The 144,179-nt window shown below is 36.0% G+C and overlaps 3 pseudogenes; 2 read left to right on the top strand and 1 right to left on the bottom strand.

Annotated features, from left to right (window-relative positions):
- Positions 1-11,853: 11,853 nt before the first annotated feature.
- Positions 11,854-21,502, bottom strand: LOC103243994 (small ribosomal subunit protein uS2-like; annotated as a pseudogene).
- An 8,223-nt stretch (positions 21,503-29,725) lies between these two features.
- On the top strand, positions 29,726-30,309 carry LOC103243995 (large ribosomal subunit protein uL16-like; annotated as a pseudogene).
- A 15,343-nt stretch (positions 30,310-45,652) lies between these two features.
- Positions 45,653-135,312, top strand: LOC103244005 (methylosome subunit pICln pseudogene; annotated as a pseudogene).
- Positions 135,313-144,179: the final 8,867 nt, after the last annotated feature.

Here is a 144,179-nt window from a genome sequence, read left to right as displayed (position 1 = left end):
AAGCTCCTGGGCATTGTCTCCTTTCTCTCAAGTACATTCAGATTCTGGGTTCAACAATCTGCAAGTAAACACCAGTGTCAATGCCTCGCTTACCACCATGGGTGTGTGTTTTCATTTAGCTTTAAGCCTTTGAGTATTTCTCATAAATTGATAGCTCATTGATGCATTAGAGATATTTTTAAATGCTATGCATTTTTAGGTATTATTTTTGGGGGGAGTTAGAGGGTTAGCCAGGGTCACCATACAACTGGAAGTAAAATGATAATTTGTTTCCAGAGTACTATTTCTCATTTGTCCTTTATCTCACACATTTACTTCAACTTTGAAGTAGCAGCCCTGATTTCTAGGAAAGAAAATCTTATGTGCTTCAAGGATATCAATCAGCAGAATGCATACTGCTCTTTTTAGAACAAGCATTAAATTGAAGAGGCTGCGGTGGGCTGGATCTGAGATGGCGCCCATGATTCCTGCTCCCTAGTGTCCACTATATCATCCCGTCTCTGAGTGAGGACAGGACTCTGAATACAATGAATTTTATTCCCATGATTAGGTCACATTTTATCACAAAGGCTAAGAGATTTTTTGGATGTAATTAAGGTCCCAAATCAGTTAACTCTGAGTTCATTAAAAGGGAGATTATCCTAGGTGGGCCTAATCTAATCAAGTGATCCTTTAAAAGAGAGCAGGGGCATTGCTGAAAGAAGTGTTTCAAAGCATGAGAGCAACTCTCCTGCTTGCCTCAAAGGAGCCAATCTTCCATGTTAGAGAGCCACATGGCAAGGACCTGATAGAGGTCTGTGGGTGGTGAGAGTAATCCTAATCTCTGGCAGCAAGCCAGCAAGATAACAGGACCTCAGTCATACATCCACAGGAAACAAATTTTGCCAACAACTTGGGAAATCTTTGAAGTGGATCTTTCCTTAGTCAAGTCTCCCAATGCAGATGAAGCCAGCCATCATATTGACTTTCTCTTGAGAGACACTGAACAGAGGACCTAGCTAAAGTGCCAAACTCTTGACTCAGAGAAACAGTGAGATAATATGTTAGTATTTTATAAGCCACTGAGTTTGTAGTAATTTGTTATGAAGCATTAGAGATCTAATACAGAAGCAATCACACCTAATGCACAGAGCACTTACCTCTTTTTCCTTTGTCCTCTTAAATCTCACATCCGTTTCCTCCTCTAGCAGAGAGAAGCAGCTTTCTCACAACTATTTTAGTACCGATTGGTACTAATTATACAATTGTAGAAAAAACCTTTCCAGGTTTTCTTTCTTCCCCCTAATGATGGGATTGATTTTGGAAGGAAACAACATTCTTCTTTGTAAATTTAGATAAAGTCTTCAGGTTAGTATGGCAGACTGGAGAAAGTTTACTTTGCTTAATTTATAGGCATTCTTAGCATTTTAAGATATGAGCAAGTTCATGTAGAAAACTAATTATATTTTTAAAAGAAAAAATATACAAATTAAGGGAAATTAATTTTTAAGCCTATAAAAACAAATTAAAATAAAAGTATAATGATGATGATTCATATCATCACCGCATCTTAGGGGATATAATAAGTGACAAGGGAACACCCTGGTAACTCATTCAGTACAATAAGAAAACACCAGTTTCTTCCCATAAAATATCATTTATTTAAAGTGCAACGTAAAGAGCTTCAACACTTGCAAAGCAGTGTAATTTTGTTTTCAAATTTATAGTTGACAGAAAAAGGTACGTGTACATTACAATAGTTGTGCTTTGACGGAGACAATTATTTTTGACCATTGTTAACTATCAACATGTGCTATCAAAAATGACATCTTATACCTTGAACATCTTGCAAAAGTACACTGGCCCAGGAACTATGTGAAGAATTGGTTTACAGTGAAGAAGTGTTTGACTCTGAATCTGGTGTTGGGGTCCGTGTGTTTCCTAAATAAAGGAATGAACACACAAGACAACATAGGATGAGACAAACATGCCAGCTGCCTCGAACGACACGCTCTGCTTTATTTTATACAGTCGTTTGTGGAATGTTGCCAAGTCACAAGACACATTGTTGTTTTTCTGACCGTTCTCTGACTTTCTGGATTTTCAAGATGTTTACACATAAATCAGCCCCCAGGGTCTGCTGTTTGCAGCTGACTCCTTTGTCCTCCCTGTTTGCAGGGAAGGAATGCCCTGCTTCGTTTGCAAGAGCAGGACTTGTCGGGAACATCTCGTTTGCGAGCACGTAGTCCTCTACATCTGGGGAATCATACTTGTTAGCTCTCAAAAATTTGTTAATAATTCCACAATTTAGTAAATTACTACAGGTAAAATAGAATACTAGAACCAAAACTGAGTGACTTCTTCATGCAGAAGCATTTGTTTGCTACTATCCCATTGAGTTACATATATCATAAAAGGCCTGAGAGTCCAGTGCTAAGCTGAGAAAATAGAAAAGAATTGTGATAGTCTTAGCAGAAATAAAAATGATAGTCAAAGATACCAGCACTGCAGTGAGAAAAAAGCTCTTCATTTGTTCTTTCTCCTGCATGCGCAGGGAAACCTTTGCAGAGCCTCTAGACATCTAATTGCTGTATTTGTCCATCAAGAACAAGCAAAACTAAATAAAAGCAAACAAACAAAAAAAAATCAACATTCATTGAGAAACTGGCTATGATGAAATGGGGAGGATTTAAAATGTCTGATCAAGGCTACCAAGAATTGATATGTAAGTTACTGCGAGTGTCACTGTGACAGAGTCCTTGCCGACTTTTCTGAGGGTGACAGCATAAAAATGGAAGGAAATGTCTTAGCCATGTGCTCTCATCTGACTCCACCCCTGCACAGGAATTCTAGTTCTTATCCTGGCACTCTCTCCATCTCCTTTATTTGTCACTGGTATTTTAAGCTAAGCAGACCTTTGCTGCATGTTTGCAGTCCAGTCCAATTCCATGATTACCCTTAAATACAGCGATTAACAAAAAAGACACTCTCTTGGGTACTGAGGAGTCAATGAAAAAATGAGACATAATCTCCTCCCTCTAGGATCTTACTGCCAGTTCCAGATGCCTGTGACTGTACTAATAATACCCTGAATCCCACTCCTACTCAGTGTTGACCGTATCTGCCCATAACTAACCTCTTTATTGGTTTCATTTTCTTGATCCTGAGCCACCCACTAGATTCATGGTTTATGTTGCCTAATCTAGTAATAGGACTTTGCATCTGTGGTATTTGAACCTTGTGATCCAACCAACTTGTCTGTCACTCTTATTCTGAGCTTCCTAGGTTGTCTCAGCAAGAATGTGCAACTCCAGGTCTGGTAGCACAGAATGCAGACTGCAACCTTGGCCAGCACTGGGGACAATCTATCCTCCCTTCTTTCTTCTTTGAAGGGAAAATGAGAATAGGCTCTCTAAAGATTTCCCTAGAGATGTTGCTGTGTTAGTAGATACTGACAAAAAGGAGACTGATTAAAGACTACAGCATTCTCTCAAAATCCAGAAGAAACAGTCAGACAGCATGGAGCTAAATGCTAAGAAATCTGTGAATTTTGGATTGGACAGATAGCATAAATCTCAACAATGCCACTTCCTAGTTGTATCCTGTTTGAAAAATTACTCAATAATTTTAACCTCAGTTTTCTTATGTATTAAGAGAGGAAACAGTTTTATTTTGCAGAATTATTGTGAGTGTTAGAATAGGATTATACATAGTAGTCACCCCTTAAATTGTAGCTGAACAACGTAAGAATCAGGTACACAATGAAGCACAGCTATTACCACAAAGTTAATTTCTTTTATATACTGGAAAAAAAAATGACTTTAAGTGCAACAAAATGCTAAGCAATAGTTACAATCAAATATACAAGCACAAATTGTGTTTGTCCTCTAGCAGGGTAAAACCACAATGAACCTATCCATGGAATCTGAAAATAGTGCTGAAATTCCTCTGAGCAGATAACAGATGTCTTAAATACATGTGTGTTTCACTTACAGACTAGTTCCTTTAGATCAGCGTTCACAGACTATTCTTAGTTTATCAAAAATTTTATTAAGCTTTGCTTTCCAATTTTCTAGTTCATAATATATTAGAAATTGCCAACTAAACGGGGAGAAAGAGTCCTGGATGGAAAATAAAGGAATTGAGAATTTAATTACCCAACAATTCATTCCTTGAGTGTTCAGTGCAGTACATATTTTACATGGGATTTAGGCATTGAAAAACTAATCTTTACACTTACATTTTGTAAAGTGTATGATGCTATATATATGTGTATGTGTGTGTGTACTATATATGTGTGTGTGTATATACATATAAAGTGTATGATGCTATATGTGTGTGTATACATATATGTGTACATATATATATGATATATCTTGAAATTCTAAATATTAAACCTCAGCCACAGCAAAGAATGAGAAGATGTGCCAGTAAGTTCTTCTAAAAAGAAGAGTACTAACAAATGATGTGACATTTTTTAAAATTCCTGACCCAAATTACCTTTCTGAGAGCCTGTTTGAACTGAATGGAACACTGTGTATTAAGTAGGGTCACCTTTTCAATGACAATCAGGAGTTTTCTCCAACACAAAAGAAGATCTGGCTTTATTTTTTTACAAATGTTTGCAAATAAAGTCAGTTTTAAGATCCCTTTATAAACAGAGAAATTTAAAATAATCTACTTGGGATGGATAAACTAGATTGCTAGAAAACATTTTCATATTTCTACAATGTAGTAATACGCCAGGGACTACACGAAACATAGAAATTACCTTACTATTTTGCTTTGGTTAGCCCTGAACATCTAAGAAATAGTAATGCCCTGTTCTCAGGGTAGACTTTGTTATCAGTCTTCCTCATGTCCTATCAGGCCCTTCTGATTCATAACCAAGACACTTTCTTAATGTCAAGAAATATTGTCCAAGAAGTCTTAACATTTTGTCTTGGGACTTGACTTGGTCTCACTTCACACTATTTAAACTAATTTTATTAAACTTAAGCATATGTCTTCCCCTACACCTGATAGACATTCCCTGCTGCCTGTGCAGCCAGACTCTTACCATTTATAATATTATTATGCAACATTGTAGAAATGACTGATAATCTTTGAGGAGTGACTATTGAATAGAAAATAAGTATTGGAGTATCTGTGTCACAAAGCTAATTTAGAAATAAACAATGATTATATAAATTCAACATATGGAATCAGATGAGTTTTAATCAAAACAGAATTTAGAAATTACTGTGACTCCATGATTTAAAGATATTTAAATGTGTGGGTTTGGTCACAAAAAATTAAAACCAGCTTTTATGACAGAGTCATGCATTACATGACAAAAACCAAAACATCCATCAGAAAAAAATCATAGTGTGTGACAAATATTTCATGGTCATCAGTTAAAATGAAACTCAATATTTCTGTATTAAAAAAATATGAATGTGTCAATGGGAAACACTTCAAGTAGGGCAGAGTGATCAAAAGAAAAGCAAAATACAATATATATGTAGACACAGTGCCTATATAATGTTCAAGCATACTGTCATGTAAAATATTGAAAATTTTAGTATATATTGTCTATAGATCTATAAAATTATGAGATAATTTTACTACATATACAAAAACAGATTTATTTATATTAAATGGTACATATTTATATACATAACACATAATACATATTCTAAAACTCAGCATATGTATTAGGCTGTTCTTGCATTGCTGTAAAGAAATACCTGAGACTAGTTAATCTATAAGAAAAGAGGCTTAATTGGCTTACGGTTCTGCAGGCTGTACACGAAGCATAATGGTCTCTGCTTCTGGGGAGGCCTAAGGAAGTTTCCAATCATGGTGGAAAGTGAAGGGAGCACAGATGTCTCACAAGGCAGAGTCGGAGCAAAGGGGGAGCACTGCACACTTAAATTACCAGATCTCATGAGAATTCACTCACTATCATGAGAAGAGCACAGAGGGGATGGTGCTTAACCATTCATGAGAAATCCACCCCCATAATTCAGTCATTTCCCACTAGGCCCCACCTTCAACAGTGGGATTAGAATTCAACATATTTGGCTGGGGAGAAATATACAAGCTATATCAACCTTATGTTCTTCAGTGACTATTCCCCCTGCTCTTAATACACCAATCTAAAAACTTAACAAGAACTTTTTAATGTGATTCATATACAGATATGTACAATTTTATATCTTACTATTCATTTCTCTATTTCATAATGATTTATTCGCTTTGAGCCCTGAGACTATTTTATATTAGTTAGGGTTCTCCAGAGAAACCGAACTAATAGAATATATATATTCAGGTTATGTGTGTGTGTGTGATATATATAAATAGATTCATATCCTACTGGTGTAACTCCAAGTCCAAGGGAGAAGACCTGAGAACAAGAGTGGGAGGGATGTGCTACTGGAGTCTGAAGGTCTGAGAATAAGGAGCTCCAATGTCAAAGGGTAGGAGAAGATGAATGTCCCAGCTCAAGAAGGTAGAGCAAATTTGCCCTTCCTCCTCCTTTTTGTTCTATTTGGAACCTCAAGAGATTGAATGATGCCAGTAAAGTGAGAGTGATCTATTTGACAGTCTACTGATTCAAATGCTAGTCTCTTCCAGAAACACCCTTACAGACACACCCCAGAAATGTTCTCCCAGCTATCTGAGCATCCCTTAGCTCAGTCAAGTTGACACGTTTAAAAAACATTTTGTTCCAAAATTGAAAACATAAAAAGACATATACGGGTAAAAAAAATGCATTCTATACGTGGACACAGTGGCTCACACCTGTAATCCCAGCACTTTGGGAGCTGAGGTGGGAGGATTGCTTGAGCCCCGGAGTTCCAGGTTATAGTGAGCTGTTATCAACCTAGGTGACAGAGTGAGACCTCGTCTCATTAAAAAGAAATACAAGCATTGCTTAAAGCTGTAGTATACAGTATGAAAAATAATGTTTTTCTAAATTTATGTTTGAAGAATTTACACATAATTATTTCATTTATGATTTTTTTTTTTTTTTTTTTGAGACAGGGTCTCACTCTGTTGCCCAGACTGGAGTGCAGTTGCACAATCTCAGCTCACTTCAACTTCTGCCTCCTGGGTTCAACTGATTCTCCTGCTTCAGCCTCCTAAGTAGCTGGGATTATAGGAGTGTGCCACCATGTCCGGCTAATTTTTTTTGTATTTTTAGTAGGAATAGACTTTCGCCATATTGGCCAGGCTGGTCTCGAACTCCTGACCTCAAGTGATCCACCTGCCTCGGCCTTACAAAGTCTTGGGATTACAGGCATGAGCCACCATGCCCAGACCATTTGTTCTTTTTGAAATTTGATAGTCAAAGGGGAAGAAATTAACTTGGAGAACTAGCTTATTAATCTATGCCAAAATAATTACTTTGTGGTGTATTGTTCAATGAGCTTTGATTAATGCAGACTCATGTAAGCGCATATTCACCCAATATCACAATCAACAAATTTTATTATCTTCTCAATTCCTTCAGGTTGCCCTTTGTAGTCACTTTTCCCATTGCTAACTCCTGATAACCAGTGATCTCTTATTTATTGCTATAGTTTTGGCTGTTGCAGAATGTGATGTAGATAGAATCACACAGTATGTAACCTTATGAGTCCGGACTCTGATTGAATGTAATATATTTGAGATTCATCCATGTTATGAGTAATAAATAATGTAGTCTTTTACGTGGCTGAGTAATATTCCATTATATGAATGTATCATCTTTTTATCAATCTTTGAGATTCATCCATGTTGTGAGTAATAAATAATGTAGTCTTTTTCGTGGCTGAGTAATATTCTATTATGTGAATGTATCATCTTTTTATCAATCTGGCAGCTAAAGAACTTTTGGAGTGTTTGAAGTTTGTGACGATTATGCTATAAAGCTACTAAAAACATTTACGTATAGTTTTCCTGGTGTGTTTTTGTTTGTTTGTTTTTGCTCTTGGACCAATACCTGGGAGTAGGATTGCTGAGTCATATAGTAAGGATGTATTTAATTTATAAGACCGTAAAACTATTTCCAAAAGTGACTGTAGTACCTTGCATTCCCATCAGCAATGTATGAGAGCACCAGGAGCTGTGCATCATCACTAGAATTTGGTATCGTTTGATGTTTTTATTTCCATTGTAAGAGGTATGCAGCGATATCTCATTGTGTTTTTGAGCTGCATTTCCTTAATGACAAATGATGTAAAACCTCTTTTCATGTGCATATTAGCCATTCCTGCATTTTCTTTGTAACATGTCTGCTCAAATTGTTCCCAGTTTTTAATTGGGTTTTAAGTTTTCTTATTATTAATTATGGGAGTTACTTACATATTCTGAACACATGTCCTTTACTACCTACTTAATTCAGAAATACTTTCTTCCCATCGGGCTTAAAAATTAATATATTTTAAAAGTTCTTAAAACTTTTCAAAGAGAAGAAGTTTTTAATTGTGATGAAGTCCAATTTATTAATCTTTTTCTTTATGAATCATTCCAATGATTTTGAATGAGTTTTGCTCATTAGATCTCAAATTTTTGTCTTGCCCAAGGTCATACAGATTATATCTTGAGATGTATTTTAAAATTAGTATAGTTGAACAATGATGGGTTTATTGACACCAACCCCCATACATCAAAGATCTGTGTATAACGTTTGATTCCCCCAAACCTTAACTGTCAATAGCCTTCAGTTGACCAGAAGCCTTAATAACATAAACAGTTGACTAGCACATATTTTGTATTCTTACAATAAAGTAAGCTAGAGAAAAGACAATGCCATTAAGAATATCATAAGAAAGAGAAAACATGCTATTCATTAAATGGAAGTGGATCATTGTAAAGGTCTTTGTACCCATCATCTTCGTGTTGAGTAGGTTGAGGAGGAGGATGAGGAAGAGAAGGAGTTGGTCTTGCTGTATCGGGGTGGCAGAGGCCAAAGAACTGGGGGAGGTGGAAGGGGACGCAAGAGAGGCAGGCATACTCGGTATAATTTTATGGAACTACAGTATAATTTCTAATTGACTTTTTTGCTTTTTCAAAATTTCTCTAAAAATATTTACATATGATACCAATTCTTCTTCCACCATTTGCCTTATTTTCAGCATCCATGTCATAGAAGGGCCCATATCACATAATAAATAAAAAGCAGTGCTGAATAATTCAAACCTATCTTCCAGATGATCTGATATCAATTTGTTTTCTGGCACTGCTTCTTCTATGTCTTCTTCCTCATCCTCTGGCACTGGTTCTGAAGTGCTCATCTTCACCAAATCATATTGTTAATTCATCTGGTATGGTTATCTATTAGCTCCAAGATTCATATATGACAACCCTTTGTTGCCTCTCTGCCCACCATCATTTTTCCCACATCCACAGTCTCTTACATGATTTCTTTGATTGGCTCTGTTGTACGTCCTGTGAAGTAATGTACAACATCTGAACACAGTTTTCTCCAGGAGGAATTTATTGCTCTGGGCTTAATGGGCTTTTACAGCTTTTTCCATAAAGATGATGGCATCTTGATTGGTGTATTTCTTCACAATTTTTATGATATTCTGTCAGGATTCTGTTCCATAGCATTGACAATCATTTCCATAAAATGCTGTGTGTAATGAACCTTAAAGATCCTTATGACCTCCTGATCTAGAGGCTGAATTAGATATGTTGTGTTTGGGGGCAAGTAGAACTGACATCTTTGGTGTTGAACTCATGACACTCTGGGTGTTCAGGGGCATTGTTCGTTACCAATTTATTGGTATTTTTGCCAAATAAGAACTTAAAAGTCAGTCCCGTACTGGCAAGGCACTTTCTGACTTCAGGGACAAAGCATCGACGTAACCCATCCAGAGGAAGTGTTCCTGTTGCCCAGTGTTTATTTTCTCCCTTCAAGGCTTAGAGGTTCGTGGCTTTATAGGTAAGGACAATCCTGATCATGAACCTGACTGCATTTGCACAAAACAGTAGAGTTAGCCTGTCCTTTCCTGCCTGAAGTGCTGGTGCTCACTTCTCTTCCTTGCTAATAAATGTCTTTTGTGGCATTTTTCCCCATGTAGAATAGAGCATTATCTTTCATCTCCATTGAAACCCTGCTCAGGCAGATATCCTTTCTCCTCAATGATTTTCTTAATGGCATCTGGAAACTCCCTGCTGCCTCTTGGTCGTTAGAAGCTTCTTCTCCTTTTGACATTTTAAAAGCCAAACCTCTTTCTAAAATTATCAAACCACCCTTCACTGGCATTCAATTCTTCAGTTTTAGATCCTTCACCTTCTTTTTGCTTTAAGTTGTCATATAACGACTTTACTCTCTCTCAAATCCTATTAGAGTTTATAGGTATGCCTTATAGCAATCCTGCACCCACTTAAAAGCTATATTTTCAATATGAGATAAAACGTATTTCACAAAAAGTGCTAGGTTTTCAAACCTACTGGTGTAGCTGCAGTGATGGTTTCACAAGCTTCCGTTTTTTTAAATTAAATGTATTTTTTTTTTAACAATAGTTCTCACACTGGATTCACTTACCTCGAAATGGTGGACAACTGCAGCTGTTAACCTCAATCTATGGTACATATCAAGCAATTCGGCTTTTTCTTGTAATATTACAACTTTCCTCTGCTTCTTGGGAGCACTTTTAGCATCACTAGTGACACTTTGTATGGGACCCATGGTGCTATTCAAGGTTTACAGTATTGCACTAAACATGAAAAATACACAAGAACCACAGGAGATCACTTTTTAGTGTGACACACAATTTCTTGGAGAGACAAACTGCCCATGTGGAGATGACTAGCATCGCACAACATTTTAAGTGGATACTCACAACACTAGAGCTCACTGCCATAGCAATAGGAGGTAGCCATAACATTATTACAGTAGTATGGTATGTGCTATAATTTTATCGTTATAATTGAATACTGCATGTTTATGTTTACATTTCTCTCAAAAGCAAATAGTGCCATATATGGCCTGTATTTGTGTAAAATTTGATACATTTTAACTCTTTATCATGGAGTTGTGTTTGTTTTATAGTAAATACAATAGGCTAATACCTACATATATTTTACGCATTGACAGCATACCTACATTTTACACTATTTTTTTTTTTTTTTTTAATTTCTGGGCTACGTGGTTTGTCTGTGAGTTTTCTCAAATTATTGCAAATCTCAAATTTGAAATTTGCAAATTCAAACAAACTTCAATATTTTTATTTAAAAAATCCACGTATTAGTGGACCAGCACAATTCAAACCAGTATTATTCAAGGGCTAAGTGTACTTTATATTTAGATGTCTGCCGTGCTATTTATCTTTGCCTCATGCGAGGTACTTCTTTCCAGTTTTACTCTGTATGCTGGCTGCACAGTTCTAGGACTCCACCTGCCCTCACATCATAGCCAGAAGGTAAAAGAGGAAACAAGAATTCAGGAAATTCCCCATGGTACCAGTTGATTTTCGAGATTATACTCCCTTACCATGGGGCTTATTTTGGTCTTTAAGTAGCTGTTTTCTGCATTCTCTCTAGAGTTTTTGGTGGCCATTGGTGAGAGAGAAAGGCTGTAGAGAGCTTATTTTATCTTGGCTGTCAACAGAAGTCAGATTTTTACTACTGTATATTAGTTTTTACCCATCCTAGAATTTCATATAAGTGGGACTATACAGTAGGTACTCTTTTGTGTCTTTTTTTCTCTCATGTTTTTGAGATTCACCCATGTTCTTGCATGTAACAGTGTTTTGGTCCTTTATACTGCTAATTCCATTGTGTGACTGTATCACAGTTTTCATATCCATTGGTTTATTTATTTATTTATTTTTATTTTTATTGTTTTAGAAATTAATGTTTATTTCCATGTTACTTAAGAACCGGTGCAAGAACAGCTTAAGACCACTCAGTAGTTGCTCCTACCTATTCAGTGGCCCGAGCGATGGGAGCTGCACATCAGTCTTCTGTGGCAGGCTGAGCACTCCAGGCTTCAGAAGGAAACTGCTGAATAGGCACAGAGGACACCTGCATGCCTTCATACCAGTCTGCAACTTCAGGTTGAGTAGCGGTGAACTCAGGAGATGGAGAGGTCTATTCACCGTGAAATTCCTCCTTGGTCACAGCCTTTTCATCAGCAGCCTGCTCTTCTTTTTCAGTCTCTTCAGCATCTCTGTAGAAGAAGAGATCAGGTATCTCCTCCCACAGGTGTTCACAGGAAATGGTACCACACATGTGCAGAAGTTCTCGGGCCAGCATCCACCAAATCAAACCCACTGAGTGAACTCCCTTTTTGCATGGGATGGCAATCTCCACATTTGCACAGAGGAGAATCTGTGTTACACGGAGCAATGGTACGTAAGTTAACATAAGATGCCCCTGTGAGAGGCAGTGGTCAGCCCTGGGATCATTCCCCAAAAGATGCTGTGGCTCCTGGAAGGGTGCCTGGATCTGGTTAGTGAAGATTCCAAGAGTGAAGCAGCCAGCAATTGCAATGGCTCCCCAGTAACAGCAGCAAACTTCAGCATGGCCTTCTGGCCACTATTCCTGGAGAATATCACACAGACATCAGCAGGGTTTTCAATGGCAACAACGGCACAAGTTGCCAACAGAAACTTCCCCCAGGTCCTCTTCAAATTTATGATGTAGACACCATCACATTTCTTTTTATAAATGTACTGTTTCATTTGGAAGTCAAGGTTGGTGCCACCTAAATGGGTTTCCGCTGCAAGGAACTTAAGGACATCCTCCTCCTCCATTTGCAGGACATCAAGGGCTCTGTATACTGTAAAAGTTTACCTTTAAGTTATGACAGGAATCTAGAACAATGCCATATAGACCCCTCTCTGGGTAGCACACGAAAAGCCCATTCTCTAGTTGATAGATATTTGGGTTGTTTCCAGGATTTGGCTATTATGAGTAAAACTGCTACGAACATCCATGCATAAGTCTTTTTGTGAACATAGACTTTCATTTATCTTGGGTAAATGACCACGAGTGGAATTTTAGATCACTTAGAAAGTATGTGTTTCACTTTATAAGGCACTGTCAGACTGTGTTACTAAGTTGATGTATCATTTTATAAATCCACCAGAAATACAAAACCAGGCTAGTTTCTTAAAATCTTTGCCAATCCTTGATATTGTCAATAAGTTTAAAAAGGGGAACAATAAAAGTACCAGACAAAAATGTAGAACATATTTTGTAAAAATAGAATAAGATAAATTATTTCTAAGTGATAGTGAAAGCTTGATGTCATAAAGAAAGCTTGACTCCATAAAACATAAAATAATTACATGACAAAAATAATGTCAAATGAAAAGAGAAGAAAATGGCTAAAATGTCAAACATATTAAATATGTTGATGCCCTTAATTTTTAAAGAGCTCTTATAAATTAATATGTAAAATACATCAATCCAGAAAAGGTGAAGAGCAGGCAGTTCGTAACAGAAAGATATTTTAAAGGTGTATAAAGTTGCCCAATTTCACTCAAAATCATTGAAACATGAATTAAAACAAAATATGTCATACTTCTATCAAATTAAAAAGGGATGATTTTTGCCTATGTACTGTGTTGGCAAGAGTTTGGGGAGAAAGAGCTTCTCATACACTGTTATTGGCTATATTAATTTGTATTTTCCCATTGGACCACAGTTTACGGTATACACAGTGCTTTGGGAAGCACTCTCTTAAGTGGGTTTGTCTTCTGCTCTCACACTGCCACAATAATCATCAACACAGAAGAAGACTTCTCTGATCAAAAGTGAGGGGTTTTTAACCATACACCAAGCAGTGGACACCAGCTGGTTGTCCTCCTATTCTGTACGAACACTATCTACCGCGAGATAGTGTCAGATCCCACAGGTTAATACTCAATACCATAAGCCCATCCTTTCCTTCTCTGAAGTCACAATTCCAGGCCTCTGGAACTTCCGACCAATTGGCTTCAAGTTGGCGCTCCCACAATCCTCTCTCTGAGTTTATTTGCTAGAGTAGCTCACAGAACTCAGGGAACCATATTTATTGGCTTATTAGCAAGCATACTTTAAAGGATACAAATAAATAGCCAGATGAAGAGATACATGGGGTGAGGTCTGGAAGGATTTCTAAGTGCAGCAGCTTCTGTCCCTATAGAGTTGGGATACACCAACCTCCTGGCATGCGAAAGAGTTTTTCAGCTTCCTGTCATTCTCAATGTGTTCAGCTCTCCAGAAGCTCCATCCTTTGGGCCTTTTGTGGAGACTTCATTGGTTGTCTATGATGAAAGCAGGGACAACTATGTCAAAATGTGATTGGACAAAAAGGATGTGGTCTAAACTCAGAAAGCCTTGTCCATTCAGATTCTTCTTGATCTCTCTGTGCAGCATTCCTTCCACCAGAGCAAGGAGCAGGACCCTCTCTAGGATGAGGGTTTTATGACCTATAATTGGATTACAGTCCTATTTTGGGCGGGTGAAAGGAGGACAGAAGTTCAGAGAGAAAGGTTTCATTTCCTGAGGCTTGCTTCTGAAGCCTAAATTTCTCCAACATTATAACCAAGACTGTGACAATGATTATGGAAGTTATGAACTAGGAACCATGGATGGAAACGAATCCTAGTATCACACACAGGTGTTAGGATTTAATGTTGAATGTTTATAGAGTGTATTTTATGTATATTGCCTAAATTTATTCTACCAACACCAAAATAATTAGCTATTTTATATTCTCATTAAAAAAAAAAAACTTAAGAGTTTAGAGAGATGTCTTATTCAGTCAGGTCATACAACTAGTAAGTGGCATAGCTAGGTATAGAGACCTTATTTTTGAATTTCAAGTTCAGTTACATTAATCAGAGTTGACTTACCTTGAAACACATGTATTTTGTTCATCAGTGCATGTCACTATAAAGATGCTACATTTTATTACCTAGATAATGTGCTGGTTTTGTCCTAAGTTTACAGAATTGCTGTAACAATGTTGAGGGCATTCTTTTTTTTCCTTATTAAAATCTTGAAGAGGTGCTTTTATTTTTATTTATTTTTGTTTGTTTTAAGGACATGTTTTAAAATCTATCATTTGGACGATGTGGGTTAATAATTTTTGCTTTAGTGTTTTAAAGAACAGGCTCAGTGAAAATACTTTATTAACATGATAAATGATAAGTTTAAATAAAATACATGAAAAAAGAAAGTGTAGTTTTGAAATAATTTATGTGGCATTGCACCAGCTTTTGAGAGAGTTAATTATTACGAGTTGCTGAACATTACTGCAATTTTCACATGGAAATACTTGCCTCTCCTATTTCCTTGTGTTATTGAAGACACATTATGAAAGCCATAATATCAGCAGCTTGCAATTTAGAACTCATTTGATTTAACTGATAAGAATCTTTTTCATTTCACAAAATATAACTTCACTCAGAAATATAAAACTGTTCTGCTGTATTAAACAGTGAATAATATAAGGATAACAATGTTAATTGGCTTTTGGACTGCAAGTACTTGAATCAACTCTCTTCTCCATCATTTTTCCATTAGATTTTGATTGAATTACTCAAAAAAACCAAGGTATTCATCCTGATTTGTAAAACAATATAACATTTTTCTGATAAGTGTTTTAACATTTTTAGAAATTATCTGCACTGTAAACAGACAGACAAAACAACAACAACAACAACAAAAAACAAAACACTAAAGCTACCCTAGAATGCATGTTCAGCTGGATAGCCATTAAACATTTGTTCAATAGCCAATGATAATCTTCAAGTCAAATAGATCAAATAGGGCATTAGGTTATACTATAAAAGAACACAGTTGAGTCTGGGAGTTAATCCTATTAAGATTTGAATATTGACTGCTTTTGCAGTCTCCCCTCTTGTGGCAGGATTGGGTACTGGTTAATGATGTGAATTCTGCACTAAAGCCACCTTTCTTTGGCCACCTTCTAGCTGTGTGATTTAGTGAAGACTAACTTGCTTTCTGTACTTCAATTTTCTCATCTGTAGAATAAAAGTAGCCACCTGCACACATAGAGAGTTTTAAGAATTAAATGGGACAACCAAGAGAGTGCCTAGTCCAGTGTGTGGAACATTAACAAATACTAAATAAGCATTCATTTTCTTTTTTCCCACTCCTTTTTTTTTTTTTTTTTTTTTTTTTTTTGTTGAGACAGAGTCTTGCTTTGTCGCCCAGACTGGAGTGCAGTGGCCGGATCTCAGCTCACTACAAGCTCCGCCTCCCGGGTTCATGCCATTCTCCTGCCTCAGCCTCCCGAGTAGCTGGGACTACAGACGCCCGCCACCTCGCCTGGCTAGGTTTTTGTATTTTTTAGTAGAGACGGGGTTTCACCGTGTTAGCCAGGATGGTCTCGATCTCCTGACCTTGTGATCCGCCCGTCTCGGCCTCCCAAAGTGCTGGGATTACAGGCTTGAGCCACCGCGCCCGGCCTTTTCCCACTCCTTGACTTCTCCCTTGTCTTCCCTCCAGCCATGAAAGTTTTCAGCTCAGAGGGGCTTGTTGTGGACCCTACATTGTGCCTAGACTCCCTCTCAGGAAGACACCTGCTGCCCCTGCTATGGGTGTGCATTGGTGGAGAGCCTTCAGTTGCCAGCACCTCCAGGGATTGCCTTGGATGCTGCCAACTGCTTTAATAAAAGTCAGAAGTCAGACCCTTTCCCAGGGCAGTCCACTTCCGAATGACAGACCACTTTTTGCATACAGAGGCTGGGCCATTTCTGCTCACATCCTTGTCACTCTGTCACATCCTTGTCATTCTAGATCCAGAGCTTCTCTGTGGGGTCTCTGAGGCACACTCTATGTGTGCAGGTGGTTACTTTTATTCTACAGATGAGAAAATTGAAGTTCAGAGAAGCAAGCTAGCCTTCACTAAATCACACAGCTAGGAGGTGGCCAAAGAAAGGTGGCTTTAGTGCAGAATTCACATCATTAACTAGTACCCAATTAGCCGCAATAAGGGAAACTGCAAAAGCAGTCAGTATTAAAACCTTAATAGGATTAGCTTCCAAACCCATCTGTGTTCTTTTATAATAAGATTTTTTTTTTAACCTAAGTTCATTAGGCCTGCATCACAACTCAATGTCTTGCTCTGTCCAATGTTGCTTTCTTCTCTCTGTTCTACAGAGATTGATCCAAAGGATACTTTGATAAACATCTTTCAGTAAACTCCAACTCGGAGTTTGTTCTGCAGAGAACTCAAGCTGCAAACCAGCTCCTCTCTGCTTTTTAAAAGACTTTGAGGAACATTTGATTCAAAGCACAGCCAAGGGCATCCACTTTACTCCCTCATTTCACTTCCTCCACCTGTTTCACAGCACTGTCAGTAATCTCTCAGCCTAGGTGAGAAAAGATCCAGCACCTAATGTAGAACACTCACTCCTGATAAAAAATAAATCCTTAGTTTGAGTAATAATCATTTCTCTCAGGCTGAAAAGCTTAATTTCAAGCTGGTTGGACTCTTAATTCTATAGGTAAGACCTAAAAAGATTGTGAAACATTGATATTAAAATCTAATTAACCTCAGTATTATATTCTGTCCAGAACTAGGCTGAGTTTTTTTTAATGGCGTAGTCTTATTTGGACAAAACAAAACATTCAGTACCAGTGTTCTGCCATCAATCATTTCTACTGCTATTACAAACGAAAGCAATGATGGTAATAATAATACCTGAAATTTCAAATACCATATTACAGTTAGAAAATCCAATATGTAATAATGAGATAAGAAGGTTAAGAGTATTACTTAGTTACTATACATAAAGAAAATGAGGCCCAAACTGCTTAACGGTTCATGAAAGTTCACAGAACTAATTGGTGGAATTGACGCTGAATTCAAACTTCTGACATTAGACTTGATGGTTTTTCTCCTACATTGTGATTAACCCCCATATCACTTACAAAAATCAAGTCTGTTTGGGAACATGAATACAAATAAATAGTCTAAATTCTTTCATATTTGATTACTGGAAAATGTATGTTAATAGAAATACTTGTCCATAGAACACAGCTTTGCAGCCTATTTGTCCCAAAGAGCTGAACTTGCCTACACACGTAACAAACAAATTACCTTACAAATACACAGCACTAACAATAGTTATGAACTCCAGTTACTAACACAGGCAATATCACAAAGATGGATAATGTGGCTTTCCCAAGGATAAATATGAAATCGGTGGGGCATGTGCTAGGGCAATAGTTTGGGGAGAGTCTACCTGTGTGTTCTAAATAGATTTTCCCAGGGAGTAAATGGAAGCTTGGAATTAGAAACTGGGTTTCTTTGTTCCACCATGTGTTGACCTCTGGATACAGAACCAAAGGAAGCTACACAGTGATTTGAATAGCAAGTGCTGCATAGAGTGTTCTATATTTAGAAATCACACTGAGTACATTGGCAGAATTATAATGGCCTGATGTACTTTGTGGCATTACTTTGCTAAGAGGAGTGTAATGATTGTTTTGTTGACATATATCAGATATCTCAACTGACATATGTCAAATGTTAATCAGAAAAACAAGAAACAATTTCATTTTTTCACTTAATCATTTTGATTGTCATTTTCTCAATATTACCAATTAGCATGCATGTTGTTTGTTGCAATTCATTTGTAAGATCAATTCAAGAGATTCCAAAGTATTGAACAAATTTTGCTCAAAATCAGTGAAAAAAAAATCCTTTATTAAAATTCAAAACAATGAAAATTCATAAAGCTGTATTGGTAAAGGAAAATTTTGCTTCAGCATGTTCATCATTAGATGATAGCAGGTGTTATGAAGGATAGAGCTATTTCTTATTGTTAATGTCCCATGTGGGCGCACAGGCAACAATTATGGTCTGCTGGGGACTGGGCTGCAGATTTCTCTGTTATGCATCACAAGGCACAATAACAGCTACAGTGAACTAGAGTAATAAATCTTCCCTGAAACAACAATTTGGTATTTACTTAAGTTTATGATGACTACATGCTCTATTTTGAAGCACAGAATAACAGAGAATTGCTTTATGAAATCTTACGTGACATTCACAATTCTATAAATCCTCTCCAACCTATACAAACAAGAAGAAAATCTCACCAAATCTAATACTGTTACACATCTCTTTGCAATAAGAGGAAGGAAGAGAATAGTTTTATCATTTTGGGTCTTCATTCTGGCTAAATTCTAGTGTAGAAGATTATACAGTGAAATATTTTCTCAATGTTTTATAGAGTTTTGGCTCTACTCCCATTGTAAAAAATTGTCCTGGCATATTTGGATGGGTTTTTGGATTTTCACACTTGGAGCAATGGAAGACTTCGTACTATCTTATTCATCTTTTTAGCTGAATACCTATCAGAACACTGGCCCATAGTAGGTTTTCAATACTAGTTATTAAGAGGACGGCAAAGATGAATGAAGCACACTCTCTTTGTTCTCATGGAACTCACTAGACCTCCATGGAGACACCTGTGTGAGATAGTATTTTACTACACTTAAAAAGAGCTTTATCATGTTTAAAGCACCATTTATTTCAGAATCTCTCTGTATCCTTCTTTCCATGACAGAGGAAGAAAATCATCAGGAAAAGAATCCTCCTATCCCTGGAGCTGTGATTTCTCAATCACTGATTTTTCTGCTGTTATTACTAATAGCAGAAACAAATTACTGATGATTGTAACTATGATAAAAATGCTGGATATAGCTCATACAGAATCACAAAAGCAGAACAGAGTTCTGGCCTGTGCTTGTTTTCAATGCCAAATATGGTTCTGATTACTAAGTTACTTAGTAAAGGCATTCTAATTTAAATTCTTGAAACAATGATTCATCCTAGGGGATAAGAAAGGTTACTGGCTTTGGGAAGTAGAACTCCTTGACCTTTGGTTCTTTCTTGTTTGCCTAGATAAATATGCCCTAACCAGAATTATGAAGACATAGGAAAATCTCAACAGACCAACAAGAAGGAGATTGAATTAGTAATATTAATAGAATGTGTCACATTAAAGAAAAGCCTAGGATGTGATGGCTTCATTGCTGACTTCTACAAAACATTTAAAGAATAACCAATATCAATCTTCCTCAATCACTTTCATGAAAGATCAAAGAGGAGAGAATATTTTCAAACTTTTTTTTTTTTTTTTTAATAAGGCCAGCATTGCCCTCATACCAAAGCCACGCAAGGACATTACAAGAAAAGAAAATTACAGGGCCATATCCTTATTCAATATAGATGCAAATATTGGCAACAAAATACTAGCAAACTAAATTCAATGCATTAACAGGATCATCCACCATGATCAAGTGGGGTTTATCCCTGGGATGCAAGGACAGTTCCTTGTATTTCTAGTAGTTTTTCATCTATATTTCAGTGTGATGCTAAAGGACACATAAATCTTCAGTATTACTGTAATATTTGCAAAGTCATCTCAGAATTATAAAATAGCTTTATCCTAGTTAATATTTCATTATAGCATATATTATATATTATTATTTTACTAGCATTATTTCTTATTTTGTGTGTAGGTTTGCTATGTATTTCTCTGCTTATTCTTTTATTGTCTACATATTTAAATAATTTTCTGTGTGATATGATTATTACGTATAACATACAATAGAGTTTTCATTTTAAAACCCAACTGAGTTGTTTTCCAATGGCTATTTTCCTGTTATATTTATTGTTATAACAGATGTACTTGGCATATTATCATTTTATTTCAAACATTTTGCTAAATGCTTCCTTGATTTCTTTTTGTCTTATTTTTTAAAAATCTGATTCATTTTCTTGATCTCTGAAATTAGACCCCTCAATCCCTGCAGTAATCTTGAATGTACATAATGTGTTTAAATTCTACTTGTGTTTACTTTTATTCCTTTAAAATAATTACTTAAACGCATAAACTACATTTCTCACCATAATAGAATAGCAAGTTACATTTCTCCTGCCTATCACTCTACCAATATTCTGATATTAATTGGTTGTAATTTTATCCCCATTAATAGTGATTATCATTTGATATCATGTGGCTTTTCACAAAATTTAGCATTTGTATTCAATGTAATAACCATAATAATTTCATTTATTTATATCTATTTAGAATTCAAATGGAGTCAGTGCTCATTGCCAATTCTTTTGTGCCATAATTTTATTATTCATGAGTTTATCTTTTAAATTCATGTTGAATGTGAATGATATATCTTACTGATGTTTTGCTTATTGGAAAAAATGTATTTCTTTCTCTTCACATGTAAATGATAATTAGGTTTGTTGTCAGACATTGTTGGCTACCTAACCATTATCTATTTTATCTTCTAACTTGCCACCAAAATTTTCGTTTTGTTTGGGATGGCGACGTACCCAGCTAAATATTTTTTTTTCCAACCTTCCGAGACCAGTAAGATATTTGTAGTATGATAAAAGAGTGCACATGCAGGCTGATTGGCCCTCTCAACCTTCTCTTGAATATGGATACCGCAAGCATATTCAGTGCTCTTGGGTCATGAATCGCTAACAGGCTAGGAATGTTGGAGAAGAAAACATAGTACCTGGCCGCTGAGCAGCTGGACCAAGCATCATCACTCGTCTGCCTCTAAAATGCTTGTTATTTGAGATGAGTGGTGTTCAAGCCACATTAACTTGGGTTTTCAATTAGCTTGAGCTGAACTGATATAGTTTGACATAGAATATAGCCGGTTTTAACCTTGTCCACTATTAAAGCAAAACTAGTGTAAATGGAACCTCTAAAGAACAATAGTTATCCTTGTAGTCTTCAATCCAATTTCAAACTTCTAGAGATATTTTCATTATGTTGATGATCATGTAACCCAATCTTCAGTATTATTCTGGGTTACTAATCCTTGCTTGAACATGTGACCAGTCTTAAAAGCTACTGGTCTAGAACTGTGAGGTTGAATACAAGTAGCTACTAGCCTCATATGTCCTATTAAATTTATGTTTATTAACATTAAATACATTTTTTAAAAAAACTAGTTCCTCTGTTGCACTAGCCACATTTCAGTTACCACATGTGGTTAGAAGATGCCATATTAGAAGAGCAGTTATAAACATTTTACCTCCATACAAAGTCTTATTGGGCAGTACTGTCTTTGCTACACAAAATGTGCTCTTAAGACCAGAAGCTTCATCACTACCTGGGGCTTGTTAGAAATGTAGAATCTTGGGTCCTACTATAGACATACTAAGTAAAAATTTGAACTTTGATAAGATTTCCAGGTAACTCATATAAACCCCAATGTTTGATGTGCACTACCCTGTATGATCTGGTCCTACATATATATTGGTCCCGATATTTAATAATAAGCTAACATTTATTGATATGTAGCAAGTTACTAAGAACTATTCTAAGAACTCTACAAAAATCTCAGTCGGTCCTCACAAAATATAAAAGGGACATTATCTCCCTTTTACATATTGAACAAAAAGGCACAGGAAAGACATATGACTTTAGTAAAATCACTCTGTGAATACATCAGGGAGCCAAAATTAACACTCAGTCATTTTGACTAGACAACTCATAGTGCTGGTTCCCCCAACTCTCTATTATAATTGGTATCTTTAAATACCAGGTTTTAGGATCTCTGAGAGAAGGACCATGTCTTATTTTTTAATTAATTTTAATAATTTTTTTAGGCCAAGTCTTGCTCTGTCACCTAGGATAGAGAGCAGTGGAGTGATCATAGTTCACTGCAGCTTTGACTTGCTGGGTTCAAGCCATCCTCTCACTCAACCTCCCAAGTATCTGGGACTACAGATGGACACTATCATTTCCAGCGACATTGATTGATTGATTGATTGTAGAGACAGGTCTCACTATGTTGCTCAGTCTCATCTTGAACTCCTGGGTTCAATTGATTCTCCCATCATGGTCTCCCAAAGCACTGGGATTACAAGCATGAACCACCACACCCAACCATGTTTTATTTTTGAGTGCAGAGGCTATTAGAATACCTGGCATACAAGAGATTCTCAATTTCTATTTATAGAATGAAGCATGCATGAATGAATGGGGGGATCAAGGCTCATTTTGCCTGATGTCAAGTGGAGTTCCTGGTAACTCTGTCACAAAGTCTATTATTTTTAGTTGAAATGAAGAAGACTTTGTTTACCTTTGGTAAAAACAGAAATTTGAAACAATTCCATACAGTTATCACTCTTAAGCAAATAACAGATCCAGCAAAGAACACTGTGTGGAGTACTATGAAAAGTGAGTGGATAGAATACCCTTAGTGATAAGCATCCACTAAAGCAGTTATAAAGGGTTTGGAGCATAAAAATATTTTAATGACCAAATCAGAATAATGGCAGCTGTTGTAACAAACAGACCCAAATCCCCGGATGTATACTGCTTTAACAAAATAAATGTTTATTTCTTAGTAATGGATTCAAAACAGGTGTACCTAATGGGCAGCTAGGTCCTCTCCCAGTGGTGTTCTTTCCTTGTCTTTTGTGACTCTGCCATGTTTACCACACAGTTTACAGGTTCTCTATGCTTATTTTGTTTTGTTTTTAAGACGGAGTCTCACCATTTTAACCAGGCTGGTCTTGAACTCTTGGCCTCAAGTGATCTTCCTGTGTTGGCCTCTTAAAGTGCTGAGATTACAGGCATGAGTTTATGATTATTTGTAAAAATCCAGAAGAAATGGTTAAAACAAAAGTGTAGAGAAAGCAAACTTTTTTTTTTTTTTTTTTTTTTTTTTTTTAAGACAGAGTCTCGCTCTGTTGCCCACACTGGAGTACAATGGCGCCATCTTGGCTCACTGCAACCTCCACCTCCTGGGTTCAAGCAATTATCCTGCCTCAGGCTCCCAACTAGCTGGGACTGCAGGTGCATGCTGCCACGCCCAGCTAATTTATTTTGTATTTTAGCAGAGACGGGGTTTCACTGTGTTCCCCAAGCTGGTCTCAAACTCCCGAGCTCAGACAATCTGCCTGCCTTGGCCTCCCAAAGTGCTAGGATTATAGGCATGAGCCACTGCACCTGGCTGCAAACTTTCTTTTTTAACTCTCTTGAGTTTAATCCTCTTGGCTCCACCTACATGCAAGTTGAGGAAAGTGCTATGAAATTTAATCCCTGGCTGGGCAGCCTTTCCAAATCACACCTTTGTATTGTGGTAGAGCCAACACAAATATTTTGATGGACAAGTATTCTCCTTTCTGTATATGCTGAGAGCAAAAAAAAAAACCCACATGATTTATTTTAGTTTAGATCTTCCTAACCGCAGAGCATGAAGCAAGGACTTCGATGTAGATAGTTTAATGGAAAGTGATTCCAGCAACCAAGGTGAGTGAGTAGAGTGAGACAAGAAAGGAAAGAAGGAAGCTATGGAGCTGGTTACTGTGGTACATAATGAGGCAATCACATTTATGACTCTGATAAAACGTGTAGAATGCATACATATTGTCCTGTAAAGTACAGAAGACAAGAATACTTAGCCCATTGACTCCCATACCCCATGAGCAATACCCTTTCAGATTAACTTCCCTGTACTCCCAGGCTATGCTGCAGGTTGTGTTAAGCAGTCTTGCCAAGATTTGGAGAAAATTCTGAAGCAGAAAAGACTGGAGTGCGTTCAGAGCTGTCTACTTTTGGAGGCTGGAATAGATAGGGAAAGACGATGCAAAACCCTGCATAACAAAAGAAAAAGTATACACAAAACACCATACAAGGAAAGACTAGTAAACTAAAATTAGGAGAGAAGGACAACGAAGAATAAAAAATTTTCATGAAAGAGTCAAAACCTTTATCAAACAATGTCTCTCTAGCATAAGACACATGATGGACAGAAAGAAAGGAAAGTAACCTTTGTCAAATACTAACTATATTGAATTTTTACGTGCATCATACCATTTAATTCATCCAATAATTGTGAAACATAGGTCTTGTTCTCATTCTACAAGGGAGACATTATGGCTTGGAAAAAATGAGTTAATTGTTAAAGATTATGTAACTGGCAAGTGCTGGGTTCCTAATTCAATGTCAGAATGGTTCCATGTCAATGATCCTTCCACTGAAACAGCAGAGGATAAGGAAAGGTGACGAATGATCTAGACAGTAAGACTAAGAAAATAACCAAGGCCAGTGCCCCTCATCCTGTAATATGCATATTAATCATCTGCAGCGTTTTATTAAAATGCAGGTCTGATTCAGTAGGTCTGAGGTGAAGCTTGAGATTCTGCATTTTTTCATGGGCTTCCAGGTGATGCTGATGGTGCCGGTTTGTGGACCATACTGGAATTGCTAAGGCCTGAACATTTCTACTGAAGTCTTGAGAAAAGAGAATTGTTAAAATAATATTTTCAACACCCATTCATGACTTTTATTATAAAAAAGAAAAAAAAAACTCTCATTAAACTAGGAACAGAGGGGAACTTCCTTAAATTTATACAGAGTATCTGCAAAAAATATACAGCTAACATCATACTTTAATGATGAGAAACTAGAATCTTTCCACAAGATCAGGAAAACAGCAAGGATGTTTCCTCTCATTACTCCTTTCAACACTGTACTAAAAGTCATAGTGAAATAGCAAAGGAAAGAAAATAAAAGGTATACAGATTGGGAAAGAAAAAATAAAACTGTCTTTGTTCACACATGACATTATTGTCTATGTAGAAAATCTAAAAGAATTGACCAGAAAAACTCCTGGAAATAACAGTTAAAACAGGTTGTAGGATACAAGGTTAATATACAAAAGTCAATCACTTTTATGTATACTGTCAATGAACAAGTGGAATTTTAAATTCAAAATACAATACTATTTACATTAGCATGCACAGAAGTAAAATACTTAGGTATAAATCTAACAAAATACATAGAAGATCTACATGCAGAAAATTGAACTAAATGAATGGAGAGATAGTCCATGTTCATGGGTGCAAAGACTCAGTATTGTCAAAATGTCAGTTCTTCCCAACTTGATTTATAGATTCAATGTAATCCCAATCAAAATCCCAGCAGTTATTTTGGGGATATCGACAAACTGGTTCTAAAATTTATATGGAGAGGCAAATACCCAGATCAGCCAGCATGCTATTGAAGAAGAACAAACCTAGTAAATTGACACTACCCAACTTCAAAACTTATTATGAAGTTCTAGTAATAAAGACAGTGTGATACTGGCTAAAGAATAGACAAATAGACCAATGGAGCAAAGTAGAAAACACAGAAATAGACCCATATAAACACATTCAACTGATCTTTGTCAACGACATAGCAAAGATAGTTTCCCCCCCACCCCCAACAAATGGTGCTGGGACAACTGGACAACCATATTTAAAAATAAATTTAGACACAGACTTTCCACCTTTTACAAAAACTAACTTAAGATGGATCACAGACCTAAACATAAAAATGGAAACCTATAAAACCACTAGATGATAATATAGGAGAAAATTTAGATAACTTTGGGTATGGAGATGACTTTTTAGACACAACACCAAAGGCATGATCCATTAAAAAAAAGCTAAATTTTAGTAAAATTAAAAATTTATGTTCTATGAAATATACACTGTCAAGAAAATGAGAAAACAAGCAACAGACTGGGAGAAAATATTTTCAGAAGCTGTATCTGATAAAGATCTGTTATCCAAAATATCCAAGGTCACTCAAACTCAACAAGAAGGAAACAAAGAACCTGCTTACGAAATGGGCAAAAATTTTGTAACTGTGTTTTACATTTAAGTGTTTAATTCATCTTGAGTTAATTTTTGTATAAGGTGTAAGAAAGGGGTCCAGTTTCAGCCTTCTGCATATGGTGAGCCAGTTTTTCCAGCACCATTTATTGAATATAAAATCCTTTCTCCATGGCTTGTTTTTGTGAGATTTGTTCAAGATCAGATTGTTGTAGATGTGTAAGGATATTTCTGAGGTATCTGTTCTGTTCCACTGGTCTAGAAGAAAACCTAGGCAATACCATTCAGGATGTAGGCACGGGCAGAGACTTCATGATGAAAATGCCAAAAGCAATTGCAACAAAAGCCAAATTGACAAATGGGAGCTAATTAAACTAAAGATCTTCTGTACAGCCAAAGAAACTGTCATCAGCATGAACAGGCAACCTACAAAATGGGAGAAAATTTTTGCAATCTGCCCATCTGACAGAGGTCTAATATCCAGAATCTACAAGGAACTTAAACAAATTTACAAGAAAAATAAATAAATAACTCCATAAAAAAGTAAGCAAAGGATATGAACAGACACTTCCCAAAATAAGACATTTATGTAGCCAACAAACACACGAAAAAAGCTCAACATCATTGATCATCAGAGAAATGCAAATCAAAACCACAACGAGATACCATCTCATGCCAGTCAGAATGGCGATTATTAAAAAGTCAGGAAACAATAGATGCTGGCAAGGCTGTGGAGAAATAGGAAAGCTTTTACACTGCTGGTGGGAATGTAAATTAGTTCAACCATTGTGGAAGACAGTGTGGTGATTCCTTGATCTAGAACCAGAAATACCATTTGACCCAGCAATCTCATTACTGGGCATATACCCAAAGGAATATAAATCATTCTACTATAAAGTCACATGCACATGTATGTTGATTGCAGCACTATTCACAATAGAAAAGACCTGGAACCAACCCCAATGCCCATCAATGATAGACTGGACAAAGAAAATGTGGTACGTATAACCCATGGAATCCTATGCAGCCATAAAAAGGAATAAGATCATGTCCTTTGCAGGGACGTAGAAGGAGCTGGAAGCCATCATCCTTGGGAAACTAACACAGGAACAGAAAACCAAACACTGCATGTTCTCACTCATAAGTGGGAATTGAATAATGAGAACACATGGACACAGGGAGGGGAACAACACATTCTAGGGCCTGTTGTGGGCTGGAGGGAAAGGGGAGGAACTTAGATAATGAGTCAATAGGTGCAGCAAACCACCATGGCACACATATACTTACATACCAAACCTGCACGTTCTGCATATGTGTCCCGGAACTTAAAAAAAAAAAAAAAAAAGAGAGAGAGAGAGAGAGACAGAGGGAGGAAGAGTCAGAAAAAAAAAAAAAAACCAGAAGTGTGCACAAGATCTGAACAGATACCCACCTCACCAAAGAAAATAAACAGATGGCAAATAAGCACATCAAAAGATGCTCTACATCATATGTCATCAGAAAACTGCAAATTAAATCACCAATAAGATATCTATTAGAAAGAGCACCAAATGCTGAAAACTGACACCACCAAATGCTGGTGAGGATATGGAGCAATAAGAACTCTCACTTACTGCTGGTGGGAATGCAAATGGTACAGTCACTTTGGAAGACACTTTGGCAGCTTCTTACATAACTAAATATACTCTTACCATATGATCCAGCATTCATGCTCCTTGCTAATTATTATTAAGAAATCATACAATAATGTCTTAATACTTAGAAATATTTACTCAAAAGAGTTGAAAACACACGTCCACACAAAAACTTACACATGAACGTCTCTAACAGCTTTTTTCATAGCTGCTAAAACATGGAAGCAATCAAGATATCTTTCAGTAGATTAAAGGATAAGTAAAGTGTGGCCCATAAACACAATGGAATATGATCAACACTGAAAGAAAATGAGTTATCAAGCCATGAAAAGACATGAATGAGATGAATGCATATATATAAGTAAAAGAAGCCAATAGGAAAAGGCTACATACTGTATAATTCCAACTATGTGACATTTTGGAGAAGGCAAGACTATAAAGATAGTAAAAAGATTAATGGTTGCCAGTGGCTAGGCGGGTGGAAGGAAACAATAGATGGAGCGCAAAACATTTTTAGGGCAGTGAAACTACTTTGTATAATATTATAATGGTGAATTCCTGTCCTTATACATTTTCCCAGACCCATAGAATGTACAACATTGAGTTAACCCTAATTAATATAAACTGTGGTTTGGTAACAAAGATGTGTCAGTGTAGGTTCATCAGTTGTAACAAATGTGTCACTCTGGTGGGGGATGTTGATGCTGTAATGGAAAAGACTACTTATGCGTCAAGGCAGGGGTTATACAGAAAATTTCTGTACCTTCTGCTCAATTTTGCTGTAAACCTAAAACTACTCTAAAGATAAAATCAATTTTTAAAAAGCGGGCTGGGTAAGGTGGCTCGTGTCTGCAATCCCAGCACTTTGGGAAGTCAGGCAAAAAGAAGGCTTGAGGCCACCTGTTGCAGTCCTAGTTACTCAGGAGGCTGGGGCAGGAGGATTTCTTAAACCCAGGAGTTTGAGGTTACAGTGAGCTATGATCACACCATTGCACATCAGCCTGGGCAACAGAACAAAATCCTGTCTCCAAAAATAATAATTAAAAATAATAATTTTTAAAAGGAGATATTCTTGCTTAAATAATGGACTTAAAATAATTTATGTTTACATTATTTAGAGGATTCTATTTCAAGTTTTACCCATAGAGTAATTAGGATTTTCTCAAAACTCTGTATTTTCTAACTATTGTAGTTCATAAAAAAATAGAGAAATACTGGCATCATGAGAAACATACAAATCTATGATACCAGCCAACCACCTATTTATCAAGGTTATTGTATTCTTAACTAAATCAACCTACACCTCTGCTATTTGGCAGATTGGTAGAGAGAGATGATACCCATAAAAGCGTTATTTGCATACACTCTATCTAAATTCAAATGTATAAAATATATCGATGCCACAAATAAAATTAAAAAGTGTACATTAAATAAGACTTCCTCACTTTTCATTTGGCATGCCACTTAAGATTCTGGTATCTCCATGGAACACCCCACTAGGTATTACTGATAATGTAAAAACAAAACATACCTAAAGTCTGGCTTCTGCAGAGGTGTTCCTGGTGCCAAGATTCGCATTTTTGACCTGGAACAGAAAAAAGCAAAAATGGTTGAGTTTCCACTCTGAGGCTACATGGTGCCAGATGAATATGAGCAGCTTTTCTCTGAAGCACCGGAGGATGTCCACATTTGGGCCAACAGATACGTGATAACAACTTGCAGCAAAGTTGGCTTTCATATCCTAGTGTGGTTCCACCCCTTCCAAGTCATTCACAACAGAAAGATGTTGTCCTGTGCTAGAGGTGACAGGCTCCAGATGGGTATGGAAGATGCCTTTGGAAAGCTACAGGGCACCATGGCCAGGGTTCACGTTAGCCAATTCACGTGTCCATTCGCACCAAACTGCAGAACAAGGAGCATGTGACTGAGGCCTTATACAGGGCCAAGTTCAAGTTGCTTCACCAGCAGATGATTCGCATCTCAAAGAAGTGGGGCTTTACCAAGTTCCAGTCAGATGAATTTGAAGGCATGGTGGCTGAGATGCAGCTCATCCCAAATAGCTGTAGGATCAAATATAATTGTGGATTTTGCCATTAAAAGTAATTTCTTTTGCAGCACCCTAATACATCCCCAATTGTGGCCTCCTGGACCAGTGACAGGTCCTACATTCATGAGACTTTCCACTGTGCCCCCTCCTCTTTCTGCCCACCAATAAATCCTACTTCCTATAAATAAATAGTAAATAAGACTTAAACTTGAGCAAATATGCATCTATCATTTAATAGCCTTGTGAGGCTGGGCTTGTGACTTCTTTAAATCTAAGTCTCCAGACTCTTAGGTTAGGGTAGATTAACACCTAACCTATAAATGTCCTATGCTAGAGTTTTATGCTAGAGTGCCTGGGATAACAGAAAAGCCAAAACCCTATTATACGTATTGATATTGAGTCCAAAAGTAAATCAACAGCAGAAACAGAATCAAGCAAAGCAGCTGGGATAGATAACTGTAAGAATTTCAGAAAGAGTAAGCAGGAACTTTACTCTTAAGCCTTGGCTGCAAAAATAAGTATTCCCATTACAATTACAGAGTTGGCTTTATACATCGAGTACCACATTAGTAAGAAAAATGCCTATGGGTGTTAGAAATGTTTATAAGTCTATTAATTTCAGAACGAACACTTTCTGAATTCTTCAAGGTGAAAACCAGTTTTTACTGTTCCTGGCATTGATCTTTCTCCACAACTCGCTCTAAAAAAAATCAATGGCAGTTTCTTGCTGGGCTCTGTTTGGAAGGAACTGGAAGCAAGTCAAACAGCTTTGGCGTTTATTTTTGTTAAAGGGTGGGCACAATAGAGGATGTACTCGACATCTGCAGTATCCATGATGAATTATTTATTCCCGATTATTCTGAGCAGACAGACTTGTTTGCAGCAATATGTCACACATATTACGAAAGGTAGAATGCAAATGAAAGGGTCAATCTTATTTTTAAACCACAAAAATGTCTTAATGTTTAGAAATATTGTATTTCATGTTAATGATAAAAAATCTTTTAAATCAATATTTGACTTCTAATAATATATTAGCCCTATGTTTATATTTTATTTATCAAGCTTGTAGTGGTTGTATCATATATCGATCTTATTTTTATGGGTATTCTGAAGGATAAATCTTAAATATGATATCTCATTACTAATTTAACTTGAATTGACTTAACGGTTTTCAATAATGGGTTGAATATAGCAATATAATCAAAAGTCATTTTTAAATTAGTTTGAATACATGTGAATCACAATTGAGAAACTTGGTAAAAAAGAAATTCCATTTTTTCTTAGGAATAAAATATGAATTTAGTCTCAGTGTGTGCTAAGTGTTGTTTCACAGTTTATTATAAATAAAATGATATTCAAGAATTATCTTTTCATTTAACTAAAATGTGTGTAATTGCTGATAAATGTGGTACTCAAATTTTCCTTGTTTACATTATAGGTAGCTGCTATTGAAGCCATATGTATCATTAGCTTAAAAAAATACCACTTCATATTTTCTCTACCCCAGACCCTCACCGAACTCTTCAATATCTCCACCATTGTCATCAGCAATCAAGAGTGAGCATACGTGTTTGGTCATGGCTTTGCTACCTTGATAATATTTATAAGATTTTATTGTCAGCCTGCTTCAGTGAACTGATGAATAACTGTTACAGTATTTCTGTGGAAAAACATTGTCTCTGCACCTACAACAGATAGACCTCAAAGAACTTATTAGTTGAAATGAAATATTGGTTGGTATTGTCAAAGTTATCATTTCCAAATTGATTTTCTATTCAATTCCTTTTCAGTACCCACTTTTATGTGTCCACTTTACAATTTTTATTATTCATAAAGAATTTGGAAAATTCTGATAATTCACACGGAGAAAGCTTTAAAATGATATAACACACCACTTTGGAGAACTCTATACTTATTTTGCCATGTTTCCTTCTAAGAATGTTCCTGTCTATATTCATGTCTTTCATATATATATATATATATATATATATATATATATATATATATAATTTTAAGGAGCCATTTAACCATGTTATTTTTAAGCTGAATTTTTTACTATAATATCTTAAATATCTTTACATTTAATATTCTACCACAACATAATTTTAATGACTACATGGTATGAATTGTATGAATGTACCATGGTTTCTTCTTTATTTTCTAAGTTGTCTTGTATTAGAAATTTAGGCTGCTTTCCAATATTTAGCTTTAGAAGCAATTTTGTGATGAATGTCATTGTAGCTATACTCTGTTCACATTCCTATTTCTTTGGGATAAATTCTCAGAATAGCAATTCGTGGGTCAACATATAAAAACCTTTTGGCTGGGCATGGTGGCTCATGCCTGTAATCCCAGCACATAGGGAGCCCGAGACAGGAGGATCACTTGAGCCCAGGAATTCAGGACCAGCCTGGGCAACATGGAGAGACTCCATCTCTACAAAAAAAATGTCAAAAAATAGCCAAGTGTGGTGGTACACACCTGTGGTCCCAGCTACTCGGAAGACTGAGGTGGGAGGGTCACTTGAATCCAGGAGGTAGAGGTTGTAGTGAGCCATGATTGCACTACTACACTGCAGCCTGGATGATAGAGTGAGACCCTGTTTCAAATAAATAAGATTTTCAATAGGTTCTGACAAATTGTTTTTCAGAAATACATTAGGTTTGAGCAAAAGTAATTGTGGTTACTTTTAATGGCAAAAATTATGATTACTTTTGCACCAACTGAATAGTATCAATTTATACTTCCACCAAGTATGTGTAACGGTCCTCTTTTACTTGACCCCTCATCAAAACCTATGGTCCAATATATTCTTCAGAGTATATACTAGAAAATCAAGGGGGAAACATACAATCAGGGATGGGGGAATGGTGAGAGTAGAAATAGGAAGAAAAGGAGGCCATGACCTCCAGATGTTGGATAAATCACAACTCTAAGATCACTGGGGAATGAAGAAAAGGTTTGTTTGGAAGACTTTGAGGTCCAATGTAATTTTATTATACGAGGTCCTAAAAGTCTCCTTCAGGACTTCCCACGAAATTTCCCGTCACTGGTTTTCTCAGGAACTTTCTGCTATAAAAATTTGGAATGTCAGGGCTAATTTGTTCTCTCAAAAGCCTGATTATAAAAGCATTTTAAAACCATGACAATCTATGCAAACATAGAAAACATAGATAGAAAAAGGCTATGGGTGTTAGGAATGTTTATAAGTCTATTATTTTCAGAACACTTTCTGAACTCTTCAGAAAGTTAGAAATTATAATAATTCATGCTAATCTCCCAACAAACTGATAATCCCAAACTATTGTTAGAAATATTAATTATTCGTAATGTCTCCCATTGTCTTGGGATTATATCTTCTCTCACCTGACCACAGAGTGCACACTTAGCCTATTATTACTAGATTGTAAAATAATTTATAGAAAAGAGATTAGATGATCTATAAAAATATAGTCACTCATTGCTCATTTTACTGGGCACAGGTTCAAAGCATTGTTCAATGTCTTTCATTCACACTGTGTTTCACTCTTCTGTATCCAGCTGGCTGCTTCTCAGGACTCACATTCACCAAGATCATTAATATTTTGTGCTAGAATTAAAGTGTATGCATGCACGTGTGCATGTGTGTGTGTGGGGGCGGGGGGAGAGAAAGAGAGAGAGCACGCACGCAGAGATTTGAGTTCACTTTACATCAAATGGAAACTGCTCTCCCAATACCTGTAAAGGCAAACCAGCCTCTATACTCTGCTTAGGGATTCCTCAAACTAAGTTTTTTTCCTCCCTTGGATACACTGCATTTCTTCTCTATCTTAAGCTACTTTTCAAATTTTAATTATCACATCTTATTTTAGTTAATATGCTTTTTAATTCTAAAATATTTACATGTCAATCTTATAATTTTTCATTCTGGCCTACAAAATCAATTATGAATTCATCTTCATAAGATCATTCAGCTTAATTTTCCTTAGGAGAAAACCTTTTGTCAGTTAAATGCTTTAAATATATCTTCAGTCTCGTTCCATTTGAGATTGGCTTGGAAATAGTTTCTTTAGATAGAATATCAAATTGTAAAAATTGAATAACTATCTTTATTTATAAATATATAAAGTTGGATCTTACACTACCACTTCATAATAAGCTTGGTGAAATGGCTCGACTATGAATTTTATAGCTCAAGTTCATTGGACTGCTTATTTTTTATCTAAATAAAATATGTGCCATTTCTACAGGATGAATAACTCAGAAGACACATTAAAAAATTCTGACAATTAATGGGTGTCTACATTTAAATTTTTCTTTTTTTTCTTTTTTTTTTTTTTTTTTTTGAGATGGAGTCTCACTCTGTCACCCAGGCTGGAGTGCAGTGGCACCCATCTCGGCTCACTGCAACCTCCGCCTCCCGGGTTCAAGCGATTCTCATGCCTCAGCCTCCCAAGTAGTTGGGATTACAGGTACCCACCACCACACCCAGCTAATTTTTGTATTTTTAGTAAAGACGGGGTTTTACCACCTTGGCCAGGCTGGTCTCGAACTCCTGACTTCATGATCCATCTGCCTCAGCCTCCCAAAGTGCTGGGATTATAGGCATGAGCCACCACGCCCAGCCTAAAAATTGTTTTCTTTAATCTTTGAAATCCATATTCTAATAACTTGTCAGTGTTGATGGAGAAATAGACTTAACATTATAAAGTTCCTTTTTCTAGTGCTCACAGACTTTTACTTCACTATTTCTTGTAAACAATTTTTAATGTGTAGCTTTTAGAACCTTTGAAATAAAAGCAGCTTGGTTAATGAAGATGTTAGAGCATTAAACCTCTTTCAGGAGGTCCAAAATTCTTGTATGATCTTATTTGTATATCATCTTAATTCATTCTGCCTTTTGCAATTATTTGAATTATTAATTTATTATTATTGAGAAAAAGTCTCGCTCTATCACCCAAGCTGGAGTGCAGTGGCATGATCTCGGTTCACTGCAACCTCCCCCTCCTGGGTTCAAGTGACTCTCATGTCTCAGCCTCCCAAATAGCTGGGATTACAAGTGTGTGCCACTATGCCCTACTAGGTTTTGTATTTTTAGCAGAAACAAGGTTTCACTATGTTGACCATGCTGGTCTCGAACTCCTGACCTCAAATGATCCACTCGCTTTGGCCTCCGAAGTGCTGGGATTACAGGCACGAGCCACTGCACCCGGCCTGGTCTATTATTTTAGCAAAAAAAAAAAAAAAAAAAAAAATCAAAAGGCAAATTACAGAAATAAACAATTCATAAGTTTAAATCGTGCTACTCTGAATAGCATGATGAGATTTCAGCTATTCTGCTTTCTCCTCCTCTGGACATGAATTATCTGTCCAGCACATCCACACTGTAGACTTTCCCTTTCCGTTGGTAATTTAGTACCTCTCTCAGTCATTAGATGAACTATAATGGTATTTTAGTGCTTGTGTTCATATAACCCTTATTTTACTTAACAATGACCCAAAAGCCCAAGAGTAGTGATGCTAACATATTTTTGTGATTGTTCTATTTTACTGTTATTGTTGCTAATCTCTTACTGTGCCTAATTTAGAAATTAAAATTTATCATAGGTATATATGAGTAGGAAAAACACATAGCATATATACAGTTCAGTATTCTCAGTTTGCAGGTATCCACTGGGGCTCTTGGAATGTATTCCCTGCAGATAAGGGATAATTATTGTATTTCAGTTTGACAAAGAGAAGTCATGTTTTTAAATAAATGTTATTGTTGTATAGTCTGTATTAGAGCTATTAAGATTCATTGGTTTGCTAGGATGGAAAGTATTACAACAGTCCCCAGGGATATTCAAGTCCTATTCTGTATGTTAGGTTATTTGGCAAAGAAAAATTAAGGTTGTAGATAGATTGAGGTTGCTAATCAGTTGATATTAAAGCAACAAAATTATCCCGGTTTATCTAGGTGAGCTCAATATAATCACAGGAGTCCTTAAAAGTGGAAGAGGGAAGCAGAAGAGGAAGAATCAGAGGGTAGAAGCATGAGGACTCCACCGGTTGTTTCTGGAGGAAGGGGCCATACACCAAAGAAAATGAGTGACCTCTAGAAGCTAGAAAAGACAGGGAAATGGACCTCTCAAGCCTCCAGAAAAATACATAGCCTTACTGTCCCCTTGATCATAGCCCAGTGAGAGCCATGTCAAATTTCTGAGCTACAGAATGAGAAGATAATAAAATTGTGCTGTTTTAAACCACTAAATACTTGGTCATTTATTGCATCACCAAAAGAAAACCAATATAGCTGGTAATCTGGCTGCCTAAGTAAACATTTAGATTAAAATTCTACATTATATTTTAAATAGGTTTAAATATACTCTATGTTTTCCCAACTCTGATGTTTGACACTATACTTTTTCTCCATTTATATAGTTTTAGTTTAAGTTCTAGGGAACATTTGTTTATTTTGCAAAAGGCTGCAAGCTGTCTCCCTGTTTCTGCTTATCCCTATAGCCAGTCGTGGAAACATTTCCGGAGTTGCAATTTTCATTTCGTCACCCTATTTCTCACAACTTGGGAATGACTTCTAAACTTCTTTCTCAATATAATTATAATTCTTGATTATGGGTTCCTATTTCTCTACCAAAAAACCCCACCTTCTTGGGCAAGTACATGTGCCTTCTCCTCAGGGCTCCAACAGTACTTTGTCTATACTTGTATTCCCACCTTTCATTGCACTTTGGTTTACTTACATGCATCCATCTGTTCCCACTGGATTGTCAACTCTTTCAGATATTGGTATTGTGTATGGCTCATGGAAGATGATCAATGTAGAGTGAATACATGAGTAATTTCTAGAAGAATACTTGCTAGCATCACAGACACACGGTGCTTTTTATTGCTTCTACTTTCCTGTATATTCCACTGACCCTGAACTACACAGGAGGTGCCTTCTCATTTGCTTGCTTGCATTTAGACAAATGAATTCCTTTAAAACCGGTCTCTCTTTACTCTAGAAAACATCCATTGCAAATCTCCATGTGCACTGATGCTGTCAGATGTTAATGATTATGTTTCAGTGAATTTTGGTGTCTGTGCATTTTGGCAGTGGAAAGGGCTAACTGTATTTTTATATGACTCTGAGATTGTATTTATTTTTTCTGTCTACTTGCCATTCCACTTGTTTTGTTCAGCCTAAGGACTGTGGTAAAAGGAAGGGAATTGTCTCCTCCAGATTACTGACTGAACAAACTGGCATATCCAGGAAGGATACCAGGCAGTACGATTTTGAAACCATGTTATATTAGAAATAAAGATACTATGTTTATTTGGCATGAAGTTAAGACAATGAAGAAATCTATTTATCTATTCATACAGAGATTGAAAGGCTACCATATAAAAGGAGTATATTTATTTTCTATTCATTGTTGTTTTAGACATTAGAACTTGGATAGGGAGAATCTAGCTTACACTACAATATGTCAGTTCTTTTTAATTTTAATTATTTTGAGAGATTAGAATCTTGCTCTGTTGCCCAGGCTGGAATGCAGTGGTACAATCATAGCTCACTGTAACCTCAAACTCCTGGGCTCAAGCAATCCTTCTGTCTCTGTCTCTCGAATAGCTGGGATTACAGGCATGCATACCACGTTCCACTAATTTTATTTTTGTAGAGATGGGATGTTGCTATATTACTCAGGCTGGTCTCGAACTCATGGTCTCAAGCAATCCTCCCACCTCGGCTTCCCAAAGTGTTGGGATTACAGGTATGAGCCACCATGCCTGACCTATGTCAGTCTATGTGACTATGTAGGCACTGGTTTCCTGCATATTTTCCAACAAAGGTTGTGTCATCATCTAAATAAAGAAGATACATCTTTGGGGCAAGGACAGGACACTTCTTAACTCCATCTTATAAATAAAGTATGATATTTTTTATTCACCCTCAATACAAGATAGATGTTTAGAAAATAACTCTTGGTTTGAACTGCTTAGTTTTGAATCCTGGCTCCCAAACTTACTAGTTGTTTGATCAAGCAAACTATTTATTTATTTATTTATTTAGAGATGGAGTCTTGCACTGTTAACAGCCCAGGCTGGAGTACAGTGGTGCAATCTCGGCTTACTGCAACCTCCACCTACCAGGTTCAAGCCATTTTCCTGCCTCAGCCTCCCGAGTAGCTGGGATCACAGGCGCCCACCACCATGCCTAGCTAATTACTTTGTGTGTGTGTGTGTATTTTTAGTACAGACAGGGTTTTACCATGTTGGCCAGGCCGGTCTCCAACTCCTGACCTCGTGATCCACCTGCCTCAGCCTCCCAAAGTGCTCCGATTACAGGCATAAGCCAGTGTGTCCAGCCGATCAAGCAAACTTTTAAACTATCGTGTGATTCATTTTTCTTCTCTGAAATCTGGGGAGTTAACTCCCAGTGCTATTGTTTTATTAATTTATTAATTTATTAATTAATTTATTTGTTTATTTTATTATTATTATACTTTAAGTTCCAGGGTACATGTGCATAACGTGCAGGTTTGTTACATATGTATACTTGTGCCATGTTGCTGTGCTGCACCCATCAACTCGTCAGCACCCATCAACTCGTCATTTACATCAGGTATAACTCCCAATGCAATCCCTCCCCCCTCCCCCCTCCCCATGATAGGCCCCGGTGTGTGATGTTCCCCTTCCCAAGTCCAAGTGATCTCATTGTTCAGTTCCCACCTAAGAGTAATGAGATTAGGCATGTAAAATACTCAAGAGGCCAGGCGCGGTGGCTCACGCCTGTAATCCCAGCACTTTGGGAGGCCCTGCGGGCGGATAACAACGTCAGGAGATCAAGAGCATTCTGACTAACACGGTGAAACCCCGTCTTTACTAAAAATACAGAAACAAAATTAGTTGGGTGTGGTGTCGGGCGCCTGTAGTCCCAGCTACTTGGGAGGCTGAGGCAGGAGAACAGCATGAACCCGGGAGGTGGAGCTGGCAGTGAGCCCACATTGCGCCACTGCACTCCAGTCTGGGCGACAGAGTGAGACTCCGTCTCAAACAAACAGAAAACTTGACAAGAATGCTTCACAACTGGTTATCAATAAATGTTAGCTAACATTATTCTCAACACTACTGGGTTAGTTAGGAATGAGGTTCATTTCCCAATAACTAAAATACTAAATTGTTTTAATTTTACAGTTATATATGTGAAACAGATTTTTGCAAAAATTAGTAATAGAGTAACATGTTCCCCTCAAATCCCAACAGTAATATAAATTACTATTCCCAGTCTAATAGATATCATGGGATAATTACATATATATAAAATATTTATGATACCTATGTGTATAAATTTACCTATGTGTATATATACATATTTACTATACTACACCATGTTTTCTTGCTTTAATTATTGTATACATGTCTGCATTTGTATATATAAGGAACACTTGTATCTTGTTTTTTCACTGCTAAAGACTAGTTTATATTAAGGATGTATTGTGCATTTTAAATTATTCATAGATGAATATTTTAAAATTTTAACTATTGCTATCAGTGCTGTGATGAATAGTCCTGAATATCTTGAATATATTCTATTAGTATTCCTTTAAGAAATTCCTAGATCTGTAATTGATTAGTCACATTTTACATTTGTTACACTTACCAAAATTGTCCTTCTGTAACTTTTAGCCAATTTGTACTCCCAACCCAACTGTATGAGTGCCTGTTTTCCATCACCTTTAATAATACAAGGCATTAAAAATATTTTCAATTTCATCCATTTTAAGTCATATTTTCTTATTTTGATTTACATTCACATAGTTAATAGCAACTCTTCATCTGTTTTATTTGATATTTATATTTACTTCTGTTATTTTTACTCATTTGTAGAAAAAAAGGACAAACATCTCAAAGTTAAATTCTTTGCTTTGCTTTTGGGCTATTTGTCATTCTTTTAACAATTTGCAGAGACTTCATATTCTAAGGAGAGTCTATGTCACACTTAAATATACATATTTTTACTTCTTCACTGAGTTTTCAACTTTGTTCATGTCTTCTCAAAAATATAATTTAAAAATATGAACAAAATACAGCATTTTAAAAAATGTGCACCTTGAAGTCAGAACAAAAAGGCTATTTCTAACCTACCATTATAAACATATCCTTGAACATTTACAGTTCGAGTACATGACATTTACAGTTCTACTTTTTCTCTAAATTTTTAATTTATCTGAAATTAATTTTTTCTCTTCTGTATTTGCAAAAGAGATACATTTTTCCCAGTGGACAGTCAAATATCCTCAAACCATTTATTCAGTAATCCATTTTTATTCCACTTATCGGTAATGTCAGATATATCTAATATTAAATTCTCATATCTATATTGGACCTGTTTCTGGACTTTACATTTTGTTTGCTAATGTGTTTCTATTTCTATGTCAATATACCACAGTGATTTATTTGCTAGCACCTTATATTTATTGATATCCTTCTCACAATTAACTTGGTTACTCAATGAATGTCTTCACTTAAATAACCACTTTGTCACATCCCTTACATCAAAAGAAGACAAAAAATACAAAAAATAGAGAAAGAATGATGAAAGAGGAACATATATCTACTGCCATTTTTGGAGAAATTCATTTCACCTTCGGTAACAATAAACATCTTAACATCCTGAAACACTAATTCCCGCCTTTTATGACTCTCTCTGCTATCTCTCTCGTTCTCTTTTTTCTGTATTCATATTAGTATTCCAGTGAAATTATAGCTTAATTTGACACAAATTGATAGCTTACTCAGTGCTTACCTTAGTATTTGCCTGTGTATTTTTCTCTTTAAAACGAAAGTCTTTGAACACCAAGCTTTTCCAAAGAAATTGATTTTTAAAAATAACAGCCCAGCTCATTCCTTGTTATCTTTATTCCTAGGCGTTTGATTGGTATGATTATTATTCTTTCTGTTTTAAAAATTATTTGCTTTTGTAATTATTTTTTTCTTATCTTTTTTTTTTTTTTTTTTTTTTGAGACGGAGTCTGGCTCTGTCGCCCAGGCTGGAGTGCAGTGGCCGGATCTCAGCTCACTGCAAGCTCCGCCTCCCGGGTTTACGCCATTCTCCTGCCTCAGCCTCCGGAGTAGCTGGGACTACAGGCGCCCGCCACCTCGCCCGGCTAGTTTTTTGTATTTTTAGTAGAGACGGGGTTTCACCGTGTTAGCCAGGATGGTCTCGATCTCCTGACCTCGTGATCCGCCCGTCTCGGCCTCCCAAAGTGCTGGAATTACAGGCTTGAGCCACCGCGCCCGGCCTTCTTATCTTTGTTTATGTTTATAATTAATCTTCTAATTTGTTATCGTTGGTACCACTTGTTTGTTATTGTTTGGTATTGTATGATTTCTTGAATTTGACCATTTTTTAATTGAATTTTCACTTTTAAATGGAATGCTGCTGCTGATACCTAACATGGTGACTTTGTGGACCAGAGAGTGGTCCCATTTAGTCACGTGATCACTTGATGTCTCATGGTCAGGCATTTGGCTTCTATCAGGAATCAATATCAAGCCAGGAACTGTTTCTCAAAACTGGATAGTGATCTGTAAAAGAGGTCATGGCTTTTTTTTTTTTTTTTTTTCATGACCCTGTGTCTTGCCCTATAATTCTCCTATTGGGGCTTGCCATACTTGAGCTGTTTTTAGTGCAGGTTACCACTGAATGCAGACTTTAGTCAACCAAAAAGCATATGGAACCACTCTCAGCCACTTGGGCTAGTATAACAAATTCATAATCTCTCTGGCATGTACTCCCATATTAACAAACTCAATTTAATTGAAACCTATGTTCCTAGGTCTGGAACTCTTAGAATCGATTCTCACATTTCTCAAGTTTCTACAGACGCAATTTAGAAAAATTTTGAACCAGCCTTGTATCCCAGGGATGAAGCCCACTTGATCATGGTGGATAAGCTTTTTGATGTGCTGCTGGATCTGGTTTGCCAGTATTTTATTGAGGATTTTTGCATTGATGTTCATCAGGTATATTGGTCTAAAATTCTCTTTTTTTGTTGTGTCTCTGCCAGGCTTTGGTATCAGGATGATGTTGGCCTCATAAAATGAGTTAGGGAGGATTCCTTCTTTTTCTATTGATTGGAATAGTTTCAGAAGGAATGGTACCAGCTCCTCCTTGTACCACTGGTAGAATTCAACTGTGAATCCATCTGGTCCTGGACTTTTTTTGGTTGGTAGGCTATTAATTATTGCCTCAATTTCAGAGCCTGCTATTGGTCTATTCAGGAATTCAGCTTCTTCCTGGTTTAGTCTTGGGAGAGTGTAAGTGTCCAGGAAATTATCCATTTCTTCTAGATTTTCTAGTTTATTTGCATAGAGGTGTTTATAGTATTCTCTGATGGTAGTTTGTATTTCTGTGGGGTCGGTGGTGATATCCCCTTTATCATTTTTTGTGGCACATATACACCATGGAATACTATGCAGCCATAAAAAAGGATGAGTTTGTGTCCTTTGTAGCGACATGGATGCAGCTGGAAACCATCATTCTCAGCAAACTATCGCAAGAACAGAAAACCAAACACCGCATGTTCTCACTCATAGATGGGAACTGAACAATGAGATCACCTGGACTTGGGAAGGGGAACATCACATGCCGGGGCCTATCATGGGGAGAGGGGAGGCGGGAGGGACTGCATTGGGAGTTATACCTGATGTAAATGACGAGTTGATGGGTGCAGCACACCAACATGGCACAAGTATACATATGTAACAAACCTGCACGTTATGCCCATGTACCCTAGAACTTAAAGTATAATAACAAGAAGAAGAAGTATTAAAAAAAGTTAAAAAGAAAAATTTTGTAATTATTTTGGGTCATACCTTGTATTTGGCCTTCAGGGCCAAGTAGGAGGTAGAGGAGCATGTTGAAGGCAATGAGTGGTAAGACATGGGCATGAGGAAAAGTTCATGTTTCCTCAAGAAAACATATTAGTTGATGTCACTGAAGAGTCTTCATGCAGGTAGGACTAGCACACCAAGACAAGGAGGAAAAAGAAACATTCTTGCTTTCAAGGAGGACTCAATAGGACATTTTGGTTCACAGTGCTCAGACTTATTCAAATTTATCAAAATACTCAAATTCAATTTCTTAGTATTTCTATCCTTTGCAATAGATATCCAAAAATTCACATAAAAGATATGGTGAAGCTATTAATTCAATTTGCATTATGTTTCATTAATCCATTGTATCTGTCTCATTTTCAGAAATATTAGCTGTGAGATTCCTTTAGACCACCAATAGAAAATCCCTAGTCCTCTGATCATGCATACAGTTATGAATTTATTTTTCTTTTGTTTTTTAAATATATTTTTTAGAGAAGTTTTAAGTTCACAGCAAAATTGAGCAGAAAGTAAAAAGAGTTCCACTATGCTCCTCTATCCTCATACGTGCATAGGTTTCTCACTATGGACATCCTAAACCAGAGTCTTACATTTGTTATAACTGATGAACCTACACGGAAATATCATTATCACTCAAAGGTCATAGTTTACGCTAGAGTCCCATAGACTCTTAGGGATGTACACACTGTGGTTTTGGAAAAATATATAAGAACATGTATCCACCAGGTTAGTATCATACAGAATAGTTTCACTGCCCTAAAAAATTTCCATTCTCTGCCTATTCATCACTCCCTCCTTCCTAACCCCTGGCAACTGCTTATCTTACTGTCTCCATGATTTTACCTTCTCCAAAATGACCTATAGCTGGAATCATAGAGTATGTATTCAGACTGGCTTCTTAACTTAATAATAGGCATTGAAGTTTCCCCCACTTTCTTTCACAACTCATTTTTTAATTTTTTAGGATGGAATATTCTTCCATTGTCTGGATATACAGCACTGTATTTATTCACTCATCTACAGAAGGAAATACTGGTTTCTTCTGAGTTTTGGCAATTATGGAAAAAGCTGCTATTAACATGTATGCACAGTTTGTGTGAACATGTTTTCAATTCCTTTGTGTAAATACTAAGAAACATGATTTCTGGATCATAGGGTAAGAATATATTTAGCTTTGTAAGAAACTACCAAAGTGTCGTCCAAAGTGGTTGTACCATTTGCATTCGCACCAATAACAAACGAGAGTTCCTGTGGCTCCACATTCTCACAGGCATTTGGTGGTGTCAGTGTTCTAGATTTTGGCCATTCTAATAGGTGTAGAGTGGTTTATTATGCTGATTAATTTGCAGTTTTCTGACAACATATGATATAGAGCATCTTTTGATTGCTTATTTGCAATGTGTATATACATATATATATATTTTTGTGTGTATGTGGTGAAATGGATGTCTGTTCAGATCTCTTGCCTATTTTTTAGCAGGTTATTTGATTCGTTATTGTTTAATGTTCTTAGAGTTTAAATTTTCTTGGATATTTTGGATGACAGTTCTTTATCAGATATATATTTTGTAAATATTTTCTCCCAGTCTGTGACTTTTCTTTTCATCCTTTTTAAATAATTTAAGTGTGTGTGTGTGTTTTTTTTTTTTTTTATTTTGCCAGTGTTGTAAAAATCTACCCACTCTACAGTACCTGTGATCACCATTCACACTATGTCCTATTTTTACCCCCACTTAACCTGCCTTCCATGGAAATCTTCTTACAGGCAATCACTAACAATAATTTAAGTAACGTTTTTGCCTTTGCATTCTATGGGCCAATATTTTATTTTCCAACTGTAAGCTGATTACCATTGTCCTCAGACCCTACCAGGTTAGATACCAGTTACAGATGTCCTTCCCCACAGGCCTATTGCATGAAGACATTCATGGTATCTAATATGGTATTAGTCAAGTTCCAACTCAAACAGAAATTACACTAAATTTTTTTTAAGAAGAAAGGAATTTAGTGCAAAGAAACAGGTCCTATCATTTGAAGAGCTAGAGAAGTAGCCATCAGGAGGCTATCACTATAATTGTTGAATTCAAGGGTATACCATTGTTACAACAGTTCAGGCATCAAAGGAAAAACTATTATGAATAGCCATATCACTACAACATGGTTTGCCTGTAGAAGCAGCAAAATAGAGCTTCAGTTTTATTTTGCTTTCAAAATCTCATGTGAATACATCTAATTGGCAGAAACTAGCTTTTATCCAAAACCGTGGCTTCAGAGTACGGAAAATATATTTTAGTATTCTGGACGCCATAGCACAGAAAGACACACAAAAGAGAATAATTGCTAATCATATCAGCCTTAATCATACTCTATAATTAATTATAACCCACACACTTTATTAAAATGTATAATTTTGTGCTAGGATACTACTTGACCCATAGTAACAGTGACACAAGGGTTAGCTATTATGATTATTATATTTAACATCTCTTTCTAGACTGAAATCGATATGAATTCTTATTAACACGTATGAGTGACTTCATCGTGTCTTTATGTCCTTGTAAATTCCTAAAGGATTCTGGGGGTCCAGAAGAGATTGTCAACAGGTAAACAGGTGGCAGTGAAGGTTCATGACCCAGCTCCAGAAAAGGAGACAAGGCAGGCAGTGAGGAGTTGGATGGGCTCCCCACACCTCACCTGCTCTGGTTCCAGAGAAGCCCTCAGTTCCTTTGTGTCTTGCACTGTTGTGATAAAGTTCAGCTGAGCATTCTTACAGGGAGTTGTGAAAGAGAAGGAATCAAACGTGTGCCCTTAGAATTTTATACTAACCTTCTATCTCCAGAGAGAAACAGAGCTTGAATCCAGCCGGTCGGAGTGGGGGCAGAGGGACATGGGCATTGTGAAAGAAGAGTCCTATGCCTGATTTTTTGATGCTATCTTAATTTTTCTGTCAAGTCCGTATTTTTGTATTAAATTGTAATAGTAGAGGTTAGGATTGAGCCAGTATGCTGCAACATAGACTATTGTAAGGAATTTGTCTGAAAACATATTTTCACAATCTAAACCAAAATTAACCGCAATTAGATAAAAATTAATTGCTTTCAGATTCAGATATTCAGATTGCAGAATGTAAAAGATGATCCTCACATCTTTTTCAATTCCCTCTTAAAAATATGATGATAAATACAGCTTCTGCAACACGTTCGAAGGCTCTTCTACTTCCTTATAATTTCATTTCAGTCATTCTAATAGAGATATCTCGAGTCAAAAAAAGTGGATGCTAAATAAGTAGCTAACATTGATTGCTAAAATATGAGAAATGAGAACATTTCCCTGAAACTACATATATATCCTGGTTCTCTGTGAAATTAAGTTAGCATTTTTTTGTTCATGTTCTCTCTCTTGCATCAGGCCTACTGAAAGTTGATATGGCAGGAAAAATGGAATACAAAAAACTGTGTATTATTTATTGAAATTCATTAGAGAATGTTTCCCCCTGATAATTTTTGCTCCATTAAACACTTATTCCAAACTATCAACCAAAACATATTTATGTTTGAGAAGCTCACTGAGAAGGAAACTCCATCCTGAGGATTCTCATCAGCTTTTCCACTTTACCCTGCTCTTCCAAGAGACCCTGCACTCTGATTGCTAGTCTTCTTATGGAGAAAAAAGGGAGTAAGATTTCCTTAGAGACACCCCTGCCTCTTAGGTAAGATGGGTGAAGATTACTAATCAGAATGGCAGGAGATACAGAATTTTTAAAATTTAACTCAGTTCCTTTTCAGATTTTTTTTATAAGTTGCTACAAAAAATGAAAAAAAATCTAGGTCTAAACCTCTTGGACAAAGTACACTACTTACCCACTCCATAATGATTAAATCGAGGCAGAAGGAGGTTTTTAAAAATTTATATTAGACCCTCTCTATAAAACTACCTATTTGTGAACTGATCCCTCAATATGCCTTTCTTGGAAGCATTAATCACTCATTTTCAGGAGCTTTTTGTCTTTCTCCAGGGAACTTAAATATAGCATGTAAGGCTAGAAGTTTAATGTAAATACAACTTTTTTCCTTCTCCAGATCATTATAGGCTGAAACAGTAAAGGAAATAAATTACAGAAATTATATTATACCTTATCACTGGACCTAGTTATGGTCATAAAAATTATACATATCACTCAGAGTCTGGTAGTGTTGGGAGTTCAGACTAAAGACACTTTTTCAATTATAGAAGAGAAAAAAATATTTGTTAAAAAATTGCTCTATTAAAAGTGTGGCCTACCTGCTCTGCAAAAGAGCAGGTAGACTCTTCCCATTCTAAGCTTTTTTCCTTTTCATTATCATGCATTTACTTCTCAATATAGAATCACTTGATGCTATTGAATATATGAAATTTTACCTGAGAGCAGGATCAGCTGAGATATATAACGTATAACTAAGAATGTGAAAACATAGGCTTGAATATAGTGCAGGGAGTGCAATATGGCCCCAAAGGGTATTCCCAACAGGAAACAGACACAAATGCCATCCTTACAGCCAGGGTGCTTCTCCAGTAAAGTAGGTAATAGAAAATATAACCAACTGACATTTGTTCCAGGGATTCCTACACAGTTTTAGGTAAATCTTTTTGAAAACAGTTTACTAAATGTAAGTCTAGCACACAAATCTAACAAAAATGATTCACTTTACCAAGCACCATATCAGGCACTAAGCAAACATAAGCTAGTATCATTGTATTAAAGTAATGATGCACTATGCCTTGGGATCCAACAGACTTGGATTTAATTCTTGCTTAATCACTTCCTTGTTGTCTTAATCTGTTCTCAAGCTGGCTTGGGGAAAAGGAATTTATTCAGAAGTCCACATGTTTCTAGACTCTGCTTCTCTTCTCCTTCCAGGTTTTATTCAATCAGACAGGCTTGTACCAGATGGCTGAAAACACTGCTATGAGAGGTGACTTTGCCTCATTATCTCTGGCCCCAATTTTGAATCCTGGAAAAAGGTTTATAATTGTCTGATTTAAGTTAAACACCAATCTCAGAGAAAACGGTCTGTTTCTCAGAGTAGACGGTCGGATGGTCTGAAATGGTATTAATATGGCATTTTCAATTTGTACCATGTGGTTGTAGTGATTTCCCTATTAGAGAATGGCCTGGTGGATTCATGCCTAAATCCATTTTAGTTAGCCTCCTTTGCTACAAGTAAGAGAAATTCAGACCAAACTGGCTTGGGCAAAAAAGTATTTATTGTCCAGCATTACAGAAAATTCAAGTTTTAGATTCAGCTATACAAAGGTGTTAACAAGATATCATCAGTTTCTAGTATTTTTTTTTTTCTCTCTCTCTCTCCATTTCTTGGCTTCACTTCATTTTGGGCTTCTTCTCTTAAACAAAAACTTTCATTTTGGTGCCAAAATGGCTGAAGAAACTCCATCTTTGTAGTTTTAAATCTACTGGAAATGGCAAGCCTCTTTCCTAGTAGCCCCCATGGAAATATAAAGGTTTATTCCAGTTAGAATGCCTTAAGTCACATTTTAACATGTGAAACTGATAGTGTGACTACAATAATGTTGGACAGTTTGGACTGGCTTTGGCTTGAGTCAGGTGCTCAAGCAGGTAGCAGAGGTATGGAGCCCCACACAGAAGATATTGAAAATTTTTTCAATAATTGACGCTCATCTAAAAGCTGGGGTTATTGGGAGAAAATTGTGGAACGGAGGCTGGAAAGGCAAACACGAAAGTCTATAAATAATACTCTATGGAGAAGTAATAGGCAGAAAGTGGAGTAATTGTTTTAACAGGACACTTTCTCAAAAGTAAAAGCAGTTCTACTTTGGAGTCAAAAGTGACAAGTTAGGTCACAACAAGTATTGTAAGTATATTCTTCACTCATCTTCCCAGAATACCAGTTAGTTTCAGTACATTGGGGGATAGGATGCGTACTTTAGGTATATAGTTTGAGTACAGCCAGGAAATAATGTATTCTGGAAGCACCAGTAGTGGGAAGATGCCCCTAAAAACTTCAGAGAATAACAAGGAACATAAGAGGACTATTCAAAAACTAATGAGTCACCTTGGGTATACACAGAAATTTGTGACATCAATTCAATGATGATAAGAGCCAGTGAAAAGTGATTATCAACTTGTTTCACAGGTTGTATTCATAGACTGGTGAAACCTCAGGAAGCTTTAAAATTACCCAAAAAAACCTCCAAACAGTAAATGCACTAGGAATAGAGGAAAAAATCACAGGGGAAGAGAGAGAGAAAGCAATAAGGTAGCAAGAAAAAGAGGAAGACAAATTTAGTTCAGCCAGTTGTATATTGCAAGGCACAATGATTTGGGAGAGAAAAAAATAAACTTGACCTGAATCCTGCTCTGGAAGAATCTCTATTCCAGGAGTAAATACAGGACATTTACCTAACTAAATAAAATATGATGTAAAAAGCAATAAAGAGTACTGTATTAGTTCATTATCACACTGCTATGAAAAACTACCTGATACTGGGTAATTTATTAAGAAAAAGGGTTTAATTGACTCACAGTTCCACATGGCTAGAGAAATCTCAGGAAACATATAATCATGGTAGAAGGGGAGGCAAGCCTGTCTTACTACAGAGAAGCAGGTGAGAGAGAGAGTGCGAAGGCGAAAGTGCCATTTTTAAACCATCTGATCTCCTGAGAACTCACAATCATGGGAACAGCAAGGGGGAAGTCCACCCCATGATCCAAACACCTCCCACTAGGCCCCTCCTCTGACACTTGAAGATTACAATTCAAGACGAGATTTGGGTAGAGACACAGAACCACACCATATCGAGTACTTTGTAATCTTTTGATAATTTCATGAAATAATAAAAATGCATGATGCATCCAGCATATCACTTGGCAAACAGATGAAGCCTAATTAATGTAATAAAATTTTTTTTAGAAGAAAACAGTGAAAACATAAACAAGTTACATTAAAAAAAAATACTATGAAAGTCTTGGATGAAGAACACATTGAAAGAAGACTTTTCTGGTATAAGAAAACAGCAGAAGTAGAAGTATACTAGCAAAGATTTCAGAGCATTTGTATTATTAAGTTGATCAGTTTAATCAGAGTTGAGGAATGGGTTGGAAGTGCCTGGTTAGCAAATTATAGTAAGAAGAGAAGCAGCAAATTAATTCATTGATAGTGGATTCACAGAATACAGCAATGTGCACTGTGATGGGTAATACCTGTCCTGGGTAGCAAAACTTAGAACTGATAATAGGCATGCCAAGAACGTGCCATCCCAGACAGAGAGGAAACGCAAACAGAGTGTAAACTGAGCCTGAAAAAGAAGTATGAGTGAAATGTTAAAAGTGAAAATGCTATGTTCAGAAAGTTGGTCTTTTTCCCACAAGTGACAGCAAGCTAGCAAAATTTTTTTGTGTAAGAAGATGATATTACAAATCTACTTTAAAAACATAGCCTGGCAGCGTGTAAAGGAGGAAGGTATAAATTTATTCAGGAAATTATTGCTATGATCTTGCTGGAAGTAGTAATAAGGCCTCAAATAGGATTATGTGAATAGGAATAATAAGAGAATGGATAAAAACGATTCCAAAATATAATGAATAAATCATATTGCAAGTGAGGAGTAAGTGAGAAGATGAGGAAAAACAACATTCTGTGGTTTCTAATTTGGATATCCAGGGAGGGTGTAATGGAAATCATAGGAAGAAAGGAAATATTGGAGAGTAGAAAGAGGAAACTGGTTTTGGACTTTTGAGTTAGTGCTGGCAGAACATCCAGTTAAAGTCACTCAGCAGATATTTAAAAATCTGTCTTCAGCCCTATAGAAAGGTGAGATCTACAGATTAAAACTTATGATGAATTTTCCAAGTGTCAGTATTAGTTAAGAACAAGGAATTGATTCTATTTGCTTCTAGACTAATGAAGCATTCAAAATTATTACATTGATCATAGACATGGAAGAAGAGTTAGAGCTGCCCTTTTCACAAATATTCTACACTGGGCCATCTCTTTAATGAAGTGCAGGCTACACAAAATGAATTGATTTAATGGAACTTGTAAACCAAGGAAAAATTGAAGCAACCTATATACAAAACAAAGCAATAAAAAGCAAGTCTTTGATGTCTAAGGAAGAAAAAAATTAAAAATAATGCAACATAAGTGGTTAGTATTGAGAACCTTTGTGGAGAAAGAAGATAAACTTTGAGCTTTAAGCCTTTGAGGTAAAGGTGAATTTTAATTATAAATTTAGTTTTTAGGTAAATGAAGTATTTTTAAGGAAGCTGAATATTGTTTTGTAGTAATACAGTGTCCAGTGGACACTGAGCTATTTTACAAAATGTGCTTACAATGGATGCTTATAGAAGTTTGGTTGCTTTCCTCTGGAGTTTCCATTTACAAATACAGAATTGATTCCCTTAAAATGTTTAAAATGTTTATTGACTTCATCTCTCCAGGATGTAGCAACTGGTAAAAGACTTATTCTCCCAGTATTAAAAACGATAAAACTGGACAAAGCATATGAGGCAATTGTTTTCAGGCATTGAATATGGGCAGTTCAGAACTTTCTGAGAGAAAGGAATTAAAAGAGATAAGCCCACATTCACTCAAGCTTCCATCTGGGATCTATTTCCCAAACAGCCCAATGGGAGGTGAGGCTCAAACAGTGAATGGAGCACTACATAATAAGAGGTACAGATTAGAGATCAGGACTGGGGAAGAGGCTACTATAGAATTGGTAGGAGTATAAATCAAGGAGGAAGAATCTTCACACAAGGTACCCTAGAAGTCTGCAGGTGATTCCCTGTAGGACCAAACTGCACACATTCAGGACAAGGGTTTAGAAGACGTAGCATAGCGTGGTTGCAGGGGGTCTGGGAGCTGAACAAAATACCAGAAGACCTGTAGGACAAGATGTTAGAGTTCCGACCCACCCAGGGTAGACAGACTTCACTGAGCACCATGGGAATTCCACTGGAAAACCTGGAAAGACCATACCTTATGAGTAAGAAACACCTACTGAAACAAGGACAATACCCAAGGACTAGGAAGAACTAAAACAAACTTATCCCAAGAGCAAGTAAATCCAAACTAAGAGAATCAAAATTATTTTCTAGGGATTTAACTCCCTGCCAGAGCAAAATTTAACACTGTTTAAAGAAAAGCAATACAATCTACACTCCCTTCAATGAATCAGCCACAGTTTTTAGTCTATAATAAAAATTACTGGACGTGCAAAGAACCAGGAAAAGATGACCCATAATTAGAGAAAAGAGTTGTCAATAAAGAGATACTGTGAAATGACTCAGATGTTAGAATTAGCAGACATGTAGTATTCTTCAAAATGCTATTACAGACATACTCAGGACTTTAAAAAATGGATATAATAAATAAAGGGATGAGCTATCTCAGCAGAGAAAATAAACTTTAGAAAAGGCTAACAAAGACTTTTAATGAAAGAGAAATAGAGTTAGAAGACTCACGTTCTTTGATTTTAAGCCTTACTGAAAAGCAACAGTAATTAAAACAGCATGATGTTGGCAAAATAATGGAGATATAGGTTAATGGAAGAGAAAAAATAAAGATGGTTGATTGATTTTCAACAAAGGTACTGGCCCAAATTCAAAGGATAAATTAATCTCTTCAACAAATGGTTCTAGAATAAGTAGATAGCTCTAACTCATACAATCCACAATTTGATTCAGTATGAAGCATAAATGTAAAGACAAAACTGGAAGCTATAATTCTTTTAAAACAAAGCATAGGACAATAACTATGTGACTATGGGTTGGGTGAAGTTTTCTTAGAGAGAATACAAAAAGAACTACGGGCCAGGCATGGTGGCGCACATCTGTAATTCCTGTACTTAGGTCAAGGAGGGAGAATTGCTTAAGGCCCAGAGTTCCAGAACAGCCTGGGCAACAAAGAGAGACCCCTATTTTTACAAAAAATAAAAAAATTAGCTGACTGTGGTGGCTTGCACCTGTAGGCCCAGGTACTTCGGAGGCTGAGGTGGGAGGATACTTGAGTTAAGGAGTTTGAGGATGCATAAGCTATGATTGTGCCGTATCATCCCAGCATGGGAGATGGAATGAGACCCTGTCTCTGAAAAATAAAAATAAGGAAGAACTACAAGAAAAATAATATGTTAGACTTCATCAAAAGTAAACATCTCTGTTTATCAAAAACTAGTATTAAGAAAATAAAAAAAGAATGGCTAAAGATTGGAAAAACATATTCTAAGTACACGTATTTGATGAAAAACTTGTTTCCTGCATATAAAGAATGTTTTCAAGTCAGTAACAAGAAGACAAACAGCCTAATTTAAAAAAAGCAAAGTATTCAAAAAGACATTTCACAAAACTAAGTTTTCTAAATGGTCACTAAGCACACGAAAAGATGTTAAATGGCTTTGGTCATCATAGGTATTCAAACTGAAACTACAATGAGACATCATTTCACAGCCTCTAGAAGAAACAAAATTTAAAAAGCTGACAACATCAAACATTGGCAAGGATGTGGAAAAACTGGAATTGTCATGCATTGCTAGTGGGAATGTAAAATAGTACCAAACTCTTCAAAGGATTTGATAAACATACATCTACCCTACTACTTAGCAATTACAATTGTAGGCATTTACCCAAGGGAAGTGAAAGTATGCATTCATAAAAAGAATAGTATAAGGATATTTATAGAAACGTTACTAAAATAGTCCCAAATTAGAAACAACCTGATGAACTGAGGTCCATTAACAGAGAATGGAAAAACAAATTGTGGTCCATTTACTCAATAGAACATTATTAAGAAGCAATGTACTAATAAAAGCAATAACCCAGATATATATAAAAACCTGTTGAACAAAAGAATCCAAACACACTATACTCCATTTTGATGACATAAAAACAGGCAAAATTAATCTATGACCATAGAAATCAGAACAGTGGTGTTGCCTATGGGTAGTGAGGACTGACAAGAAAGGGACTGGAAGGAATTTACTTGGTAATGGAATTGTTCTATCTCTTGATTGGAGTGTTGGTTACATAGAATTGTGTTTTAATCTATACATTTTATTGTATATAAAGTTTACATGCATACATACATACACGTACATACATAAGAAAGAATGTGTATTGAGCTTCTACTAAGTGCAAAGCTCTGTAACAGGCATTATGGGGGATTCACAGAAAAGTGAGACACCAATGAATGTCCAAGTGTTCCCAGACAAAACTGAGGGTCGGGCTGCTATTTCTTGTGACCCAATAACAAGATGCAGATGAACTGGGGAGAAAGAAAGTTTTATTTTCTGCAACCGGTTACGGGAGAAGGCCTAGAAATTGTTGCCATACCAACTCAATATTACAAACTTCTCCAGAGCTTATATACCTTCTAAGCCATATGTCTAAGTGTGCATTCATCTAAAGACATAAGTGATTAACTTCATTTAGCCTATAACTAAGGTCTGAGTCTGGAAGACCTTCCTCTGGAGCCTCAGTAAGTTTACTTGATCTAAATGGGTCTTGATGCTGGGGTGATTACTCTTATCATTTCTCCTACTAAATCATAAAGGTTTTGGGAGTTCCTTTAGACCCCAATAAACTTGTTTGTGCAGGCCTGGGAAGTTTCTTCAGACTCCCAATAAAACTTGTTTAATCCTTAAAGGGTCCTGTTAAGAATTCCTTTGCTATCTTTTCATGCTTCAAGGCCCAGGAAAAACCTAGGCAAAACTCTTGGTGGGCTCTTTGTCACATTCCAGCCTTTGTATCAGGGCACTGGCTCGATCAGCTTTTAATGTTTAACCTAGTTAGTCAGTGCAGGGACAGTTGTAATGGAGGCCTGTATTAGTGAGACCTGGCCTGCCACATAAGGTGTCAAAAGCTTTAGTAAATTACTCTTTTGCCTTTAACAAAGCTTTCTTTTTCTTTACCATACTTAGACATTTATAAACAAGCACAATTACTAATTTTTTAAACAATTTAGAAGTTAAATATATTTTGTAAAAATAGACTTTGAAACTCTTCTGTTTCACTAATTTTTAGCCATATTCTTCTTTTTATGTTTAAATGTAACACCTTTTATAATAAAACTCATTCTTATCTCTTAATATTTTCTGTGCCTGCCTTTTCCCCAAATTCCAGAACTTCTTCCCAACTTTTTAAAGGTAGCTTTCCTTCATTTTTTTTCTCTCTAGGAAGAAAGCTGATCACATCCATCCTAATCAGAGTGTAGGCATTAAGTTGTCTTTTTAGCATTCTAAATTAGATTGCTGAACACCAAGCATCCCTGCTGTATTCCCCTGACATCCACATTTCTTCCCCCTCCTCTTGGCAAAACAGAAGGAGACAAAAATTATGCAGCAGCATGAAGCCTGTAGTCTGAATGAAAACTCTGTAATTGTCTTTTCCCAACCAACAAGTTCTCTGGCAGACAGCTTCTAAATTGCCGTAAGCTCCCCTCCCAGAAGATATGCTGGATGCTTACTAATTAATTTGAACTCAATGGGCCCTTAGCAACCCTCATTCACAGAATTAAATCTCAGTGCTTTGTATATTTGAAAAACTATACCCTCCAACAAGAGTGTAACATGTTCCAACCTGGTAACATTTATAAGCAGAAAATAGTTTCTACATGCAGCAAGTTAAGCCTCACTATTGCAGATCATACGACAAAGAAAAGGATGTGAAAATCTAGTTTATGGAGAACTTCAGACGTTAAACTGAGTCACTTAGCTTTAATTCAACAGATTTTTTAGGTGCCAATATTATGTAATAACACAATAAGAAAGCATTTGACCATAGTTTATGTATTGTTTCTGAAAGTCTGGAGTATTCATTTATTATTTATTTTTATGTAGTTGATCTTCAAGAGTGGGGAAATACATCAGATTCTAAAAGAAGAAAAACTGAAATATCATTTCGGATGCTCATAAAAATGTTAGAAGTGGATGAATGTTAGTTATAAAAGGGCAAAATGATAGTTGCTCAGGAATATTTAGATTAATATCAACTCTGTAATGCTTACTAAAAAGTAAATTGTAGAAGTCACCCACCTGTAATTTCTCATTATCATTACAGAAAAGAATTTTTAGAAGAAAGAATGTGAGTGATAGCATATATTACTGGAGCTGAAGTATCTCCTGGAAATAAAGAAAAAATTTTGAGCTGCTTCAAACGAAATATTAGGCACCTGGCTAGCTCTGAGAAGTAAATGAACAACTTAATAAACAATAAGGAAACAGTAGCTTAAAACAATAGCCAGGGAAGTTAGAATCAGAAAAGTTTCAGCTTCCTGTAGAAACTGAAGATAACATCTTAATGTATGTCCCTGAGGTGTTCTTCAGAAACCCAGATCCCACCAAACAGAAGATCCACTGTCATGTAGACCTCAGATAAGTGGAAAGTGAGCACTGAACTCTGACCCCCTTATTGGTAACTTCCTCCTGCGGGGCCTAGAGGAGGTCATGCCCACCAGCCTGAGCTCACATTCTTTTCTGCTCATCCCAAATTCTAGGCAACATTTTACATCCTTAACCAATCGCAATTCAGAAAATCTTTGAATCCATCTATGACCCATTCTTCTAACCTCTCTGAGATGTCTGGCCTTTTCAGGTCAAACCAATGTATACCTTCCATGGATTAATTTATAACCTTTCCTGTAGCCTCTTCCTCCCTGCCTTTAAAAATCCTTACCTGTGGCCCAGCGCGGTGGCTCACGCCTGTAATCCCAGCACTTTGGGAGGCTGAGGTGGGCGGATCATAAGGTCAGGAGATTGAGACCATCCTGGCTAACACGGTGAAACTCCGTCCTTACTAAAAATACGAAAAAAAAAAAAAAAAAAAAATTAGCCGGGCGTGGTGGCAGGTGTCTGTAGTCCCAGCTACTCAGCTACTGAGGCAGGAGAATGGCGTGAACCCGGGACACGGAGCTTGCAGTGAGCTGAGATCGCGCCACTGCACTCCAGTCTGGGCGACACAGTGAGAAACCATCTTTAAAAAAAAAAAAAAAAAAAAAAAAAAAAAAAAAAAAAAAAAAAAATCCTTACCTGTAAGCTATCTGGGAGTTCAGGTCTGAAGCATGAACTGACTGATTCCCCTTGCTTGGTGCCCTGCAATAAATGCCTCACTTTCACTGCTATCTTGATGTCAGCATTTGGCTTTGCTGTGCCAGTGGGAGAACCCCAGGCCAGTTGGATAAGACTGTGATAAGTGTTGGTACTTCTCTTACTACTTGTAAATGTATCTTCAAATTTATGGATGTTCGCACCTAATGGACTTGGCCATGCTAGCACACTCTATAGTGGCTGGTTTGCCTCCATGACCCCTGAGTTAACTCTAAGCCATGCCTAAAGTTTATGCAATATCTGGAAATTCTCAACTCTGGTTTCTTATTAAAGTATGGAGATTTGTAAGCATACAGAAGCCTTTCTTACTGAATGAATGTCTTCAGGGGAGCCTTTATGCCTGTAAATATTTAGAGTGGCATACATGATTCTGATGTGTAGCTCAGCTTGAGAACTACTGGAGTACAGCAACTCTCGAGAATGTAGTGAGAACTAAAATAAATATAATTTGGTCTCTGTGTTAAATTATATTGGGACCAGGTATACTTTACCATTTCTATGCTGAAAAACACTGGAATTAAGCAAAAATAATTTAGCTACTTGCTTCAAGGAATATTTGCACTAAGAATATGTTTGTGAACTAACCAAAAAAAAAAAAAAAAAAAAAAAAAAAGCTAACTTATCAAGACTAACAGCTTCTACTATTTGAAGACTCTTCCCTTACTGTGCTCTGAAGTCCAAGCTATTATGTGATAAAGTCTGTTAAATCCTGATCAGCTCTTGCTTTTAAACTGGGCTTTAAATTTCTAGCTCAGGCCATTACACCTTATAAATATCCTTCTTGACCACTATACCCCTTTGGAAAAAGTTTTAAGGCTGTCAAAATGGTGTTCCCCTGATGGTGGTAGGAATAAACCTAGCTTTGCTTGATCAACCTGTATTTTGGTAAACTGGAAATCAAACACATACATTTTTTATTTCATAACAATCACCTTATTTTACAAAAATAAAGTATAGAGTTTGATTGAAAGGTACAAACTACCTAGTTATAATAAACTGACACCTGGAATTAATCTGGCATTTTTGCAAATGGTCTCTTAGTTTTTCCTATCTAGGGAAGATTTTGTTCTTACATGAACTAAGGGGATATCACCACCGACCCCACAGAAATACAAACTACCATCAGAGAATACTATAAACACCTCTACGCAAATAAACTGGAAAATCTAGAAGAAATGGATAATTTCCTGGACACTTACACTCTTCCAAGACTAAACCAGGAAGAAGTTGAAGCCCTGAATAGACCAATAGTAGGCTCTGAAATTGAGGCAATAATTAATAGCCTACCAACCAAAAAAAGTCCAGGACCAGATGGATTCACAGCTGAATTCTACCAGAGGTACAAGGAGGAGCTGGTACCATTCCTTCTGAAACTATTCCAATCAATAGAAAAAGAGGGAATCCTCCCTAACTCATTTTATGAGGCCAACATCATCCTGATACCAAAGCCTGGCAGAGACACAACAAAAAAAGAGAATTTTAGACCAATATCCCTGATGAACATCGATGCAAAAATCCTCAATAAAATACTGGCAAACCGGATTCAGCAGCACATCAAAAAGCTTATCCACCATGATCAAGTGGGCTTCATCCCTGGGATGCAAGGCTGGTTCAACATTCGCAAATCAATAAACATAATCCAGCATATAAACAGAACCAAAGACAAGAACCACATCATTATCTCAATAGATGCAGAAAAGGCTTTTGACAAAATTCAACAGCCCTTCATGCTAAAAACGCTCAATAAATTCGGTATTGATGGAACGTACCTCAAAATCATAAGAGCTATTTATGACAAACCCACAGCCAATATCATACTGAATGGGCAAAAACTGGAAAAATTCCCTTTGAAAACTGGCACAAGACAGGGATGCCCTCTCTCACCACTCCTATTCAACATAGTGTTGGAAGTTCTGGCTAGGGCAATCAGGCAAGAGAAAGAAATCAAGGGGATTCAGTTAGGAAAAGAAGAAGTCAAATTGTCCCTCTTTGCAGATGACATGATTGTATATTTAGAAAACCCCATTGTCTCAGCCCAAAATCTCCTTAAGCTGATCAGCAACTTCAGCAAAGTCTCAGGATACAAAATTAATGTGCAAAAATCACAAGCATTCTTATACACCAGTGACAGTCAAACAGAGAGCCAAATCAGGAATGAACTTCCATTCACAATTGCTTCAAAGAGAATAAAATACCTAGGAATCCAACTTACAAGGGATGTAAAGGACCTCTTCAAGGAGAACTACAAACCACTGCTCAGTGAAATAAAAGAGGACACAAACAAATGGAAGAACATACCATGCTCATGGATAGGAAGAATCAATATCGTGAAAATGGCCATACTGCCCAAGGTAATTTATAGATTCAATGCCATCCCCATCAAGCTACCAATGAGCTTCTTCACAGAATTGGAAAAAACTGCTTTAAAGTTCATATGGAACCAAAAAAGAGCCCGCATCTCCGAGACAATCCTAAGTCAAAAGAACAAAGCTGGAGGCATCACGCTACCTGACTTCAAACTATACTACAAGGCTACAGTAACCAAAACAGCATGGTACTGGTACCAAAACAGAGATATAGACCAATGGAACAGAACAGAGTCCTCAGAAATAATACCACACATCTACAGCCATCTGATCTTTGACAAACCTGAGAGAAACAAGAAATGGGGAAAGGATTCCCTATTTAATAAATGGTGCTGGGAAAATTGGCTAGCCATAAGTAGAAAGCTGAAACTGGATCCTTTCCTTACTCCTTATACGAAAATTAATTCAAGATGGATTAGAGACTTAAATGTTAGACCTAATACCATAAAAATCCTAGAGGAAAACCTAGGTAGTACCATTCAGGACATAGGCATGGGCAAAGACTTCATGTCTAAAACACCAAAAGCAACAGCAGCAAAAGCCAAAATTGACAAATGGGATCTCATTAAACTAAAGAGCTTCTGCACAGCAAAAGAAACTACCATCAGAGTGAACAGGCAACCTACAGAATGGGAGAAAATTTTGGCAATCTACTCATCTGACAAACGGCTAATATCCAGAACCTACAAAGAACTCCAACAAATTTACAAGAAAAAAACAAACAACCCCATCAAAAAGTGGGCAAAGGATATGAACAGACATTTCTCAAAAGAAGACATTCATACAGCCAACAGACACATGAAAAAATGCTCATCATCACTGGCCATCAGAGAAATGCAAATCAAAACCACAATGAGATACCATCTCACACCAGTTAGAATGGCGATCATTCAAAAGTCAGGAAACAACAGGTGCTGGAGAGGATGTGGAGAAATAGGAACACTTTTACACTGTTGGTGGGATTGTAAACTAGTTCAACCATTATGGAAAATAGTATGGCGATTCCTCAAGGATCTAGAACTAGATGTACCATATGACCCAGCCATCCCATTACTAGGTATATACCCAAAGGATTATAAATTATGCTGCTATAAAGACACATGCACACGTATGTTTATTGCAGCACTATTCACAATAGCAAAGACTTGGAATCAACCCAAATGTCCATCAGTGACAGATTGGATTAAGAAAATGTGGCACATATACACCATGGAATACTATGCAGCCATAAAAAAGGATGAGTTTGTGTCCTTTGTAGGGACATGGATGCAGCTGGAAACCATCATTCTTAGCAAACTATCACAAGAACCAAAAACCAAACACCGCATGTTCTCACTCATAGGCGGGAACTGAACAATGAGATCACTTGGACTCGGGAAGGGGAACATCACACACCGGGGCCTATCATGGGGAGGGGGGAGGGGGGAGGGATTGCATTGGGAGTTATACCTGATGTAAATGATGAGTTGATGGGTGCAGCACACCAACATGGCACAAGTATACATATGTAGCAAACCTGCACGTTGTGCACATGTACCCTACAACTTGAAGTTTAATAATAATAAATAAATTTAAAAAATAAAAATAAAAATAAAAATAAAAATTCAAAAAAAAAAAAAAAAAGAAATCCTTCAAGCTTTAATATTCCAGAACTTGCTTGTGTAACCCTTTGACCTGAATCAGTTGTCAAAAATCTCAAAGTATATATAATCTGCTTATTATACATAAAACCTTAAATAATTCAAACATTTTACTACTCCCAGGAATCCAGAATCCCTGATATTTTTCCATATTGGAGGTCATTCTGTTGCTGCTTTCATCTGTTAATATATTTCACAAATAGAATTAAAAATCAGAGAAAACACTATTTTCTATAAAAACCCTGTGCTAAACCAATCAAGAAAATATTATGTGTAGCAATTAGGCAATGACAACATTTACTCTAGCTTAATCTTGCTCCTTTCTTTGAAACATTCTATTTACTTTATACAGAAATAGCACAATGTTACTCTAATTCTAACTCTGTACCTGACTTTAGACAATTTTTTTTTTTTAAAAAAAGAAAAGAACTTGAGAAAATACATCTGAACTCATGACCTGAGACACCAAAACAGAAAGTAATTCAAGATTAAGAAACTCTTCAAGGAAAAAGGAAAAAAATAATTCAGTTAACAAAAAGAATCTGAGAGAAACATTGGGGTAAATATAAAAAAGACAAATAGGGAAATCCAATGGGACCGATGAGCTTGGACTTTAAAAGGACACCTATAGAAGATCATTAGGAAGGAATGTGATAAGAGAGGAATGATGTGAAAGTCCAGAAGGAAAGCATAAGAATCTGGAATAAGATTAATGCTGCCACACAAAAGAAAAATGACATTAAAGTTAAATTTGGCAATAATTGCCTTTTAAATTACGTATATCCTATGAAGAAGAAAAGACACTGAACTTGAAAAACAGGATGAGACAGTTACAACAACTCCTCTTGGAAGTATGTGGCTAAAGCTCGAAATCTTTAAAATCTTTTGAATCAGCTTCACTAAACCTCAAAGATCTAATTATCTTATTCATAAAGTTTTCCATCATTCCATATTTAAGATAAAGATGTACCATAAAAATAAATTTTTACCATATACATTTGTGACCTGCTAGTTGAAGCTTTGGGACATATCTGGTTTAAAGCAATGAAGCAAGAAATTAGAGTCACATAATACCTGAGCTTAGGAGGATATTTACACTGGATCTAAGGACCTGCAGTCAAGTTGCAAGTTCAGTTACAAGTATGATATATGGCATTGTGTATGCTAGGACTCTGGGGCATATTTTAAAATAAATAAGCATTAAATTTATCCATTATTATAATGTTTCTGATTTTATTTTATGAGAATTTGAGAATCAGTAGTTGTGCAGGGAAAAAATTCTCTCCCCTAGTGTTCTTCTTCTGCTTTCACACTATCGCAACAATTATCAACATAGAAGAAGGCTTCTGTGACTAAAGTTATGGGAGATTGTCCCACACACATCATACAGCAGACAAAAGCTGGGTGTTCTTCAATTCAGTTCCAACACTACCTAGTTGGAGATAGTGTCAGATCCCACAGGTTGAGCTCAGCCTCACAAGAGAACCCCTTTCTTTCCCTTAGTCACAAGTCTGGGCCTCCAGAACTTCTGACCAACTGGCTTCAAGTTGGAGTTCCCACAGTTCCCTCTGTGGGTCCAATTAATTTGGTAGAGGGGCTCACAAAACTCAGGGGAACACTTGCTTATGTTTACTGCTTTATTAAGGAGGATATTTTAAAGGATACAAAAAAAGAGATGTGTACAGCAAGGGATAGGGGAAGGGACATGGGGCTTTCATGCCCTCCCCAGGTGCGTCACCCTCCAGGAACCTCCGCACATTCAGATATGCTGAAGCTCTCTGAATCAAGTCTGTTGGGTTCTTATGAAGCTTCATGATGTCAGCATTCCTCCCCTAACTGTACAGGGCAGGACTCTCTCCGAAGGGTCTTAAGACTCACAATCAGAAAGGTGGGGGAAGATTAGAGTCCTGCCTTGGAGCAGGTGAGAGGAAAACAGGAGAGAGATTCTGTTTCTTGAGGCCTGTCCCTGAGACCCAACACATTCAACATTATAATAAAAGACTGTAACGAGGGCTATATCTGTTATGAACCAGGAAACATGGGTGAAAACCAATCTATATTATAACACAGCAGTGGTAAAGGCAGCAAAGGTGTACAACGAGTTTGGATACCTAAATCTACCAACAGACTTCTGAAGACCTATGGAAAGACACTTCACAGGACTTAGTGAAGATACAACACTGACTGGGATAGCAAGAATCAATATTGTGAAAATGGCCAGGCTGTCAAAAGCAATCTACAAATTCAATGCAATTCCCATCAAAAACCACCATCATTCTTCACAGAAAGACTGTTTAGAGAAAACAATCCTAAAATTCATATGGAACCAGAAAAGAGACTGCATAGCCAAAGTAAGACTAAGCAAAAAGAACAAATCTGGAGGCATTTCATCCTGACTTTAAACTATACCGCAAGGCTACAGTCATTAAAATAGCATGGTACTGATATAAAAATAGGTACATAGACCAATGAAACAGAATAGAGAACCCAGAAATAAAGCAATATATTTACAGTAAACTGATCTCCAACAAAGCAAACATAAACATAAAGTGGGGAAAGGACACGCTCTTCAACAAATGGTTCTGGGATAATTGGCAAGCTACATGTAGGAGAATGAAGCTGGATCCTCATCTCTCACCTTATATGAAAATCAACTCAACATGGCTCAAAGACTTAAATCTAAGACCTGAAATCATAAAAATTCTAGAAGATAACATCGGAAAAACGCTTGTAGCATTCGCTTAGGCAAAGACTTCATGACCAAGAACCCCAAAACAAATGCAACAAAAGCAAAGGTAAGTAAATGGGACTTAAACTGAAAATCTTCTGCAGAGAAAAAGAAATAATGAAGAGAAAACAGAAAAAAAGCAAACAGAGCAAAAGAAATAATCAGCAGAGTAAACAGTTTGTAAAAATCTTCACAAACTATGCATCTAACAAATGACTAATATACAGAATCTACAAGGAACTCAAATCATCAAGGAAAAAAAACAAACAATCCCAACAAAAAGTGGTCTAAGAATATGAATAGACAATTCTCAAAAGAAGTATGTACCCAAAGGATTATAAATCATTCTACTATAAAGACACATGCACAGGCATGTTTATTGCAGCACTGTTCGCAATACCAAAGACTTGGAACCGACCCAAATGCCCATCAGTGATAGGCTGGATAAAGAAAATGTGGCATATATACACCATGGAATACTATGCAGCCATAAAAAAGGATGAGTTCATGTCCTTCGCAGGGACATGGATGAAGACAGAAACCATCATTCTCAGCAAACTAACACAAGAACAGAAAACGAAACACTGCATGTTCTCACTCATAAGTGGGAGTTCAACAATGAGAACATATGGACACAGGGAGGGGAACATCACACACCGGGGCCTGTCAGTGGGTGGGAGGCTAGTGGAGGGATAGCATTAGGAGAAATACCTAATGTAGATGATGGGTTGATGGGTACAGCAAACCACCATGGTACGTGTATACCTATGTAACAAACCTGCACATTCTGCACGTGTATCCCAGAACTTCAAGTATTACTAAAAAAAAAAAAAAAAAAAAAAAAAAAAAAAAAAAAAAATTAAAAAGGAGATATACAGATGGCCAAAAAACATGAAAAACTTCTCAATGTCACTAATTATCAGGGAAATACAAATCAAAACCACAATGCAATAGCACCTTACTCCTGCAAGAATGGCCATAATCAAAAAATCAAAAAATAGTAGATGTTGGCATGGATGTAGTAAAAAGGTAACACTTTTACACTGCTGGTGGGTATGTAAACTAGTGCAATTACTATGGAAAACAGTATGGAGATTCCTTAAAAAAACTAAAAGTAGATCTACCATTTGATCGAGCAATCCCACTACTCTATCTACCCAGAGGAAAAGAAGTCACACCAAAAAGATACTTGAACATGATGTTCATAGCAGCACAACTTGCAATTGCAAAACTATGGAATGAGCTCAAATGCCCATCAATCAACAAGGGGGTAAGTAAAATGTGGTGTGTGGGGTGTGTGTGTGTATATATATATATTTCATATATCATATGTATTATATAATATATATTTCATATAGCATATGTATTATATTATATATTATATAATATAATCTGATATATAATATATAATATAATATCTATTTTATAATTATATTATATAATATTTATTATTATATAAAATATATATTATATATATTATGTATATATATTATATATTTTGTGTATAAATACATAATACATAAATATATTTAATACTTTAGATATGTATTAAATATAAAATAGATCAAATATATAATTTAATAGATATATTTATATTTATATATTATATATAAAATGAATTATATATTTATATATTATATATTATATGTAATATATATTATATATTACATATATAGTATATACATTCATATATAATATATAATTATATATTATAATATTATTACATATAATACATAATTGTATATAATTATATATTATATATTATATGGAAGGGGAGACCATTGTTCAGGAAGGGAAAACTAAGAATCAAAAGGAAATACTAGAAATCAAAACACTAAGAGAAATTAAGATGTCTTTGGAGGGCTTATCAGTAGACTGCAAATAGATGCAGAATGAGTGAGGTTAAGCACGCACCAACAGAAACTTCCCAAATTGAAATGCAAAGAACAACCAAATATAAATTTTAAAAAACCAGAACCGAATATCCAAGAATGGGAATACAATTACAAAAGGTATAAATACACATAATTGGAATACCAGAAGGAGAAGGAAGAGAACAGAGGTAAAGAAATATATGAAGTAATATTGGCCAAAAATTTTCCAAAATTAATTACAGATATCAAAGCATAGACGTCGGAAGCTCAGAGAACATTAAGAAGAATAAATACCACACAAATCTGTAGGTAGTCATATTATATTCAAATGGTAGTAAATCAAAGACAAAGTAAAAATCTTAAAAGAAGGTAGGAGAAAAGCACTTTACTTATAGAGGAACAAGGATAAGAATTACAGCAGATTGAGGAAGCTCTGAGAATAACAAGCAGTATAAACACACACCCACAGAAATTACACCTCGGCACATCATGTTACATTGCAGAAAACTAAAGATAACAGAAAATATTGAAAGGAGCTGACAAGGAGTGGGGTGGAGTGGAGTGGCAGGTGGGGAGACACCTACTTATAGAAGATTGAGGAACAGACTTCCATCTGAAGCCATATACACAGGAAAAGAGTAGAATAAAATATTTAAAATCCTAAGACGTGGGGTGGAGGGGGGTGGGAGACCACACCAGGATAGGATTCTATATCCAGATAAATTGTCTATATGAAGGAGAGCTAAAGCCTTTCTCAGAAAACACAAACAAGCAGACCAGACCTGCCCTGCAAAAAACGTTAAAAGAAATGATGCTTCAGGGAGAAGGAAGCATACAGGTCAGAAATGAGGATCTACATAAAGAAAGGAAGAACACTGGAGAAGAAGAAATGAACATAAAAGAAAATATTTTATTTTTCTTATTCTTAGTTAGTCTAAAAGATACCTGTTTAAAGGAGTAATAGTAATAATAATAAAAGTAATAATAATAATAATGTGTTGTGTGATTTTGACACATGGTTAAGTCAAATGAATGACAGTAGGGCCAGTAGTGATGAAGAGGAATTGGGAATACTCGATTAAAAGATATCTGCACGACATGTAAAGCAGAATAGTGTTATTCAAAAGTGGATTAAGATTCATTCAAAATGTATAATGTACAGCAACCATTAATTTTTTGTTAAGTAGCATGTATAACTGATATGCTAAGAGAACAGAGAAAATATAACCATATAAAATGCTCAATTACAACCAGAGAAAGCAGAAAAATAGTGAAAGACAGAAAAAGAAAAACAAATAGAAACAAATGGAAAACAGTCACAAATATAGTAGATATTAGTCCAACTCTATCAGTAAGTATTTCAAATGTGAGTAATCCAAACATACCTCTTAAAAAACGTAGAGTGTCTGAGTGAATTAAAAACAAGTAAGCAAACAAACAAAAAGACCCAAGTATTTGTTGACTCCAGGAGACTTACCTTAAATATAATGATACAGATATAGTAAAAATAAAGGGATAGATAAAGATTTACCACTCTAACACTAATAAAAGAAAGCTGAAATACATTAATTTCAGACACAGCAAACTTCAGAACAAGCAAAATTATCAGAGATAAAGAAGGGTATTACATAATGATAAAGGAGTCAATTCTCCAAGACATAGTAATTCTTAATACAAGCGCATTTAACAGTAGGTAATCAAAACCACGTGAGACAGCAGTGGTGGCACACACCTGAAATCCCAGCTACTCAGGAGGTTGAGGCAGGAGAATTACTTGAGGTCAAGAGTTTGGAGCCAGCCTGGGCAACTTAGTGGGACCTTGTCTCAAATAAGAAAAAAAAAAAAAAAAAAAAAGGTAGGGGGGGAAAAAAAACATGTGACACAAAAACTGATAAAACATGCAAAGAGAAATAGACAAATCCACTTTTATAGTTGGAGATTTCAAAATTGCTCTTTCAGTAATGGATAAATCAGGCTGAAATCAGTAAGGATTTATTAGACTTGAACAAATTAGTTAATTGACTTGATCTGACATTTATAGAACATTTGATTTAATAACAGCAGAATACATATGCTTCTCAAGCTGACATGGAACATTAAAATTTACCAAAATCTGGGTCTTAAAATTCACCTTAAATATAGAAGAATTGAAATATTACAAAGTATGTATTTCATACCACAGTGGAATTAATTCGAAATCAATAGCAAAAGGAAAGCTAGTGTATTCTCCAAATATTTGTAGAACAAAGAACCTACTTTTAAATAACACACGAGTGAAGAAAGAAGTATCAAAAGAAATTAAAAAGTATTTTGAACTAAATGAAAGTAAAAATATATTTTATCAAAATTTGTCATATGTAGCAAAAGCAGTGCTTAGAGAAAAATCTATAGACTTGAATACATATTTAGAAAAAAAAAAATCAAAGATTCCACTTTAGGGAAAAACACAAAGAAGATCAGTTGAAGCCTAAAGCAAACAGAAGCAAAGAAATAATAAAAATCAGAGAAATTAATGGTAATAAAAAACAATAGAGAAAAACAACAACAAAAAATAGCGGGTTCTGAAAAGATCAATGCAACTGATACACTTCTAAACAGACTAACAAAAAAGAAAGAAGCTACAAATTACTAACATCAGAAATGAAAGAGGAGTCATCACCATAGATTCTATGGACACTAAAAGGAAAATAAAGCAATACTGAAAACCAGCTTTATGCTCACCAATATAACTTAGGAAGATCTTTCTAACAAATTAGAACCTTCAAACACAGAATTATTTTCTTTATATAAATTTTATTTTTTTACTTTCTAAAATATCTCCATGGTTGTTTTATTAATACACATTAATAGATGTCATATGAAATAGAGAAAACCAAAACGAACAAGATATAATCTATATTCTCAATGTCAGAGAAAATATTTGCTAATATTTAGGCAGACACCTCTAAATTTTATGTATGTAGATATAGGTACGTAGCAAAACTGATGTAATGCAGTATCTACATTTTTAAGTTGTAGTAAAATGCACATAAAATATCTTAACCATTTCAAAATGTACTGTTCAATAGTGTTAAAATGAATTCACACTGTCGTTCAACCAATCTGCAGAACCGTCTTGCAAAACTGAAACTCTACATCCATTAAACAACTCTTTGTTTCCTCTCGTCCAAGACCTATACAATGTTTTATAAATCTTTTAACATATTGATATGTTGTCAAAGATACTTGTAATTCATTTTTGATATCTGCTTTGGATAATTGATTTAGCTATCAAACTATTTTTGAAATTTTGATGTTTTAGTACTCATTCTTAAACTAAATATTTTTACACACTCCTCATTTTCTGCAGATTAACTCTTAGAAGTGCAAATTCTAGACCCACATGTATGCACATTATTAAGACTTTTCTCTCAGTACTTAAGCTGTTAAAGTCCAGTTGGTAAGAATTTATTGATGAGAATACGTAAGAAATTGTATTGTGAAAAAGTAAAGGCAAGTGGCAGGGACCTTACTGTATCACAATACAGTAGTATTTTGATGTATTAAGTATTATAAACTGGCAACAGATGGAGAAGCAACAAATATAAGGTCAGGAGATCTGGAGTCAAATGCCCACAATATCACCTATTACTGGAGTCTCCTGAAGCACTGACTCTGTAAACTTACTTTATCATTTTAAAGTTGGATTAATAATACCTGTTATAGAAACCTGTGACGGTTGTTTAAAGGATCAACATGAAACAGGCCGGCCGGGCGCGGTGGCTCAAGCCTGTAATCCCAGCACTTTGGGAGGCCGAGACGGGCGGATCACAAGGTCGGGAGATCGAGATCATCCTGGCTAACACGGTGAAACTCCGTCTCTACTAAAAAGAATACAAAAAACTAGCCGGGCGAGGTGGCGGGCGCCTGTAGTCCCAGCTACTCGGGAGGCTGAGGCAGGAGAATGGGGTAAACCCGGGAGGCGGAGCTTGCAGTGCACTGAGATCCGGCCACTGCACTCCAGCCTGGGCGACAGAGCGAGACTCCGTCTCAAAAAAAAAAAAAAAAAAAAAAAAAAATATATATATATATATATATGCGCACACACACACACTCATATATAATGTGACAGAGAGCCAGAACACAAAACCCTGTAACTGTTACTTTTCCCATCCCCCATAAGGTTATAAAAGCTACACACTTCTTCCTAGCTTCTCAGGAGTCATCTTGTGAAAGTGCTGATCATGAAGGGTAGACGGTTAGAAATATGACAGATTAGAATTATTTCGAAGAAAGGCTAGCATTATAAAAAGCCGCCTTTTAAATTATTTAATATGAACTTAGTTCTAAATTGGATAGGATTAACTAGTAATTTTTTTACTACCCAATATGTGGGGGTTGGCAGGGAAGAATCAATTAGTAATACATAAAATTTAAAAATTATATTTTCCCAGTACCTTTATTCTAAGTTGAAAATTGTGATTCTGTTTTTATTGAATTGGGTTTGCAAAAAATATTACCACTGGTTTAGAGATAATTACTGATATTACAGAAAATTGCTTGCTTGCATTTAAAATAGCAAGTTTCCCGATTAGGAGTAGATAGTAAAATTGTTGACATTGGAAAAGCCTCATTTGGAGTTCTGGCAGACACCTTTGAAATAGGAAAATGGTTGTATTTCCATAGGCATCTATAAATATGCACTATTACACAGAGACCTGATCACTACTTTTGGGGGAAGTTGCAAACCTATGACTGTTGATGCCCCCAGACTAAAACCTGAATATGTAGAGTTGAGGTATTAAGATTCATTTTTGTGATTCATGCATGCCAGAATATTAAGAAAATGGGAGTTTTCAGTATCAGTTTAGAAAAGTGAGAAAAGGAGGCAAGGTTTGCACATAAAGAGACTGAAAATCAAATAGCTTCCCTTTCCTCTGGCCAAGGGATACCTGCAGATTCCTTTTTTCATGTTGCTTTGAGCTGCTAGTCAGGAGTCATGCAGGGGCCTGTGTTACTGTTCTAATCTTTGTTTTTTGTTTTTTTTTTTTCCTAGTTTCTTAAAGAGTTCCTAGATTGTGTCTTTTATCTCCTATACTAAATTTCTTATTTTAGATATCATATTTTTAATTCACAAAGTTTTTTGTAATTTTCCTTTTTATGCTATTTTTTATAAATGCTATATTTTCTCTTACCTTTCTAAGGATAGTATATACAATTGCTTTGACTTACATTTTCTTTGTTTTCCCTAAGTATTTTCTCTGTTTACTTATTATGTGGCTATTTTGATGTTAAAGAATTTCCTCATTTGACTGGTGATTCTTGACTATGTGGATATATTTAAGAGCAAGACACCAAACTGAATTGGTAGTTCTGTCAGTGGGTGCAGCTCCTGGACTAGAAAGCTTCCCTGCAGGGTGATAGGGTGAACAGCTATCTTTTCTCTAAGGGTGTCCTATGTCAATATCTATAAATCCTGTTTCCTTTGATTGTTCAGCTTTTCCAGAGAAGGATTCTACAGTATTATCACAAGGAGTTTTAAAGCCACTTTCTGAAAGACAGAGGAAGTTTTCACACTATTCTGTATGCACCCATATACCTAATTTCTCCCTGTCCACTTTGCTCCTTGACTTCCTGTGTGCTTACGTTCTTTATAGTTAGAACTTCTCTGGTCAGTTTTCTTCAGAGATTAAACATGTAGTTTCCTTGGGGTTAAACAAGGGGACTCAGCTCTATTTGTTTACAGTGGAAACTCAAAGGGTACAACTATTCCTAATAAAGTCTTCCATGGAATTTCTTAGCCCCCAAACATTCACAAATTTTATACTGAATATTACACCAACTTCCTGGGCCTTTCTGGGGTTCTGTAGAGCAGATTGCCATGATTCTCACCAAACTACCCCACCAATTGCAAGAACATTGGTAAATATTTATCTTCTCCCATCTGCCTTACATCATCATGCATTGGGATGAGAGGGTTATAGAATTCCCCTGGTTTCATTGAATTCAGAATTCATATTTCTGTTCTTTGTTCTCCTTTTCTTGAGATAATTTTTTAAGGAAAAGGAAAAAGACATGTTCACTATACTTTTTTGACATTATAAATCTTGTTTTCTAATAAAGTGTATTTTTATTACAAAATTAATGTGCTTAAGCTAGAGGAGATTTTAAATAGAAATCACAACCTAAAAATCATCCTTAATCCTGCCACTCTTAGATAATTGCTATTAAAGTACATATTCTTAATTGACATATTCATTCTCATTCTATTGTATCAATCTGACCCAAAGCTAATTATTAAACCACTCAGGTTCTCAAGATTTTATCTCACAAAATAAAAAGATTAGACCAGATAAATAAATAAAATACTCCTTTCAGAGCCTGTTTACCTTTAATGGAATGAAGCTTTCTGTTAGAATTTCAAGTCTATTTATTTCTATTTACTATCCCTATGGCTTTTATCAACATCAGAGAGCACTACCTACAGATATGTACTTTAAGACTTGATACTTCCTTTCTATACAAAGATACAATAAATTAGCCAAGTTAAAAACAAAAACTTTCATACAATAAAGAAAATAAAAGGTGTTAGTCATTAGTTGATCCTCTAGGAAGAAAGAAATTATATGTAGTTTCATTTCTCACATTTTAGAAACAATAACACTTGTAAAGCTCACGTGAACTACCTAATTAATCAATTGTGATTCAGGACATTGAAAACTCCTTTCACAACAGAGGCCATGTCTTATTCATCCTTATCTCTTTCATGGTGCCTAGATAACTGCTTCACACATCTTGACTCCTAAGAAAAGGAAATTAAATACCTGAAAAAATATTTTTGAAAAAACTTAATAGACTGTATTTTTACATTCAGGTGAGGTTTTTCCCTTTGCTGAGATTAATTTCAATTTAGCCTGAGATATATGGATAAATTAATTTATTGTGCAGATGGCATTTGCAAGTTAAAATGTTGTTTGCCTGGTTTTCCTCTGAATGAGCGTTCTCTTTCTCTCTCAAGCAAAGAAAAACATTTCATTAAATACATAGGGAAGATGTCTAACTTTCAAAAATGCCAAAAGAAAAGTGGTACATTTGGAGTGTAATGAGTTTGATCAATTAAATTTTTTAAATTTTAATGCTTATGTTTTACTAAATGATACATGTTTATTGCATAAAGATAAAAATACAGATAAGCAAAACCAAAGAAACTTAGAACCATAATTCCAACAGTCAAAGATAATCACTGTTTATATTTTGCTCCAGTTTTTTTATTCATCATACTTGAAAGCAAGGAATTGTATGATTTAAACACCAAAAAACCAGAAATGAGCCTATTTTTCTCAAAGTTCTCACAGTCAGCTTGAGGGTTAAAAGACCTGCTAAAGCTTTTGATATGGCCGATCAAAATAAGCACTCAATACTCATGCTCACCACAAAGATCTGTATTATGGATTGAGAGGATGAGGATCCAGTGATCTTACCAACTACTGGTATCCTTTAATCTCCCATCTTGCTTTCATTTTTCTTTGGAAACAATACAACTGGATTCAGATGGAAAGCCAGTGACTCATCTCAAACCATTACTTGCATATGTCTGTAACTTAAATCTTTTCAAGTTAGAAAAATCGTCCAAATAAGTAGGATGTGCAATCATTCTGAGCCTGAGCAAATCTACGCTTTAGTACAAGAGTTGGCAAACCAAATTCACCCACTATCTATTTTCTTATGGCCTATGAGCTAAAATGGTTTTAAAACTTTTAAGTGGTTGGGAAAACATCAAAAGAAGAATAATACTGTATAACACATGAAGATTATGTGAAATTCAAATTTCAGTGTCTTAAGGGAAGTTTTATTGAAATAACCATGGCCATTCGTTTATATAACATCTGTGGCTTCTTTCATGTTACAACAGTGTTAAGCAGTTGAGACAGAAATTGTAGGGCCTGTAAATCAACCTGGCTCTTTACAGAAGAAGTCTGCTGACTCCTGGTTTAATCTTTTCATTTCATTTCTAATATCAGCATCAGGGGATTGTCTTCCATGGCCCCTGTTATCTATGATTGATATTTTAGGATGAAAAGCTTAATCCTATTTGGCTAATTCACCTAAGACTAACTTACTAAAAGGACGTCTATTTTTTAATTTGTTCAGCTGTTGTATCTTGAATAATAAGGCAAATTTTAGCAAAACTAAAACAAATAGGGAAACATCTGCTAATGAATACATTTTACCTGATGCCTTTATTAAAAGGGTATATTCCAGCTATATGCATTGTCTACTTTCTTATGACCTCTTTTTCCCAAGTAAGATAATCATCAAAATATCAATTTTTAAAAACACTCTTTTTTAAGTTCTGGAATACATGTGCAGAATGTACAGGTTTATTACAAAGGTATACACATGCCATGGTGGTTTGCAACACCTATCAACCCATCAACTAGGTTTTAAGCCCCGCACACATTAGGTACTCATCCTAATGCTCTCCCTCCTCTCTCCCCCCACCCCGACAGACCCTGGTGTGTGACGTTCCCCCACACTCCCTGACCACCATGTCCACGTATTCTCATTGTTCAACTGCCACTTATGAGTGAGAACATATGGTGTTTGGTTTTCTGTTCCTATGTTAGTTTGCTGAAGATGATGATGTCTAGCTTCATCCATGTCCCTGCAAAGAACAAGAACTCACTCTTTTTTATGGCTGCATAGTATTCCATGGTGTTTATGTGCCACATTTTCTTCATTCAGTCTATCATGGATGGGCATTTGGATTGGTTCCAAGTCTTTGCTACTGTAAATAGTGCTGCAATAAACATACGTGTGCATGTGTCTTTATAGAAGAATGATTTATAATCCTTTGGGTATATACCCAGTAATGAGATTGCTGGTTCAAACGGTATTTCTGGTCCTGGATCCTTGAGGAATCACCACACTGTCTTCCACAGTGGTTGAACTAATTGACACACACGCTAACAGTGTAAAAGCATTCCTATGTCTCTGCATCCTCGCCCGCATCTGTTGCTTCCAGACTTTTTAACGATCACCATTCTAACTGACTCGAGATAGCAGGCATCTCATTGTGGTTTCGATTTGCATTTCTCTAATGACCAGTGATGATTAGCTTATTTTCATATGTTTGTTGGCTGCGTAAATATCTTCTTTTGAGAAGTGTCTGTTCATATCCTTTGCCCACTTTTTGATGGGATTTTTTTTTCTTGTAAATTTAAATTCCTTGTAGATTCTGGATATTAGCCCCTTAGTAAGATGGATAGTAAGATATTAGTGGATTAGTAAGATAGATTAGATGGATTAGTAAGATATTAGTAAGATGGATAGATTGCAAAATTTTTCTCCCATTCTGTAGGTTGCCTGTTCAGTCTGATGCTAGTTTCTTTTGTTGAGCAGAATCTCCTTAGTTTAATTAGATCCCATTTGTCACTTTTGGCTTTTCTTGCAATTGCATTTGGAGTTTCAGTCATGAAGACTTTGCCCATGCCCATGTCCTGAATGATATTGCCCAGGTTTTTTCTAGTGTTTTTTTTTTTATGATTTTGGGTTTCACATTTAAGACTTCAGTCCATCTTAATTTTTGTATAAGGTGTAAGGAAGTGGTCCAGTTTCTGTTTTCTGCATGTGACTAGCCAGTTTTCCCAACACTTTTTATTAAATACGGAATCCTTTCCCCATTTCTTGTTTCTGTCTGGTTTGTTGAAGATGAAATGGTTGTAGATGTGTGGTATTATTTCTTAGGTCTCTGTTCTATTCCAGTGGTCTATATATCTTGTTTTGGTACCAGTACCGTACTGTTTTGGTTACTGTAGTCTTGTAGCTTAGCCTGAAATCAGGTAGCGTGATGCCTCCAGCTTTGTTCTTTTTGCTTAGGATTTTCTTGGCCATATGTGCTTTTTTGGTTCCACCTACAATTTAAAGTATTTTTGTCTAATTCTGCAAATATAGTCACTGGTAGCTTGATGGGAATAGCATTTAATCCATAAGTTACTTTGGGCAGTATGGCCATTTTTGCAATATTGATTCTTCCTATCAATGAGCATGGAATGTTTTTCCATTTGTTTGTGTCCTCTCATATTTCCTTGAGCCATGGTTTATAGTTCTCCTTGAAGAAGTCCTTCACATCCGTTGTAAGTTGTATTCCTAGGTATTTTATTCTCTTTGAAGCAACTGTGAATGGGAGTTTACTCAAGATTTAGCTTTCTGCTTGTCTATTGTTGGTATATAGGAATGCTTGTGATTTTTGCACATTGATTTTGTATCCTGAGACTTTGCTGAAGTTACCTGTCAGTTTAAGGAGTTTTGGGGCTGAGAGAATGGTGTTTTCTTAATATACAATCATGTCATCTGCAGAGACGATTTGACTTCCTCTTCCTATTTGAATACTCTTTCTTTCTCTTGCCTGATTGCCCCAGCTAGAACTTCCAACACTATGTTGAATAGGAGTGGTGAGAGAGGGCATCCTTGTCTTGTGCTGGTTTTCAAAGGTAATGCTTCCAGTTTTTGCCCACTCAGTACAACGTTGGCTTTGGGTTTATCATAAATAGCCTTTATTATTTTGAGATATGTTCCATCAATACCTAGTTTATTGAGTGTTTTTAGCATGAAGGGATACTGAATTTTATCTAAGGCCTTCCTGCATCTGTTGAGATAATCATGTGGTTTTTGTCATTGGTTCTTTTTATGTGATGGATTATGTTTATCAATTTGTGTATGTTGAACCAGTCTTGCATCCCAGGGATAAAACCGACTTGATTGTTGTGGATAAGCTTTTGATGTGCTGCTGGATTCAGTTTGCTAGTAGTTTATTGAGGATTTTTGCATTGATGTTCATCAGGGATATTGGCCTGAAATTTTCCTTTTTTGTTGTGCCTCTCTGAGGCTTTGGTATCAGGATGATGCTGGCCTCATAAAATGAGTTAGGGAGATGTCTCTCTTTTATTACTGTTTGAAATAGTTTCAAAAGGAATGGTACCAGCTCCTGGTTGATGAAATAATGTCATTTGTAGTTTGACAGGAATAGCACTGGATCTGTAAATTGCTTTTGGGAAGTATTACCATTTTAATAATATTGATTCCTTCTATCTGTAAGTATGGAACATTTTTCCATTTGTTTGTGTCATCTCTGATTTTTTTCAGTACTGTTTTGCAATTCTTGTTATAGAAATCTTTCACCTCTCTGGTTAGCTGTATTCCTAGGTTTTTTGTTTTATTTTGTGGTGATTGTGAATGGCATTGTGTTCTTGATTTGGCTCTCAGACATTATTGGTGTATAGAAATGCTACCAAGTTTTGTACATTGATTTTGTACCCTGAAATTTTGCTGAAGTTATTTATCAGATCTAGGAGCTTTTGGGCAGAAACTGTGGGGTTTTCTAGTTAGAAAAGAATATCATCTGCAAACATCAATAGTTTAACTTGTTCTCTTTCTATTTAGATGCCTTTTACATTTTTCTCTTGCCTGACTCATCTGCTATGACTTCCAGTACAATGTTGAATAAGAGTGGTGAGACAGGGCATTGTTGTCTTGTTTTGGTTCTCAAGGGGAAATCTTCCAGCTTTTGCCCATTCAGTTTGATATTGGCTATGAGTTTATCACAGATGGCTCTTATTATTTGGAAGTATGTTTCTTTGATTCCTAGTTTGTTAACGGCTTTTAACATGAAAGGATGTTGAATTCTATTGAAAGACTTTTCTGCTTCTATTGAGATACTCACATATTATTTGGTTTTGTTCTATGTGATAAGTCATTTATTGATTTGCATACATTGAACCAACCTTGCATTGTAGGAATAAAGCCTACTCTATCATGGATGGTGGATTAGCTTTTTGATGTGCTGCTGGATTTGATTTGCTAGTATTTTGTTCAAGATTTTTATGATACCAAAACTTCGCAGAGATACAATCATACAAACAAACAAAAACTTCAGGCCAATATCCTTGATGAACATATCTGGCCATATTGTTATCCTGCACTCTGTGTTTCTGGAAGCACAAGCTCCATGGAAAAATAATATGGTAACAACAACTAATAGTTTAAGTTACCACCAAAGGCTTTTATTTTCCTTGTTTTTTCTATTTTCCTTGTTCATCTACAACTTTTGCTTTCAGGGGATATAATTTAATTAAATTTGTTTTTCACCAGTCAATGTGAAATGTCCTTTTTGGATAAAGTTTCATTCAAGCCTCTTTAGAAGTAGCTGACCTTCACAGATTACATAGGTAGTTCGTTGTCCAGATTCCCTTCTTTGGGGCATCACCTCTTCCCTCTTCCCTCTTCCATAGTAACATCATTTCAGGTATTTAATTTGGTTATTGCTTATCCTGCCACCATCTGGTCAGAAGTGGTCATGTGATCTAGGCCTGGCCAATATCCCTGGCCTTCGATTAGTTTATATATAACCATGTAGCCATATCTTGGAGACTATAATTCTTCCCAGAGACTTTGTCAGGAAAAGCACATTTTTCTCTTGAACTTCAGGCTCTCCATTCATTCATTTATTCATTCATTCATTACATAAATATTAATGAGTATCTTTATATGCCAGACTCTGGTCTGGTCTGTTGATATAAGTCAGTGAACCAAATAGGGTAAACAGTCATGCCTTATGGAGTTTACATTCTAATCATGGAGGGAGAGGGATAATAAACAGTAAATAAAATGCATAAGTAATAACTGACATACCGAGAAGAAACAAGAGTCATGAAAATGAAGGAAAAATAGGACAAGATAAGCAGAATTGGTGGTTAGGATAGGTCTTCTTAAAAAGAGGACATTTAAGGCTGCGGTGGCTCACGCCTGTAATTCCAACACTTTGGGAGGCTAAGGTGGGCAGATCACGAGGTCAGGAGATCAAGACTATCCTGGCTAACTAGGTGAAACCCCATCTCTACTAAAAATACAAAAAATTAGCCAGGCCTGGTGGCAGGTACCTGCAGTCCCAGCTGTTCGGGAGGCTGAGGCAGGAGAATGGTGTGAACCCAGGAGGCAGAGCTTGCACTGAGCAGAGATCACGACACTGCACTCCAACCTGGGCAACAGAGCAACTCCATCTCAAAAAAAAAAAAAAAAAAAAAAAAGACATTTAAGCAACGACTTAAAAGAGAAAATAGTTAGCCATGTAGATAAATGGGTGTCAAGTATAGCATGCAGAATATTTGCCACCATAAAATTCCTGAGGCAAGAATAAACCAATGTTCAAAGAATGGTGAAGTGGCCAATTAAGTTGTTACAAAACGTTCAATGGGTGGTAGAGCAGATAGAATTGAGGTCAGAGAGGCAATGAGAGAAAAACAAGTAGTATTTTGTAGGCCATTTATAGACTTTGGATTTTGCCATATATAAAATGGGAAGCATTGCAGGATATTGAGTAGAAGAGGAATGTAATTTGACATATTTTTAGAAGAACACCCTGACATCTAAGTTGGGAACAAACTTTAAGATAGAGAACTGAAGCTCAGATTAGAGTAGCAGCATTGGAAATGGTAGAAACTGAGAGATAGAGGGTAAGGTTTGAAGGTAGATCCAAGGCGATTTTCTGATGTGCTGAATGAGATATATGATAAAAAGGAACAAAGAAGGATTTCAAAATTTTTGAACTGAGTATCTGTAATAATAGAATAGTCATTAAATGATATGGGGAAGTCTATCCAATGGGCAGGCCTAGCGGATCATCGGTTTGGGGCATGTTGAGTTTGAGATTTCTATTAGACATCCAAATGAAAACGTCAAGTAGGCAGTTGAAAATGTAGGCTTGTAGTTTATGTCTGGACATAGGAATTTGGCAGTTGTCAGATTATATTTGTACTGTAAAGCTACAATACTGAATAATATAAAAGGGAGAGGAAAGAACAGATCTTTAGATGTATTCCTTTAGATCCTTAGATTCTTCCTTTTTAGGGGAAAGATATAAACCTTAGATCTTTCAAAAATAAGAGGTTGGAGAGACATGGAAGAACATGTCAAAAAGACAAGGAAAGAGCAACCAGTAAGGTAGGAGGCAAATGAGGACAGAGTGGTTTCATGGAGGAAAGTATGATCAATTTCCAGTCACTTTGCCATTGGGTAAAGAGAACCTGTATGATATTGAAGCCAAGCAATGCAAAAAATGTGTTGAATAAAAATTGTTTCACGAGCTAGGTGCTGTGGCTCACTCCTGTAATCCTAGCACTTTTGGAGGCCAAGGCAGGCAGATCACTTGAGGCCAGGAGTTTGAGGCCAACCTTGCAAACATGTTGAGTTTGAGATTTCTATTAGACGTCCAAATGAAATAAGTAGGCAGTTGAAAATGTAGGCTTTGTAGTTTGTGTCTGGACAAAGGAATTTGGAAGTTGTCAGATTATATTTGTCCTGTAAAGCTACAACAGTGAAACTGTGTCTCCACTAAATATACAAAAATTAGCCAGGCATGGTGGCACATGTCTGTAGTCCTAGCTACCCGAGTAGGCTGACTCATGAGACTTGCTTTAACTTGGGAGGCAGAGGTTGTAGTGAGCTGAGATGGTGCCACTTTTCTCCAGCTTGGGCAACGTTGTGAGACTCTGTCTCAAAAAAAAAAAAAAATTGTTTCACTTTTATTCCCACATTGATGCCCCCAAAATTACTTTTGGCTAGGACAATGGATTTCAATTCAGTCAACACATGTGACAAGAGTTACAGTTGCTTAAACAAAGAGCACCATTTAGAAGTTTTCCTTAAAAGGTAGCAATGTAACTGGCAGGTATTTTTGTTGTCTTCTACACTAAATCTCCCAATTGCTAGGCATCTTTTTTTCTAGGTCTACACTTACAAAAGTATCATCATCAATTTATCATTATAATATAGCTAGTTCATGCCCAACCAAAGTCACATCTGAATAGCAACCAAAATTATGGCTTACTTCTACAAAGAAAGATGATATCTTTAAATTATTCTGAAGATAATGTCTAATATTAAAATTTACTCTCATATACAACTATACTTTGTTAACTAACAATAAAACTAAACTAAAATAAGATCTACTCACTCTGGTTACATTCATTTGCTTTCTAATTTTTAAAATAATACCTCACATACGCAATTTGCCACAAGACCACTTTTAATATTAGACTTTTATTCTCTGTCTTTTTTATTTAGCTAATTGCTCAGTTGATCTAGGACTCTTGCTTCACAGAATAGCACAAACCATAATTTGTAAAGGTCTAGAGATATCATATTTTCTTAATGACTTTCAGCAGGAAATAAAAGGAAGTGCCCAAATAATCCTTTAGTTCATCCATGATTTTTTTCAAGCTCTATTTTGGAGTATTAGACCTATTGTCCCTTTCAAGGTGGTAATGATACTTTTCACTATTATCATGACACAAGTAGTCCAAGATTGACAGGTGCTAACCACAGGTTGCAATTTGGTAAAACCTTTTTCATATTTTATATAAAATATGTCTGCCTCCTTTGGACACTGTCACTTTTATGCCTAAGGTCTTAGAATGAAGGGATTAAAATAGAATTATTCTGAAAGTGGAATATCAGGTAAGATTTTAAAAGCTACTACTGTTCCTCCTCATTTTCTAGACCTATGCAGTTAGATATAGAAGAGGCATCATTCTATATAAATTGTTGTCACAGATCATATACCACGCAAAATAAGACAAGGTAGATCTTCAGTCCAGTATGGTTAATTAAGGGAAAATGTGAATAAGTTTTCAATACATCAAGTTATCATTATATAAGGCTAACTACTTATCCATGGTGTGAAAATAACAGTAGTTCCTTTCACAAGCGTCAGATTGCTTTACTTCTTTTTGTGAAATGAGTTCTACAAACAGAAGTTACCTTAATGGAAGAACTTAGTGGTACATGAGAGAGTAAGTCTATGTCATAGGCAAATGCAACATGGCCACAGGAAGCAAATTTAGAAAGAAAGAATAAGAAAGAATGAACAAAGCCTCCAAGAAGTTTGGGATTAAGTTAAGTGACTAAACCTAAGAATAATTGGTGTTCCTGAGGAAGAAGAGAAATATAAAAGTTTGGAAAACATATTTGGGGGAATAATTGACAAAAACTTCCCTGGCCTTGCTAGAGACCTAGACATCCAAATACAACAAGTTTGAAGAACATCTGGGAAATTCATTATATCATTGCCTAGGCACATTATCATTAGATTATCTAAAGTCAACACAAAGGAAAGAATCTTAAGAGCTGTGAGACAAAAGCACCAGGTAACCTATAAAGGAAAACCTATCAAATTAACAGTAAATTTCTTAACAGAAACCCTGCAAGCTAGAAGGGATTGGGGCTTTATCTTCAGCCCCCTTAAACAAAACAATTATCAGCCTAGAATTTTGTATCCAGTGAAACAAAGCTTCATAAATGAAGGAAAGATACAGTCTTTTTCTGACCAAAAAGTGCTGAGAGAATTTGCCATTACCAAGCCAGCACTATGAGAACTGCTGAAAGGAGCCTAAACCTTGAAACAAAACCTGGAAACACATCAGAACAGAACCTCTTTAAAGCATAAATCTCACAGGATCTATAAAACAAAAATACAATAATATTTAAAAAACAAGGTATACAGACAACAAATAACATTAGGAATGGAATGGTACCTCACATCTGAATACTAATGTTGAATGTAAATGGTCTAAATGCCCTACTTAAAATATACACCATTGCACAATGGATAAGAATTCACTAACCAGCTATCTGCTGCATTCAAGGGACTCAGCTAACTCGTAAGGAATCACATAAACTTAAGATAAAGGGGTGAAAAAAAGACATTCTATGCAAATGGTCACCAAAAGCAAGCAGGAGTAGCTATTCTTGTATCAGAGGAAACAAACTTTAAACCAACAGCAGTTTAAAAAGACAAAGAGGGGGCTGGGTGCGGTGGCTCACACCTGTAATCCCAGCACTTTGGGAGGTCGAGGTAGGTGGATAACTTGAGGTCAGGAATTCAAGACCAGCGTGACCAACATGGTGAAACCCCATCTTGACTAAAAATACAAAGTTAGCCAGGTGTGTTGGGGCATGCCTGAAATCCCAGCTACTTGGGAGGCTGAGGCAGAATTGCTTGAACCCGGGAGGCAGAGGTTGCAGTGAGCCAAGATCAAGCCATTGCACTCCAGCCTGGGCAACAAGAACCCAACTCCATCTCAAAAAAAAAAAAAAAAAAAAAAAAGACAAAGAGGGACATTATATAATAATAAAAGCCTTGTCCAACAGGAATATATCAAAATCCTAAATATATATGCATTTAACACTGGAGCTCTCTCAAATTTATAAAACAATTACTACTGCAAATGAGATAGACAGCGGCACAATAATAGTGGGGGGCTTGAATACTCCACTGACAGCACTAGACAGGTCATCAAGACAGAAAGTCAACAAAGAAACAATGGATTTAAACTATATACTGGAACAAAAGGGCTTAACAGATATTTACAGAATATTCTACCCGACAAACACAGAATATGTATTCATCAGTGCACATGGAACTTTCTCCAAAATAGACCATATGATACGCCACAAAAAAAGTCTCAATAAATTTAAGAAAATTGCAATTTTATCAGGTAGTCTCTCAGACAACAGTAGAATAAACTGGAAATCAACTTCAAAAGGAACTTTCAAAACCATGCAAATACATGAAAATTAAATAATCTGCTCCTAAATGATCACTGGGTCAACAATAGAATCAACATGAAAATTTAAAAATTTTTCATATGGAATGATAATAGCAACACAACCTATAAAAACCCCTGGGATACAGGAAAGGCAGGGCTAAGAGGAAAGTTCATAGCGTTAAATGCCTACATCAAAAAGTTAGAAAGAGCACAGATAGACAATCTAAGATCGCACCTCAAGGAACTAGAGAAACAAGAACGAAACAAAACAAACTCAAAACCAGTAGAATAAAGGAAATAACCAAGATCAGAACAGAACTAAATGAAATTGAAACCAAAGAAATACAAAACATAAATGAAAAAACCTGGTTCTTTGAAAAGATATATAAAACTGATAGACCATTAGTAAGATTAACCAAGTAAAGAGAAAATGCAAATAAGCTCAATTAGAAATGAAAAAGGAGATATTATAACCAATACCTCAGAAATACAAAAGATCATTCAAGGCTACTATGAACATCTTTATGTGCATAAACTAAAAAGTCTAGACGAAATGAATAAATTTCTGGCAAGATACAACCCTCCTAGCTTAAATCAGGAAGAATTAGATATCCTGAACAGACCAGTAATAAGCAGCACGATTGAAATGGTAATAAAAACATTGCCAAAAAAGTCCAGGATCAGATAGGTTCAAAGCAGGATTCTACCAGACACTCCAAGAAGAATTGGTACCAATCTTATTGACACTATTCCACAAGATAGAGAAAGAGGGAATTTTCCCTAAATCACTCTATGAAGCCAGCAAGCATCACCCTAATACCAAAACCAGAAAGGATATAACCAAAAAAGAAAACTACAGACCAATATCCCTGATGAACATAGGCGCTAAAATCCTTAACCAAATACTAGTTAACCGAATCCAACAACATATCAAAAAGATAACCCACTACAATCAAGTGGGTTTCACACCAGGAATGACTTAACATACACAAGGGATGTTTTAACATACAAAGTCAATAAATGTGATACACCACACAAAGAGAATTAAAAAAAAAAAAAAAACTCACATGATTATCATGATAATCCACCATGATCAAGTGAGTTTCATATCAGGGATGAGCTAACATATGCAAGGGATGATTTAACATACACAAGTCAATAAATGTGATATACCACATAAAAAGAATTAAAAACAAATATCCGATGACCATCTCAATAGAAGCAGAAAAAGGATTTAACAAAACTGAGCATCCCTTTGTGATTCAGCAAAATCAGTATACAAGGGACATACCTCAATATCGTAAAAGCCATCTATGACAAATCCATAGCCAAAATAATACTGAATGAGGAAAAGTTGAAAGCTTTCCCTCCAAGAACTGGAACAAGAAAAGGATGCCCACTTTTAACACTTCTATTCAACATAGTACTAGAAGTCCTGACCAGACCAATCAGATAAGAGAAAGAAATAAAGGGCATCCAAATCCGTAAAGAGGAAGTCAAACTGTCACTGTTTGCTGATGATTAGATTGTATATCTAAAAAAACCTAAAGGCTTCTTCAAAAAGCTCCTAGAACTGAAAAGTAAACTCAGCAAAGTTTCTGGATACAAAATCAATATACACAAATCAGTAGCTCTGCTATACAACACCAACAACAAAGCTGAGAATCAAATCAAGAACTCAACCCTTTTACAATAGCTGCCTCCCCCACCGCCCCCCCCCAAAAAAAGTAGCAAATACCTAACCAACAAGGTGAAAGACCTCTACAAAGAAAACTACAAAAGACTGCTTAAAGAAATCATAGACAACACAAACAAATGGAAACACATTCCATTCTCATGGATGGACAGAACCAAAAATGACCATACTGCCAAAAGTATTCTACAAATTCAAAGCAAATCCCATCAAAATGCCACCACATCATTTTTCACAGAATTAGAAAACAAATTCTAAAATTCATATGGAACCAAAAAATAGCTTGCATAGCCAAAGCAAGACTAAGCAAAAAGAACAAATCTGGAGGCATCACACTACCTGATTTCAAACTATAGTATAAGGCCATAGTCACCAAAACAGCATGGTACTGGTATAAAAATAGGCAGATAGGCCAGTGGAACAGAATAGAGAACCCAGAAATCAACCTAAATACTTAAATCCAACTGATCTTTGACAAAGCAAACAAAATCAAAGTGGGGAAAGGACACCCTATTCAACAAATGGTGCTGGTATTGTTGGCAAGCCACATATAGGAGAGTGAGACTGGATTCTCATCTCTCACCTTATACAAAAACCAACTCAAGATGGATCAAGAACTTAAATCTAAGACCTGAAATTATAAAAATCCTAGAAGATAATATTAGAAAACCCTTCTAGACATTGGCTTAGGCAAAGATTTCATGACCAAGAGCCCAGAAGCAAATGCAATAAAAACAAAGATAACTAGGTGGGACTTGATTAACTAAAGAGATTTTGCAAGGTGAAAGGAACAGTCAGCAGAATAAACAATCAATCCACAGAGTAAAATCTTCACAATCTATACATCTGACAAAGGACTAATATCCAGAATCTACAATGAACTCAAATTATCAATAATAAAACAATTTCATCAAAAAGTGAACTAAGGACATGAATAGATAATTCTCAGAAGGAGATATAAAAATGGCCAACAAACACAGAAAAAATTCTCAACATAACTAATGATCAGGGAAATGCAAATCAAAACCATGGTGTGATACCACCTTTCTCCCACAAGAATGGCCATCATCAAAAAATAAAAAAATTAAAAAATTAAAAAATAGATGTTGGAATGGATGCAGTGAACAGAAAACACTTCTACACTGCTGATGGTAATGTAAACTAGTACAATCACTGTGGGAAACAGTGTAGAGATTCCTTAGGGAACTAAAAGTAGAACTACCATTTGATCTAGCAATTTCTCTACTGGCTATCTACTCAGAGGAAAATAAGTCATCATACAAAAAAGATATTTGTACCCATATGTTTGTATCAGCACAATTCACAGTTGTAAAAATACGGAACCAACCCCAAAACCCATCAATTAATGAGCAGATAAAGAAACTGTGACATATATAAAAGATGGAATACTACTTAGCCATAAAAAGGAATGAGTTATTGGAATTCGTAGCAACCTGGATGGCATTGGAGTCTATTATTCTAAGGAAAGTAACTCAGGAATGGAAAACCAAACATTGTATATTGTCACGCGTAAGAGCTAAGCTATGAGGATGCAAATGCATAAGAATTACACAATGGATTTTGCGGACTCAGGAGGAAAGGGTGGGAAGGCAATGAGGGATAAATGACTACAAATTGGGTTCAGTGTACACTGTGTGAGTGATAGGTGCACCAAAATCTCACAAATCACTACTAAAGAACTTACTCATGTAACCAAATATCACCTGTTCCCCCAAAACCTATGGAAACAAATAGTATTTTCCAGTGAGGGTAAATAAGTTCATAGCAATTCTACAAAATCTGATGTAATCAACATGCCATCAGCAGCTATTTTTCAATAGGGTATAGTAATCTATCAAAAATTCAAAGCTTTCATTAATAATTTTTGCCATCCAACTTGGCTGTAGACAGACTTACCATAGCAATAAGAGAAGTAATTAGACACAACGATAGTCCCTGTTCATCTTTATCACTATATTATTGAATTCACTGCAAGGAAATGGGCTAGCTAAGGAAAAAAGTACTGCCAAATGTGGATCATCTGATCAATTCAAATGTTAACAATGTTCCATTGAAATGACTAGTTTCTGGACTTTCTCTTAAAAGCATAATCCATATTGTTCTTATGTAACACTCTACACAAATCCTCCAACTATACTTCTTCCAAGTCTTTGTCAAGTTAGCTAACTGTCAGCCACTGTCTCCAAATCAAAGTAAATGTAGGTCTCAATCTAGGCTTCCTTCCAGACACAGCAAACTGCAGAATGTCCTCCTTGAAGTTCTGCTGAGTGGAAGGATTTCCTTACTCCATCATCTTTCAGGGTTATTCTTATGAGTGCTCTAATGCTAGAGGAATAAACTTGTGTATAGTGCTAACATGCTTTGCAGAATTCCCTAGAAACATCCCTTAAGATTTTAATCCTCTTTAAGTTGAACAGAAAGAATATTCTACAAATCCACAGACATATGTTGAGAGAAGAATGGCAATGTGATCCCTATAGAGGCAATGAATATAGAAGGAGAATTTGTTCACTGAATGTATCCAGAGTCTCAATCCTAAACAGACCACTTCCATTTAATGGTGGACTTCATCCAGTCATATTCGAGCTTATGGTATGGTGGATCACCACTGTCAACCCATGTTTGGGGTCACTGGTATCCCATGACTAGGCGTTTGTTTTCTAGAGGCGTGTGGTAAGTCAAATATTCATCCTCAAAAGGAAAGTGGCATTCTGCTGTAGGATGTCTAACTTTACCTAAACTTTAGGGAACACAACCAGAAGTCCTTTGGGATTTTACCATTTGGGAATTAAGCTCTGTTCAAGACTTCAGGCCTCTGAAAATGAGCAATACATTGGGGAATAAGTGGAAGGACAGCTCATACTTCATTCTGAACCAGCTTAAATTCTTCAGTGGTTCTATAAAGTATTCAAGTGAAGTACAGGAGAATAGCCAAAATAAATTTTTAAGCAGTGAAGCATATCTAGAAAGAATAATAAGATAACTCTAAAATAAGAGGTCAATTAAATGTTATTCTACCTTCTAGTTTAAAAGGACTAAAAGCTGTCCTTAACTTTGGAGGGGATTACAATGTATGCTGTATCTTTAGACTGATAAGAATTTTGCTTAGGTATATATTCTCATAGGCTTCATTTATAACTTCTATTCATTTTTTTTTTAAATTTAGAATTCTTACCACCTTCTATTCCATAGAGCCAAGCATTCATGGAGAAGTGTGATGACCTGGGGTGAAGATGTGGTCCATATTCTTCATGTCTAATTCATGAGAGAAATCTACCCCTGCCATATACAGGTGTAGTATTTAGTGGGCTTCCATAAAGAGGTCTCTAAAACCTTTAGAAAGAACTTATATTACATTTTGGATAAAGTGAGGCAATATTCCAGAACTTTCAATATGTTTTACCCAGACCAAACTTGGAGAAATAAAAGAGAGCTTATAGAATCACCATACCTGGAAAATCTTCACTGGTGATTAAAATCTTAAGAATTTTGAGGGAGAAGGAACATTATTTTGATTAAAAATTTCACAGGAGGAGCACAGGCATCCTCCTGGTAATGAACATCCTAGCTCCATTCATTATCATTTACTACATAGTTAGAGAATCACCAGCTTGATTTTATTTTTAATTACTAAATATCCTTTCTAAGTATATACTCCTAAATTTGGGATACGACTGCATAAAATATGTACCACTTGTCCCACCTATTGTGAGATAACCTCAGTCTCAATTCTTTATTGCTTGACAGTATTAGCTTTCAGTGAGCCAGTGTGGTCAATGTCTGAAAACTTTTAAAATGTTACCTATAGAGTAATCATATTCTTTTATAATTTTTTGACCTTTTGAAGAAGACAAAGTAAATAAGTCAAGGTAGGTATAAAGCCATTTTAGTAGTCTTTATCATGGGATCTTCATTTTCTGGCCTTCAATCTTCAGTCTCATTGTAACCAAGGAGACCAAGTGTCCTCATCATAACAACAAAAGTTAATATTTACTATTCTTAGAAGTTTCCTGAGTATTTTTTTACACATTATCTTTAATCTCACAACAACTGTTTTGAGTAGTGTTCTTATATTTTCACAACTGAAGAATCTGAGACCCCAAATCCTACAAGTAGAAGATGGAGCCACACATGTGGCCTGAACCAATGCTGTGTGTCTACACTGCTGAGGTCATGTCTTGTTAATATGAGAGAAGCACGGATCCCACTTTTATCAGTCATTGCAATTTCTCTCATACAGATCAAATAGAATCTTAAGGAATACTTTTTAATTTTCTTTTATGCTTTGTAAGTCATAACCAAATGTCTCCAGCATTGTCATTCCCCAAAACTGGATTATCATCTCCACTTTCTGCTTTTGCTGATAGTCACTATCTGTATCTACCAACTGTGACCATTTCCGCTATAATCAACAACTCTCTTGTGATTATAGCCTTCCCTGCAAGTGGAGAATGGACAAGAGGCCCATTTAGCTCTTCAGAGTCTTTCCTTTATAAGCCTCTCCTTCTAGCCACTAACAGGATGGAAACATTGTGGAGGAAACATAACGTGGCTCCAGCAGCTAGATTCAGTAATAAATCTACTATAGAAATCCTTTCTCCCCAAGCCATTGAATCTCTTTGCTCAAATTATACCAAATGCTGGCTCTTCACAGTAGTCATGAACCAAGGCTTAGTATAATTGTACATCATTGCTTAAACCAGCAACCTGTTAAAACTCTCGAGATCCGCCAATTGTGTTTTAATATGTATTTCCGATGAGTCCCCCCAAAAATGCAGCATACTCCATATTACTCCAAATATGTGCTCTTGTCTCCTAGACAAAAGCATCTTTAAAATCCAAGCCCATTCCATCTCTTCTAGCTTGTCAATATACTGACAGCTTGTACAACTAATCTTGGAAACATTTTAACTCCTTCTGAGTATGGTTTTGCATAGTGATTCTAAGGTCAGTGACAGCCTTCCACTCTAGTTACGGGATATGTCTCGTAACTGGGAAGATAATTATAACTGCAAAAAAAGAAGATACGGTGGTAGGTGGGTTTAGGTGGTTAAAAAATGATTAGAAATGTCCCGATGTGTCAGACATCTCAATCATAAATCTCACTTAAGGCTTCTAAAAGTTTATATTTAAGTGAAAAAAATTCTAAATTTCTACCAGTCAGAGCCCTACCCATGAAAAGTTAAGGCAACTGGGAATTCAGCTTACCTGTACATGGCCCTCTATGCATTATGCTATTGCACTGCCTGGAGTACAGCAGTGCCAGCACTAAATTCAAGTTGAAAGTGTTTTCTTCCACAGAGTGACATGGTTGTACCAGTTAGGATACCTTTGAGTACAAAGGTCTGACACTTAACTAAATGAGCTTCCATAATGGGACTTTGCCTCTTTATACAACCAAGGTCTGGGGTAAGGGAGTTCCCAGTGTTGCTCCAAGAGCTCAGCAGCATCACTGAGGAACAAGTATCTTCCCATCTTCCTTTGCTATCATACTCAGCACAGCTTTAAGCTTGCCCCTCATGGTCAGAAGATTGTTCCTGCAGTTTCAAGCATCATGACAATCAATATAGCATTCCGTCTAAGGAAAGGGATATTAAGCATTTATATAATTGTGGATAAGAAACTTTCCCATAACCCAAACAGATAGCCCTTCACATCCCAAACCAGACTTTAGCTACAATGAGTTAAGATGCCTGGCCATAACCTAGTCACAGATAAAGCAGGCAAAATGATTATCTCACATTTTAATCTTTGGCTAAAAATGTCCTAAAAATGTAAAAATGGAGAGGTTGTTTGTTGGGTAATCAATAAGCATATCTGACATAATAATGGTCCTTGATTTTGTTAGCTGTCTATAATTAGAATGTATTCATGTAGGTTACATAGGGTTACCATAAAATTTTAGTGTATCCTGTTATTCTTTCACATTATAATCTCTCCAAAGCATTCTAATATGTCTACTCTGTGGCCCAAAGCCTTGATTTTGTAGAGTATGTCCTCCTGAAACAACAGCTTAATTAGGTGATAGTCTTATTTTTTATTTACTACCAAACCTAAATTACGTATTTCCATTATTAATGGGATTACCTCATGTTCCCCATTTTGTTCCACCCAATCCCATTTCACATCTGAAGTCTATTCTTTAAAAACCTAACTACCTAAGTACTACATACCAATATGTTGCAAAAAGCTGTAAGGTAGAGAAGAGAGTAGGGTTTTGTACAGGACAACCATTATAAGAGTGCCCCAAAATGTTTTATGGCTCTATGCTGTCATCCTGCATTCAGGTCTCAGTTTGGATGAGTGAAATATGCATCAAATTATGCAGGATGAGATCAAGTGACTTCCCTTCTCTTTATTTAGTATAGATCCTAAAAATGATGATTTTGTCACCATTCACTATGCAGACAGATGCTGGGCAGAGTTTTATCTTGGCCACATCAGCATGGATTGGCCACTTTCCAGAGCAGATACTGGTGGTTATCTTCGAATCATGAATTTTAATTATGATTCAATCAATTGTGTCTAAGCTGTCAGGGTTAGTTTTATTCAACATAGGTGGCATAATCTCATCAGTTTATTATTAAAACAATATTTTTAGAAGAAAATCGTGAATTTCAAATGCACTTTAGACTTTATTTCTGAACCAATTCGAAGCACTAAGGGCAACCATTTAGTGAATAGTTGTTTTATACTAGAAAACATGCTAAGTGTGTCACATAATTAATTAGCATGTAGGTAGTAATAGCACCACTGTACAGGTGAAGAAACAAAATGAGAGGAAGTGAATTCCCCAGGATCACATAACAGATGGACCTGTCTATACTCACTGAAATCTTTGAGTGGCTTGAAAGACAGTGAAAAGCTTAAAAAAAAAAAAGGGGGGGGGTCTTTTAGGTTCAGCTACCCTTCAAATCAGAGGCATGTAAACACAAATACATGTAAGAGGCAGCAATGTATTCACCAGGTAGTAAATGTGTATGTTTAATATTGTTTCAAGCAGTCTTCAATTATTAAGTAAAATAAAGTTAATATAAAATATGTCTAAACTTTAATAATCTCCCTCATAATAGAATTCTATCTATAACCTCTGCTTCTTAAACACATTTGGTGGTTGATTTGGTTTTAGATGATTTTTGAAATGCTTTCTCCATCTGTTATACAAGAAGGAAATTAACTCTATTGTGACTACTGCATGATGGGCATGAGGTCAGGTGCTTTATGCACAGTGGGATGCTGAGTCTTATATTTCTATTTGAAATATGTACTTCTCCATTGATTAAAGAAGCGGATTACAATAGCATACATGAGATTTCTTAATATATGCCTTTAAATACACTGTATCATTTATCTGAGCCATCTCTGAAATATCTCCTAATCTATAAATTATGGTTTTCCTAAGCGATGCAGGTATTTGTCATTTTTATCATGAGTACGTGTAATTTTTTCTCTGATTAAAATCATGTCCTAAATGGAACGTGACAAACTAACCTGGGTAATGGTTTTGATCTATATTCTGATGTTGTATAAATGCTTCTCATTTTTAATTTGTATTCAGACATTCACATCAGGAGGGAAGAGTCTAATTGATTGTTCTGAAGACACAGTACATACCACATCTAAATAATTGGAAATTTGGGATGCAGTCTTGTATACATAATGCATTTTTCTCTAGTTAATATTTCTTTTGAATTTGAGGTTGTGCAGTCAAAATGCAAACATTTTGAAAATGATTAAACTATTATGAATCCTCTTTAGTTCATAAGCACATGTATTTGAAACACCAAAAAAGTATTAGGGCTTGCTTTGTGGTATTGAACTAAATTAAACTTTGTACAAAATTTACATTTTTCTTTACTAGACAAGTTAATGTGGATGGCCTGAATTCAGATTCTCTCTCTTCTTCTGTGTGTTAGTTTAACCTCAAGCTCAAGCTCTTTAAGTCTCTTTTTTAGTCTAGAAAAGACCCACGATAATTTAGAGTCCTTTTGTGAGGATTATATGAGATAACATATGAAAATGTCTACCTAAGATAGGCTTTTATTCCATGTTAGTTTCTGCAAAGTATTAATCTGTTTAAATGCTATACAAACTCTGTAAATCACCAAGATCAAGGGAAATTAGAGTTTATGAAGAAAACCTAACCATTTTTTTTTTCACTTTGAATGTATAAAAACGGTAGATTTTGAGTTTAGAGAATTATGGTAATCAAGTGGCAAGATACAACTGTTACTCTACTCTCTCCTTATTTAATCAAGTATTCAAGTCTCTATGGAGTGAGAAGGACTAACCCCTTCCCACCAACCACTAACTACACCTTACCCAGTAAAAAAGTCAATTTCCAATTGTTTTGCAATCACCCCCTTCAATCTAACTTCAACCTTGCAGCTCAGGTTTTCTTTCTCAACTGAAAATGTGAATGTTCTCACCCCCACACTTTTGAAATGCTATTCCGTTTGCCTTGAATCACCTATTATCCTACTACATAATTCCTCCACTTCACATCTCAACCTAGATAATGCTTGCTCTTGAAGGCCTTGCCTGAACATCATACCCTTCCTAAACAAAACTAAATGTTTTACAATTTTACTTTCTGTTATCACTGGGGAAAGTAGGTGCTCAGTAAATAAGAACATATATGTGGTACTCAACGCTTATTAATTAAATCCATCCCTATAGTGCTATTGACCTCTTCATCTGTCCTCCTTGTATGTTCGTAATGAAGGGAATATGCTAAGTCAGCAACCCAACTTGAAACCTCACCAGGATTAATCAATGTCATTTTACTAGTTCATCTGTATACTTTGGAGTCTAACTTAGCTGTCAAGTCTACAACACCAATAAGTTCAGAGTAGCAAAAAGAGAAGTTGGAGAAACAACTTGGTCTACATCATGAATTTACCTTGGTCTGCTCGTGAGTTTGGGGAAGAAAGAAGATGGAGTAGTTTGCAAAGGACAATGAACTACTAGAATTTTGCACCTGGAATTCAGTTCTCATTACACTCCTGATGTGTTATTGGGCACCAACCTTTGACATTCATGTTGGAATTATATCAAGCAATTTTGATTGAGCAATTTAAAGCCTTTATCCTACAGGTCTCATAGTAACAAATACAAAAAGGAAATCAGAAAACTCCAAAAAAGTATGAATACAACTAAATATTGTGATTACATTAAAAGTAAACATTAACTTGCAAAATATGTGTAATAGTGTCCCACATTTATTCATATTATATTCAGAAGCACAAAGAAAACACAGCTCTTTATTTTCAATGTACAGATATGATGTTCACCTAATCCCCTACCTCTGGGGCAGCTAGGAGGGGGAGAGTGGTGAAAACAAGTAGAGAAGAGCACATTCATTTCAATATAACACTGGTCCACTAGAATAAATTGGAAGTATTTTAAACGTTTCTCTTTTAGATAATTTAGTTTTCTCAGAATGTCCTGTTCTTTTGCTCCTCTCCAAATTTGGGGGCTCCTTTCCAAGACAGACCTAGAATGGAAAATCACGTAAGTTTATGCCTCGGAATCTCTCTTTGCAGGGACTCTAGAATCTCTTCCAGGGATCTGAAATCTAGTCACAAGCTGATACAGCTCTATAAAATTTGCAAAATTAATATATATTAACCTCAACCGATGAAAATGACTGTCCATTTCCACTCTGATTTCCTCTCTGTCATAGTCTCCCTTTTGTTTAGTAGCACTGGAGTGGCCATGGGAAATTCTGCAATTAGCCTATGGGGACTTTTAGCTGAGAATATATGCAGTGTAAGTTTGGAGTAATATTTTTGTACTTTGCAGTCACTGCTGTGTAAGTTAAATTATTGCTGGCAGTCTTGAAAGGCTTCTAGGAATAATGTAGTCAGTGTAAAGAGTATTTAAGGAAACTTGAAATGTCCTGAAATTCTAAAGCTCACATAGGACAGAAGCTTCAGAGGGCCTTCCAGACTTGACAGCAATGGTAAAAATGCACATGGCATTACTAATTATAAGTTGTAAAGCTGAAAGAAACTTTTCCTAAACTGATAAAAAATTTTAAATTGATAATTTCATAGAAGATCTCTATTAACCTTGCCAGAGGAAAGACAGAGTTTCTTTTGCATTCTCTCTGTAGAGGGGTATTCCAAAGTCATGATGAAGCAATTAAAACGTAAGCATCCAATAATGTAGAGAAAAAAATATAGGGTTGAGTCAGGCAGCTAATTATAACAGTTAGTTATATCCATTCCCCCTCTATTTTCTAAAGCATTTGACAACTTTTGAAACCTAATTTTTTTGTAAATTATTTTTTCATGCTGAATATGTGTTCATTTTCATTCCTAATTTTTTACCCCAATGTTCTTATTTTTCTAAAAATGCTCCAAAAATCTTTACATTTCAGGCAACACAAAAGCTGAATTCATCCTGGATGTGGCTAATGTGAATTTGCAGCTCTAGTTGGGGTGGAGGCCTCAACTCTCTGTGGTGTTTTCAGGATGCTCTGCCACAGAGCTCCTGGGGGTGCATTGGTGTGAATGGCTCCAGCTGGTCTTTGGGAGCAACTTGCCCCCATGCAAGAGTATTTGTTCCTCAATACTGTGGCTGTTTTTCTCCCTTTGCTGCAAACCTTAGGCCTCTGCTTCCCCACCAGCCATCTCTGCATCCCTCTGCATTTATCAGTGGGGTATGCAGTGCTTTGGGATCTGTACCACACACTAGCCCTGGGGAAGCAGGAGTGGTGCTCCAGAGTCTCTTGCATAGCTGCTTTCCTCTAACATCACTAAGTTCCTGCACAGAAATGGGAAGGACTCCCATCCAGGGCTTTGCCTGAAGGTTGTACCTCCCCATAGAAAATGCAGAGAAGTGTGCTTTTCAAATCACTCTTAACAATCTATAAGTTTTTGGAGACCATTATCCTGTAATTTAGCCCAAATGGTGATAATCCCAACATTTAACCAGTTTTTCTACTTTCTCAATCCATTGAGACCATGATTTTATTTTCTCTTTGACCATAACCTTCCTTACATAAAATTATGTTTCAAGTCTATTTCTTGATGTAATAGATGAGAAGTTGTACTCACAACCACGGAATCCAAGTCAATTTCTTGGAGTTTTGAAAACCCTATTTTGGGTGTCTGAAGCTGACAATGAATTATGTCTTTCGCTTTGCATTTTTCCTGAAATAAATTCTAGTTTCTATCCCCAATCCACTAACCACACAAAATAATGAGTCTCATGCTGATTAAGGAAAAGGTCATGTACACAGTAAAACAAAGAAACAAAAAACACAGGCATTACATGGTTTTTCCAGGCTTCTCCCCCTCACTTCACATGAGGAGATGAAAAATAAGGAAAATAATTTCAGAAGTAAAATCTCAGAGCTAGTAGGAAAAAGAAAGTGAGAAAGAAGAAACTCTAATACATTATAAGCACCAAACTTTCTTCCACTTGATCATATTTACTCTATTTTAAGGGCTTTTAACTGAACTACCCCTTTGATGAGAGAAAAAGAGGGGGAAGCATATAGAATCAGCTCCAGAATAGGAGGTGACTTCCCTACATCCACTCATAGAGCTATGACACTGAGATTCTCCCCCTTGGAACAGAACAGAAAGTGCTACTTAAGGTTAGGATTTTAATGAGGAGCACAGAAGATGCTTAAGGTTGTTTTTAATGGCAACAAGACAAAAAATAGAATGAACATTCACTTGGATAATTTATCCTATTTGTATTTGTATCTTTTCCCTAGAGTAACTGGAGGAAACCCATGCATTATGAATTTTTAATTTCATAATTGCTAATAGCTTTTCTGACAGACGTGGCACAATCTGACCACTAGATTTCATTTATTTTTTATATTTGGCCAATTTGTCACAAGGCTGAAGAAACATATTTACAGTAAATATGAAAACCTAGAGAAAATACAATCCAATTGGCAATGCTGTTTGTTGAAATATAAACTCAACCCTTAAAGTGTTGAAAGCTGTTTTCCCTGTCTATTGTTCATCTGTTTCATTTATCCAAACATTCCACAATGATCACTGAAGCACGCAATGCTGTGAACAGTTATTTTGCCACATTTCCAAAGATATTTCTAACCTGCTTAGCTTACCATATTTTAAATATTTCCATTTATTTTAAATTGGAATAAATGGACACTCTAAAAGGAATAAAGATCTTTTCTGAAAATGCACACCAACACAGTTGAATTAGACGACCTATCTTGTGACTCTCAGTCTATCACCCTTCATGATATATAAGATCCTATTTCTGTATTTGGCTATACTTGAATGCATCCTTTCTATTTTACAAGAGACTCGTTAGGTAAAATCATAAAATTTTAGGTCTTGAGATATATCTCAATGGAAATACTGTTTATTTTTCTTATTTTACAAATAATAGAACCAAAATCCTGAGAAGGTAAATGCCTTACTGAAAGTTACACAGCTAAATAGTGACAGATACAGAACTTCCCTATTAGACATCATGTAATATAATCAGCTGAAACAAAGAGTTGTAATTTAGGATAATGAAGCTTGTATTTGACACTGAGTGAAGTAAAAAATATTAAATTTAGAGCATTAAGATTTTGTTCAAGTATACCGCATGGAGCAAAATATTGCTTTGTGCAAGTTTTCATATATTAAAATATGCCTAGGAAAGTTATCTTTAAAAAGGATCCCAAATAAGTTTCAGTTTAACTGAAAGGCAAAATTAAATGTAAAAAATCTGTTATTGGTGTATAGGAATGCTTGTGATTTTTGCACATTGGTTTTCTATCCTGAGACTGCTGAAGTAAGCAACTTAAGAAGATTTTGGGCTAAGACAATGGGGTTTTCTAAATGTACAATCATGTCATCTGCAAACAGGGACTATTTGACTTCCTCTTTTCCTAATTGAATACAATTCTTTCTCTTGCCTGATTACCCTGGCCAGAATTTCCAACACTATTTTGAATAGCAGTCGTGAGAGAGGGCATCCCTGCCTTGTACCAGTTTCCAAAGGGAATGCTTCCAGCTTTTGCCCATTCAGTATGATATTGGGTGTGGGTTTGTCATAAATAGCTCTTATTATTTTGAGATATGTTCCATCAATACGTAATTCATTGAGAGTTTTTAGCATGAAGGCTGTTGAATTTTGTCGAAGGCCTTCTGCATCCATTGAGATAATCATGTAGTTTTTGTCATTGGTTCTGTTTATGTGATGGATTATGTTTATTGATTTACATATGTTGAACCAGCCTTGCATTCCAGGGATAATGCTGACTTGATCATGGTGGATAAGTTTTTGTATGTGCTGCTGGATTCAGTTTGCCAGTATTTTATTGAGGATTTTTGTATCGATGTTCATCAGGGATATTGGTCTAAAATTCTTTTTTTGTTGTGTTTCTGCCAGACTTTGGTATCAAGATGATGCTGGCCTCATAAAATGAGTTAGGGAGGATTCCCTCTTTTTCTATGGATTGGAATAGTTTCAGAAGGAATGGTACGAGCTCCTCCTTGTACCTCTGCCAGAATTCAGCTATGAATCCATCTGGTCCTGGACTTTTTTTCGGTTGGTAGGCTATCAATTATTGCCTCAATTTCAGAGCCTGTTATTGGTCTATTCAGAGATTTGACTTCTTCCTGATTTAATCTTGGGAGGTTGTATGTGTCCAGAAATTTATCCATTTCTTCTAGATTTTTTAGTTTATTTGCATAGAGGTGTTTATAGTATTCTCTGATGGTAGTTTGTATTTCTGTGGGATCGGTGGTGATACCCCCTTTACCATTTTCATTGCATCTATTTGATTCTTCTCTCTTTTCTTCTTTATTAGTCTTTCTAGTGGTCTATCAATTTTGTTGATCTTTTCAAAAAACCAGTTCCTGGATTCATTGATTTTCTGAAGTGTTTTTTATGTCTCTATCTCCTTCAGTTCTGCTCTGATCTTAGTTATCTCTTGCCTTCTGCTAGCTTTTGATTTTGCTTGCTCTTGCTTCTCTAGTTCTCTTAATTGTGATGTTAGGCTGTCAATTTTAGATCTTTCCTGCTTTCTCTGGTGGGCATTTAGTGGTATAAATTTCCCTCTAACATTGCTTTATATTGTGTCCCCGAGATTCTGGTATGTTGTGTCTTTGTTCTCATTGGTTTCTAATAATATCTTTATTTCTGCCTTCATTTCATTATTTACCCAGTAGTCATTCAGGAGCAAGTTGTTCAGTTTCCATGTAGTTGTACAGTTTTGAGTGAGCTTCTTAATCCAGAGTTCTAATTTGATTGTGGTGTGGTGTGAGAGACAGTTTGTCGTGATTTATTTTCTTTTACATTTGCTGAGGAGTGCTTCACATCCAACTATGTGGTCAATTTTGGTGTGATGTGGTGCTGAGAAGAATGTATATTCTGTTGATTTGGGGTGGAGAGTTCTGTAGATGTCTATTAGATCTGCTTGGAGCAGAGCTGCGTTCCAGCTGGATATCCTTGTTAACCTTCTGTCTCATTGATCTGTCTAATATCGACAGTGGAGTATTAAAGTTCCCATTATTATTGTGTGGAATTCTAACAGAGAGACAAATCATGAGTGAACTCCCATTCACAATTGCTACAAGGAGAATAAAATACCTAGGAATCCAACTTACAAGGGATGTGAAGGACCTCTTCAAAGAGAACTACAATCCACTGCTCAACAAAGTAAAAGAGGACACAAACAAATGGAAGAACATTCCATGTTCATGGATAGGAAGAATCAATATCATGAAGATGGCTATACTGCCCAAGATAATTTACAGATTCAATGCCATCCCCACCAAGCTACCAATTTCTTCACAGAATTGGAAAAAACTACTTTAAAGTTCATATGAAACCAAAAAAGAGCATGCATTGCCAAGACAATTCTAAGCAAAAAGAACAAAGCTGGAGGCATCACACTACCTGACTTCAAATTATACTACTACAAGGCTACTGTAACAAAAACAGCATGGTACTGGTACCAAAACACATATATAGACCAATGGAACAGAACAGAGGTCTCAGAAATAACACTACACATTTACAACCATCTGATCTTTGACAAACCTAACAAAAACAAGAAATGGGGAAAGGATTCCCTATTTAATAAATGGTGCTGGGAAAACTGGCTAGCCATATGCAGAAAGTTGAAACTGGATGTAAGTCTGTTTAAATTAATTAATTAATCTGTTCCACACCACTCTCCTAGCTTTCAGTGATTTGCTGGATTCAATGCCATCCCCTCAACAGAGACAAACATGTACACAAGGAAGACTCCATGTGAACACATAGGCACAGATGGAGGAGTGAAGGTGGTGATGTATCTTCAAGCCAAGTAACATCAAAGATTGCCAGCAAATCACTGAAAGCTAGGAGAGCGGTGTGGAACAGATCTTTCTTTCACAGCCCTTGGAAGGAACCAAACCTGCTTACAACTTGATCTTGGACCTGAAGCCTTCAGAAATGTGAAACAACAAAGTTCTCTGGCTTAGGCTGTCCAATCTGTAACAATTTGTTAGGCAGCCCTAGCAAACTAACACAGACTCCAAATCATAAATGGGCAAGCAGCAGATAAACTTTAAAATTATATAGTTAATAAATGTTTTAAAATTAAAATTTACTGATAATTTGAAAATGTATGTTTAAGTAATACAATTTTATTTTTCCACAAAATAAATTGGCAATTAAAATGTTAATACTGAATGCTCTTGGGTGTGTATGAGGAAATAGCATTTTTCAATGTGAATTAAGGGACTTAAAAATGCTCATACATTTGACTATTTTCCATTTCTCTAAATATCCGTTTAATAGGCAAGCAAAAGTTCACGTACATGACAATACTTATAATAGCAAATAAAATTCAAATTTCCAAAAATAAGAATATTTTTCAGATGGCTGCTAAAATCTTGTGCTGCAATGGGAAGCTATTCCAAAGGGATTGGCAAACTACAGCCTGCGGGCCAAATCCAACCTATGGCCTGCCTTCCAATAAAGTTTTGTTGTTAACACTCATACACGTGAATGAACACACACACGCAACTGGTCCCCAAAGCATTTGAGATGCTCAATATTAATAAGCAATATTAAGATAAAATTACTGACCTAAAAACTAAATGAATTTCAAAAGGCCATAAACTATAAGCTTTGAAATTATTTACTCTACCAGACAGAAATAATCTGATCTCTATAGGATAAAAATCAAAGTTAATATGTAACTTCGCTAAATGTCAGGCTTTTAATCAATAGTAAACAGTGAATTGAACTAAATACATTTCCCTAATACTTCTGTAACACTGAAAACAATGAGTTGCATAATGAAAAGACGTACAATTTTATTTTTATTTTTCGTTGTTATTTTTGAGACAGGGTCTCTGTCGCCCAGGCTGGAGTGTAGTGGCCCAGTCTCGGCTCACTGCAACCTCTGCCTCCCAGTCTCAAGCAATTCTCACTTCAGTCTTCCAAGTAACTGGGACTACAGGCATGTGACACACCATGCCCAACTCATTTTGGTGTTTTTAGTAGAGATGGCATTCCATCACGTTGTCCAGGCTGGTCTCGAACTCTTGAGCTCAAATCAATCTGCCCCACTCTGTCTCCCAAAGTGCTGGAATTACAGGCGTGAGCCACTGCGCCCGGCCAAGATATACATTTTTAAAAAGGAAAAATGGGTTATTGTGTACTGAAAAAATTCAAAAGTTGTAATTATATTATCAGAAAAAATTGGTCATAAAATAGAAGAAGGTAGGATTGAAAGTGCTTACCATTTATTGTCAATATAACTAATGATTCCATATGTAATTTCAATAACAAGGATCTTGTGATTATTATACTGAAATTCTTGAGGTTTTTTTGAGTAACAAAAAAGTACTATGAATCATTAATTTCTATTCAACAAAACTAAACTCAAGCTCATTTACACATCAGGGTTTTTTGTTTGTCTAAACGGTTCAATTATAAATAAAATTAAATGTCGACTGCATAATTTATGAAGTATGAGTTATATAAAAAATAAAACCATTAACACAATATTCCTTCTCTATATTACATATATAAATGTGTATTTTATGTATACATATATAACTATGAAGCTTTAAAATCATACACACACATATACACATATATAGGTATATAACTATATATGTAGCTTTTAAAGCTAGTTTTTTTATACCTGGTTTTTTAAAAGATGGGATAAAATCTGCCAATGATTAAAAAGTTTTCTTTGCTCAATAACCTCGGGTGGAAAGTAGATTTTTTTTATAACTCAAACTAGGCACAGAAATTTTTCAAAATAATTTTGGATATATATATATGTGTTTCACTACAGGTTATAATAACCTGCTTAGATTAAAAATGTTTGAATCTTTTGTTCCCCAAAGACTATCCAGATTTTTTTAACGAATACTTTTTCTTTCCGTTCTACTACAGTTATATTCACCTACAATGCCAATTTTCATTAACCAGTTCAGAGTGACGTATGTTTCGGTTGTACCTTAACCACTTCAATATAAAGTATGATTCACAAGTAGAGATCCAGAAAGAAGCCAAAAAAAATTTTAAATAAACTCACTGGAATATATGTCAAAAACATTATTAAACTTCTTAATATTAACTACTTCATTTAAATACAAGCAAATAACAATTGAGTATCTTATTTGAGCCTGGTACTTGTTGGATACTTTAGGAGAAATGCAAGTTATACTCACTTTTAGAGCTTTCTGTTTCCACTACTGTAAAATTCTCTTAGCCTGAAAGAGCTGCTAATTATATTATCTTCTGTGGCTGCTACTTGGAAAGCTATGTTTGTTTTTTGTTAGTTCACAACCTAAGAACCTGAATGATACGTCAGGATTAGTACATTAAGGTTGACATCAAAAAGAAAAAGCAATCTGGCCGGGCACAGTGGCTCATACCTGAAATCCCAGCACTTTGGGAGGCCGAGGCAGGTGGATCATCTGAGGTCAGGAGTTCAAGACCAGCCTGGCCAACATGGTGAAACCCAATCTCCACTTAAAAAATACAAAAATTAACCAGGCGTTGGCATGCACCTATAATCCTAGGTACTTGGGAGACTGAGGCAGGAGAATCACTTGAACCCAGTAGGCAGAGGTTGCAGTAAGCTGAGATTACACCACTGCACTTCGGTCTGGGTGATGGAGTGAGTCTCTCAGTAAAAAAACCCATAAAAACAAACAAACAAAAAACAAATCTCATTCATCCGTTTAGCAAGTAATTACAGTGTCTACAAAGTGCCACACACTGTGTTAGGAGATTGAGACCAAACCTATTGAGTTCTCTCTTTCAGGATGCTAGCTATATCATTACAGATAAATATCTATTCACATAAAACAATCTGAATTCTATAAAAGAGCATATAACCAAGTACTAAAGCAATGTTAGGATTTGCAATCTGTTGCTGAAACATTGGAGCCATTTTTGACATCTTTTTTTTTTTTTTCAAATTCCATATCCAATCATCAGGAAATCCTGCATGCTCTTCTTTCAAAATACCTAAAATCCAAGTGCTTCTTGTGACTTCTCATCTGAGCTAGCATCTTCCCTAGTCTGGGTACAGCAGTAGAATCTATCCAGTCACCTAGCCATCATCTTTGTCTTCCTGTTGCCTATTCTCAACACAGCTATGAGAGTGATCTGCATAAAATTTAATGTAGGTCCTATAATTCTCCCACTAAAAACCTTCCAGTAACTTTCCATTTCATTCACAATAAAAGCCAACATGTTTACAATGGCCTTTAAAGCCCTGTGTGATCTTTCCTTGGCCACCTCTCTGATGTGTCTTTTATGGCCCTCCCTCCCACCACTGGGCCAGTCATTCTATAGTTCATTATTTTTCAAACATGACAAACTTATATCAAAGATTTTATATTTGTTCTGCTTTGAGTGTATTAAATGAGTGTCCCTGAATGTCTCCCTCTCTTCCTTCTTTTTAGGTCTCTACTCACACATCAGTTTATTAGAGACTTCTTCACTGACTACAGTATATAAAATAATAAAGGACCTCTGCCCCTTTCCACCTTACCGTGTTTGTTATTCTTCATAGATGTCAATTGCTATTGATTGCTCTAGATGTTGACTTTTTGTGTGTGTGTGGTTTGCTAAAGAAGAGGGAAGAGCATCCTGAACATGAGAAAGTGGAAGTGTAAAGACTTTTAGTCAGCACAGATCTGCGTTCTGGGCCAGTGAAGCTGGAATGCAGTGTGTGTCTATGTGTGTGTGCGTGTGTGTGTGTGTGTTCACAAGCATGTGAAAAGAGAGGGAGAATGGACAGATTTAAATGAAAGAAGCACAAGGTGGCATGGTAAAATTTTTAATTTCATTGTAATGGCAATGAGATTTTTAGGTATTTGATTCACAAGTTCTGAACGGTATTTTTTTAATTGCATGTTTTTAATTTATAGAAAAAGGATTGTGGTAGAGTATGTTGGATATTCCTGGCCTTCCCAATCTACTTTCCCCCTTTATCCATCCAGGGAGGCTGATCATTTTAGACAATATCAGACACCCTAGCCATCTCTCTTACCATTGGATTTGGCCAATGGCAGAATTCACAGAGTGAAAGGAGAAAGAAATGGAAGCAACTTTTCCTTTTAAGAACACATCTGCTGAGCTGAGGTTTGACATTCCTCATGCTCCCATAACTAAGGCCTCAGATGCTATCAGTGGCCCAAGTTGGGGGGACTTCCTATCATCACTGCTCATGCCAGATTTCAGTAACTACCTCTTTGCCTTGCTCCATATGGCCTTGGGCTGGCCCAGACACAGTTTTCTCATCCCTTGTTCGTTCCTCAACCAGGTCCTCATCTTGTGATGTACCATCTATTTCTTACCAGGACCCTGACAGCAAATAAGTGGAGGAGTTACGAAGCAGCTGCAGGTGTCCAGAAGAGAGGTGACTTGAATTAGTATGGCATCAGCAGAGATAAACAGGTAAGAGATGTATTTTGAAGGTAAAATTAGAGGACTTTGCTATATGATTGTCACTAGGAGATAAGAAAAAGGAATAAATGAGAATGACTCCTGTATTTGTGCTTGAGTCTCCAGCTAGATCAAGGTGTTGTGTAAAGAGTCAGAGAAGAACAGGGATGGTAGAGAACGGTATAGAAGATGAAAATATCAAGAGATCTTTTCTTGACATGTTGAGTTGAAGTTGCTTCCTTGGTTAAAACTTGATTATGAGGTTGGATACCAGGGAGACACAAGGGATGGCCACAAGTGTGGAAAGTCATGTGCTCAGAGGTGGTATTTAGTATCACATACTGGATGAGGGAATCATGTAGAAAGCAATAATTTAATTGAAAAATTATCCTGGGCATACTCCTTCCAAAGGTGAGAAACTTAAACGTTTAGAAACTTAATAGAGAAGGAGGAGTCAGCAGAAATGACTGGGAAATATGGGATGTAGCATGTGTGTGCATAGGAAGGAAAGAAGCAGGATAGAGTGTCCCAAAGGCAGGAAGGCGTGATAGTGATCGTCTTGAGAGCACTTTTGGTGTAAGTGTGGAGTAGGAGTGGAAGTTAAATGAAACAAAGGTTTTCATTAGAATTCAACATCGCTCATTAGAGATCTATTCTGAGGATAAAAGTTAGAATATCAGCTGGTAATAAAATGTTCTTTCTTTATTTGACAGCTGAGGATATATTTTTCTTGGCACCATTTAGATAGACTTTGTTACTCATTGGCAGGATTCAGGTGATCAGTTCCTTGCCCCAGTTGCTATATGTCCATTCTATTACTACCCAATCTTAATTGAATTATAAAGCTTTACAAACAGAATAACAACAATAACAGCAAAACAAATATGTTTAGGTTAGTATAATAATGAACTATCATCCAGAATTCTACTTGCAAAATTTTGATTATATCAAAGATCTTTATTAATATTAAAAGACATTAAAAGAGACTTTCAAATTTTAACTTATAAAACTACACTAATTATACGATTTATTTATTATTATTATTTATTTACTGAGACAGAGTCTCCCTCTCCCACGCTAGAGTGCAGTGGTGCGATCTCGGCTCACTGCAACCTCCACCTCTGTGTTCAAGCGATTCTCATGCCTCAGTCTCTGAAGTAGCTGGGATTACAGGTGGCTGCCACCATGCCCAGCTAATTTTTGTATTTTTAGGAGAGACAGGGTTTCACCACATTGGCCAGGCTTGTCTCAAACTCATGACCTCAAGTAATCTGCCCGCCTCGGCCTCCCAAAGTGCTGAGATTACAGACATGAGCCACCACACCTGGCCATTATTTACTTTATTGATGGGCTCCATGAAATGTACTGATATGAAAAAGAATTCCACTGCAATAAAGTGACTATACAGGTAATTTTGAGAAAAAAAGAGTGGCAGACTTATTTGTCAATATCTCTACTTTTTTTTCATTTTTGAAATTGCATTGTTACTCCAAATATTTTTTTTGCCAATATTAACATTTTCTTTGCTATTTCTCTTGCAAATATTACATGTTCTAATAAATAAGATGATCCTACCTCAGCATTAAGGTAGACTTTATATTGTCAAAAAACATGATAAAAGCTTTAAAAAAAGCATGAATTACAGAATGCCCTTTAAATTTTAAACTAGAATTTATTATATATGAAATATCCATATTTGTTACTAGTTATCCTATTTTTAGATGACATTTTAAACATGACATTCTATAAAGTACTGTAAATAAGAACACAAATGTGTAAAATAATCATTAAGCTGGCCTCTAATTTTTCCATTCTGTATTTTAAGACTTCTAATGTGCCAATTCTCTTATCTTTTTTAAAAAAAATAGAATGCAAACTAAGATTTTTAATCTAATATGAAAATTAATCTTTCAAGTCAAGATATGGACAGATGGGTAATGTAGTAATTAATTGAAACACGGATCTTTGTTTCACATTTAGATAAACAATTCAATAAATAACCTCATTTTATACTTAAAGATAGCTGTATTCCTTAAACTGCCTTCTCAGCTTCAAAATTATATTTTAAAAACCAAAATATAAGCAGATTAAAAGTGGATGTCTACAACTGCACATAGTTGTTACGATTATTATATTCAAGATAGGATATTGAAATGGAACAAAACCAACTCAGAACAAGAAGAAGGGAACAGAAGACTGGATTTAACACGCGACTTTACCTACTGGCTCTTGGGAAAGTCAAATTTCTCTTATGTTAACTTCCTTATGAATAAAATGAAGGGAATACTGCTCCAGTTTCAGGGGAGATTTTTGTGTGTGGGGGGGTCGGGGGGGAAGATAGTTTTTTTCTTTTTTAGTTAGGCAAAACTCCTGTGGAAATAAGAGATATAAACACAGCTTAAAGTCGTAAGATAAGTGATTACATTTATTATTTGAATAAATGCGTCCTTAAAAGATTCATCCTTGATGAAAGATTACATGCCTAAATTTTAACAAGGTGTCAAATTTTCATGCTGTGGATTTGGTTTCTCTGTGAAGGAAAAAATTAATGAATGTTTAATAAATTGATATTACTTAATATAGACTATGTGGATGACTGTTATAGTAGCAACTACTATTTTGAGCAGGTTATCAATTGTACATAAGTTTAGAAAGGGTTTCCCATTTGATATTACTCTAGTGACAAATGTCAGGAATGACATGTACCTGGTATCTATCTATTTTTTTGTAATCTAAATGCAACTTTTTGTCTTCTACTGTTTGCCCAAAATTTATTCATTAGAGAAAGTTTTTCTCTGCTGAAAGACCAAACTGACAGGATCTATGATTTTCTGGAGACTTGCAGGTAATAGAAAACTCTGTAGTTTGAGTTATGAACAATCTTGATGAAGAAATTATGTTGTCAAGACTAATATATTAAGCAATACTTCAATCTGTACTCAGAGGATGTACCTTTGCCAGCCTCTTCACTTAGAATCTGTAGTAGGCAGGCTACTTGCTTTCAGGGGAGGATGGTGAAGAAGGCTGACATTTTTTTTTTTTTTTTGTAACAGATATCAAATGTACAAAAATGTTGCAATAGTACAATAGTATAACAACTTTCCTATGTCCTTCACTCAGGTTTCACAAATGCTAACATGACTATTTTATCATATCTCTTTTATTCTGTTTTCTCTATCCGTATCTATATGATTTCTTTCTGAGCTATTGAGACTGACTTGCAGCCATGATGCCTCTTTATTCTTAAATTTCTCAGCCTGGTTTTCCTAAAAACAAGGTCTTTCTCATATAGTTACAGAATTATGTTCAAAGTCAGGATAATACTATTGATACAATCCTATTATCTAATCTGTGAACCTTACTCTGAATTTTCTGATTGTCTCAATAACATCCTTTATAGCAAAAGAAAATATCAGGTCCCACATTACATTCAGTTGTCATGTTTTTTAGACTGCTAAATTAATCTTGAACCGTTCAGCAGTCATTTAGTGTGTTTCAAGACACAGGCCAGTAATTTTGTAGAATGTACTTCAATTTCAATTTGTCTGATGTTTCCTCATTAGTAGCATCAGGCGTTTGGCAGATATCCTGCAAAAGTGATCTGATGTTCTCAGTGCATGCTATCAAGAAGCAAATGATGTTGATTTATCCCATTTACTGGTGATATTAACTTTGATCACTTGGTTAAGATAATGTTTGCCAGTTATTTTTACTATAATGGTACTACTAATTCCTTTTGTAACTACTAAGAACTGTGTGAAAAGATACTTTGAGATTATGGAAATCCCTGTTACTCCTCAAACTTTCAATCTAATTAAACCATCTGCTGATGATCCTTGCCGAATAGATTATGTTTGCTAAATGGTGATTTTTAATTCCATAGTTTTGCACATTTATTTTTTGCCATTGTACTGTAACAAAAGGTTTTACTTACCTTCCTTCCCACCCTTCCTTCCTCCCTTCCTCCCTTCCTCACTTCCTCCCTTCCTCCCTTCCTCTCTTCTTCTCTTCCTCCCTTCCATCTATTCTATCTATGTGGACTTATGAATTCTTATTTGGTGAGTTATATTTTTAAAATATTGTTTATTATATGCTCAAATTATCCAAGATTTGGCAAGTGGGAATTCCCTGAAACTGAATCATAAATGCTTTTACATCTCTTCCTCATTCTTTAAACATTTTGCTCTGTTCTGGCAAATGAAAATATTCCAGGTTCATCATGAACTTCCCATTCGCCAGCACTAGAATCAGCCATTTCTCCTAAGAGTCTCTTTTTTTTTTTTTTTTTTAATAGAAAATGGTGTTTGGAAACTAGGTCTGAGATCCAGGTAAATTGTGCTCATTGCTTCTGGAGCATTATTGTTTCTAAATCCTCTCCACAGAGCACCTGTAAAACACACACACACACACACACACACACACACGATACAAACAGACATACATATCTATGTCTACATTTATGTGTCTGTTAAAAGTTATGAGTAGATTTTGATATCTCTAATTTTAATCTACCATCACTGGGTTCACTCTATCTTCTCCTTTCCATGTTTGTAAATCCTTTTACCAACAATGAGAAAACTGTCTTCTCGTCTCAAGATATCCACTTGTTTAATTCCAAAGTATATGGAAAATAGTTCCACAATTACTAATCCAGGCCTCTGCATAAAAAGAAGCCTACCAGTTAGACTCCAATAATTGTTTAGAGTTCTTTTTTCTTTAACCTGAGAGAATATAACCCCAATATTGTGTTAAAATTTCCTAAATGTTAGTTCTTTTTTTCAGCTTTTCAGCGTCAGAGTGGCTATACTATTCATTTGTTAATACAGCCCAATTTATTTGTTTCTATTTGTAGAAACAGAGTTACCGTAGCTCAAAAGTAATGACTACTTTACATCCAGCCTAACAACTCAAATGACGTTCAGAGAGATCAAGTGTATCCATCAATAAAATAAAGGGTTACACATCTGGCCACAAGATGTCCACGCATCCCTTCTTCAAACCTGTAGAAATCTCTTCCCAGCAAGAAAAGTCATGCATATTCTCATCCTGTCTCTGAACCCAGTTCAAATCCTAGATCTCTGGGTGATGTCAAATGTTAGCCCTGAGGTCTAGATATGGTGATCTATGTATTATATATGCATTTAATTATATTATTTAATTAAATGTGTATGTTTAATATAAATATCCATGTGTGTGTGCATGCATGTCCGTGTGTGTATTTTTTAAATCTTTGTGTGGTTCTTAGCTCCATTTTCTGGAAGATATTTTTGTTTGTTGTTCATTTTTCTGTTTGACCACAATTGCAATAATCATTGGGAATATGATATTTTTAATCCTTGCTCATGTAAATATGGGGGCTTCTGTGTTGCTTTGATGCTAGAATAGTTAGGGACTTTTTGATGTTATTGTTATCTAGTTTGGTTTAGTTTGGTGTTTACCTAGGCTTGTGATTTCTTTAGCAAAATGATTCTCTAAAAAATTTAAGTAGGCTTTTAGTCTATTTGCTTCCAATCAGTTTCTGGTGCCAGCAGACATACTGAAAATATTTTTCTTAGACATCATCTGCAAATTTGATTTATTCCTTTTGCTTCCTCGCCTCATACCCCTTTTTCTCAATTGTAGCAGCCTTGGGCTGCCACTGTGAAACATGTAACTATTCCACTATTAGATTGCAAACAAATCACTGACTTCATGTTTTCCTTTTGCATGTACACTAAAATTCTCCCTCCCTATAGAGATTGTACAGATAATATTTCTATCTCTTGTCTATTTTATTAATGAAATACTATGAGTACTACTGATTATCACCTGATAAAAGCATTTTTTCTAACAAAATATATAAAATAGGTCCCCACTCAGTTTTTTCCTTGACCCCGGTCATCTTTATCAGCACTTACCTACTTTGGATTTTTAGTTATTCATTTTCAACCCTACAAGTTTCCTGCTGCCCCCCAAAATATAAATAGCATGAGGGAAGAGCCAAGCACAATGTCTAGTATATAGGAATTCATCAATGACTATGAACCAAATTGACTTACGGAGAGGTGAGCAAGTATATACTTCAGTTAAAATGTGTGGTACAACATTTTAGAATTACAGTGTTTAATGCCTCTTGAGTCATTACCTTTAAACGGTTCACAAGCACTGTACACACAAAAAATGGGAAAAAAATTCTAACCAGACCCAAAGTTATGTATTTACTTTCTGAGTCATGCAAGAACACTTAACATAGAACAGAGCACCCTCTCTATAAAGGTAAGCCATTACGTTGATGAGTATCTTGCCCCCACATTTCGCCTGGTAAGCCAATTTCAAATGAAGTTCAAGTCTCCTTAATTTGCTGGTTCTAGTTTACCATACCTTCCCTGATGTCTGAGAATAATCTGAAATAACAGTTCATTCTACTACTGTCAACAATATAAGGAATTCAGGAGTGGTCTTCCTTCATATGAAAAGTTGGCAAAAATATATGAACTCCTTAGCATTTTTACAATTTTATAGGGTGTTGTCAGAATTAATAATGAAGCAAACCTAGAAATCCAAAGAAAACAGCAAATTAAAAAAAAAAAAAAAAAGTATGTTACACTTTTAGCAAGTTCAGTGGAACAGAAAAGTTGATATATTATCTAAATGTAAAGTTCAAGAACATTGATTATGTGACACACTGTTGTGACACATCTGGTGACCTTAAAATTACTATCTTAAATTTAAATTATTATAAAAACAGAAGCGAGAGATCCTTCAGGTCCTTTATTCATGGTTTAAAATATTTTACATGCTAATACACTCTTACCCTACAGGGATGACACTTAAATTTTACTGAGCCATGGAATAGAGTGAGTTCAAGGCTGAGGAAAGCTGCTATTTTCAAAATGATGCCAATTCTGGGCAAGTAGTCAATTTCTGGGTAAGTTGTCACAGGGAATCACCTGGAGTGAGCAATGGAAACCTGAGAACCTCCTACTATGCATATCTCTCTATATCTGTATCATCAATCTGGATATATACGAGAAATATTTCAGACATTTTATATAATCAGACATTTTTATATATGAACGTATATATGAATATATGATTTTTAATATTTTATGCATTTCTCTAAAATATATTTCTAGATATCTATATATTATCTTAAGGAGTCAGATAACTTCTGAAATGATGAAGTCGGTCAATCATTCACTCCTTTGTAAATTATAATATTTTCATTCGATTTTTCACAGGAAATGAGAGGATGCCTTATGTGTGTGTTTGTGAGGGTCTATGGGTGAGCATTCATGTGTGTTTTTCTAACAAAAGAGCCACTCTCTCATTTAACTATAGAAGTTATTTCTCAGTTTGATTTAACATTTATATTTTCCCTAATCTCTTGCTAATTGGGAAATGTATCAATGCTTTTCAATGCTCCAGTTCAATACCACATCCCACAGAGTTCCCAAGATAACTGTTAGGATTCAATGAAAGATACAGTTTTTCCCCAAAAAGCCGGCACTTTCTTCAAACTGGATTCAGATGGCAGGTAAGGTCAAGGAGTCAACCAATACTTAGTTCTGGAGCCTCCGTCAACCTAATCCAACCACATAAGAAAATGCTCACGCTGGCCTTGCATGGTGGCTCACACCTGTAATCCTAGCACTTTGGGAGGCTGAGGCGAGTGGATCACTTGAGGTCAGGAGTTCAAGACCAGCCTGGCCAATATGGTAAAACCCCATCTCTGCTAAAAATACAAAATTAGCCAGGCACAGTGGCATGTACCTGTAATTCCAGCTGCTCAGGATGTTGATGCAGGAGAATTGCTTGAATCCAGAAGGCAAAAGTTGCAGTGAGCTGAGATCACACCACTGCACTCCAGCCTCGGCAAGAGAGCAGGACTCTGTCAAAAAAAAAAAAAAAAAAAAAAAAAGGAAAGGAAAAGAAAAATCTCATGCTAATAATAAAACTGCAGGTAAGTTCAAGACTGATAACTGTTGGCAAAAATGTTGGAATTGAAGTAAGGTGAGTTCTACCAACACCTTCCAGTTTTACATACAGAAAATGTGGTTTGCTATATAACCTGTATTACAAACATCTTTCCCTCTTCCATTCTGCTGCTTAGAGCCTGAGGGATACTGGAACCATGAACTAGAAGGAGCTCACCTCCCAGAGAGCTTTTCAGATCAGAACTCGAATTCTTTCCTTGGATTGTGTACCTCCACATTTTTATGTGAGAGAAAATTGAACTTTGGATTTAGCCACAGATACTTAGATTTGCATCACATGAAGAAAAATGTAATTCCAAATGAAACATCATCCCACTTGGAGTAAAATCCAAAGCTTTACACAGCCCCAGTGATCTGGTTACTAGCTTCATAGACCCATGAGTCTCCCTTCTCTGTGTACTCTAAGGCTACCCAGATAGGCACTGCTGGCTCAGGTCCTTAGACATTTCCTCAGTCTACATTATTTCTTCCCCAGAGAATTGGATAGCTCTTTCTCTCCCTTAATTGAATTTGTTCCTCAAATATCATTTTATTAGAATGGCCTTCCCTGATCTATATATTAATATTAACTCTACCCTCCCTCTTTTCCTTTTCCTGCCTTTTCTGCCTGATTGTTCTCCTTAATCCTTAACATCTAAAATACTAACTATTCACACGTTTATTTGTTCATTTTCTGTCTCTCTTCACTAGCATGTAAGCTCTATGAGTTCACAGTGCCTTTTTACCCACTGTTGTATCTCCACCACCTTGAATAATGCCTGGCTTATTGTAGTTCAGTGAATGAATAAATGTGAATGCACATGATACAGACCATGAGAATACAATATCTAATTGATATTACTATGTGCCTGAGACCCCCAACATATTGTAGGGTTTATGGTTTACAAAAGTTAGCCTTACGTAGAAAAAAAATCAAGACTGTTCCTTCTTTCCTAGAAAGCTATGGATATTGAATCCTATTCTTTTAAACAATACAGTTAATATGGAGTTAATATGGAAGAAAATTGATGACTACTAGAAATCCTACAGAATAAAAATGTCATTGCTATGAAGTAGATAGCTTTAGCTGGAAGTAGGCAAATATTTTTTCTTGGAAAAACAAACTAGAAATTCAGTATAAATTTAGAAAACAGTTAAAAATGTCAGTGTAAATTCATAATTTAATTGTGTAGCATTGCTATAGACTTAGAATCAGGGTTAAAATGTCAATTTTCATCATGTTTGATAGCAATGCAATAAGGCTTGAAAGCAAAATAACACAAAGCTATTAGAGATAGGGAAACCAAATTAGCACATGCAGGCTATGTTATTTTACATCTACAAAGTCTAAGGAAATAAATAAAATTGGAGTAGATAAATACATAGTGAAGCAACTGAGAACAAAATAAATGTTAAAAAAAAAATAGGGTTTAAAAATAGTTGAAGCTTGTAATATAGTATTTAGTGTTCTTTTTTTCCCTGTCTAAAGTTGAAGTTATCTTTTAAAAGGTTATTCATAACAGAAATAAGGATAAATACTTAGGTAACAATTCATGAAATATAGAACATGCAATGAAGAAAAGAATGATGTAAAACTCGACCGAAGTCAGGTAATTAAAAAGAATATATAATTGCTGGAGGGAAGACAATATTATAAAAATGTTGATTCTTCACAAATTACTTTTCTAGTTTAGTTAAATTTAATTCAATCCTATATCCTAATGGGGTTTTATTATAGAAATATGTTAAAGTTCATTTAGCATATTAAATAGGTATGAATATCTAAAAGTTTTTATTTTTAAAAAGTCTAGTACACGTACATGTCAAAAAGCTAAAAGAGGCCCGGCATGGTAGCTCACGCCTGTAATCCCAGCACTTTGGGAGGCTGAGGCAGGCAGATCATCTGAGGTCAGAAGTTCAAACCAGCCTGGCCAACATGGTGAAACCTCATCTCTACTAAAAATATAAAAAATTAGCAGGGCATAGTGGCATGCACCTGTAGTCCCAGCTACTCAGGAGACTAAGGGAGGAGAATTGCTTGAACCTGGCAGAGAGAGACTGCGGTGAGCCGAAATTGCGCCACTACCCTCCAGCCTGGGAAACAGAGCAGGACTCCGTCTCAAACAAACAAAAAAAAGCTATAAGATTATGAAATGTTGTACTGTACAAAATAGCAGTCTTTGACAGTTAAGAATCTAGTAATTCTACAAACATAAATCAACCTACCATCCTCTGTCATTTAACCTAATATAGTAATAGTTCATTTATAATAGTCATAATTTAAGATACAATAAACTTGGTGTTTACATCATAAGTAAATATTGTCTTTATATGTGTTGTGCTTAGATTTTTCTTCCTACTTTTGCTTTTTAATAAGTTTAATTATTTATTTCCCCACATGTATACTTTTCTTTAAGCTGTTCTATAAAATTTTCAAGCTGCTCCATTGGATCCACCATAAAAAGAATATCAATTTGTTCTTCAGAATTTTCATATTTATCTGAGAATCTATGAATTCTCTCTTTTCTATTTTCATGATCCAGGCCTACTGTACAAGTCTTTTTTCTAAAAGTTTCTTTCAACACTTTCTAGGTTGGAACGAATGTTTTCTGGATCCCATGTGCTCCTCTTTTTCCTTTACGTTGTACTACTAGATTTGCTGGGAGAATCCCCTCACAACTTCCTAAGAGATCTGAACTTCCATTCTGTAGGTGGAAAAGAGGGGGAATCATCTGTTAGTACAGGATGTGGCTGATATTCTGCTCCACGGTGAAATGCCTTTGACCAGTTCCTTTCATTTTCTGCCCTGTGCCTCCACCCTACCTTCACTAAACTAATACATCCAAATATTGAGTATCTCATGAATTCTGCAGAGTTAATTAGTTGTCATAATATTACCTTACCATTCATTTAAGACTGAGATTTCCTGCCTTGCCATATTGATAATCATTTATTCACTTTATTTATGATGTTGTGTTCACTTCCGTTGCCATATGGATTTTTTTTTACTCTTGAATTTATACCATTTTTATTCTTTCACAGTTATTTTAGTTTGGATCTCAGGAAATCAAAGTAATAAACTCAAAGTGCCATATTTAAATGAATTTTTAATACAATTATTTGAAAAAAAAAGGAGGAATAAGGAAATTCTACCATAAGACATGTTAAATACAAGTAACAAATAATTAAGTTAATTGGGTACTGATTAGAAGTAGAATGTTATCAGTAGTATGGAAAAATATCCCAAAAAATATATCTTGGCATATATAGAAATTAAATAAATATAAGGTTAGTATGAGATTAGTAAGGAAAAAATCCAAACAATTTTACAACTGATTAGCTATTTGGATAAATTAATGGATTAGATAGATTGATCAGTTATTCTTAACTATTTTTGTTCATCTACGTTTACCTGTATAACACATTATACTCAGTAATAGCTCTCATAACCTGCTATAATTCACATCAAGAGAAGCAGGACCAACACATTATCTGGAAGACATATGAAAATATCTAGGGAAAAGCTAATATAGTTTTTAAAATTTATATTCCCCAACTAACCTGATACACTCTCCCTTTCTCTACTAGAGGAAAGAAGTGTACTTCTTTGCAGATTTCTATTACTGTTCTAAATAAAAATCAAGATATTAAAAACCAGAAGAAAATATGAGAGCTATTTCTCAGATACCTAGTTTGGGAAAAAAATATATTTAGAATAAAGTATTTTGGGAAAATTGTCAAGTATTACAACAAAATTAAACTATATAAAACTAAATAAAAGATACTATAAAAGCTTCTTTCTGTGGGGAAAAAAAAGACTTAAAGATAACCAACACACTTGAAAAATTTATAAAATCTACAGAATAAACAATACACAGATAATTTGTATGTCAAAGCAAGGAAAATAAATCTCCCAATAGAAAATGGAGCACAGATATGAGCAGACAATTTAAAGAAGATTCAAAAGGATAATATTTGAAAAAATCTGGGCAATAATTAAAAAATAAAATTTTAAATTGAATTACTGAATTTCTAGATCCAGAAAAGTTGGAAAAGATTCACTTTTCCCTGTTCCTCCTTTCTAAACACAACTAAATAACCTAGGAAGTATTCAACATACCACAGTAAAACGATTCTGACAGTGAGGCAGACAAAGGCAGACTGGCTAGGGGCCTCTTAAGTGAAGACAATATGGCGAATTCTTAGGGAAAGGGAGTCCTTTTATTACATTTGCAAACATTAAGGGTGACTCTTTGTGCTGCAGAGCTGTGTTTTGATAAATGCATAATGTTAATTAAACACAATTACAGTATCATACAGAGTAGTTTTACCCTAAAATTCTTTTGCGTCATTTATTAAAACTTCTCCCCGCCCCCTCACCCCCAGCCCCCACATTCCCTCCCAGTCTCTGGCAATCACTCTTTTATCCTGTCTGCCTAGCTTTGCTATTTCAGGAATGTCATAAATACGATCATCTACTAAGTAACCTTTTCAGACTACCTTTTTTCACTAAAATTCAATTTCTTTTTATTGCTGGATAACATTACATTTTATACATGTAGTACCTGTTTTTTTTTTTTATTAATTTATCAGTTTTGTTAAGCTATTATTGACAAAAACCAAATACTTTCAAGGTGTCCAATGTAATTATATATGTATAGACTGTTGCCACAATTAAATTAATTAACACATCGATCAGCACATAGTTACCATTGTGTGTGTGTGGTGAGGGCAGTTAATATCTACTCTCTTAGAAAATTTCAAGTAAATAATACAGTACTATTAATGATAGTCACCATGGTCACTAGGTCTCCAGAACTTATTCATCTTAAAATTGGAAGTCTGATCCTTTGACTAACATCTCCCCGTTTCCTCAATCCTCTAGCTCCTGGCAAACACTTTTCTACTCTCGGCTTTTATGAGTGTGACTGTTTTAGATTCTACATATATGCCAGATCATAAAATATTTGTCTATTCAACCACTGTGCTACCCTCAGTTTTTATGAGTTTGAGTGATTTAGATGCTATGTGTATGTTAGATAGTAGAATATTTGTCTGTCTTCTTGGCTTATTTCATTTAGTATAATGTCCTTCAGTTTCATCTGCATTGCTGAAATGTCAGAATTTGCTTTTTATTAGGCTGGTAATATTCAATCACATACACACACAAATTTATCCATTTGTCTAGGAGCATGAACTAGGCTGTTTTCATATACTAGCGACTGAATAATGTTAAAATGAACTTGTGATTGCACATGTCTCTTCAAGACATAATTTAATTTTCTTTGGATATATACATAGAAGTAGGGTTGAAGGATTCTATGGTAATTTTTGTTGTTGTTGTTGTTGTTGGAACCTCCATACTGTTTTCCATAATGACTGGACCATTTTATATTCCCACCAAGAGTCTACGAAGCTTCCCTTATATCCATCCACATCCTCAACTCTTGTTATCCTTTTCTTGATTATAACCAGAATGACAGAAGTGTTATTCCATATGCATTTCCCTGATGATTAGTGATATTGAGCCCCTTTTCGTATATAGCCATACCTCATTTTATTGATCTTCACTTTGAATTTTACAGATATTGCATTTTTTATAAATCTAAGGTTTGTGGCAACCCTGTATCAAGCAAGTATATTAGTGCCATTTTCCAACAACATATGCTCACATTGTGTCTGTGTCACATTTTGCTAATTCTTGCAATATTTCAGACATTTCATTATTATTATATCTTTTATGATGACTTGTGATCACTGATCAGTGATGTTACTACCGGAATTGTTTTGGGGCTCCACAAACTAGTCCCAGATAAGTCAGCAAACTTAATAGATGAATGTTGTGTGTGTTATGACTGTTCCAACAACAAGCCAACCAGACATTCCTGTGTCTCTGTTGCCTTGGGGCTTCCTATTCCCAGAGACACATCAATTAGGCCAATTAATAACCCTACAATGGCCTCTAAGTAGTAAACTGAAAGGAAGAGTCCCATGTCTCTAAGTAATAAGCAAGAAATAATTAAGATTAGCAAGGAAGGCATGTCTAAAGCCAAGCTAGGTCAAAAGCTTAGGCCTCTTCTGCCAAACAGCCAAGTTCTGAATGCAAAGGAAAAGTTCTTGAAGGAATTAAAAGTGCTGTTCCAGTGAACACACAAATGAAAAGAAAGTGAAAAACCTTATTGCTGATATGAAGTAAGTTTTAGTGGTCTGAATATAGTGTCAAACTAGCCATGACATTCCTTTAAACTAAAGCCTAATCCAGAATAAGACTGTAACTCTCTTCAATTCTATGAAGGTTGCAAGAGGTAAGGAAGCTGCAAAGTTTGAAGCTAGCAGAAGGTGGTTCATGAGGTTTAAGGGAAGACGATATCTCCATAAAATAAAAGTTTAAAGTTATCCAGACAATCTAAGGTAATTGATAAAGATAGCTACACTAAACGGATTTTTAATGTAGACAAGAAAATCTTCTGTTTCAAAGATTTGCCATTCCTTTATTTCATAGCTAGAGAGGAGAAGTCACTGTGCCTGGCTTTAAGCTTCAAATACTAAAAAACAAACAAACAGGCTGACCTTCTTATTAGGGGATAATGCAGCTGGTAACTAAGTTGAAGCCAATGCTCATTTACCATTCTGAAAATCTCAGGGTCCTTAAGAAGTATGCTAAATTTACTCCGGCTGTGTTCTATAAATGAAACAACAAAGCCTGAATGGCAGCATATCTGGTTACAGTATGTTTTACTGAATATTTTAAGACTACTGTTGTGACCTGCTGCTTAGAACGCAAAAATTCCTTTCAAAATATTACTTCTCATCAACAATGCACCTAGTTATCCAAGACCTTTGCTGGAGATGTACAAGGAGATTGTTTTTATTCCTGCTAACATGACATCCACTCTGCAACCCATGAATCAAGAAGTAATTTCAAAAAAAGAAGTAATTTCAACTTTTAAGTTTTATTATTCAATACATTCATTTTGTAAGGCTATAGCTGCCATAGATAGTAATTCCTCTGATGGATTTGGGAAAAGTCAGTTGAAAACCTGAAAAGGATTCACCATTCTAGATGTCATTAAGAGTATTTGTGACTCATGAGAGAAGGTCAAAATATCAACATTAATAGGAGCCTGGAAGAAGTTGATCCCAACCACATAAATAACTTTGAGGGGTTCAAGACTTCTGTGGAAGAAATAACTGCAGATATATTGGAAATAGCAAGAGAACTAGAATTAAAACTGGATCCCAAGGATGTGACTGAATTCCCTCAATCTAATGATAGATAAAACTTGAATAAATGAGGAATTGCTTTTTATGGATGAACAAAGGAAGTTTTGCTTTTGTTTTTTTGGGATGGAATCTACTCCCAGTGATGATTTGGACATTATTGAAATGACAACAAAGGATTTAGAATATTGTATAAACTTAATTGATAAAGCAGTAGCGGAGTTTGAGAGAATTGACTCCTAATTTTGAAAGAGGTTCTACTTTGGGTAAAATGTTATCAAACACCAAGACATGCTACAGAGAAGTCTTTTGTAAAAGAAAAATTCAATGTGACAAACTTCAGTGTTGTCTTATTATAAGAAGTTGCTGCCACCTTAATCTTCAACAACCTCAACTGACATCAGCATGGAGGCAAGACTCTATACCAGCAAAAGATAATGATATGCTGAAGGCTCAGATGATGGATAGCATATTTTTTTTTAGCAATAAAGTATTTTTAATTAAGGTAGGTATATTGTCTTTCTAGACATAATGCTATGCACACTTAATGGACTAGATTATAATGTAAACATAACATATGCACAAGAAAACAAAACATATCTTGTAATTTGCTTTATTGCAATATTCACTTTAGTGTGGTGGTCTGGAATAAAACCTGCAACATCTAACGTAAGTCTATCTGTTGGCCATGTGTATGTCTTTTTGGGGAAAAGAAAGCCTATTCAGATTCTGTCCTCATTTGTTGATCAGTCTATTTGTTTTTCTTTTCCTATGGAGTTTTATGAATTCCTTATTTTGATACTAACTCATTACTGGATATATAGTTTGCAAATACTTTATCTTATTCTGTGGGCTATCTTTCCATTATGTTATTTCTTTTGCTGTGCAGAAAGTTTTAGTTTGATGTAGTCAAACTTGTTTATATTTGCTTTTGTTGCTTGTGCTTTTGGTGTCAAATCCAAAACCCGAGAAAACCAGTATATCAAGGAGATCTCCCCATATGTCTTCTAGGCATAGGTCTTACCTCATTTTCAGGTCTTACTTTTAAGTATTTAATCCAGTGCATAACATTACATTTAAGGTGGTTTTTTTTCTTTCTTTTTTTTTGTTTATGGTGATAAATTATCCAATTTCATTCTTTTGCATGTGGATGTCTATTTTTCCTAACACTATCATTGAAGAGACTATCCTTTCCCTGTCGGATATTATTGCAGCCCTTGTCAAAGATTGCTTAACTAATGTATGTGTTTATTGCTGGGCTTTCTATTCTGTTCTATTGGTCTAATGTATCTGTTTTATGCTACTTTTGATTACTATAGTTTTGAAACATAGTTTGAAATTAGGAAATATGATGTCTCCAGTTTTATTCTTTTTGTTCAAGATTGCTTTGGCTTTTGAGTTTTTTGTTTCCTTATGAATTTTAATTTTTTTCTATTTCTGTGAAAAATGACAATTGAATTTTGATAAAGTTTACACTTAATCTCTAGATCATGTATGGTAGTATGGACATTTTGACATTAATTCTTCCAATCCATGAACACATGACATCGTTCCATTTATTTGGGTCTTCCATTTCTTTCATAAAAGTTGTGTAATTTTTAGTGAATAGATTTGTACCTCAATTTATTCCTAAGATTTTATTCTTAAATTTTATTTTTTTAGATGCTATTGTAAATGAGATTGCTTTCTTTGTTTTTCAGATTGTTTGTAGTGAGTACATAGAAATGCAACTGATTTTTATATATTGATTTTGTATTCTGCAGTTTTACTAGTTCTAACAGTTTAGTGGAGCCTTCAGGGTATTCTATATGTTTGCAGATGATGTCATTCACAAACAGACACTTTTACTCCTTCCTTTCTGATTTGGAAGCCTTTTATTTCTTTTTCTTGCCTAATTACATCAAAAGATAAAGTGGCTGAATGGATTTTAAAAAAAGGATTCGACAATATGATACACGGGAGACTTTAGCCTGAAAGACATATGTACGCTGAAAGTGAAAGGATGGGAAAAGCTCTTCCATGTAAATAGTAACTAAAAGAGAGCAGGGATGGTTGTACTTATATCAGATAAGGTGAACTTTCAGTCAAAATCTGTCATAGGAAACAAATAAGGTGACTATATAATGATAAAGGAATCAATTCATCAATAAGATATAACAATTGTAAATATGTATGCACTCAATATTAGAGCACCTAAATATATAAAGCAAATATTGACAAAAACGAAGGGAGATTTCTATACTGGATTTAAATTTATACACCACCATTACAGTATTGTTCTGAATTTGACTACATATATTTACCTTTACCAGTGAGTAAAGGTAAATACTTGCATTTGTTTTACGTTGTTACTTAGTATCTTTTTGTTTAAACTGAAATAATTTTCTTTAACATTTTCTATAAGGCAATCTAATGGTATGAACTCCTCCAGCTTTGATTTATCTGGAAATGTCTTTATCTCTTTTTTTTTTTTTAATTATACTTTAAGTTCTAGGGTACATGTGTACAATGTACAGGTTTGTTACATAGGTATACATGTGCTGTGTTGGTTTGCTGCATCCATCAACTGGTCATTTACATTAGGTATTTCTCCTAATGCTATCCCTACCCCAGTCCCCCCACCCCTGACAGGCCCTGGTGTGTGATGTTCCCCACTGTGTCCATGAGTTCTCATTGTTCAACTGCCACCTATGAGTGAGAACATGTGGTGGCTGGTTTTCTGTCCTTGCAATAGTTTGCTCAGAATGATGGTTTCCAGCTTCATCCATGTCCCTGCAAAGGACATGAACTTACCCTTTTTTATGACTGCATAGTATTCCATGGTATATGCGTGCCACATTTTCTTAATCCAGTCTATCATTGATGGGCATTTGGGTTGGTTCCAAGTCTTTGCCATTGTGAATAGTGCCGCAATAAACTTATGTGTGCATGTGTCTTTATAGTAGCATGATTTATAATCCTTTGGGTTTATACCCAGTAATGGAATCGCTGGGTCAAATGGCATTTCTAGTTCTAGATCCTTGAGGAATTGTCACACAGTCTTCCACGATGGTTGAACTAATTTACACTACCACCAACAGTGTAAAAGCATTCCTATTTCTCCACATCCTTGCCAGCATCTGTTGTTTCCTGACTTCTTAATGATCCAACAGACATTAAAAAATGCTCATCACTGGTCAGAGAAATGCAAATCAAAACCACAATGAGATACCATCTCATGCCAGTTAGAATGGCGATCATTAAAAAGTCCTTTAATTTTAAAGAACGTTTTTTCCAGGTATAATATTCTTATATTGCAGTTCTGTGAGCTTTTTTCAGTACTTTTAATATGTCATCCCACCTCTTCCTAGTCTGCAAGGTTTCTGCTGAGAAATATTTTGATAGTTTTATAGATGTTCCTCTGTATAACTTATCTTACTGCTTTCAAAATTTCGTCTTTGACTATTGGCAATTTGATTCTTATGTGTCATAGGGTAACCTTTGGGATTATCTTGCGTACAGACCTATGAACTTCATGAATGAGAATGTCCATATTCTTCCCAACATTTGAGGAGTTTCCAACAATTCTTTAAATAAGCTTTCTGCTCCTTTCTTTGTATCTTCTCCTTCTGTCACTTCCATGATCTATAAATTTATTTGATGAAGTTTCATAGGTCTCTATATGCTTTAAAAAAATTTTTTTCCTATTTTTCTAGCTGACTAATTTCAAATGACTAGTTTTCACACATTCACTGTCCTCTTATTCTGCATGATCAAGTTCACTCTTGAAGATCTCTATTAAAATTTTCAGTTCTACATGTATATTCTTCAGCTCCAAGGTTTCTATTTGGATCCTTTCTATGATTTCTATTTCTTTATTAAACTCCTCTCTATGTTCATTTACTGTTTTTCTGATTTTAGTTTTTTAAGTGTTTTTTTCTTGCATCTCATTGAGTTTTTAGATGATTATTTTGACGTTTTTGTCAGGCAATTTATAGATCTCCATTTCTTTTGGGTTTGTTATTGGAGCTTTGTTTCCTTTGGTGGTATCGTGTTTGCCTGATTGTAATCTGTGTAGCCTTATATTTTTGTCGATGTATTTGAAGCACAAACACCTCTTCCTGTGTTTATGACTTGATTGACTGATAGGTAAAAAACTTCTCCTGTCCGGTCTCTAGAATGATGGGATTGCCTCTAGACTCAGAGCCAAGCAGGGTCACATGACATCTTTACACGTGGATCCACAGTGTGGTTCATTACGGGGTTAGTGTTTGGCAGGACTATTACAGATTTGGTAATAGTGACAGTATTACAAATACTATTACTATTTGGCAGGCATGGATCCTGATTGACTCCTGGTCAGATGAAACTGCCCCCAGGACGTTGGTTAGTAGGGATGGTTCTGGGATAAAGTCCTCTTCAGGATATGCAGTTGGGTCAATAGATGATGGGCCTGTTTCCTGTGGATAAATGTTACCCCATCTGGGTCCCTTGGAAGACTCCTGCTCATTCACTGTTTGGAACTCTGGCCAGGCAAGATTGGCTCAGGAGTATGGTTGAAGAGGACAGGATCTGAATCACACGGCTGTTTCAGTTACAAAGCTGAATCCAAGATCTGTAGGTATGCCTCTGTGGGCATAAATGGGTGATCATCCTATCCCATACCTGGGTGGGTAGGACTACTTGGACAATGACTGAGTAGGGCTTTTGTGGGGTCATTGGACTGCTTAAGGATCTGCAGTCAGTCTGAGGTCAAGAGGCCTGCCTTTAGGGGCGTGGATGGTCATGTCTTTTGCAGGTCCCTGGGCAGCAGGACTGCTCTCAGACCATAGCCGAATGGTAGAGTTGAGTTACAGGGTCATTTTAGGATAATTTGTGAGACTGAGGCTCTAAGGCCTACTCTGGAAAAACAGATGGGCATACCACAGATTTTATCAATTCACCTATTGAAGGATACCTGAGTTGACTACAATATTTTGCAATTATAAATAAAGTTGTCATAAAATTTCATGTGTAGGTTGTAGTGTGGGTATAACTTTTTAGGTTGGCTGGAGAATATCCCAAATAAATACATTTTCATGCAAAAATTTATACACACAGGTTAATAGAAACTTTATTCTTAATAGCCAAAAACTAGGTACTAAATACTACCATTCAGTGAGTAAATGGCTAAATAAAGGGAAGTAAATTCATACCATGGACTACTACTCAGCAATACAAAGGAATAAACTATTGATACATGCAACATCTTAGATAAACCTCAACGAAATTATGCTGAGTGAAAAAAGTCAATCATAAAAGGATACTTGTAGGGTTCCCTAATTCTTCCTACTTTCTATGTCCTGACTAAAAATCCCAGAGTACCTTGACTGCTTTGTGACCTAGACAGTGGCAGGTATTTCCCAGCAAGCTTGAACGCAAACCAAGGCCTTGAACATTCTCAGACACTCATAAAGGTATCTAGGTTGTTGCCCCAAACACTGAAAGATATTGGTTTTGTCCCTGAGCCAAATTCCTTAAACCTTCATAAAAATTCCATACCCAGCCTTCTTGATGCAAACGTATCTAGGTATGTAGCCATTTACCTGCTGAATGGTAGTATCTAGTACCTAGATAGTATCTAGTACCTATCTAGGTAGAACATCCCTTTTCTTTTGCTCTCTGTCATGTGGATTGCTATAGCACTCTAAGTTCTCCTAATAAATGCTTTGGACTGATTACTCTGGTGTTTAGTGCTTCTTTCTTCGAAGTCTCAGACAGCCACATCACAGGACAGTTCAAAGCATCTTTTGTGGCAACATATCTCCTACCACTTTTGTGGTGATTTTAGCTGCATTTCAGTGAAACAAAATGGAGACACTACATGATGCCATTTGTTCAACATTCATTAAACATCATAATTACAGAGATGGAGAATAGATTAATGGTTTCCAGGGATTATGAATTTGAGGGGTAGGGGAAATGTGTGGTAATAAAGTGGTAGTATGAGGGAGAATTTTTATGAAGTACAATAGTCTTGATTGTAGTGGTGGTTACATAATGAAATTACACTGAGCTAAACCCCTCCAAACATACACATAAGCAAACACATGTAAAACTAGTAAAATCTGAATAAATTCTGTGGTGTAGCAAATTCATTTTTCTGATTTTGATGGTGTACTATAATTGTACAAAATGTTAATATTAGGGCAGTCTGATGAAGGGTATTGGGATCCCCTTGTATGTTTCTTTATACCTTTGTGAAAATCTATGTAATTATTTCAAAATAAGATGTTTAAGAAATAAGTAGTCTTGACGCAGTGGCTCACACCTGTTTTCCCAGCACTTTGAGAGGCCAAGGCTGATCATGAGGTCAGGAGATTGAGACCATCCTGGCCAACATGGTGAAACTCAGTCTCTACTAAAAATACAAAAACTAGCTGGGTGGTGCCTGTAAATTTCAGCTACTTGGGAGGCTGAGGCAGGAGAATCGCTTGAACCCGGGAGGTGGAGATTGCAGTGAGCCAAGATTGCAGCACTGCACTCCAACCTGGTGATAGAGCAAGATTGTCTCAAAAAAAAAAAAAAAAAAAAAAAAAGACAGTTACCGAATTATAAATCTCCCCATGTCCTACGAAATCAACAAGGAGTATTAATAGTCACTTAAATTTATAATTCCATTAGGAGAAAATATAATATTACAAATGTCCATTTCCATTTGAAATTTGTTATATTGGAAACTGAAAAGCAGCAGAGCCAGCTCAGAAGCCCATTCCAAAGCAAAAATTTGAAGGAAACTACACAGTAAAGATGAGAATGCAGCAAAAGTCTAGCAGTGGTGAGCTAAAGATAATCACACTCAGAGCTCCACAGTGATTAGGAAAAACACTGAGTCATTGTGAACCAGAATTGTCTGCTAGGAAATCAAAGGATAGGAGCTTGCATATGCAAGAGTAGAGAAACAGTCTTGGAAAGGCATCACCTCTGAGAAGAGAGGGAAGTTATAAGGTGAAGGTATCATGGAAATGAGAAAGAAAAAAATCAAATGGCAGAAATTAAGGATCCTAATTAAACAAAAGAGTATCATGGTATTAAAACACTCTCTCAAATCAAAGATGTACCAATAGAAACATCATTTTCTAGAAAAAGAAAATGTAGTAAGCCACACAAATAGCTCACACCTTTTCCACCCCATGCAGAAATGCCAGTTATTTCTGGTCTATAAAAAATAAAACCACTTAAAATAAGCATAAAACCACAGGAAAATCTATAAGATGCTCCTATTAAAACTACTGAGGTATTGAGAAAACTTTTCAACTGATTAAAATAATCTATGCAAAAACAACCATTAAGGCAAAGGTAGACCATAAAACAAAATATTGGCATGATGAAATGTCATTAAAGAATTTTTCCTAAAAATATACCTGGAGTAAGAAGTTCACATGCTTAAGAGTAGGAATGGACAGAAAATACAGGTATAAGACATAAAAAATAAATTTGAAGAAAAAGAAAAAGTGAAAGTCTAAAAATCTAAACACTAGTATTAGAAGCACATTATGAAAAAATATGAATAAAGAATTCCAAAGTGTTCCTACAGAGGACATTTAAGCATTAAACAAGAAGGCTGGGTAAAGTAGCTAGACGTGAAGCTAAATTAGGACTCAATCTATAGAGAAAGCATTTTAGCTTGGACTGAATATAGTCATAGGGGTATGTATGCCCTAAACAGTTTGTGTGCTTGGGGGAGGTACAGACAGCATTTGTGGGACTTTGCATTGGAGTACAATGCTGCTGTGGCACAGCAGAAAGCAACACTGGACAGAACTCAGGTGGAACCTAGAGTATTCTGACCTGCTCTAGCCAGAGGGGAATCACCCATCCCAGCAATCAGAACTTGAATTTGGGCAAGCCTCACCACAATGGGAAAAAGTGCTCTGGGGTCTTAAATAAATCTGAAAGACAATCTAGGCTATAAGGACTGCAAATTCTAGGCAAGATCAAGTGTTGTGTTGGGCTTCGAGCCACTTGACTTCAGGGGGCACACATGCCTAGTGAGACAGGAGCCAAGGCAACTAACGGACTGCTTGCATGACTCGCTCCCAACCCCAGGCATTGCAGCCTACAGCTCCGAAAGAGACTTCTTCCTTCTGCTTGAGAGGAGAAGGAAGAATAAATAGGACTTTTTCTTGAAAATTGGATACTAGCTCATCCACAGTAGGGTAGGGAACCAGGGAGAGACATGAGGCCCCTATTTCAGGCCCTAGCTCCTGAATGACATCCCTAGACAGACCCTGGGGCAGCAGAGAACCTGTTTCCTTAAAGGGAAAGACAGTCCTAGCAGAATTTATCACCTGCTGACCAAAGAGCACTTAGGCTCTAAACAATCCGCAGCAGTAAGCAGGCAGTACATACTGTGGGCCTTGGATGAAACTCTGAGTCATGCTGGCTTCAGGTGTGACCCAGCACAGTCCCAGCTGTGATGGCTACAGAGAAAGGCCCTTTCTGCTTGAGAAAAGCAGAGAGAAGAATAAAGAAGGCTTTGTTTTGCAGCAGAGGTTTCAGTTCTGCCACAGTGGGGAAAAGCACCAAGCAGGCCCCTGAGGTCCCTGATTCTTCCCTTGGCTCTTGAACAGCCAAGGGACTACTTTCTCTCTGGGCCTACCTTGGGCCAGAGAGAAGCCCACTATCCTGAAAAGTAAGTCCCAGACATGGCAGCATTTACCCAAGTTGACTGAAGAGATCTTGGGCCCTAAGTGAACATCAGTGGTATCCTGGCAGTACTTACTCCCCATGGGCCTGTAGTGGTGGCAGACATGGGGAGAGACCCCTCTGCCTGGGGAAAGGGAAGGGAAGAGTGTGAAGGACTTTGTCTTATGGCTTGGGTGCCATCTCAGCCACAGTAAAATAGATCAACAGGTAGATTTATATGGTTTCTGACTCCTTGTCCTGTTTCCTGGACAGCATCCCTGGACTCACCTGGGACTAGGGGAACTTGCCACCCTCAAGAGAAAAACACAAGTCTGGCTGGCTTCACTACCTGCTGATTATAGAGCCCTAGGGCCTTGAGTAAACCTAAGTGCTAGCCAGGTAGTAGTTACAGTGGGCCTTGGGCAAAACCCAGTGCTGTGCTAGCTTCAGGTCTGACCCAGTGCAGTTCCAGTATTGATGGCCACAAGGGTGCTTGTGTCACCCTTCCCCCAGCTCCAGGCAGCTCAGCATGGAGAGAGAAACTCCATTTGTTTGAGAGAAAGTAAGGAAAGAAAACAAGAGTCTCTGCCAGGTAATCCAGAGAATTCTTCCAGATCTTATCTAAGACCACCAAGGCAATACCCCTGTGAGTCTGCAAGAACCATAACATTATTGGGTTTAGGGTCTCCTCTAATTCAGATACAGCTACAGTAACCAAAAGCATAGATGAAAACACTCAAGTCCCTTCAAATACCTGGAAAGGCTTCCCAAGGAGTACAGGTACAAACAAACCTAGACTATGACGACTCTAATAAATACCTCACTCTTTAATGCCCAGACACCAATGAACATCCACAAGCATCAAGAGTATCCAGGAAAACATGACCTCACCTAAGGCACCAGGGACCAATAGAGAGACAGATGTGTGATCTTTCAAACAGATAATTCAAAATAGTTGTTTTGAGGAAACAAATAAATTACAGATAACACACAGAAAGAATTCAGGATATTATCAGATACATTTAGCAAAGAAATTGAAATAATTAGGTGGAACCCAGTAGAAATTCTGGAGCTGAAAATATAACTGACATGCTAAAAATGCATTAGAGTCTCTTAGTAGCAGAACTGATCAAGCAGAAGAAAGAATTAGTGAGCCTGAAGACAGGCTATTTGAAAATACACAGAGCAGACAAAAGAACAAAAAAGAATGTGGCACATTTAAGGTCTAGAAAATAGCCCCCAAAAGGAAAATCTAAGAGTTATTGGCCTTAAAGAAGAGGCAGAGAGAGAGAGTGCTAGGGGTAGAAAGTTTATTCAAAGGGATGATACAGAACTTCTCAAACCTAGAGGAAGATTATCAATACTCAAATACAAAAAGGTTACAGAACACCAATCAGATTTAACCCAAAGACGACTACCTCAAGTCATTCAATAATCAAACCCCAAAAGGTCAAGGATAAGGGATTCTAAAAGTAGCAAAGGAAAGGAATACATTACAAACAATAAAGTTCCAATATGTCTGGCAGCAGACTTGTCAGTGGAAACCTCATAGACCAAGAGAGAGTAGCATGACATTTAAATTGCTGACAGAAAACACAAAACAAAACAAAAAAAAAACTTCTACCTGAGAATAATATGTCCAGTGACAATACCCTTCAAACATGAATAGACAAAGCACATTATTACATGATGATAAAGGAGTCAATTTAGCAAGAAGCCATAATGATTTAAAATATATATGCACCCAACATGAAGCACCATGATATATATAGTAAATATTATTAGAGCTAGAGAGAGACTAATACAATAATAGCTGGAGACTTCAACACCCCACTATCGGCAGTGGACAGGTTATTTAAGACAGAAAATTAACAAATAAATATTGGACTTAATCTGCACCATGGAACAAATAGACCTAATATATATTTACAGGGCATTGTATCCAACACCTGCAGAATAAACATTTTTCTCCTCAGCACATGAATTATTCTCAAGGATAGACTACATGCTAAGCCACAAAACAAGACTTAAACATTCAAAATGTTGAAATTATATCAAACCTTATCTGATGACAAGGGAATAAAACAATTGACAAGAGGAATTTTTGGAAACTGTACAAACACATGAAAATTAAACATTATATTCCTGAATGACCTTGTGGGTCAATGAACAAATTAAAGAAATTGAAAAACATTTTGAAACAAATGATTATGGAAACACAACATACCAAAACGCATGGGGTACAGCAAAAGCAGTACTGAGAAGGAAGTTTATAGCTAACTGTATCAGAAAAGAAGACACACTTCACATAAAGAACCTAATGAGGCATCTTAAAGAACTAGGAAAGCAGGAGCAAACTAAATCCAAATTTAGAAGAATAGACACAGTAAAAATTAGAACGTAAATTTGAATGAACAAAACAATACAAAAGATTAATGAAACAAAAAGTTGCTTTCTGAAAAGAAACTTGACGAACCTTTAGATAAAGCGTAAACTTGACAAATATTTAGACAGACTCAAATAACATCAAAAATGAAAAAGGAGACATTACAACCAATAACTCAAAAATTTGAGGCTACTATGAGCAACTCTATGCCCATAAGTTGGAAAACCTAGAAGAAATGGCTAAATTTTTAGACACATACCATCTACCAACATTTAACCATGAAGAAATAAAAAACCTAAACAGATGAATAACAAGTGATGAAATCAAAGCTGTAAGAAATAGTCTCCAAAGTAAAACCTGGGACCCAATGGCTACACTGCTCAATTTTGCCAAACATTAAAAAAATAAAATAACACTAATACAATCCCACCCAAACTACCCCAAAATTTAGAGAAGTGAGTACTTCCAAACTCATCCTACAGGACCAGTAGTACCCTGATACCAAAACCAAAGATAAATCAAAGGAAAAAAAAAAAAAAAACAAAAAAAAACGACAAGCCAATACCCCTGATGAATATTAATGTAAAAACCTTATAAAATACTAGCAAACCAAATTCAACAACACATTAAAAAGATCATTCGTCATCATCTTTGGGATTTATCGCAAGGATACAAGGATGACTCAACATATGCAAACCAATGTGATGTATTATACCAACAGAATGAAGGACAAAAGCCATAGAATCATATTAATTGATGCTGAAAAATAATGAAGTTTAACATCCCCTCTTGATAAATACGGTAAGAAATGGGTATACAAGAAACATACTTCAACATAATAAAAGCCATGTATGACAAATTCACAGCTAGTATCATAACAGAAAAAAAAAAAAAAAAACACTGAAATACCTTTCCTTGAATATCTAGAACATGACAAGGATGCCCAGAAGCACTACTGTTATCCAACACAGCACTGAAAGTTCCAGCTAGATCAAACAGACAAAAGAAATAAAAAGACATCCAAATTGGAAAGGAAGAGGTCAAATTATCCTTGTTTCCAAATGATATGACCTCATATTTGGAAAAAGCTAAAGATTTCACACACAAAAAAACTATTAGAACTGATAAATTCAGTAAATTTGCAGTATTCAAAAATCAACATAGAAAAATCAGGAGTATTTTTATATGCCAAAAGCAAATAATCTGAAAAAGAAATTTAAAAAGTAATCCCATTTACAATAGGTACAAAGCAAGTTAAATACCTGGAAATTAACCAAAGATGTGAAAGATCCAATGAAAATTATTAAAAAACATTGATGCAAGAAACTGAAGAGGACACAGTAAAATGAGAAGGTATTTCATGTTCATGGATTGGAATAATCAATATTGTCAAAATTTCCATACTACCCAAAGCAATCTACAGATTCAATTCAATTCCTGTCAAAATACAAATTACATTCTTCCCAGAAATAGAAAAAAAATCCTAAAATTTATACAGAATTGCAAAAGACCCAGAATAGTCACAGCTATCTTGAGCAAAAAGAGCAAGACTGGAGGAATCACATTATCTGACTTCAAATAATACTACACAGCTATAGCAACCAAAAAAGCATGACACTGGCATAAAAACAGACACATAGACCAGTAGAATAGAATAGAGAACCCAGAAACAAATCTATACATATACAGTGAACTTATTTTTGACACAGGTGCCAGGAACATACAGTTGGGGAAGGAGTTTCTTCAAAAATGGTGCTAGGAAGACTGGATATCCACAGGCAGAAGAATAAAACTCATTCCCAATCTCTTGCCATATACAAAAATCTAACTAGAGGTCATTATGTTAAGTGATAAAAGCCTGGTACAAAAAGACAAACTTTGTATGTTCTCACTTATTTGTGAGAGGTAAAAATTAGAACCATGGAACTCATGGAGATAGTGGGTAGAACGACCGTTACCAGAGGCTGGGAAGTAGAGTGGGGCAAGGGAAGTGGGGATAGCCAATGGGTACCAAAAAGTAGTTAGAAAGAATAAGATCCAGTATTTGATAGCACAACATGGTAACTATAATTAATTTAATCATGCATTTTAAAATAGCCAAAAGAGTGTAATTGGATCATTTGTAACATGAAGTATAAATGTTTGGGGTGATGGATATCTAATTTACCCTGATGTGATTATTGTACATTGCATGTTCCTGTCAAAATATACCCCATACCTACTATGTGCCCACAACAACTTAAAAATTTTAAAAATTATCAGAAATTTTAATTTGTACCAGGTACCATGCCAGATATGAAGATAAGACAAAGTCCTTGTCCTCAAAAAATTTGTAGTCTGGTGGGCAATAAATTGTAAATTGTCAACTGCAATATGGTATATGAAATGTTAGGATGATTATGAATGGGTAGCCATATGAACTCACTGAAGAAATAGTTAACCTATACTCTGGATGTAGAAATAGGGTTATATAAAATTTCAGAGCCCTGACAGATTATAGGGAACTTTTGAGGAAAAAGAAGTTGTTAAAAGGATGCTCCAGGCATTCTGACGCATGGTTAATGAGTTCAAACTGGGGACCAGATGAAGATGAAGAGTAAAGGCTAGCAAAAGAGATCCATGAGCGCAGTTGGCTTTTATCCTAGAGAGGGTATAGAGCCCACTAAAATTGTTTAAGCATGGGAGTAATTTGGTGGTCTAATTAACATAGAAGTATTACTCCTACAGCAATGTAGATTAATTTGAGGAAGACTGGGAGAAGGAAAACCACTGAGAATTGTTTCAATAATCCATATTACAAATGAAAAAGGCTTTAGTGAGATGAAATATTAATACATTTCATAGAAATTAATATGTCAAGTGAAACTAAACAAATATGCACAACTGAAGCCCTACAAATACCAGTACATAGTCAGCAAAGAAAATGGAGGGCCTAGTGTGGGGAGGACAACACAAAGGTCATAGGAATACTTTGAGATAGCTGTCCATAGAAGCTAAGAGAGAGAAGTATTTGAAGACAAAAGTCATAGTAAACTCCTTAAATACTACAGAAAAATGAAACCAGATATGTTATAAAAGTAACCATTGGATTTTGCAGTGAGGTTTCTGTTGACCTGAGTTGGAGTTTTGGTGGTGTAATGCTAACGTTGCGGTACACTGAAAAATAAATGCTGAAATAGTTTCCTGCTACCTGAGCCGGCAGAGGGGCATCTGCGGCAGCAGCCAGACACCAAGGCTGTGCTGAACAGGAAGGGCCTCCGCCCCAATACCCTTTACATCGCTGAGAGCCACCTGTCTTGGTTAGATGGCTCTGGATTAGGATTCTCACCGGAATACCCCACCATTAGTTTACATGCATTATCCAGGGACCGACCTGCCTAGGAGAACATTTGTATGTTACAGTGAATGGCGAATTTGAGGAATCCAGAGAATCTGTTGCTGATGAAGAAGAGGAAGACAGTGATGATTATGTTGAACTTATTCTGAATTTATATTTGTACCTAGTGATAAATCAGCATTGGAGGCAATATTCACTGCAATGTGTGAATGCTGGGCCTTGCATCCAGACCCTGAGGATGAGGATTCAGATGACTACAATGGAAAGAATATGATGTGGAAGCACATGAATGAGGACAAGGGGACATCCCTACATTTTACACCTATGAAGATGGATTATTCCATTAACAGCAGAAGGCCAAGCCACATTGGGGAGATTAGAAGAAAAGGTTTCTCAGTCTGTGAACAGCCAGTATAATATGGCTGGGGTCAGGAGAGAAGATTCAGTAAGATTATGAAGTTGGGATGGAGGTGGATATCACACCAACAGTTGCTGGACAGTTTGAGGATGCAGATGTTGATCACTGAAAATAATTTATGCAGGTTTGAGATTCTGCTCCTATTGCAGTGAGCAGAGATCATGCCATTGCACTTCAGCCTGGGCAACAAGAACGAAACTCCATCTCACACAAACAAACAAACAAAAACAAAAAGCAACAACAACAAAAAATTTTGCTCCTAACTGTAGGAGAGAACTTGATGCCTTTTCCACTCTGGAGCAAAGTTGATGAAAGTCTTTTTCCTTTTCCAAAACCCAACCTGAACCAGTTCTTTCTTGAGACAGACTATACTGAGATAGCAAGTTGTCACCAGCATAAGAGATACTATGACCTTTATTAACTTGATGAATTAACTTAACCAAGAGGGTATTTGTAGTTTATTCGTTACCCCAAAACTTTATGTGTCTGAGTACCCTCTGAGCAGGCCTATAATTCCTGCCTTCATTGTATGCATCTTCTGGAAGCAAGCAGACCTATGTGGTGAAAATGCATGGGAGCTTGGAGTTACAGGTAGACTGGGAAAGAGAGGGTTCCTTTCACCATGTTTTACCAGGCTGCTCTGTTATAACCTCTTAGGTTATATTTTTTAATTTCTAGCCTTTCAGATTAGTTTCTGTAACAGAACCAGTGAGTGAGTCTGGGATGAAGTCCTCAAAGTATTTCAAATGGTAATTATTTTGTTTTTGTAATAGCTTAACAAACCTAGGTTTTCTATATTTAAAAAAAGAAAAATAAATGCCAAACTCATATACAAGATAAAAACAAAGTTCTTTTGAGAACCTTGATGGATGGGGAAATTATGGGAAACTTGAAAGGCTACAAGTGATCAAAAAGTACCCTGAGTTCATGGGAAAAAATAAGATGTTTGGGGCATCAATTTAGGTAAAACTTGGAATAAGTTTATAACTCTTATACGTCCCCTCTAATACATAAGAAGGAACACGGTAAGGGCCAATGATTAAGTTGCAAGCAGGAAACAAGAAGTTTAGAGTTTTACTCCTATATGATAGCTTTTATTTTCTCAGTGATATAAATTATGACATAGCTATCTAGGTAAGAAAATATTATACAGCCATTAAAATGTTTCTGAATGGTCTAAATAATGTATACCCTGTGTACAACACTGTTTACTTCAAGGCAAATGAGATTATGAGTAAATCATTTTTCTGCTTTTAAGTAAATCATTTTTCTGCTTTTCACTTTTGCATATTTCAAAACTTTCTTCATTGAATCTATATATTTTTATTATCATAAGTGAATATTGTGGCAGGATAAGCTATCTTCATCCCATTTATAGACAAAGAAAAGACAAAAGAATGAGTGTTTTTAACAATATAAACTTGGGAAGAGGAACAGATAATTCTGTAACATAATTTCAAGAAGCTATGGAAATATGGAGAAGTTAACTCTAGGGTGTAAGATGCTTTAATTTTTTAAATAAAAATATTTAGATTTCTCATGAAAGAAAGGCAAGCTGCCATTCAGGGTCAAGCTGACATTATTGACTTTCATTTTTCCTGCTCCCCGGACTGTAAACACCCTCAGTCCTACCTGCATTCTACACAAGGGTCAAAAAAAAAAAAAAAAAAAATTAATGGCTGTGACAAAGTCTTCAAGGTTTTTATTTCTAAAGAGCATAGGGGAAAGTTGACAGGGAATTGGGACATAGGTTGGGGGATATTTGTGGAGGAAGCAAGGAAAAAATGGAAGGAATCAAAGGTCTCAGCATTGGGGAAAGGGAACAGATGTTCTCATTGGAGGTGGGGAAATGATTGCTGCCATTTTAGAGGAGTATCTTTAAGAGATGGCTGAATGGCCTTGTGTTTGATGACTTAGCTGGACATCATTTACTCTAACTAGACTTTTACCCAGCATCCCGTTTGACTTTGGTTAAAGGGGGCAGGGAGGCAGATTTTGCCTGTTTGTGTTTTAGAGGTATCACAATGAAATACTGAAAACTTGGTGACCTAACACAATATAAATTTATTCTGAGTTACAGAGGCAGAAGTAAAATAAAACAAAACAAAAAAATGAAAGTGTGGGATAGGACTGTCCTTCTCAAGGGAAGAATTCTTCCCTGCCTCTTTCTAGCGTCTGGTGGCTCCCCGCAACCCTTTGTGTTCCTTGGTTTGCATCACTCCTATCCCTGTCTCTATGGTCACATGTCTTTCTCTGTGTATCTTTGTGTCCTCTGTTCTTCACATAAGTATACTAACATTCATTGGATAATCCAATATGACACCCTAATCCAATATGACATCTTCTTAACCTAATTACATCTACAAAGAGTCTATTTCCAAATGAGGTCGCATTTATAGGTACTAGAAATTAGAACTTGAATGAATCTTTTTAAGAGACATAATTGAACCCACTGCAGACCAGAAAAAGAAACAGGGTATGTCCTCTGCCTAAAGTTGGACCATCAGAAGCGTGAGGATAAAATCAGGTAGCTTAAGCAGGGAAATCTACTGTGCTCAGTTTCAACAGCAGCTCTTTTCCTAATTCCTTGATGAAGGCGATGAGGTAACAAATACTTGTTGCCCTCCTGACCACACCATCAGAAAATCCATAGCCACCTTCTAGAGTATCCTTTAGGTCAGTGGTTCTCAAACTTGAGCACACATTAGAATCACCAGAAGGGCTTATTAGAACACAGATTGTTGGGCTCCACCTCAGAATTTGATTCAGTAGGTCTGTAGTGAGGTTCCACAATTTGCATATCTAACAAATGTTTAAGTGATAATGCTACCAGGAACCATATCTTTGGGGCCGGAATTTCCCAAATTTTAAAGTGTATATTTATTATGTTGAATTTATGTTAAAATAATCCATGTGAGTTTTTAGGAAGTGGCAACAACTATCAATGATGAATATGGATTAATTTAATCCTACATTTAATCATATTGATGGAAAAAACAGAATTAACTTGAGGAAAAAATCTACATGAGAGAACAGTAAGATGCTAAATTTTTAAAATGTACTTCCTCATGAAAATAGAGGATATGCAGAAAAAAGGATATGACTTCTTTTTATCTGTATTTGTTACCCACAGAAAGATATGCAAAGAAATTTGCATCCATGAAGTAAGTAATTTACTAGGTAGAGAGAAGATTCAGAACAAAAACATTAAATATGTTTATTAAAAAAAACCAAGAGGGACAAAATAACAATAAAAACTCCACTCAAATTAGTTATCTGAAATGACAAGTTGAATTATTTCTGAATGTAAAACAAAAAAGAAAAAGGAATTAGTGAAAATGTGACATGGAAGTGTGATCCAAGGGTATATTTATAAAATTGAATATGTAAAGGCAAAAATGTGAAAGTAGAAGCAACAATCAAGAAAATAAAATGAATTTTTCCTTAAGGTGACTAAAGAGTCAAGTTTTAAGATTATAAGAGGGCAAAAGAGGAAGACGTGAAAAGAATATTTCTTTTTTAGAAAAAGTAATTTTATTAAATTTCAGGAGGGCAACTGTTATATGTTTCCAGAGAGAGCAAACAAGTTAACGACAAACCGAATAAAATTAGATTATCTTCAAAATAGACTATATTAAAATTCCTACCTGTTATTGATACAGGAATGCTGGGAAGGGAAGAGCATGGTCCTTTAAATAATATGGAAGCAAGGGAAGGGAAATGCTGGGTACAGGAGAGCATAGTCCCTGGGTAGGGCTCCACCCCCACAGACCTAGGTGAGGACAGGCATTTCCTGCCCAAATGTTGCATTTCCCAAGACCACCCTGGCCCACCATACCCCCATCCTGGGCCTATAAAAACCCAAAACCCTAGTTGTCAGACACACAAGTGGCCAGACGTCCAGAGGAATACATCGTCGGAAGAAGAAAAGCTGCTGGTCATGGAGAGTAGCAACCCAGCAGAAGAGCACACCAACACCACTAGCACTCAGGCAGGCCATTGACCAGGTAGAGTTTGGCCAGGGCAGCTAGAGGAGAGCCAGGGCTGTGGGGCTGCTGAGAGGCCCAACTCCAGAGGAAGACCTTCTCCATTCTGGCTCCCCCATCAGCTGAGAGCTACTTTAACTCAATAAAACTTGGCGCTCATTCTCCGAGCCCATGTGTGATCTGATTCTTCTGGTATACCAAGGCAAGAACCTGGGACACAAAAAGCCCTCTGCCCTTGTGACAAGGTGGAGACTGTAATTGAGCTAGTTAACACAAGCCACCTATAGACATCAAACTAAGAGCACCCTGTAATACACGCCTACTGCGGCTTCAGGAGCTGTAAACATTCACCCCTAGAACCTGCTGTGGGGTCAGAGCCGGAGCCCCACAGCCTGCCTGTCTGTATGCTCCCCTAGAGGTTTGAGCAGCCAGGCACTGAAGAAGTGAGTCACACCCCCATTGCACACCCTGCAAGCAAGGGGAACAAGGGAACTTTTCCCGTTTCATTATCAAGAGACAAGAATTGTGATGTAAGAAATCCTGTTACTTGGTATATACCCAAAGGATTGTAAATCATTCTGCTATAAAGACACATGCACATGTATGTTTATTACAGCGCTGTTCACAATAGTAATGACTTGGAACCAACCCAAATGCCCATCAACGATAGACTGGATAAAGAAAATGTGGCATGTATACACCATGGAATACTATGCAGCCATAAAAAAGGATGAGTTCATGTCCTTTTTGGGAACATGAGTGAAGCTGGAAACCATCATTCTAAGCAACTAACACAAGAACAGAAAACCAAACACCTCATGTTCTCACTCATAAGTGGGAGTTGAACAATGAGAACACATGGACACAGAGGGAAATATCACACACTGGGAACTGTCAAGGGATGAGAGGCTAGGGGAAGGATAGAATTAGGAGAAATACTTAATGTAGATGATGGGTTGATGGGTGCAGCAAATTACCATGGCACATGTATATCTATGTAACAAACCTCCACATTCTGCACATGTACCCCAGATCTTAAAGTATAATTAAAAACAAAAAGAATTATATCACTGAAGTGTGAGAACCAACTAGCTAAATTATTAAATGAGGAAAGAATCAAGTATATAACACTGAAATGTACTTTAAGGGAAAAAAAATTTTGAAAGACTCAGGACAATAAGAAATCAGAATATTTTTAAATGGGAAATAATGACAAAAAGCTGGGATAAGAAAAGAAGTTAGTAAAGCGTTTTTATGTATAATTGTTAATGTAAAATATGTATTAGTAAATAAAACTATTTTGAAGAGAATTATAAAATGAAAAAATGTGGTATAATAAAATCAACTATTATCTGAAATAAAACTCCAATTATTTCAAGAAATCTTAGGATATGAGAAATGAAGCAACTGTAAAAACATGAAAAATGAAAGTGAACTGAAAGTGAACTGAAGTCATAGTTGATGAGCTACACACAAAAATCTACATATGCATTATGGCTGAAATAGTACTCACTAGAAAAATTGTAGTCTCAAGAAATTTCATTAGAGAGGGAATGGAGAGAATGTATTAACTATGCATTTAACCAAATTCAGAGGAATATAGATTTAAAAATGGGGTTAAAATATGTGTTAAAATTTATGAGTAACTAGACATAAAATTTAAATAGGGTATGGAATTTCCAATCCAACAGAGGAAGAAACAACAACAAATTAGTCATCTATTGCTGCATAACAAATTACCTCAAAACTCTGCAGCTTAAAATAACATTCTCTCAGATTCCATGACTCACAAATCCAGGTATGGTTTAGTTGAGTGGTTCTGGCTCAGAAGCTCTGAGGTTGTAGTCAAACTGTCAACCAGTGGTGAATCACCTCATATGGGACAGAAGCTCCATTTCCAGGCTCACCAACTTGGTTGCTTGGAAGCCTCAGTTCTTCACTAGCTGTTGGACAGATATTTCAATTCTTTGTCATATCTACTGCGTTGACTGCCTGAGTGTCTTTAGCACATGACATTTGGATTCTTCCAGTGAGTGATAAAAGAGAAAGAACAAAGATAGGGGTCTGGGGAGAGAGAGAGAGAGAAGAGTGCCCAACCTATTATTGGAGATGATATGCTGTCCATTCTCCCTTGTTCTATTCACCCCACAGACTGATCCTGGTTCACTGTGGGAAGGAACCAAACAAGGTTGTAAACACCAGGAGGAATCATTGGGATCTTATAGGTTTACTACCACAATAAGCAACCACAGAAGTTTAGTAATTACTGTAAAAGTGGGAAATAATGAAAAGGAGACAATAGACCTAAGACACGGAAAGCAAAAATGAAGGAAAGAAGGGAGGGAGGGAGAGGAAAAGAAAATGTTAATTAACCACAGAATATGTGAATAATTGAATTTTTCCAATGAAAGACAAACATTTCCTAATGGATTAAAAAAGAACATTCAGCTATGAGTTGCTTACAATAGAAAAATTGAAACTAAAATGACACAGAAAAGTTGTAAATGAAAGGATAAATCTACGTATACCAGGCATATGTTAAGCAAGCAAACAAAAAAGACAGGAAAATGTAAACATTAGGCCTTTAGACAAGGCTGAACTTAAAGAAGCATTAAAAAAGATAACATTTTATATTGGTAAAAGGTTTAGTCCTCAAATAATATATAATGGTAATATTAATCTGAACACATAGAATTCACATAAATACTACTCCTAACATAGTTCATCTTGATACTTCTACCATAAATCTTATAAGTACAAAGAGAGCCAGATGAAGTTATAATTAGAGTGAAAAACATTAATGCACTTCTCCCAGTGTAGAGCTAGACCTCAATAACAAATGACACCAATACCTAACACCTTAGAAAGTTAAAACACTCATGTAAACTGAAAGTGGACTGAAATCATAGTTGATGAACCACACACAAAAATCTACATATGTATTATGGCTGAAATAGTACTCACTAGAAAAATTGTAGTCTCAAGACATTTCATTAGAGAAGGAATAGAGAAAACGCATTAACCATGCATTTAACATAATCTTGAATGCAAACAGTAGAGAGAAAACTATAAAATAAACAAAAGAGGGTAGATTATAACCTCTATGAGGACAGATTTATCCTCTATCTTATTTGTTACTGTATCTCCTGCACCTAGAACTATGTCCAGCACACACAAAATAGATGGAATAATGAAACACATAGAAATTAACTAGTTTTAAAAGTTTACCTCAATAGAATCAACCAGAAACCAATATAATAAACAATCTTTCTGCAAAGGAAAGAATCAAAATATCAGAGGTGTAAATAAGAATTGAATACATATAAACATATCACAATCAACTTTTAAATTTTAAAAAACACTGTGAAACAAACATGTACAAGAAAATAGAGGCTGTCATGTTTAAAGTTTGTTTGTTAAACATCTGTATTCAGAATCATTAGGAGAACTTGGAAATCTCTTCCTGAAGATTCTTATTCACTGGGTGTATGGTGGGACTTAGGATTCAGTATTTCAATAAACTTGCCTTCTACCCCAAGAAATTCCTATGCACATTTAAGTTTAGGAATGTTTAAATCTGTGTGGATGTTGAAAACCTGAAAGGGAGAGGAACAGCCACCACAAGAATGGAAAACAATCTACTGTGATGATGTCCAGTCCAAGAAGAGTCAACAAATGTCAGCATAGGCAAAAGATTGCTCACAAAAGGAAAGATATGCAAATTGGCTGTAAACATGGAAAGATACTCAACATCATTAGTCATAAAGAAAAATGCAAACTGAATCAGAGTGAAATATTGCCACCAACCAGAATGGCAAAAACTGACAAAACCAAGTGTTGATAAATATATAAAATATTTGTAATGCTCATACATTACTGGTGGGACTATAAAATGTTTATAAGCACTTTAGAAAACTGTCAGTGTCTAATAAAGCTAAATATATGCCTGCTATACAACTAAAAAAAACTAATTCTAAAGATACACTCAAAGGAAATGAATCTATGTCCCATAAAAGGCACAAAAAATATTCAAAGTTTCATTCATAACATTCAAACATTGAAAATAGTCATCAAGAAATGGATGAAGTGTGGTGTATTTATACAACCGAAAATTAGAGTACATTTTTAAATGAACAACTGCTGCATGATGAATCTCAGAGACATAATGTTGGACAAAAGCCACATACAAGAACATGTATATGAAGTTCAAATACAAGCAAAACTAATCTATAGTGATTAGTGTATAGTCTGGGTACAGTGTATAGTGTATAGTCTGGGTGTAAAATTATCTTATATATAGTACTTAAGATTTATATACATTACTATAGATATGATATATACTTCAGTGAAATTTATATTTTAATCCACAAATAGTACATGTATTAACTAAAAATTGCTTATTAATGCTGTTTCAAGGTACTTAATTTGTATTGCCATTAAGTAGTTTTCTATCTATATTTAACAAACATTGCCAGTTTCTTCTCTTTCTAGCCAGGTAAGTGTAGGAAACCTACTTACTGATTATCTGCTAATTCATTACCCTGATCTGTTTTCTCTGGGAATTTTTTTCTGATTCTCAACAGCTTAATGAGCATTTAGAATTTTAAATAGTCTGAATAAATTTGCCTAAACCAAGGCATCACTTTGAAGTTCAAAAATCCATTGAATGACTAAGCATTTCTATATCATCCAAAGAGTGTGATTTAAATTTCAGCAGAAATGGGAAGCAAATCTAGTAAAGCAATGTGACAGAGAGAAAACGAATCTAACATCTTCCCATCACTCTAGCAGTACCAGATTAAAGTGCTCTCTAATGCCTTCATTACACAAGACTCTCCCACACTCTGAGGAGCCCAGGAAACCAAGGATGTTGGCCTAATCTTTTGTTATAAGTGAGAATGTTGTGTGCCCTTTGCCATTACTTCACTGAAGACAAATATACAGAAAGTAATATACTAATTTCATTCAAGAAGATTGCCAAAAATATAATTTGTATGATAGATTCCCCTATAATATACATTTTAGGATAAAACAGTCGTTTTACTTAGACTGCCATAACACTACCATAGACTCAGTGACTTAAACAGATTTTTTTCCTGCATTCTGAAGGCTGAAAGTTTGAGATCAGAGTGCCAGCAAGGTGGGATTCTCTGCCTCCTTGCTGTGTACCCACATAGTCTTTCCTA

This window comes from Chlorocebus sabaeus, chromosome 17 (assembly GCF_047675955.1).
Source record: "Chlorocebus sabaeus isolate Y175 chromosome 17, mChlSab1.0.hap1, whole genome shotgun sequence".
In the NCBI taxonomy this organism is placed as follows: domain Eukaryota; kingdom Metazoa; phylum Chordata; class Mammalia; order Primates; family Cercopithecidae; genus Chlorocebus; species Chlorocebus sabaeus.
This window is presented reverse-complemented; position numbering and strand designations above follow the sequence as displayed.